General features: G+C 38.4%; 1 long non-coding RNA gene across 1 annotated transcript; it reads right to left on the bottom strand.

The window, feature by feature from the left end:
• Positions 1–38,827: 38,827 nt before the first annotated feature.
• LOC131498208 (uncharacterized) lies at positions 38,828–98,433 on the bottom strand. The gene is made up of 2 exons (XR_009255346.1): positions 98,254–98,433; positions 38,828–38,907 (listed from the first exon to the last, which is right to left on the bottom strand). It is a non-coding gene; the product is annotated as an uncharacterized LOC131498208 (long non-coding RNA).
• Between the last annotated feature and the right edge of the window lie 33,034 nt (positions 98,434–131,467).

The raw sequence follows: 131,467 nt of genomic DNA, 5'->3' as shown, positions 1-131,467 counted from the left end.
TCAGATCAATTAAATGAGAGAACAAAATACACGTAAAATTGGAAAAAGATAGTTCACTGAGATGGGAAAGCTGAGGTGGCGGGGGGGGGACACTGACTGAAGTTGTTTATTTAGTAAAGTCTTTTCTCCACCACACATGACATAAAAGTACATGTCAGTTCTGTGGCTGTCCAAAAATGTCTGATTGTTAAGTCAATGAAGATTTTTTGAAAATTATTTGAACTTTAAACACTAAGATTTCCTGGCTATTATGGACAAGACATTCTATGGAAATGAACACACAATTAGAAGGGCCATGTCTCATCCTTGCTCTGGGGACACTGGATATATTCCCAACATAGGAAAAGCCATTTCTAAATGTCTCACTGAAAGAAGTAGCAAATTCTTATAGTACCCAAAATATTGTCACTTGAAAACGGCCAGGGAATTAACAGCAAATGACCAATGAATGAATCCATCTCTGGGCACCGCCTCTCAGATCACTCCTGAGCTACTTCTCAAAAGAGTTTATGAACTGAGGTTTAGATTTCTATCAGTATGTTAGATTTGAACCATAAAAAGCATCTCTCAGAGCGCCTGGGTGGCTCAGTCAGTGAAGTGTCTGGCTCTTGATTTCGGCTCAGGTCATGATCTCACGGTTGTGAGATCGAGCCCTGCATTAGGCTCTGTGCTGAGTGTGGAACCTGCTTAAGATTCTCTCTCTCCCTCTGCCCCTCCCCGCTCACACTCATGCTTTCTCTCAAAAATAAAAGCATATCTCATGCACTTAATAGAGTACCGGGCTGGGCCTTGGAGATGTTCCTGAGCTCTGTTTCCAGCCACACAATGACAATGATCCCTGCTATATGGAAAACCACAGTACACAGACCACACCACCTGAGACAGGCAGCACCATGGGCATGGAAATGGGCATAAGCTACTTTTAACGATCATAGTTTAATGTAAGTAATGAACAAAATGTCTGATGGGGTGGAGGATGGGAGGCCTGGAGGCTTTGGGGAGAGTAGGAGGTGAGCTCTGAGACACAGCCTTGGATGATATATTTAGTTAAAAGGTGAAATTATTACTCCTCTTCTAGGAAATGAGTCAAGGTCTGGAAGAAGAGGTGGAAGTTGTATAACTTGTTGGAGCGACGGGAAAAAGTTTAATAAACTGTGGCGGGAGGCATGAAGACATTTTCCAGGCAAACATTAATGAAGTGAATCTCTCAGGACTAAGGAGCTCCATCCAGCACAAGCTCACCCAGTAGAAATATTATCTTTAAATCTTGCTCAATACTAGATGTTTTAGAACATATTGTACCCTTTGTTTGAGAAGGCCAGTTCATGTGTATCCCCTTTCCTGAATTTCAGGAAGCCTCATGGTTGACACTTCCCCCTTTGCAGGACCCTAGTTTTCCATTCCTCAGCTACACTGGGCCAGTCCATAAATCTAGATGTACTTCCAGTGTTTTCTCTGCACATGCTCTAGAGGGTGCCATTTTACCTCTTGAAACAAAACACTTTTCTCTTTGATCCTTTTGAATGCTCATTAAATGGCAACTACTTTAAAAATAACCTCTGATCATTCCAATTTGATTTTAATCGCTTCCTGCTCCGGACAGGACACCTACGCAGACACCTATAGCATTTTCTACCTATGATGAATTCAACCCATTTCATCCTATATTAGGGTTATCTTTCCTAAACAATCCTCAGTTGCAATATATTATCAAAATTTATGAGTATATAGATTTTTGTTTTTTCTTTGGACCCTTGCCTATACCTACCTAGCACAACTCTTACACACAGAATGTGCTTACCAAATATTTGTTGAATGAAACTAAAGCAATACTTTCTGAATGACATTGAGTTGATGCTATAAAAATGGTTCCTTTTCTGGAGAACTCCTGTACTGAGAAGTAGGACCAGAGTTTCATACAGCCTGGGATTCTTGGGGCTGGATTTGAAGTGGGGTTAGTATGGACTTGGTTCTCAGATTGCAGAATATGGTGCTAAGGGGGTTCACAAGACAGTGTCGTAGGGTGAAGCCAGATTTGAGAATGAAATGGTTCAAAAGGAGTATCAACCAAAGAGGCAGCAACCAAGTGTCCACCAGCATGGACTACACCGGTTGGGCAGAGAAATGACTAGCAAGTACAATTAAAAGAATCTTCTCGAGGCCACTGGAGTAAGAATATTGGAATCTGGTTAAAGAATTAAGTGGAAAAAAAAAAAGAGGTTAGAGTGGGAGAGAGCCAAAGCATAAGAGACTGTTAACAACTGAGAACAAACTGAGGGTTGATGGGGGGTGGGAGGGAGGGTAGGGTGGGTGATGGCTATTGAGGAGGGCACCTTTTGGGATGAGCACTGGGTGTTGTATGGAAACCAATTTGACAGTAAATTTCATATATTAAAAAATAAATAAAATAAATAAATAAAATTCCATTTTAATTTCAATGTAAAAAAAAAGAATTAAGTGGAATAAACTCTTTGTGACACTTTACCCCTTTATTGTTTCATCCAGTGAGATTTCAAATGTATTTCTTAAGAAATTTATTTATTTTAATGGAGAGAATATGAACATGAGTGGGGGAGAGGCAGAGAGAGAGAGAGGGAGACAGAGAATCCTAAGCAGGCTCTGCAATGTCAGTGCAGAGCCTGACAGAGGGATCCATGTCATGAACCATGAGATCATGATCTGATCCGAAATCACGAGTCAGACTGAGCCACTCAACTGAGTGAGTCCCACCAACTGAGCCACTCAAACACCACCATCCAGTGAGATTTCAAACCAGTGTTTGCCCTTGTCTTAGTTCAGATGTCATCAATGTGGCTTGATGCAAGTTGTTACTGGCTATTCCGTGGTGGGTCATCTTAATCATCTAGTTAGAATCTGTTTTTCTTAAATTTTCCTTTAATTTCCTTCCTTTAACGTAAGCCTTCAAAAGTGTTCTCCCAATGCGTTATTATTATCTATAACATTCGAAAACCCTGAAAACAGGGAGAGGTTAGCAGCTTTCTCTAACTAGGGTCAGACTGAGTAAGGTGAACATAACATAGATGACTTTTCCTGTCAGTGACAGTCTGAACTTACCCCACCTCCTAGAATCTGATTATCAGGTTATGTCTCTTGTGACCTTGATTTTTCTGGGGCCTCTGGTTCTAGTGATTATCATGAGGTGTGGCAAAAAGAGTTTTGAAAATAAACATTCAGCCCAAGTCATACCTTTTTTTCACTGAAAAACTTTATGGTAGAATGTGATTCTCTCTGAATTTCAGACACCTTGCTTATACAATGGGATAATAATGTCAATGAGCCCAATTTGCAAAATCTTGAAGGTAGTGAATGCTACACAATAAGTCTTTCAGTTTTTTTTTTTTTTTTCCTTCAATTAGTTAACATTTCTTGTTTGTGAGAAACCTAGGACTGAAGAAGATAGGGGTAATTTCCTCTAAGCGTCTACACTCTCTGCTTCGGGCTGCTTCTCCCATCAGACCAATTTGTCTTGAGAGATAAGTGTTTTTCACAGTTCTAGCAAGACTTTAGAATCTAGAAAAATGTTATAGTGAAATCATAGGTGTCTGTGTCATTCCTTTTTAAGTGTTTCTGTAAAATGAAAATGATGAAAAGCACTAGTTGATGAGGCTGTGCCAAGGATGAAATGGCATACTCTCTGGAAGGGATCTGTACACTGAAAATGGAAATGGTAATTCTAATCCAGACCCAGGAGTGCCTCTTCTGGTCCTGGTCCCAGTGAGACCAAGAGAGAAACGGATGGGATAATGTTCCTTGTAGCTCTGATTAACTTTTCAGGCATGTCTGCCCTCTAGTGGCCGTGATCCACAGTCATTTTTGTGGAAGGTGTGACCAGAGAGAAACAAGGAGGCTGGTCCAGGTGGATAAAGAACTGTTCAACAGGGAAATCAGCCTTGCCCTCAACCTCCTCCTCCGTAGGAAATATTGTTCCCATCCCTTTTACCTGTCTTCAGTACTGGTACAGTGGAAGGCGCAGGGCTTTGGGAGTGAAGAGACCTGATCCTATCATTTATCACTGACCTGGGCCAGTATATACCTGAACTCCCTGGGTGTCAGTCTCCCCATTTACATGATAGAGAGAATATACCTAATTTGAGAGTTTATGCGGAGGTTAAGTGAACTAATTTATGTAAAACAGCGTGCACCATATCTAGCACAATTTAAGCACTTTAAAAAAGTGCCTTCAAACTTTATTCCTATTTCTGGGTTCATATTGGCAGGTTACTTGGGTCTGGGGATATATATTTAATCCCTACTCAAATCATCTTAGAGCCTTCTCCAAGAAGCAAGTGCTCACTTTCTAACCCTTAATAAGGGAAAAGAGTTGCCCTAGAATTTTAAGTTTTATAGAGGGTTAGATAAATCTGCCCATCTAAACTTGTTCTCATTTTTGGTTTCAGCTTTGTGGGTCTATTTGCTGCTTTGACTGGGGACTGATTCTTGCCCACCAGGGCTTTTGAATGAAACACTTTATGAGGCTCTGGCATAAAGGACTGTCTTGTTATCTAGGTATGTACCCAGAATGAGCAGATCTTCAAAAGCAGAGCACAGGTGAAGTTCACTGGGTAACCATTCTCTCCCCTTTCCCTCTGGTCCAACTTTCACATCCTAAACCAAAGGCCAATCAAGCCACCTTCTCTGTGCTTTGTTGAGAAGAGGTCTATATGAGCAACGAGACATAATTTGGTATTCTCAAGGTGGATTTTTTAGTGCTATCACAATCTTTCAAGCATTTGAAGGGATAGATCCCTAAGTCTCACAGAGGTAACAAACTGAACGACCAAACACAAGTTAGATTTCCAGTGGTGCACTGTAGTCTGCCAATACCAGTTCACAAGAGCCAGTTGTGCCTCTTTTCCCAACTTTGAATTTGGGCGAAGATCTGAAAGGAGGTAAAGGGATGAGCCATTCAACTATCTGAGAAGAAACTGTTCCACGCAGAAAAACAAATATCTGGCATGTCTGAGAAATATCAAGGAAGCTGGTAGGATGGTAGGACTCAAGAATAGTGAGCAAGGGGACGATCTGAGGTCTGAGAGGTAATCATGATTCTGGCTTTTTCTCTGAGATGAAAAGCAGGGTTTGAGTGGAGGATAATCCAACATGGACTCACTCACTCATAGATGAGTCTACGCATTTTGGCCCGAACAACTAGAAGGATCAAGTTGCCATGACTAACGGGGAAGACTATGTGAAGAGCGGGTTTTGAAAGGATAGTTAGGAAGTGGATTTTGGACACTGTAAGTCTGAGATGCCAACTAGATATCCAAGAGGAGACGTCAGTTTGATATTTGATAACATGACCTAGAAATTAAGGAAAAAATTCAGGCTTGAAGTAAACATATAAAATTCTTCAGCATAGTTAAAGCCAAGACATTAGATGAGATCACCAAGGACATGAGTATAGATAGTGAAGAGATCCAAATACTAAGCTCTGAGGCACTCCAATGCTTAGAGATCATGGAAGAGAGGAAGAATCATCAAAGGAGATTAAAGAGGACTAGGACTAGGCAGTAAAATCAAACGAGGGAGTCAAGGGAATAAAGTGAGTAGGGAGTGATCAACTATCTCAGATGTTATTGACAGGTCAAATAATATGAGGACATAGAATTGACTGTTTAGCTTGGCAACATGGAGGTCATTATTGACGTTGACAAAGCAATTTTGGTAGAGTGTCCTATATCTAGATTATAAAATCAATATTGCAGCTTATTAATTTACTTATATTTCCTTCTATACCAGTGATATAGCAAGCATATCACTCCTTCTTAGGTGGTCTCCCTTATTTTTGTGTCCTAATATACAGTAGGTACTCAATGAATGTTTGTGGAATATGTAAATATATGAAAAGGAATATTTCAGGCTTTGACCTAGGATATCACCCCAGAACTTCTGGACCAGAAAAAGATCTGTCACTAGACAAGATTATACTTGAATCACCCAGGGACGTAAATGGCCACTTATCCCATTTTTAATAGCATTCTCATTCCATAAGGCTCATTTTTGCATATCACCATCACCGTCATCATCATCATCATCATCATCATCATCATCATCATCATCCAATAACCATTCTGTCAATTCTTCCTTCACAGTTCATTTAGAGTGAGTGTTCTACCTTTGCTTACCAACTTCTCATATACCTCATTATTAAAACTACTATATGCTAATTGCGACAATATTAACTGTCTTCATGCTGAGACTTCCAAAGACCTTTTGGGGCCTCTTCCTGCTCTATATTACACTTATACTTTTTTGAAGTATCCTACAATTTAATCATTCAACTGGAGATATTATTGAGTATGGTTGCATGCCAGCCAGCGATTACCCTTTGGAGATACAATGGTGAGCAAGTTAGACGTGACCAGGGTCCTCAGGGAGTTGACAGTCTAAAGGGGTTATGTGGCAGAGACATTACACAAGCAATTACAACACAGAGTTACAAATGCCATGAGAAGGAAGGTACAGAGGCCTCTTCATAAACACGTCTTCTATCCTAGGTCTTCCTTTCTTTACTTTATATGTGCTCCCAGGTGATCTCATTTACTCTCTTGGATTCAATTAATGACTCATGAATATAGATGTCCAGCTCAAATCTTTCTAAACATATCCAACAAATGTCTATTGGATCTCTCCTCTTAAGACTCTCACAATCATCTTCAAACTCCACATGTCTAAAACTGAACTAATCACCTCTCTCATCCCCTACATGCATATATACCCACAACTCATTTCTTTCCCTGTGTCCTGGAGCACAGGACATCCGCAGGACCATTGAATCAACTGTCCACCTAGACACCAGAGCATTAGCCTTGGCTTCCTGGTCTACCTCACCCACTTTAGCAACCTACCATTAGTTGTATGCATTATTTCTGTTAAATATCTCTTGATTCTGCTCAGTTGTCTCCATTGCTACTGAAATTGTCATTAAATAACAACTGTTAACGTTTATTGGACCTTTGTTAGGTACCAGGTTCCGCAGTAAGTACTTTAACTATATTACTGCATTTATTCCTCAGAATAATACAACTGGGTTAGCTCCAGGGAGCTCTAGTGTTATTCTCATTTCTAGAGATAAGGAAAATGAGGAATAAAGAGGTTAAGCATTTCACAGAACGTCACATAGATGGTAGGTGAAGGAGCCTTGTAACATGAACCAGTGTCATTAACCACTGAACCCTAAATTGAGGCAGCTATATCATCTCTCCTCTGGATTTCTATGTATGTCAGCCTCCAACCATACCCTTTTCCAAGCTTCACTTCACACCAGAGTGAAATATTTCCACTTAAAATTCTTTAGTTTAGCTCTATCTTACCCATAGGATAAATTCTGAAAAGTCCAGCTTTCCAGTCAAACCACTATTCTCCATACTCTGGCCTCTGGTTATTTTTAGGGCCTTCTAATCCCCTCTGTCTCCACCCACCACACAGCCCTAAAGCACGATCTTTAGATTCACAGGGTACTTCTTTTCACCTCTGGATCTTCTCACATGTCTCCTGTTTGGGAAATCTCATTCTCTCTATGACTGATCCCCTTCTTCACACATCTCACCATTTTTTTTTCTTCCTAGAAATACAGTATTTTGTAATTTAAGTTTTAGTTCAGATATCAACTCTTCTAGGAAGGCCCCCTCACCCTAATTCCCCAAGTCTGGGTGAAATGATATGGTAGGCAGGATAATGACTCCCCGAAGACGCCCATGTCTTAATGCCGAAACCTGTGACTATGTTACCTTGCATAGCAAAAGGGACTTTGCAAGATGTGATTAACTTAAGGACGCTGGGGTGAGGAGATGATCTTGGATTACTCAGACGAGCCCAATGTAATCATAAGGGTCTTTGTAAGAGAGAATCAGGAGAATGAGAATCAGAAAAGAAGATGTGACAACGGAAGCCAAAGTCAGAGTGATGTAGCCATGAGCCAGGAAACACAGGGAGCTCCTAGAAACTGGAAAAGGCAAGGAGGCAGGTTCTTTGCCAAGGAACACAGCTCTGTAGACACCATGGTTTAGCCCCATAAGACTCATTTTGAATGTCTGAACTCCAGAATGTAAGGTAATAAATTTGTGTTGTTTTCAACCACTAAAGGTTGTGGTAATTTGTTACAGCAGCAACAGAAAACTAATACAGATGGCTCTTTACGTACTTCCATACCTTTCTTTCCTTTCTATGTCTTAACACTCTTAAGACGTCATTTTAATAGCCTGATTACTTGTTCATCTCCCCAGTAGCCCATGAGATCTCTAGGAAAATATACTGGATCACTATTATTCAACTTATATCCTTAAGGGCCAACATGGTTCTTGGAACATAGCTGATGGTAAATTAATATGTGTTGGATAAATGCTTGTCAAATGTGTAGATATTCCACAATTAATTTTCTGTGTTTCTCAATAAATTGTAACAAGATGTTAAGAGTAATGCTTTTTGGTAGGTTTGCCTCAATCGTGTGTGTGTGTAAATTATATATTATATGTATATGTTATATATTATATATAAATTATATATTATGTGTATAATGTATAATACATGTATAACATATAATATGTATATTATATCATATATAATATACAATTATATAATATATGTGTAATATACAATTATATGTGTAATATATAATTTAAATACATAATTTAAATGTATGTATGTATATGGAAGGAGCGATGGTTAGTGCTCTTTCTCTACGAGATCATTCTCAGTTTGATTTAGGTTTGCTTGACTTTGCACACCTGGAAATCCACTCTTTAGTAAAGTACTTTGCACCCCTGAAGGCATAAGATCTCTTTTTATGAAAAGCTTAAAATGAAGACCTTTCTCACCTACCAGCCTCTCTTCTCTGAACCTTCAGGTTAGTGACCTCAAACTAATGGCTAGCAGGTGGTATGAGAATCATTTTGGGGAGCTCTTAAAACTAGATCTTTCCTGATCTTGGCTTCGACCTGCAGTGTCAGGATCTTCGCGAGGAGGGTCTGGTTCTCCAGGCGATTCTGATGCAGGTCCCAGTTGGGAACTTCGGAGATTCAATCTTAAAAGATGAGGTGCAACTATCACTCTCACCACTAGATGTCAGGCTTTTACCCTGCACTCTATGGCTAAGCCACAGAAAACTTATTAGCCACACCCCTCCCGCCTCTACTTCCCACTTCAAGGTGTCTGGGGCCAAGGGCTAGGATAGACATTTTCATATCAGTCATCCCATTGAGCCTCACACTGCACAACCACACTGCAAGTTAGGCATTATCCCCAACTGACAGATGAAGGAACTGAGGCACAGTGGGCTAACACAATAATTGGTTGAATTGGGAGAACCCCAAAGCCCATGTCCTTTTCATTTAGCCATGCTGTCTTAATCTGGTTGGTTTAGACAATTAACTGCCTCGAATGTAGAAGGAGTAAATGTTTAACACGTTAGGAGACAAAGAAAAAAAACAACTGAAGTCTAAGAGCAGATCCAGGTAAAATTTCTAGGGTCTTTTCAAAACAACTTTATTACAGTAATTTGTTTCTATTTTCATAAAAGGGCATAAAAAGAGAAATGGAAAATGAGTTGAATATGGTGCCTTTAAAATTTTCTGGGTAGTGTTTGGAGATGAACAAGCAAAAATCAAATGCTGGACACACCCAAAAGATAATCCTATTCAGGATAACCAATATGGCCACCTATAAAGTGTGGTACTGTGAGGCTCGAAGGAGTGAGGCCCACCAAAAACTGTGGTTTTCACTCTGGGGACACACATCAGGAACTTCCTCAGTGCGTGGTATGCGTGTGTGTCTCGTTTGTGCGATGTGCATGTGTGAAAAAAGAGAGCATTTAGGTCTTTCCACCCCCATTTTAATGAGAACAGTCAAGTTTTATTGACTTTATATGTTGGTACTCCGATCGCTTCTCGGCCTTTTGGCTAAGATCAAGTGTATATGTTGGTAGTTCCTGTAAGATTCAGTGTTAAAAATGGTTTCCACCACCATTAAAAAGTGAAAACTGCTGATGTAGGGTCATCCTGCAAACTGATAAGCAATTATAATATTTTATGTAGATTTTCCCTCTGCAACATGTTAAATAAAGTACTTTGCATTTATTTTAAGATTTTCCAGTTAAGGAAAAAAAAATGTTTAAGGTTCTCAAGGAAAAAAAAATGAAAATTAGGCATCAAAACAGTTACCTTGAAAATCCAAAAGCTATTTAAGAATAAAGGTCCAGATAGAAGTTTAATCTTGCTGGTTCTTTTTTTTTTTTCTGTTAAAAGCCAAAAGGATATATCAACACAAATGATGAAATGAAAACAGAAACCCTTTCTTTTTAGCAACTCTGTCCTAAATCAGGGTCTTGATGTGTGACAAGGTCTGGGAGGGTCTGTGAAATGCACTGTACTGAGGGAAAGGGCATGGTGGGCTTGTAATGCTGCTCACCAAATACCCCCTATACTGCCCTTCCCCCACTCTGCCCAGATTTTAGACTTTTAGAAACGATATTCCATAAAGAGTGGGATCAGCACATTAAGCGTGTATGGTTGCAGCCATGTTTCACTTTCTGAGCTGCTCAGGATCAAAAAGAAGACTTATTTCACTTAGCATCACACTCTCCAGTTCCATCCACGTTGCTACAAAAGGCCATATTTCATTCTTTCTCATTGCCACGTAGTATTCCATTGTGTATATAAACCACAATTTCTTTATCCATTCATCAGTTGATGGACATTTAGGCTCTTTCCATAATTTGGCGATTGTTGAGAGTGCTGCTATAAACATTGGGGTACAAGTGCCCCTATGCATCAGTACTCCTGTATCCCTTGGATAAATTCCTAGCAGTGCTATTGCTGGGTCATAGGGTAGGTCTATTTTTAATTTTCTGAGGAACCTCCACACTGCTTTCCAGAGCGGCTGCACCAATTTGCATTCCCACCAACAGTGCAAGAGGGTTCCCGTCTCTCCACATCCTCTCCAGCATCTATAGTCTCCTGATTTCTTCATTTTGGCCACTCTGACTGGCGTGAGGTGGTATCTGAGTGTGGTTTTGATTTGTATTTCCCTGATGAGGAGCGACGTTGAACATCTTTTCATGTGCCTGTTGGCCATCCGGATGTCTTCTTTAGAGAAGTGTCTATTCATGTTTTCTGCCCATTTCTTCACTGGGTTATTTGTTTTTCGGGTGTGGAGTTTGATGAGCTCTTTATAGATTTTGGATACTAGCCCTTTGTCCGATGTGTCATTTGCAAATATCTTTTCCCATTCCGTTGGTTGCCTTTTAGTTTTGTTGGTTGTTTCCTTTGCTGTGCAGAAGCTTTTTATCTTCATAAGGTCCCAGTAATTCACTTTTGCTTTTAATTCCCTTGCCTTTGGGGATGTGCCGAGTAAGAGATTGCTACGGCTGAGGTCAGAGAGGTCTTTTCCTGCTTTTTCCTCTAAGGTTTTGATGGTTTCCTGTCTCACATTCAGGTCCTTTATCCATTTTGAGTTTATTTTTGTGAATGGTGTGAGAAAGTGGTCTAGTTTCAACCTTCTGAATGAAATATGGCCTTTTGTAGCAACGTGGATGGAACTGGAGAGTGTGATGCTAAGTGAAATAAGCCATACAGAGAAAGACAGATACCATATGGTTTCACTCTTATGTGGATCCTGAGAAACGTAACAGAAACCCATGGGGGAGGGGAAGGGAAAAAAAAAAAAAAAAAAGAGGTTAGAGTGGGAGAGAGCCAAAGCATAAGAGACTGTTAAAAACTGAGAACAAACTGAGGGTTGATGGGGGGTAGGAGGGAGGGCAGGGTGGGTGATGGGTATTGAGGAGGGCACCTTTTGGGATGAGCACTGGGTGTTGTATGGAAACCAATTTGACAGTAAATTTCATATATTAAAAAATAAATAAATAAATAAATAAATAAATAAAAAAATAAATTTCTGTTCAAAAAAAAAAAAAAGAAGAAAAAAAGGTTAGAAAAAATTAACGTCAAGTATAATATAAGACTGGAAACACAGCATAGTTGAAACAAATTGGAACCACATTTCCATCATCAGAGTTCAATAACTGAAGGAAGCAACCTTTTTCCTCCTGGGGAACGAGATTACTCTCAAGTAAGGGGAACACTCAGGCCATTTGGTCTCCATGCAAGGTAATGACTAGATCTCACCAAGTCTCTGACAGCCTTTCTGTCACTCATCGCCCTTGGACTACAGCCCATCTCATCCCTTCATAGGGCACCATGTCTCTTAGGGGCAGAAGTTGGTGTGGCAGCATTTCCTAGGGATTCTGCAAAGACACCACGTCTCCCCTGGTAAGTTTGCAGCAAACTTCTCAGTCCATGGGGCAAAAGGGGGCAGGGTCAAGGATGTTATATTTTTAGAATGGAGGCCATTTACAAAACTTCACCAAATAGTTCTGTCTAGAATATTCTTATTTCTCAGCTTCCTTATGTTCTCTTAGCGTTTATATTCCAAGTGCAAATACTTGCATATTATTGCATATTTGACTCTTCTTTTAAAAAGTTTTTCATCTCTTCAGACAGAAATGAAGACACAGCTTCTGAGCTGTAGCACCTCAGAGGGAAGGTAGCTGACATGTAATATTAAATGGCCTTCCGGGCCTTCTCTGAGTGCCCTTCTGATACTTGAAGTCACTCAGTCTTTCATAACATCTTTTTTTTTTTTTTTTTTGATATCAGTTAACTGTTGGGATAATAAGATGCTATTCTCTCCCTCTTTCTCTCCCTATTAGAATATACATTCCGTGAAGGCAGGGACCTAGAACAGTACCTGGCATATAACAGTTGCTCAATAAATATTTGTGAAAAAGTGGGGAAGGGCTTGCTCAGAGTGAGGAGCTTAGAGAGGGCTGAGGGGAAGGTCAGAGGCAGGACAAGTGCAGGAGTCCCCACACCAGAACCTTAACATCAGAATGCTTCTGGAACATTTGATAACTGGGTCACCTCTTCCTCTAGTTCCCATTAAGTGCCCAATCCAGGTCAATGAGTGGTAGATTAGTCAGCACTCCTCTTTCTCAGAGTGTCAGATGCTGTTCAGAGTATCTGAAAACCCTCGATTTGTTGTCATTTCTGGCTGCAGAAGCTTGATGAAACTGTTATCAAAATTTTACTTATGGCTCTAAATCCTTTTTCTTCTTCTTCCCTTTCCTAAGGCTGTTGTGAAAGGGGGAAGAATTAAGTGCAGGTAGATGGGATGAAGAGGAGAGGCAAAGATTTGGAAAATGAGGTGGATTTTTTAAGTGTGAAAAAAATGAAGGGCAGATTTCCAGTTTAAAAGCACTAAAATGTAAGGAAAACTAAGCAAATAAAAGTGTCATTTTTTGAACTCAGAAAGTGATAGTTCATTGACTTGATGGGTTTTTAACTCAACCACATGGCCTTTGAAAAACAACTGAAGCTATCTTTCTCATGACAAGTGTTCTTTTCCCCCACCTCAGTTTTTTCGTAAGCCCTAAAGTTTCTTTACATTTAGGCAGAGGTCTGTATATGGATTTTGGCTTGGATGTAAATCATTCCTTAATTTATTTCTACATCCAAACTGCTCTTTAGCACTTCTCCATAAGCATGCTTTGAGCTGGACCACTGATTTTTTTATTTGTAATAAATAAATCAACTTCACTGACTCTTCGAAACTTCCTTTGTAATAATGGGAGTACTGAAGGTCACCAAAGGGCAAAGCGTACAGAATGTTTTAGAAGCAACTTGTGCCTGGTCACAATTTTGGCTACAGCTGGCTTTGACTGGAATTACATGTCAATTACAGGGAGGTTGCTACCCAAGTAGGTGTGTTTCATTGAGCGTGCTCTGTGCAAAGTTCAGAAGGTCTTTGGTACAAAGTTTTGCACAGATTGCCAGTGTATTCTTCCCAGGAGGTGACCAGCTCCCAGGGGCCCTCAGGGAACACAGAAGGAAATTTCGGAAAGGTGAGGTGGAGTCCCTGAGTTCTGGTTGACCAGGTCAGCGTGCTGGCATCACGGCTCCTAAAATAGGAAAAAGAATAGCCTGCGCACCGCTATGCATTGCTTTGGGTTTGAAGAAAATTCTATGGTAGACATCTTGAATGCACTCGTATGCAAAAGAAGTCATTTTTTCACAGCATTCTGTTTACATATTTAGAGCACTGTTGGAAATTTCATAATCATAGCCACGGGGAGACTGAAGAAGGTGTTTAAATTCTGTAGCTGGCCAATCTGAATGTTCAGGAAGGAAAAGAGATTAGTTCTGAATACGTGTGTTTCTAAATTCCATATTTCACATCTGGATTGTTAACCATATTGTGGTTAAGCAAACGGGATCTGATTCTTATTAATGCTTTATGTTTATTTTAGGGGCTTTCCCCTTGAGGAAGTACAATTATTGTATTTGAAATATTCATGCATCCTCATTATATTGTGTACAAGCAAGATCCATCCAGCTCCCCTCCTAGCACCCACTTCACTTCCCTGTCCCCAAAGGAGGAAGCAGAACTTTCTGGACACATTACGATCAATAAGAAAAGGAAGTTGGGGCAGGGTGGGGAATTTCTTTTTGTAGTGGGACAAGCCCTGGGCTGGAACTAGGAGAAAATAACACAACACTGTTATTGCCTCCAGCCAGCAAAGAAGAGAGGGCCAGAAGGCCAGAGAAGGCCACCTCATCTGGTGTAGGGTGTCTTTAAGCTCAAATTTGAGGATTAGTGTTGAGAGGGCAGCAGAAAGCTGGGGTGTAGGAATCTCTTCTTTTCCTTCTCAGAGAGACAATGTGTCCCACACATACTTTGTAATTTGTAATAAAGAACGTTCAATAGGCAGACATTTTGTCTGCACTGTGAATATGGCTTCCCAAAGGAAAGAGAGAGAAAGACAGAAGGGAGACTGAAACAAAAGAGTTTGTGATTAAAAAAAAAAAAAGGGAAATTTATGCTAAGTTGAAAAACTATGTTTGTCAAACAACCGCTCACGGTGTATAGACAGGAGGTGAGGAGGTGAAAAAGGAGAAGTGACTTTTAAAAAGGAGACATTATTGACATATAATCCAACTCAATCTACACAGTATTTTATTTAAAGTGTTCCACAATCCAGAGTGCTTAGGGAATTAAGAATTTCTGTGTGTTCAGATACCTTTAAACCTTTTAAGTTTTATAATTCATTTTTAATGGAAAATTTTCTAAAATGTGCAATTCCTTGTTTTATGAGACAGAGATTAAGTGGATATAGCATTTCAATATAATTAATCCTCGGGCATATATGTAGCCTTCATTACTCAATTTGTTTCAATTTGTTCCCTGCCACCCGTTATGTCCTGGACCACAGGCGCCTCGTCAGCACCGGCCTCCCCTTCTGTCTTAACATTACTTATCTTGCCTCTTTATTGTTAGTTCTGCCAGGGTGTTTCGCTTTGGGGCGCAAAACAGCACTAACAGTCACGCCCCCTAGTCCTCTGGCCAAGTCAATCAACTGACGGTACTGGATTAGTAACACTTACGGGTATTTCACCCCAAAACGGAAAACGTTGACAGCTGTTGCCTTTTTGCCCAAGAGAAAATTAAAATAACAAAAACATGGCAATCTATCAGCCATTACTACAGTTATCCAAATATATTGGATTCTTTGCGGTGACACACATCCCTCAACCTCCCCCCAGTACAGCAAGTTTTTCCCATATCCAATGAGCTCCTGGCCAACTGTCGGGCCAGGCGCCCGAGATTCGCGGGTGGACATCAGGACAGTAGTGACGTACTACTCCTCAGGGTGGGACCTGGCATGCAGGGGAGGTGTTTGTTAAACAAAAAATAACAAACCTGAAGCCACATAACTGATAAGAAGTAGATTTGGTGTTATTTTGCAAACATTCGAGACATCGATTTGCCTCAAAATAAACTAGATCTTAAAGCCAATCGAATCATTATAATAAAAAGTTCAAGGTAATCTCTAGTAGGATTCATGTTTTCCCTGGTTTCCTATTATTTACTCAGAGTCAGGGAACTATTTGGTTTTGTTGCATGCATATATGTGACATTGGGAATTCTTTCAAATTTATTATGGAATTTAAAGCTTTCAATCAGTTATTATTATTATTTACGTGTACTTTGGCTCTGTATCTATGAATTATTTTCGATTAATTTATTGTGTCTTGCCACCTTTTTGAATTTTGTGTGATGTATTCACTTTGTCCAGAGTCCTATATGAAAATTCATTCACATATATTTTATATTATGGCTGGCTTTTCAGGCGCCAGCATTCTTTGGAAGGCAAAACTGCTATTTGCACTTACAGTATGACAGGAAAGGTGTAGAACTTGATTCATCAGCAAATTTATTGCGTTTTATATCTAGTGACGTCAATATACTTATTTTTAGTCATATGGTTGTATACCTTTTGCCCAGAATTGTTGGAATATTGCTGCCTGCACAGATTATGATTTGGGGGTTGGTTCTAATAAATGATGTATGATGTCTTTTTAAAATTCTTTTAATGTTTATTTATTTTTAAGAGCCAGAGAGACAGAGTGTGAGCGGGGATGGGGCAGAGAGAGAGAGGGAGGCACAGAATCCGAAGCAGGATCCAGGCTCCGAGCTGTCAGCACAGAGCCCGACGTGGGGCTTGAACTCACAGGCTGTGAGATCATGACCTGAGCCGAAGTCGGACGCTTAACCGACTGAGCCACCCAGGTGCCCCGAAATGATGCATGGTATTTTTATGAATAAAATAACGTTTCTCCTACCAAACCAAAATAAAATCACTTTCAATACCCAAGTAAGGGACGCTAAGTAGTACTTAATTTCCACTGAAAGTTTCCATAAAATCCAGAGGTATCTAGTCATTAGCCATGTCTCCTAAGTTTCTGCTCAGTTTGTACAGAGATGAATGCTTCTTCCTTTACCATCATCTGTTGAACATTCACTTAGTATCTGGTGGGGATCACCCAGGAGAGACACCTCCCTTTCAAAAGCAGCGAGGTCCAGATCTCATCTGGCACATGTTGAGAACTGACACTTGTAATACACATACATGTGGGGTTTTCCAAAGCCACGCAGGGCCACTCTTCGTATTTTATCATTAGAGCTCCCACCACTGTTTTCTCATAACCAGATATCTCATTACAGGAATGATCACCACTGTAACTGTAACATGTTAAGTAAACCCACATGTGGAACATTATCCAACACAGTGGAGACGATCATTTACCCAGGAATTTTTGTCACAGTGTGACTGGAACTCTCAAGCAGCTGCAATGTGTGATGATGGCTTTCCTTTAGCGATTAAAAAAAAAAAAACAATCCTGGCTTAAATGTGCTTTTATTTTGCACATTTCTGTTTCTCCAAAACCATTTTGACTTCTGGTTCAAATTCAGGCACATTCCAAAGGGGGAAAAGGTGGTTTGTTTTTATGATGTTAGTATAACACGAGTGCAGAAATGTCTTTTATTTATAGCTTCAAATTTATACCACTGTCTAATGCCAGAAGAGATTTGAGGTGGTACGTGGAGATGTTGACTTTGCTCTTATCTGGGCACCTTAAAATGTAATTTATGCTGCCTGTTTTGGCCCGTATATTCGCCGCTTCTTGGCATTTGGTGATTAATGTGTGTGCGTGGAACAAAACTGATACTGAAGGTATAAAACATCCTCTCATCCGTGAGGTCTTGGCAAGCACTGGGAAAGCTGCAAGAGGGTGTAATTTGAAATTGCACACTGGGTGCAAACGAGCTGAATGGCTGTTTTAATTTTAAAGAGGAACTCAGATTGAAAGATAGCATCGTTTTCACAAAAGCATTTCTGCCAGAAAACCGTTACCGCCTCCTCCTCGACACTCTCTGCAGGTGCAACAACCCACCCCTGGCATCACTTTGAGAAAAGGAAGTGTGAGGCATGCCCAGAAGGCGGGACTGTGCTGCTGGATCACTCCTGGAGCCTCCGGGGACTAGAGGACACCCTGACATATTTGCATTTGCATGATGTCACCTTTTAAAACTCTTGGGGAAAAACAGTCAGATAAGGTGGACATCGTGTACACAATGCAACTTTTGTATTAATTTCTCTCTCCAACGTCGTATTTCACACTACACTTAGGGAAGTGAAATAAGGAAGAAGAGCGGGAGCAGGGCGATGGAGAAGGAGGAAGGCGAGGCTGGGAGGCAGAAAGGCTTCAGTAGACACTTGTGTCGTGTTTCATTGGGCGAGTGACTGACCATACATTTAGTGGGTTGGCAGGTGGCTGATGGCTGCTTCCCCAGAGTTGACTGGGTGCTTTGGCTTGGCAATTTCTTTGGGTGAAAGGGCGAAGCCCTTGTAGCCGTCCCCACTGCTTTTCCAATTCTTTTTCTGTGCCACCCTCCTTCACGCCCTTAGGTTTCCTCCTTCCTCCGGGTACTTTTTCTGGGAGAACAGCCCACCGGGGGAAGAGTCTTGGCCATGTAGAGGCATGAGATCAAAGATAGAGAGCTCCTCTCTGCACGGCTGGGGAGCCTCAGCCTGCCGCACCTGGGTAGGAGACCAACAGGTCCTGGCCCTCAGTTTCTTATTTGCAACATCAGGAGGTGTGCATATCGAGGGGCTCCAAATTAAAATCATTTGCGTTTATTAAAAAGCCACTTTCCTGGGCTCTACTGTGGACCAAGTAAATATTCTCTGTGGGTAGGGCCCCCAAGTCTGAGTTTTTAATCATCTCCTAAAATGATGTGAATCTTTCTTAAATCTGATACCCACTGGGCTCTCATCCAGATTGACTCGTTAAAAATGTTAATGTTTGTTTTCGAGGGAGACAGAGCATGAGTGGGGGAGGGGCAGAGAGAGGGAGACGCTGAATCCAAAGCAGGATCCAGGCTCTGAGCTGTCAGCACAGAGCCCGAGGCGGGGCGCGAACTCACAGACCTCGAGATCATGACCTGAGCCAGATTCGGACACTTAACCAGCTGAGCCACCCAGGCGCCCCACTGTCTCGATTAACTCTTACTTACAAGTTCAGAACTAACATTCTATGGTTCTAAGGCCATTTGAGTTTGTCTCACTTTATTCCCCCTAAGGAGAAGCCTTGGGTCACAGATGTCCAGCAAGAACTCTCTGAGAGTCTCATCCTCATCAGCCCTAAAATCTGCAAACATCTTCCTCAGCATATTATGTCTTGGCAGGCACGGGACGCAGGTGCAATGGATGTGTCAACCACTGTGGAGCTGGGGGCTGGGTTGATCCCAGGGTAACCTAGCCCCTGCTCCCTGCTCATGGTCACGAGGGGGCATCAAAAGACATTCATGAGGAGCAGAATGATGCATCAGCTGCTGCATCAGTAGGCAAATTCCATGGCAAAGAGATCGATATTTGACAGAAGCAATGAGATGAAGAACCGGGTCAGGCTGGAGGCAGAACATTCTGGATGACGTTAGGATTATCAGGAAGCTGAGGAAGAGGCACACTGGGTCAGACGATGCAAAGAGTCCAAAAAGTTCAGAGACAGACTCAGCCTATTCCTGAGAGAGAGCAGATACTTTCAGAATGACCTGTAGTGCTGGGCTTCTGGGGCGTTCTCAAGGGCTGCAGGAAGAGTCTGCCACTCTGAGAAACCCTATTGACGTAAAGTCCTAGAAATATTGCCAGCTGTCTGAGAAGAGCCAGACTCCTCTTCAAGGATCTTTTTTTCCCAGGGCTCACTAAAACAAAATAATAACTCATTCGCTTTGGGCCTCAGCTTTCTCATCTGTAAGATGTGGATGTTGAACTAGACGATCCCTACAGTGTCTTCCGGTTCTGTGTGTCTAGGGAAACAAAAGAAAATGAATGATGGAGACGGGAAAAAATGAAAAGGAATTGTTACACCAGATAGGAAGGCGGGGCGGCAGAGTTTTCTGGAGGTGAGAATTGCTGAAGGGCAGAAGGAAAGCTTGACCAGAGGAGATGACTGGGCAGACCAGATGTGGGCGGGGACAGGAGACATGCCTCCAGAGACCAGCATGCACACCTTGGATCTATCGTGGCCTTGTAGGGGAGCCAGAAAGAGGTGATGCTCAGTCTGAGACTCTACAAAGTCAAGGAACAGGCAACACTCCTCGACGTAACCACCACTAAGAGTACGCTCCAAATCAAATGCATTAAGGGCCCCAGGGAATATTAGTTCTACTCAAATCCTCAATAATGGCGACCATCAACCTTCCAGATGGCAAGTAGACCGTCCACGGTATTTTTAAAAGCCTGAATAAACCGAAAGAAAACTCAACACACATGTTGTGTTCTGTGGCCTCAGGTCCCCAGTGTACTTCTAGTTTCCATGCTTCCAGCAGAAGGTTCCTTTTGAGGGTAGTCACTGTCTCAGGTGAGGCGTGCCACCCTCAGCTGCAAGCCTTCCCAGTCAGAAAGTGGTCGCTTCTCGAGCAGGGACTACAGCTCTAGAATACAGTGCCTGGTGACGTACCTTTTTGGGGGGTGCATCTTATCCCCCACGCACCTGGAAACTCAACCAGGGATGGGACTTCCTCAGAGTCACATATACAACCCTTCTTGTGGAGCTTAAGTTTGCCCTGGACTGCACAGAACATATCAGCCCCAGTTCTCTCTCCAGACAAGGTAACCAACACCTCCTTGAATCCCCAAACTCTTTCCTCTGCAACTCCCGGCAACAGAGATAGATGTTCTTTCACTGAAGAATGTGTCCCTTTGCATGTTGGGCTGACGGGGCTTCCAGACTGGGTCCCTCACACTCTGGGATCTGTTAGAACAGGGAGGTGCGGTCACTGAATCATTCAGGGATCTTCTACTCCTATCTTTGGTCACCAGAATGTACTTGAGAAGAGTGAAAGGGGCAAGTCGCTTCTCAGTGCTTTAGCATTGCAGCAAAGGGGGCTACATACACTCACAGTGACTGAATATCCTTAATATACAAAAACGGGATGCATTTACTCTTGGAAAGCTCTCATCAGGGATGGTTGCTAAACTAAGACTGGAAGGGCTGAAGTAGATTAAAAGCCACGTATCATAGATGTTAGGCTGCCTCTAGGAAGTAAAGGTCAAGACCTAATAGGTATTTTCTTTGTGATGTGAACTGAAAAACGGATTGTGTTCTATCGACTGTTGTCCAAATAAACTAGTCTTTCTTCAACTCTGTCCTTTCTGGCGTTTACCCTATTTAATTTTCATTTTGATATTACATTTTTCATGTCCGAGTTGGTTGTTTTTCTTTGCTATTGTACCTGTTTCATTTTTCCTCGTTTTTGTTTTATGGAGTTTTTTTTTCCTTTTCTTGTTAAAAGAAGGAATGCCTCAATTTCTTCCTGAACACATTTAGCATACTTATTTAAACGTTTTGTCAAAAATAGTCTATAAAATTGGGGCACCTGGGTGGCTCCGTCGGTTGGGCGTCCAACTTCAGCTCAGGTCATGATCTCGCGGTTCGTGACTTCAAGCCCCGCATCCCCGCTCTGTGCTGACAGCTCGGAGCCTGGAGCCTGCTTCAGATCCTGTGCCTCCCTCTCTCTCTCTGGCCCTCCCCCGCTCACACTCTGTCTCTGTCTCTCTCAAAAATAAATAAATGTTAAAAAAATTTTTTTTAAATAGTCTGTAAAATTGAGTCCATAAAATATTCTGTAAGAATGTGTATATGGTCGATTTTGTCGGCTTTTTAAATATTAGATTCCAGAGTATTTTGGTCTCTCTCTCTCAGGCTAACGGATTTTCAAGTTCCTTATCCTGGCCCTCTGAGCCTCTAAATTAAGAGGAGTAAGAGTAGTTTGGATGCCTGTTCTGCTGTGATATTGGGGATAGGAGATCCCCTTGCACAGCCAGCAGGCAACTTGGCTTGCTGTCTCAAATTTCCATGAACCAACATGCTGCTTTCTCAGATCCTCAGCTCTCTGAAGACCAGAGCTCCCGGAGGAAGAACATTTGCCACATTAGCTTGCTTTTGTTGTTTAGTCTCTTTTTTCTGATTAAGGAGAGCCCCACCTCAGGCCCTGCCTTCATGCTGCGAGCCTGGCCCCTGCCCTGTATGTGATGGAGAACTTCCAGTTCCCTTTACCCCGCAGATCTTTGCCTCCTGGTAGCCACTGCCCGTGTCCAGACCCAGAGCCTGGTGGGCTTCTGGGTTCAGCCAGTTCACAATTTTGCATTTCTATTCCACTTCTGGCCCAGGGTGATATTTATCTTGTTTTTATTTCTGGCTAAGGTCTTTCATGTCTCTTTTTAAATATGTTCCCCGTCATTGCTATACTTCACTTATTTCTATATGTGTAACCTTACAGAGTGAACACTTGGCTATCGCTCTAAAATTGTGGTTATGTGCCTTCACTCACCTATGCAAGTCCTGCTATGCCTTTACACACTTCACAAACATTTGTTAGTACTTAATGTGTGCGGATCACTATTCTAATCTCTATGCGAGTGTGTGTAGACAAGTGGTGGGTGGTTATAAAACTCTTTAACTTCCAGGTCCTTTTATTTTTTTATTTTATTTTTTTTTAAATTTTTTTTTTCAACGTTTTTTTAATTTATTTTTGGGACAGAGAGAGACAGAGCATGAACGGGGGAGGGGCAGAGAGAGAGGGAGACACAGAATCGGAAACAGGCTCCAGGCTCCGAGCCATCAGCCCAGAGCCCGACGCGGGGCTCGAACTCACGGACCGCGAGATCGTGACCTGGCTGAAGTCGGACGCTTAACCGACTGCGCCACCCAGGCGCCCCTTCCAGGTCCTTTTAATTCAGTCTAGGGTTAACTCTTACACTCAAGTAACTATCATGTGGACAGTGCACAGCATCTTCTGAACCAAAAGTCAGGGCTGTCTAATTCTAAGGAAGCAATTTAATCTTCCTAATCTGTTTCCCCATCAACAAAATTGTAACAAAAACAGCACCTACTACTTAGAGTCATTTTGGTGATTAAATAATATAACCCAAGTAAAGCACTTGGCTCAGTGTCTATCTTAAGGAAAGCACTCAGTGATATTAGCTACCATTATCCTGATAGGCAATGTGCCACCTTCAATCACCATGATTTAAAAAAATATATTAGTGGGGTCTCCTAGGCAAAATGTTTTCTCCTCCCTAAATTCTCGTTATTCCTCTGTGGTAAAAGGAACTTTTCACCACCTCTATTCCTGTGCATCCGCACCTCTGCTAAAGAGGGATTTTTCTAGCAGAATAATACATCTGTGTTATGCATGAGATAGGTTGGTTTTGAAAGGGCTCTGCTAGGAAGATAGTGAGAATGCGCCATTCCACCTTTGAAAGTAGGGATGAATTTCTCAGAGCTCACACACAGGGCCAGTGACAAAGGAGGTATTGAGGGTGGACTGATGGTAGGAAGGGAAGGAAGAAAGGATATCAAGAAAGAAGGGACTTCTGGAGGCCCATATGAGAAAGCTTCTGCTTCATCTGGGAACAGTGAAGAGATATTTTAAACCATTCTATCCACTCCAAGAATATCTGTGATTGGCTGTGAGTACAATGGGGTTCGTTCTTTCTTTCTTTCTTTCTTTCTTTCTTTCTTTCTTTCTTTCTTTCTTTCTTTCTTTCTTTCTTTTTAATTTTTAATGCTTATGTATTTTTGAGAGAGAGAGAGAGAGAGAGAGACAGAGCATGAGCAGGGGAGAAGGCAGAGAGAGGGAGACACAGAATCGGAAGCAGGCTCCAGGCTCTGAGCTGTCAGCACAGAGCCCGATGCAGGGCTCAAACTCAAGAATGGTGAGATCATGACCTGAGCCAAAGTCGGATGCTCAACTGACTAAGCCACCCAGGCACCCCTCTATAGGATTCCATCTGCTAACAGACAATCCTTTGACCCACTGCAGAAATGGCTGGGCTAATTCAGCTTTTACTAAGATAAAAGCTTGGTTCCCTAGGATACCAAACCTAGACCACCATGGGAAAAAAATCATCGTGAAGACTGCTGTTAAGTAGTGCCTGACCGCACACTGCCGTAACTCCTGTGCAGATATTTGGGTCCAGGAAGAGTTCTGGGGTGGCTCTTCACATTCAGCGTCTTAAAACAACAGAAGAACACAATATTTAAAACTGAGACTCTTCTGGAAAATCTACAATGAGTGGACACCAGAGCAGGGTAGATGCCAAACAAATCACTGAGCAGGAGAAAGCCTTGAGGGCTATTCCTTCCTAATAAAGGGCCAACTGGTGCCATGCTCAGAAAGTCCATCTGAGTGAACTCAGCAACATAAAATTGGAATCATGATGAGAGGTATGTTTTATTTATTTTTCCCTGTTTTACAGCCACAAAGACAGCTGAAAAGGGAAACTGAATGTTGGCCTGTTTGGGTGATTAAAATGAGAAGGCCATAGGGGAGGTAAAACAAGAAAAAAACTCCACACATGGCTCAGTGCCCCCTGGTCAAGTTCATTTGGGTGAACACAGAAAAAAAAGTAAGCCTTTGAACATAGTCCAAGACTTAAGATGGATTTAAAGAAAAACAGTCAACTAGCCACTCTAATTTTTCATAACCTCGCTATCATAGCAATAATATTTTTGACAACTGAAACTTCTGTAAGTTAAAATAACTTGAATAGCCACCTTATTTCAGCAGCGTCAGGCAGTGTTGAGATCCGTTTTTAAATGTTCTCTTAGATCTGGTGGAGGGTAGAGGAAAGGTAATAAGCTTTGAGTTTTGCTGAATCTCATTCTGGGAGTGTTTACTGAGCCTGCTCAACCCCCCCAGGTACTGGGCTATGTACCAGCACTTCCCAGATGTGGAGTAATTTCCTTGGCCTCCAAATGCCAGATGCTGAAGTTGGGATTTCATTAATATATTCACGTCAGGAGCTGGAAAACATTTTTATTTCCTCCAAAATTCATCTTCTCCACACTGAAAATTAGAAAATCTAGAGGGAGTTTACTGCTTTCTGGGGCTTTGAAGGAGTAACGCCTGGAACATGTATCAGTTGCCAAGCTGGGCACAGGCCTATAAGACCCATCAGGAGTCTGGGTGGCCCTGTATATATGACTTCGATGTTTGGGTTCAGTTTTACGTCTCTCTCCAGAACATTTAAAAACGAGTTAAGACCTACTCAAAATAAAAGAGGGCCATTTCAGTCAGTCTAAAATGAAGAGGGAAATTGGAACATCATGAACATTAGGGTTCAGAGAAGCAGATCTGAGGTCACAAAATACCTAGCTCTGCCAAATCCAAACCCCAAAGCAGAGCAACGTCAAGGTGCTTTTGGCTAAACCCAGCCGAGAACACCCACCTGGGATGGCTCAGAATTTATCTCAGATTTGACCGTTTTTTTTTTTCTACATTACCTCAAATACTGATACAATGCCAAAATAGAACCAAGTTCCTAAGTTGGATGACCAAGGCTTCCTGTTGGAAAGCAGGTAATTTTCCACTTGATCATTTGAGCTGAATGGTTTTACGGAGCATCTGGTTCAAGTCACAAAGTTAACAGAGTCAGAATTTAAAAACCGCTTTCTTTTTGAAACGACTGTTCCTTATCTAAGTGCTACGATCTACTAAAAACTGCAATTTGTTAATTGTCTTAATTTCTTCAATTTTCCTCTTCACAGCTCCAATTTCCATCTACTGTTGTCACTCCTGTTTTTTTTCCCCCCCAATAATGCTTACTTTCTTACTGCTTAATTTCTTACTGCTTGCCACTTTTTGAATATTCCTACATTCTGATGATCTTGTTCTCACTGATTTATGTATTTCTTTGTTCTTGTATCTTATCCTTACAATAAATGCTCCATGTTCTTCTTTCATAATATGTCTGCTTGGAAAATTAGGCTTTAATATTTTCCAACATTTTTTTTTCTTTAACATTGTTTGCTACCTCCATGTTTTTAGGATGATACTTTTACCAGTTCTCAAATATTGCCAGAAGGAATCAGTTAACGTTTTCTCTAGACTTTTTCTTGGAAATAAAAGGATAATAAATAATTTTCCTCACACTAAAAAATGGAACACAAAATTGTCCTCATGTTCATCATGGTCAGTTCAGACTTTAGATTTGAAAATAATGTCCAAGCGCAAAGGAAATTTGAGGACCAAAGAAGGCTATTAAAAAAAAAAAAAACGTCAAAAATTTTTAATTAGTTAACTCATAAAGGAAAACCATCACACGGTTGCCAGATTATTAGAAAAATATTTTTTACTGGGTTAGACTATATAAAAACTATGACATTTAAAATAATACTATCTTGTCTGAATGGGTGAAACAGAATGTTCTTGGATGCATTAAAACACGCACTTTTAGCAGAAAAAGAAATTAAGGAAACAATCCCATTTACAATCACATCAAAAAGAATAAAATACCCTGAAATAAATTTAACCAAGAAGGTGAAAGACCCACACTCTGCAAAGTATAAAGACACTGATGAAAGAAAGGAAGACAACACACATAAATCGAAAGATACGCTATTCTCATGAATTGGAAGAATTAAAATTGTCAAAATGTCTACACTGCCCAAAGCAACCTACAGATTCAATGTAATCCCTGTCAAAATGCCAAAAGCATTTTTCATAGAACCAGAACAAATAATCCTAAAATTTGTATGGAACCACAAAAGACCCCATCCAAATAGTCAAGGCAATCTTGAGAAAGAACACAGCTGGAGGTATTACAATCCCAGATTTCAAGATATTCTATAAAGCTATAGTAAACAAAACAGCATGGAATTGGCAGTTAAAAAGACACATAGACCAACAGAACAGAATAGCGTAGAAGTAAACCCGTGTGTATATGGTCCATTAATGTACAATAAAAGAGGAAAGAATATACAATGGAAAAAGGACAGTCTTTTCAATAAAAAAGTGTTAGGAAAACTGGACAGCTACATGCAAAAGAATGAAACTGGGCCACTTTTTTTTTTTTAATTTTTTTTTTAATGTTTATTTATTACTGAGACAGAGAGAGAGACAGAGCATGAGCAGGGGAGGGGCAGAGAGAGAGGGAGACACAGAATCTGAAATAGGCTCCAGGCTCTGAGCTGTCTGCACAGAGCCCGACGCGGGGCTCGAACTCACGGACCGCAAGATCATGACCTGAGCTGAAGTCAGACGCTTAACCAACTGAGCCACCCAGGTGCCCCTGGACCACTTTCTTATACATACACAAAAGTAAATTAAAACTGGATTAAATACATAAAGGTAAGACTTGTAACAAAAAAACTCTTAAAAAAACATAGGTAGTAATCTCTTAGACATTGGCCTTAGTGACATATTTCTGAATATGTTTCCTCGGGCAAGAAAAACAAAAGCAAAATTAACTATTGGGATTATATCAAACTAAAGGCTTTTCCACAGTGAAGGAAACCATTAACAAAACAAAAAGGCAACCTCCTGAATGAGAGAAGATATTTGCAAATAATATATCTGAGAAGGGATTAATATCCAAGATATATAAAAAACTCATACAGCTCAACACCATAAAAGCTAAATAATCCAATTAAAATGGGCAGAGGACCTGAACAGACATTTTCACAAAGAAGACATCCAAATGGCCAACAGACATGAAAAGATGCTCAGCATCACTAATCATCAGGGAAATGCAAATCAAAACGACAATGAGATATCTCCTCATACGAAACAGAATGGCTAGAATCAAACAGACAAGAAATAACAAGTCTTGGTGAGGATTCACAGAAAAGGGAGCTACCGTGCGCTGTTGGTGGGAACGTATATTTTATACAGCCACTGTGGAAAACAGTACGGAGGTTCCTCAAAAAAATAAAAACAAAACTACCATGCAATCCAGTAATTCCACGGCTAAGTATTTCCCCAAAGAAAATGAAAAGACTAATGAGCCCCTATATTTACTGCAACATTACTTACAATAGCCAAGATATGGAAGCAACCTCAAGTGTTCATCGAGAAATGAATGGGTAAAGAAGATGCGGTATATATGTACAATGGAATACTACTCGGCTGCAAAAAAGAATGAAATCTTGCTATTTGCAGCAGCATGGATGGCCCCAGAAAATATCATGCTGAGTGAAGGAGGTCTCAGTGGAAAATGACAAATACCACATGATTTCACTTACATATGGAATCGAAACAACAGAGTAAACAAAAACCAACAGATTCATAAACACAGAGAATTGATGGCTGCCAGAGGGTAGGGGCAAAATACGTGAAGGGAATTAAGAAGTACAAAATCCCAGTTCCGAAATAAATGAGTCATAAGGATGAAAAACACAGCACAGGGAACTTAATAATATTGTAATAACATTGTCTGATAACAGAGGGTAACCACGCTTATCATGGTGAGCACTAGAAATGTATAGAGTTGTCAAACATTGCACACCTGAAACTAATACGACATGCATCAACTTAATTTTAATTACAAAAATAAAATACTGAAAGAAAAAAACACACAATGCACTTTTTCTGCTGATATTTAAATGCCCCATGTTTGCTTGCAAATGTCAGCGAAAGTAATCATTAAAATAGATGTTGAGGGGGGCACCTGGGTGGCTCCGTCAGTTAAGTGTCTGACTCTTGATTTCAGCTCAGGTCATGATCCCCGGGTCGTGGGATGGAGCCCCCTGTCCCCACGGTGGGCTCCACACTGACAGTGGAGTCTGCTGAAGATTGTCTCTGTCTCTCCCTCTGCCCCTCTCCCCAGCTCATGCTCTCTCTCTCTCTCTCAAACATAATAAATAAAAAAAAATAAAATATATGTTGAGAGAATGAGGTCGTGTTACATAAAATTTCCACACCTTCCTCCGTGGTAACATATGCTTGGTTTAGTATCCTTAGGAAATGCTTTGCAACTAACTCCAGTCTTAGAATAAACGCTAAATAACAAACTACTGCTAAGTAACAACATTAATGAAACATGGTCCCTTTATTTTTACCACTGAAGTATCATCATTTTAATACTAGAAGTTTCAAATCAATTTCTTTTTCCAATATGCATGTCTAGAAGCTATAAAATCAGGTATGAGCCATGTGAAGATTTACTTTAAAAGTTATATGTCGAATTATCCATTCCAAGAATACCTGATATGGTCAGATACTATATCGAAGTTCTTGGACAGTTATCTTGGAGGCTTTTTACTTGTTTTGTATAAAATCAACACTATTTCATCTACCTAAATATGTTACAGCCTGGTAAAAACAGCTTAAAAAGATTTCCATCATTAGGGCCACCTGGGTGGCTCCATTGGTTAAGCATCCAGCTCTCGGTTTCGGCTCAGGTCATGATCTTGCAGTTTCATGGGTTCGAGTCCCACATCGGTCTCTGTACTGACAGTGTGGAGCCTGCTTGCGATTCTCTCTCTCTCTCTCTCTCTCTCTTTCTCCCTCTCTCTCTCTCTCTCTCTCTCTCTCTCTCTCTCTCTCTCTCTCTCTCTCTCTCTCTCCCCCTCCCCTACTCACACTGTCTCTGTCTCTCTCAGAATAAATAAACTCAAAAAATTAAAAAAAAATATTTCTATCATTAAAAAATACCCATACCTACTTAAAAATCTTTCATGCCTTTGACATCTCTTACTCCAGCCTTCTCTTTATAATTAATTTAAAAAATATGAAGTCTTCTTTCAAAATGTATTTTAAACAAATATAGGAATATATTCTCTGTGAAATATGCAGACATTATGAATTAAGCTAGTGTTCCTCAACCCTCCACTTCCAATCCCAATTCCCTTCCTACAATTGACCATTGCCAGTTCATTGTATATAATCCCAGACCTTTTATTTCCTCTGTGTACTTTCATCTATATTTATATCTATAACCATATGGTCACTTGATCCATTGGGCACTATAAGCGTAATAACTAATGCCTACCCACTTTTCAGGGGCCTTTAAAATATTTAAGTCCTACAATTTTTTACTGCCTCTGAAATATGAAAACTACACATTGGAAAAATAATGAAAACTCTACCAAATTTAATATTGCCAAGTTTAGGATTCATTAACAAGTCCTTGCATTTGAAAACAACAGGGAGATTCGGTTTTTGTCATTTCACAAATATTCCCAAGTATGAATGATCACTAGCTGAAAATCATAGCTAATTGCGAATTAAATAAATCACTTGTTAGAAAATCTTTCCAAAAGCAAAATTAGAAAAATCCTTGCTAACTTTTGCAACAAAGTTTTGTATTTAATTTGAGAAGTCTGTCCCAAATTAGGTGGAGCAGTGCATTCAAGATTTAAGACTGTTTGGGGCCTATAAATTTCTTAATATAGCCCTGTGGAAGTGCACTGTATTACTTAGTGAAGTATGCTTTAAAACATGCTTCATTCACCAAAATGGCTTACAGGTTTTGAACAAGAGTAGATATATACCCCCCCACCTTCTCGTTTTAGAAGTGAGGACTAATATTTCACAGCACTCCTCGAGAAGTGGAGGGTCTGGTGAAGTATAGTTATGAAGGGAAATCAGCGAACAAAATCAGTACTTACAGACTATCCATCAAACATCAGCAAAATTAAAAACTATACGCGATTATAAATAAAAGCCCCGGAAAAGAAGCAAATACTAAAGCATGCAAGAGGTAGACTAAGGGAGGGAAGGGGCGGGGGGTAGATAATGGCAAAAGATATTAACCCACTCCGTCATTTACTTCTCTGTCAGTAGATGTTGAGACCCTGGCATGTGTTCCCCACCGTGCTAGGCAGGGTGGATACAGTGCTACAATGAAATAGATCCCACCCATCTGATGGTTCTCAGAGTTTAGCAGTGAGGACAGACATATCATCATAATGTATAAAGCACTGCTACTAGAGGGAAAGTGAAGGGTGCTCTAACCCACTCTGGGGGTTCAGCAGGGTCCTGTGAGGAAGTGAAATTTAAACTGGATGAAATTTAAACTGCCGGGGGTGGGGTGGGGCGCCTGGTAGGTTAAGCGTCCGACTTCGGCTCAGGTCATGATCTCACAGTTCGTGGGTTTGAGCCCCACGTTGGGCTCTGTGCTGACAGCTCAGAGCCTGGAGCCTTCTTTGGATTCTGTGTCTCCCTCTCTCCCTGACCCTCCTCTGCTTGTGCTATGTCTCTCTCTGTCTCTCAGAAATGAATAAATGTTAAAAAATAAAATAAAGTAAAAAATAAAATAAAATAAAATAAATGTTAAAATAAAATAAAGTGGATGAATCAGATTTTGCTCAGTTACATGTTGTTGTCCCCAGGATTGGGGAAAAAAATAGCATCACAGGCTGAGAGAAAAATAGCACATGGGAAGGCCTAAAAGCAAAAGGGGATATGGTGGCATGTTTAAGATGATAAACAGGAAAGGAGGCAGGGGAGCTAGAGGGGTTTGAAAGCCAGGTAGGGAGCTTAGTCTTAACATCTAAAGGCAATGGAAGGTCCCTGAAAGGTTTTGAGCAGGGCTATGGCCTGGTCAAATGCGTGCGTTAGGAGGAAAACTAGAATAGTTGTGTGATAGAAAGATTGGAGCAGAAGCAGCCTAGAGCAGGGAGACCAGTGTGGAGGTCAGGGAAATAATCCAGATAAGGAAAGGCTATTCAGACTGGGTTGAGGCAGAGTCTACCGATTCAAGAGAAAGGAAAGGCAGAATTGACGGGACTGGGTTATGGGAGTAAGCGATGATGTCTAGGTTTGTAACTTCAGAGACGAAGACTAGAGCAGACTAGAATGATCTTTTAGCCCTACTAGATAAGGTTACTACCCATTCGTCAGTGGGAGTCAACTAGAGAATGATACCAGAATCCAGTTCTCTGTATATAAATATGGAAAGTGAATGGTATACTCTAATTCCGGAGCAAAGTTGATCATTTTCAATGACAGGAGTTTTTTTTTTTTGTTTGTTTGTTTTGTTGTTGTTGTTGTTGTTGTTATGTCTATCATCTTAAAGAATGCCCTGCTCTATATAGCTAGATTCGAGTCTTCCAACTTACAAGTAATCATTAAGATCTTGGAGTGAGCAAAACCAAGTAAATACTGATAGGGAATTCTGACTTAAGAAGGTCTGTTTCTACGTGGATAAATTCTACATTCTGATTTCGCGCGTGTAAATTGCTGTGATTCTCATTACAGTCCTCTGCACTTAGAAGGGCAGATATCATCTAATTGTTTTACAGAAGGGAAACCAAGTCCAGGAAAGGTGAAGTGAGTTGCATAAGGTAATGTCAAACTAGGATATTTGACTCAAGTTTTGAGAATTGTTTTTAGTGTAACGCTCTCGTATCTCCAGCCAACCCCAAAACTGGAAACGGGCCAGCTGGGAAACAAATGACTGCTGTCGGTGGCTAGGGAAGAGACGCTTGGTAGAATAGCAGAAAGCAGATGGTCAGCAGAAACTCAGTCACTGAGACTCGAGTCCCAGCTCGGCTGTTTCATGAAAAGAATCTGTTCTCTGGGCTTGGGCTGAGACCCTCTGTTTTGTTTGTCAAATAACGCCCAGGGGGCTCAGAGAAAACATCAACATTTTCGAAATGATTATATTTTGCACTTTGAGGAGCCGTGTACCTGGAGTACCTAATCTTGAAAATGGATGTCTCTGGAGCAACATGGAAGCAGGACAGGGTGAGAGATGAGCATTGGTGTCCACACAGTGCCTTGGCACACCACAGGAGCTCAAAAAGGCTGTCGAACGAGGGATGGCAGCACGCTGTGCTAGCTGGCCGAACATGACCACGGTCGGTAGATTCTTTTCAAGTTCCCTTTAATGGGATGCTATTTCTGACAGCCAGCGTTCTCCATTTCACGCTGGGCTGATCAACAAAGTTGGAGTTGACTGAATGCCCTTTCAGGCCCATCCACACACAAGGCAGTTTGGTGCAGTTCTGTTTTTAACAAAACAATGCTATTTACCTAGCTCAGGATGGCGTGTGTGCGTGTGTGCGTGTGTGCGTTAGCTGCCTGAGTGGTTTTGTTTGTTTGTCTTTATCTAAAAAAATACATGAGTTCCCATACAAGTAGGAGATTTGACTTTCTGTAGTTGAAAACCATTTGGGCTTATGAAGGCACGGCGTGCTGTGTAAGCTGTATAACAACAGGTAGTGTACCGTATGTTCTAAACTATACCATGCTTCTGAAAAAGCCGCTCCTTGCGCACGTGCTCCTCTGTATGATATACAAAAGATCTCAATCAAATTACACGCCACTCTTGGAGGAATTTTCATACATACGTAGCCAAAGCAGCATCTGGAAGCTTAAGAAAGTGGCTTCCCCCAGCCTAGTCCTCCCCCTTCCTACTTTTCTGGGAAGATGTTTCAGACAGGCTTGGTGGCAATTTTGCTTCGAGAGCATTTCATGGTCAATTTAGAGTGCGTAAGTCTCGTTGCTTTCCTATTTTAAAAATGTCAAGCCAATTACTGGCTTGTCAAGGTGCAGAGCCTGCCAGCAGTTTATATCTGCGCTATCTTTTCTTGGCCGTTGTAGGTCCTGGATTGGAGTAAAGGACTCTCTGTTCCTCTGATTCTCACGGTGGCACATTTGGAGCACGATGCTGTCCACATACCACAGGCGTTCCCAACAAGGAAGATGGGGAGTACTGGGTTCCGTGACCCCTACAGAGTTTCTAGATGCATTTCTTTGATTCTAGACCGGAAGTCTAAGGACTGATGGCTAATGGGCTGCTCGTAGAAAGATCTGTTTTGTCCACACAGTGTTTTTCTTTAAAAATGAATGGATTGGCAATATTTTAACACGGAGATATTTTACCTTCAAATCTCAGCCTTAGTCTCTCTGTAAAAATCATTGGGTTTCCATTATGACATGGTAAGAATCAGCCAGGTGAGTTGAGACTTAGGTCCTTTGCCACATTTTTAATCATTATTAATATCATTTTCTAATCATTGTGCTCATACCGTAGTATTGTATTTCTCACACCCAGCCTGGCTGTGTTCATTTGTGTTCCCTGTTTGCATCGATAGGCATTTAAATGTGTGACTCATGTTCTAGTAGATTTTTAATGTTTTTACATATTTATTTTTGAGAGAGAGAGAGACAGAGACAGAGACAGAGCATGAGCAGGGGAGGGACAAAGAGAGAGAGGGAGACACAGAATCCTAAGTAGGCTCCAGGCTCTGAGCTGTCAGCACAGAGCCCAACACGGGGCCTGAACCCATGAACTGTGAGATCATGACCTGAGCCAAAGTTGGACGCTTAACTGACTGAGTCACCTAGGTGCTCCTCTAGTAGATTTTTATTTAAAAGCCTTAAGCTTTAAATGACTGCTTTAAGCTAACAAGAACTAAAACTTCTCTTGTAGACGATGCACTTAAGTTTGGAAAAAAAAGGCATAAACGTTCATTCATTCATTCAACATATTTTACCGCCCTTTCTGCGTTCAAGACATTGTTCTAAACATTGCGATACAATGATACAAAACAATCCCCATCCTTGCCCTCAAGATTTTATAATCCAATTATAACATCATTGTTATAATAATTGGTAACTACAGTTCAATTCAATGATAAAAATGGTAGATATGTGCCCTGAGAGAGGAAATGGTTGCTATGGGAAAGTGGAGAGGAACCTTAATCCACACAAAACAACTGCGGAAACTTTCCAGAACACGACAGATTCTGTTTGCTCGTGGAGTGAGAACATAATGTGATGCTCTGAAGAATACCTCTTCTGAAGGACTGGGAGATGACACACAGGATTACCTGGAATGCTTGTCTTCTGGGACTCAGATTTAACGGCGAGGCTGTAATGAACACAACTCAACAATCTTTTGATGACTGTGAGTTAATCTCATGATACCACTGAGTCTCCAGACTCTCTTCACAAGCATCAGTCATCACTGTACCATTTTATGTAACTGAAAAAAAAATCCTTCGATCTTTCTGGTTCTCACCATCCCCTTCTGTAAACAACCTCTGGAGTCCTTTACAGCAATAAAGTCCTATGATGTATGAATGAGAGGGCTAAAAATACATGACAAAGGATTTAGGGTATTATATTTTCTGCATTTGTGGGTACCAAAGTATCTTTGAAGTATGGTGTAAGTTTGCTAAGGTGAACTTTTAAACTCCAGATCTGGAATAAATTTGAGGATTTAGTTTATTTAAAAAAAAAATTTAATGTTTATTTATTTTTGAAAGAGCGGGAGATAGAACATAAGTGGGAGAGAGGTACAGAGAGAGGGAGACACAGAATCTGAAGCAGGCTCCAGACTCTGAGCTGTCAGCACCGATGTGGGGCTTGAACTCATGAACCGTGAGGTCGTGACCTGAGCCGAAGCCGGACATGTAACCGACTGAGCCACCCAGGCGCCTCAAGGATTTAATTTAATGGAGAGAACATAAGAGACTATTCTAGGGTGGATATGAACCACAAAGACAAAGGTATGAAATAATATTGGAATAGGCAAACCACAGGGTACAAGCTAGTGAGAGAGTTGACACCAGGAAAGAGCAGGAGAGGAGCTCAGAGAGATCTAGTGAGGTCTGTAAGTTGAATGGATTGGATCCTAGGGTATGGAATCTAGTCTTGATCCAATAAGAAGCATTGAAATAGTGTTTTTAGATGATTCTTTGAACAATTATGCAGACCAGGCTACTTTCCCATCACCCTCAACACCACTGATTGACAATTTGCAAATTACCCACCTAGTGACTGGACAGTCTCCTAAATTCTTGTGCAATAAAAGCTCAGTAGCTTTAAGGTCTTGAAGGAATTAGTCATGGCCTAACATCAATTGAGCTGTGATAAATCAAACTGTGACTGAAATGAACTCACAAATGCAAGCGGCCTTACAGATAGATCTATTTTTCTAAAAGGCAATGGCTGAAAAATTTTCAGCAGTCTATAGTCTGAGTCAATACTAGATAAATTGCCATAGCCAGACATTCTTCCTCCCGTCCTTGGCTAAGAAAGTACAAAAGATCTGTTAACAACAGATAAAAATATGAAAGGAATAGAGTTAATTGATTTTCAGGCTCTCTGACTTACAATACGATCTACATGGTTATTTATAAATGGCAGGTAGGGCATCATTTTCCTGGATTCTTTGGTTGATGAAGTTTGAGACTGAGTTTTAAGAAGTCTTTCACCTTTTTTTTAAAGTAAAAAATGAAAAAGAGGATAGTAATGTGCTATACTGATACAGGAGAAGCGGGGTCATAAATGCCAAAAGATGATTTCTAAATTAAGATGATGTAAAACACAAGGATAAAACAACCACCTGCCACAATCTCTGGCTATACCAGAACATTAACTTGAACAATCGCGGCTTCCTTCAGTCCTTTACAGTACCCTCAGAAGCAGTTTTCTTTAATTATTTTATTTTTTTCTAGATTTGAAAATCATTCATTCAGCAGGACGCTAGCCAACAGAGGCAGACTCTAAGCTCAACTTTGAAATTCCTCGGAAAAATACGTAGAGCCTACCCCTATGTGTTGCTGTCCTCATTTTGGGAAATCTCCTTGTAAGTTTTCTTTTGTTTATCTCCAAGGAGGAACTGAATTCTACACCAGCTTTGCCGATAGTTCAGCTTCAAGGGCCATATCTCAAAGCAAAGGAAAAGACAAGTTACCTTAAGGTTTCAAAAACCTTAATATTTTTGGTCGGGAAATGGAAGATAAATAAGTGGGAAGTTATACGTCTGAACGATTCGGAGTCAGTGTGTTGATACTTTGAAAATATTTATGGTGTGGATGGTACAAGATCAATCACAGTTTACCAGGCTTAAAGTTGGGACCCTTGCTCTAAGCAGAACTGCTTTGTGCCACCGAAAAATAGAAGCTCGTGGCACTAAAACTTTTGTGCTTTATTGGATGTCACCTGACATACCTGAGGTGTGGCCCACTTGCTACAGGGGCTGGGTTGAGCGTTTGCTCTCTGCGCACAGAACTCTTGTAAATAAAATTACATTTTAAACGTGATAAGGAAGCTTTGATTTGAAGCATGCTATCTTTCAATCCATCCTCGTTATCATCTCTAAAATGATCTTTTTAAAACATCAGAAAGCAGAACACACCATTCTTGTTGTTAAAAATGCTCAGTGATTTCCCGTCACTTCTACCTAAGCTATCTGTCTCCAGAAACTTCAGTTTCTCCACTCCGATTATAACCACAACAACCACCTTTTCCTCCTGTGACACAAAGTGAGGATTATTCCTAATATCCCATGAGCCCGTTGGTTATTATATCGAAGTGGTCTTCTTGATTGGAACACCACGAACACAGCGGAAACCATGGCGACACATGGATTTTTTTTTTTTAAATACTTGCTTACTTTTCTATTGTGTCATCCTTTAGGAGAGCTATCCTCTTGTGGTCTGGTGAACCCATTCATTTCCACTTGAATCAACACTTTCTGTTTATAAATGTGCCCAACATCTGTAACAGTTAACGGTCCTGATCACTGTATTCCTATGGTATTTGAACTTCTATTATAACAATTGAATGTGACTATAATTATGTCAGAACACACTGGTCTCCTCTTGTACACTCTGAGATTCTGGATCCTGTGGATCCTGTGTTATACCACCTTGTGTCTATAGTGCCTGAAATATAGACTGCTCTTAAATAAATCAATAAAACAATGGTGAATCTTTTTATAAAACAAAAGGCTCTTTTTGAAATGTAAATCACCATCCCCTAAGCCATTTGGTTTATGAGTTTAGATGTTTGTTTGCTAGGTTTTTTTTTAAAAATTTTTTTTTTATATTTTATTTATTTTTGAGAGAGAGAGAGAGAGAGAGAGAGAGAGAGGAAGTGAGCAAGCATGGGAGGGACAGAGAGAGGGAGACACAGAATCTGAAGACAGGCTCCAGACACTGAGCTAGCTGTCAGCACAGAGCCCGACGCGGGGCTTGAACCCACAAACCATGAGATCATGACCTGAGCCGAAGTCAGATGCTTAACCGACTAAGCCACCCAGGCGCCCCTGCTAGGTTTTTGTTAATTGTGGTACAACAAGATGGTCATGTAGCTTCAGAGAGAATAATAGGAAATTTTTCTCAGATATTTTTATACCTGATACAGTGATTTATCTACTGGAATGTCAAAAGGAAGTGACTAAGGAATGACTGGAATGACTTAGGAAAGTTGTGGAAAGGAAAATGAAAATCCTAGGCTTTAATCAATTTTGTTATTAATTTTTCAACCCCTGTTCTCTTAACAGACTGGAAAAGGTGTAATATAATTGTCTGGTTTGAGCTTCCTTTCTTCATTCCTAGAAGAGGCATCATTATCTACGGCAATGTCCAGAAGGCTGGAAATACTTTGGGGAAGGAAGCCCTTGCTTAGCTATTCTAGCACACCAGTTGCCAATATCTTTTCCTGTCCCCTTCATCAATTCAGCTTTAGCTGACATTTCCTGAAAAACACACCTCAAAATTCCTTCCCTCCAGGAGGCCTCCTTTGATCAACCCCTCAGTGCATAGGTTTCCAGTTTGAACAAAATGCGTTTCCTTTGTTGTTATTTTGCTTTGTAAACATTCTTAAGCGATTCATGTCTGTTCAGGATTCCTAATTATAATGAAATAATCTTTCTCAGGGAAACATGTACGTGTTCCATTTCTTTGATATCTTTTTTCTATACCCAAAAGCAACCAGCAGAAGATTCACCTAATGTTGACAGATAAATATATCTGTAGGAAATATTTACCGTATCTTCAAACTTTCTCATTTCCAACCATCCCTCATTAAGTGATATATGGCATATTTAATTCTGATGATTTCTTTCTTTTATTAATTTTGAAAATATCATAGCATCTCTTAATATTAATTGGAAGTCCTAAATTGCAAAAAATAAAGTCCTGTGATGCTGTATCTCAAAACCAGAATAGCACAAATAATGTGGCACATCCAAAAGCCTGGGCTTTAGGCCTGGTTTTATCCTGATAGGGATTACTTTGCATTATTAATTACTATGCATCATTATTTCAGTTTCCAAATATGTAAAACAGAAATGATAATAATAATAATAACACTCTGCCACTGTCATACAATAGGTAGATAGATTATTTAGATAGAGTGGAAACGCTTCAAGAAGAATAAGCCACTACCTTTGAAGCATCCTCATTTCCTTCCATGTGTTGTACATGACATTGGTGCTCAGTCGTGTGCTGATACATTGGCTCTCTGGGAAGAAAAAAAAAGGACCCACTTTATAGCATTTACTGTTCCCTGTGGTGTAAATACCACTCCTATGGTTGCTTTCAAGTTATCGACGGTGTAACAACCAGCTTGCGAAATTCTTGACTATTTGACAGTTGGTTCTTGATTTAGGCTGACTTTAACCCTCTACCTTGACATATTAAATTAGATGATTATAATATAACACAATACCCAGTCCCCCAAATCAGTCCTTTTCAATATGAGAAAGTGAAGATTACTCCTAACTCTCACATAAGTCCTTCTATTGTTATAGCTATGTGGTATTCTAGGGTTGGACCACCATGAATGCAGGGCATACACAGTGAGAAAAAAAAATCAGCCCATTGGAGAGCTTCCAAGATGGCCAAGATGTCAGTGTAAGAAGACTCTGAATTCAAGTTCTCCTCTGGACACACTGTATCGATGAATCTACACCTATATAGAGAGTAATTCCTCCTGAAGAGCTGAGGACTGGTTGAACAGCTTCTGCACAACAAACAATAAACATCAGTACACATACAGAAGAGTAGAAGAGAAGGAGGTCGCCCCAACACGGTAACCTGTGCATAGACTTGCCCGCCCTGGAGCACAGCAAAAAAAGAACAATTTAAAGAGCAATTAGACTATAAGGGAAAGAAATCCATTTACTAATCCTAGAGTGACCAAAAGGTCAGGGAATTGCTGGAACTTGTTCTGGGGTCAAAGACACTAGTGGTGGCCATTTTTCAGTTCCTTTCTAACTTGATAGTGGGATAGGAGCAGAGTCCCTCTAGCCAGTCTACTAGAACTACCTCAGCACACCCTGGGTCCCTGGTCCATACCAGCTCCAGCTGACCACCCCCTCCCCCTGCCATTGTAGCCCTGGTGCAGTGTGCCCTGGGCCCCCCTGTCCACACCACGCCCAAGCTCCAGGTGTCCTGTCAAGATGGCCCCGGTGCAGCATGCCCTCTCTCTCTCAAAAGAAAAAAAGAATTCTGTAATTATACTAAAAACTACTGAACTGTAGGGGCGCCTGGGTGGCGCAGTCGGTTAAGCGTCCGACTTCAGCCAGGTCACGATCTCGCGGTCCGTGAGTTCGAGCCCCGCGTCAGGCTCTGGGCTGATGGCTCGGAGCCTGGAGCCTGTTTCCGATTCTGTGTCTCCCTCTTTCTCTGCCCCTCCCCCGTTCATGCTCTGTCTCTCTCTGTCCCAAAAATAAATAAAAAACGTTGAAAAAAAAAAAAAATTAAAAAAAAAAAAAAAACTACTGAACTGTATAATTTAAACACATAAATGTTATAGTATGTAAACTGTAAAAAACAAAAGTCTTAAAAGGCAGCAAGAGAAAAATTAAGAGTCACATGCAAAGAAAACCTCAGAAAGCTATCAGCTTATTTTTCAAAAAAAAAAAAAAAAAAAAATTCACAGGCCAGAAAAGAGTGGCAGGATACATTTGAAGAGATGAAAGGAAAAAAAAATTAAAACTAAGAATACTCTAACCAACAGGATTATCATTCAGAGTTAAAGGAGAGGTAAAGAGTTTCCTACACAAATAAAACGAAAAGAGTACATTAGTACCAAATCAGACTTACAAGAGATGTTAAAGGTCCTTTTTAAGTGGAAAAAAGGTCATAACTAAGAATAAAAGATATGAAAAAAATCTTACTGGTAAAAGCATTTACATAGTAAAGGCAGTGGATGGCCATTTAAAAAGCTGGTATAAAGATTAAAAAGCAAAAGTAGTCAAATCAGCTATAAACACAATAAGTACGTAAGGGATACACAAAATAAAAAGATGCAAAATATCATGTCAAAAATATAAAACTGGAGAGGAGGTAAAAATGTGCTGCTTTTGGAATGCATATAAAACATAAGTGATTATCAAGTCAAATAGACCACTCTCTACCTACATATATATATCTATATATCTATACATATACACGTATCTACACACATATAGATGTAAATATACAAGCATATATTAAAATATATTATATATTAATTTATATATACAAGTATATAAATATGTAAATACACATAAGTATATAAATATATAACAAGACTCATCTCTATGCTGCCTACAGGAGACTCACTTCAGATTTAAGACAGACATACTGAAAGAGAAGGGATGGAAAAAGATATTCCAGGCAAATGAAAATGAAAAGAAAGCTGAGATAGCTATACTTATATCAGACATTTCAAAACAAAGACTGTAACAAAGACAAAAAAGGGCATTACAAAATGACAAACAGATTAAGCCAAGAAGAAGACATAACATTTCTAAATATTTATTTACCCAACATAGAAGTACCTAAATATATAAAACAAATATTAGCAGACCTAAAGGGAGGAATTAACAATGATACAATAATAGTAAATGACTACACCTTAACACATAACATCAATGGATACATCATCCAGAAAGAAAATCAATATGGAAACTCTGGCCTTAAATGACACTTAGACCAGAAGGACTTAATAGTTATATACAGAACATTTCATTCCCAAACTGCAGAATATATATTCTTTTCAAGTGCACATGGAACATTCTCCAGAACAGATTAAGTCTTAATAAATTCAAGAAGACTGAAGTCATATCAAACATCTTCTCTGACAATACTATGAAACTAGAAATCAAGAGAAGAAAGCTGAAAAAACACAAACATGTGGATACTAAACATACCAATAAACAACCAATGTGTCAATGAAGAAATCAAAGAGGAAATCAAAAAATACCTTGAGACAAGTAAAAATGAAAACACAATTTTCCAAAGTCTATGGGACACTGCAAAAGCCGTTCTAAGAGGAAAGATGATAGCAATACAGACCTACCTCAAGAAACAAAAAACATCCCAAATAAACAATATAATTGTATACCTAAATGAGCTAGCAAAAGAAGAACAAAGTCCAAAATCAGTAGAAGAAAGGAGGGGCGCCTGGGTGGCTGAGTCAGTTAAGTGTCCAACTCTGACTCTTGATTTCAGCTCAGGTCATGATCTCACGGTTCATGAGATTGAGCCCTGTGTTGGGCTCTGCACTGACAGTGCAGAGTCTGCTTGGGATTCTCTCTCTTCCTCTCTCTCTGGCCCTCCCCTGCTCTCTCTCTAAATAAATAAATAAATAAATAAATAAATAAATAAATAAATAAATAAATAAACACTACAAAAACCCAAGTGAGTAGAATAAAGGAAATAATAAAGACCAAAGTGAAAATAACTGAAATACTCAAAAACAATAGAAGAGATCAATAAAACTAAAAGCTGGTTCATTGAAAAGATAAACAAAATCATTGAACCTCTAGTTAGACTCATCAAGAGAGAGAGACCAATAAACAAAATCAGAAATGAAAGAGAAGTTACAACTGACACCAGAAAAACACAAAGGATCATAAAAAACTATCATGAATAATTACACGCAAACAAATTGGACAACCTGGAAGAAATGGTTAAATTCCTACAAACACACAACCTTTGAAGACTGAATCATGAAGAAATAGAAAATCTAAACAGACCAGCTACAAGTAATGAAATGGAATTACTAATTAAAAAATTCTCCAGAACAAAAATCTAGGACTAAAACTCTCCACACAAAAATCTAGGACGAGCCAGCCTCACAGGTGAATTCTACCAAATAATCAAATATTTAAAGAAGAGTTAGTTCCTATTTTTCTCATGTTATTCCAAAAAAATTGAAGAGGATGGAATACTTTCAAATGCATTTTTTTAGTTTTATATCAAAACTGGACAAAGACACCACACACACACACACACACACACACACACACACACACACACTACAGACCAAGACCCCTCATGAATATAGATGCAAATACCCTCAAAAAAATATTAGAAAACTGATCTCAAAAATACTTTAATAGGATCACACACTATGATCCAATGGGGTTTATTCCAGGGATGCAAGGATGGTTCATCATTCACAAATCAATCAATGTGATATACAACATTAATAAATCAAAGGATAAAATATTATCATCTCAATAGATGCAGAAAAATTATTTGAAAAAATTCAACATCCATATACGATAAACACTCTCAGAAAGTGGGTATGGATACAAGGGACCTCAACATAATAAAGGCCATACATGACAAGTCCACAGCTAACATCATACCCAATGTCGAAAAGCTAAACGCTTCCTCTCTAATATCAGGAACAAAACAAGGATATTCACTCTCACCACTTTTATTCTATATAGTACTGGAAGTCCTAGCCACAGCAATCAGACAACAAAAAGAAAAAAAAGAGGCAATCAAATTGGAAAGGAAAAAATAAAATCATTATTTGCAAATGACATGGTACTATATCTGTAAACCCTTTAAGACTCCACCCAAAACTATCAAAAGTAATAAATGAATTCAGTAAAGTTGTAGGATACGAAATTAACATCTAGAAATCAGTTGCATTTCTGTACATTACTAATGAGTTATCAGAAACAAGAACTAAGAAAATCATTCCATTTACAATTGCACCAAAGAGAATAAAATACTCAGGAATGAAACGTAACCAAGGTGAAAGACTCATACTCTGCAAACTATAAGACACTGATAAAAGAAACAAGATAACACAAGTAAATTGAAAGATATGTTATGCTCATGGATTGAAAAGACTAATGTTAAACTTTCCATACTAGCCAAAGCCATCTATAGATTTAATGCAATCCCTAGCAAAATATCAAAGGCATTTTTTTTTTCACAGAACTAGAATAAAGAATCCTAAATTTTTTATGGAACTGCAAAAGGCCCCAAGTAGTCAAAGCAATCTTGATAAAGAACAAAGCTGGAATTCTCACACTCCCTGATTTCAAACTATGCTGTAAAGCTACAGTAATCAAAACAGTGTGGTACTGACATGAAAACAGACACATATATCAATGCATAAGAATAGAGAGCCCCCAGATAAGCCCACACATATATGACTAGTTAATCAATGATAGGAAAGGTAAGACTATACAATGGGGAAAAGACAGTCTCTTCAATAAATGGTTTTGGGAAAACTGGACATGTAAAAGAATGAAACTGGGCTACTATCTTACATCATATACAAAAACAAATTCAAAATGGATTAAAGACTTGAATGTAAGACCTGAAACCATAAAACTCCTGAAAGAAAACAGAGACAGTAAGCTCTCTGACATCAGTCTCAGCAATATTTTTTTTGAACCAATCTCTTTGGGCAAGGATAAGAAAAGCTAAAATAAATAAATGGGATTATATCCACCCCCAAAACTTCTGCACAGTGGGGAAAAACATTAACAAAGTGAAAAAGCCACCTACTGAATGAAGGAAAATATTTACCAATTATACATCTGATAAGGGGTCAATTCTGAATATATAAACAGCTTCCTTCCCTTAATGTCAAAAAAAAAGAAAAAAAGAAAAAAAAAGAAACAACCTGTTTAAAGAGAAATGGACAGAAGATTCAATAGACATTTTTTTTCCCCAAAGAAGACACACAGATTGCCAACAGACACATGAAAAGATGCTCAACATCACTAATCAGCAGAGAAGTACAAATCGAAACCACAATGAGATTTCACCTCACAGCTGTCGTAGTGGCTACATGCGTAAAACAGATAGGAAATAACGTGTTGGTGAGGATGTGAAGAAAAGGGAACCTTCATATATTCTGATTGGGAATGTGAACTGGTGCAGCATCTGTGGAAAACGGGACGGAGGTTCTTCAAAAAATTAAAAATAGAGGGGCGCCTGGGTGGCGCAGTCGGTTAAGCGTCCGACTTCAGCCAGGTCACGATCTCGCGGTCCGTGAGTTCGAGCCCTGCGTCAGGCTCTGGGCTGATGGCTCGGAGCCTGGAGCCTGTTTCCGATTCTGTGTCTCCCTCTCTCTCTCTGCCCCTCCCCCGTTCATGCTCTGTCTCTCTCTGTCCCAAAAATAAATAAAAAATGTTGACAAAAAAAAAAATTAAAAAAAAAAATTAAAAATAGAACTACCATATGATCCAGCATGTGGGTGGGACTATCCACTTTTGGGAATGTCTCCAGTGAAAATGAAAATACCAGTTTGAAGAAATAGATGCACCCCTGCATTCACTGCAGAATGATTTACAATAGCTAAGATATGGAAACAGCCTAGGCATCCAAAGAGGGATGAATGGATGAATAAAGAAGTTGTGGTATATGTGTACCCCCCGCACCACCCCCCCACACACATGCTGGAATATTACTCAGCCATTTGTGAAATACAGGTGGACCTCAAGGGTATTATGCTAAGTGAAACAGGTCAGACAAAGAAAGAAAAATACCATATGTTTTTACTTATATGTGGAATCTAAAACAAAACAAACAAAACAGAAACAAACTCATGGTCACAGGAAACAAAATGTTGATTACTAGACAACAGCATATAAAATAGGTGAGAAGGATGAAGAGATACAAACTTCCAGTTATAAAACAAAGAAGCCACAGGGATGTAATATACGGCGTAAGAAATATAGATGAATAATATCATAATAGGTTTGTATGGTGACAGATGGCAACCAGACTTATGAGGATCATATCATAATGTATCTAAGTATTGCATCACTAGGATATACACCTGAAAGTAATAGGATATTGTGTGTCAATTATACATAAGAATATCAACCCATTGATTTAAAAAAAAAATACTTGCTTCTCTATTTCTACTCTATCTCTTTCTACTATAGCTAGTAACTGTATCTATTCGCTTAATGGCTCAAATATTCATTTCGTCATCTAAGCTTAATTCAGACTTTTATTTCCATAAGGTAATTGCAGATTCCCCTGCACCTGATACGGAGCAGCGTATTTTCTCTAAAACCATTGAAATATACGGTATAATACAACTCTATTGCATAAAGTGAGCACCTCCTGCTTTATTACTATCTATGCAATGCATTGATCTCTGGCCCTAGACGAAGTTTTCTTACTTGGACTTTGATGTTTTACATCATTTTGAACTTCCTACAAATAGAACTTCATATTTTTTTTCCTCAGCTACAAGACAAAGAGAAGAATAAAGTGAACATGAAGTGCTCAGGTGACTGGGGAGGAGAGTCCATGGTGGGGGTTTGGGGGAGAGGTTTGGTTTTTTAGTGAATCATGGTTTACAGATACAAAGGAGGATGTATCGAATGCATACATACAAAGGAGTAGAGATACAAAGGAGTGTATATTGAAGATAATTTTTACAGGAGAGCCTAAGTTATGAAAAGGCAAGCTACACTTCAGTTCTGCCAATGAAACGTCTGAGGAAAACTGCATAAACAGACCTCATAGAGATACATTTCATTTTATTCACTGCTACGGGGGAGGGATTCTGCTGTGCAGACTGTTTATTGTCATGGTATCTCATGCCCTTCTTGGAATTTCGCGATATAAACATGGAAGAAATTGGGAAAGGTGGGACACGAGGAAGCCTGAGGTAAGATCCAATCCATCTTGTTCCTCGTGGAAGAATTCCCCAGATGTCCTTCTTAATGCATACCGTCGAAAATGTCTTCCTGGCTGTGCATTTCCTGGATGTATACGGAGAGCACGTTGCATGGATCCTTTCTTCAAGTAGCCATGGTTCAAAAAGCTGGATTTGCCCTGTGGCCTATCAGAACCTGCACTGCAGCAAGCCAAACACGGCAGGGGGCTGTTCTATGGGTATTTTAAAAACTGCTTCTTCTAGATAATTTCTACTTCCTCTTTCCTCTCTGTCAACAATCTCATTCTATAGTTATAAAATTCCTTCACTTATTTTTAGAAGTAAATGATTGTGTAAATAATCCACAAATACCCCATCCAAATCTTAGACCGTAAGACTTCCCGCTCTTGATCTAGGCTCTGGGTTTCGGAAACACTTGATTAGGTGTAAGTGTTAAGTGAACAAAGAAAGTGACAAAGAGTGCAAAGTATGGTTAAACATGAATGCTCTAGTTTGCATCTTTCCGGTCAGAGACAAAGCAATTTAAGTAGTAATTTAGCTAGAATCAAAGTTATACGTTATGAAACGACATAAAGATGGATCTTCAAAACATTTCCAGTTATAGAAGAGGTTTTCATACTATGAATGCTAAATTACAGTGGCCACTTGTTTTCATTTTTTATTTTATTTAGCTTTTCCAATTTTTAATGTTTCTTAAGGTAATATATTCACAATGTTAAACTAAAATAATAAATGAGGCTAAGCACATAGTTGGTACTCAATAAGGTTCTGTTGAATGAATCCATGTATTAAAGAATTAGAAGCCCTTCCTTAGCCCTAGTCCCAATTTTAGTTGTCAAAGACATGCACTTTTTTTTTTAAAAAATCTATTTTTTATGACTTAATTTCAGTGGAGAAGTTTTAGGTTCACAGCAAAATTGAGAAGGCACCGAGATTTCCCACAATATCCCCATGCATAGCCTTACCACCAGAATGATACATTTATTACAATTAATGAAAATACACTGACATATCATAAACACCCAAAGCTCATAGGTTATATTACAGTTCACTTTTTGTGTTGCACATTCTTTTTTTTTTTTTTTTTTTTTTCCCAACGTTTTTTATTTATTTTTGGGACAGAGAGAGAGACAGAGCATGAACGGGGGAGGGGCAGAGAGAGAGGGAGACACAGAGTCGGAAACAGGCTCCAGGCTCCGGGCCATCAGCCCAGAGCCTGACGCGGGGCTCGAACTCATGGACCGCGAGATCGTGACCTGGCTGAAGTCGGACGCTTAACCGACTGCGCCACCCAGGCGCCCCTGTGTTGCACATTCTATAGGTTTGGATAAAGTAGAATGACATATGTCCATCGTTATGATATTATATAGTATATTTTCACTGCCTTAAAAATCCTCTGTGCACCACTATTTTCTCCTTCCCCTTTCCACTCCTCACTCCACATCCCTAGTGGCCACTGATTTTTATTTTATTTATTTTATTTTATTTTATTTTATTTTATTTATTTTATTTATTTTTACTGTCTTGATTCATGTAGTTGGAATCAGAAAGTATGTGACCTCTTCAGATTGGTTTCTTTCATTTGGTAACATACATTTCAGATTCCTTCATGTCTTTTCATGGCTTGTGATCTCATTTTCTTCTGGCGCTAATATTTCATCGTCTGGATGTACCACAGTTTATCTGTTCACTTACTGAAGAATATGATGGTTGCTTCCAAGTTTTCACAATAATTAGTAAAGTTGCTATAAACATCAATGTGCAGATTTTTATGTGGATATGTTTTCAACTCCTTTAGGTAATTTCAAGGACTGCAATTGGTGGATTTTATGGCAAGAGCATGGGTTCTGTGAGAAACCACCAACCGTCTTCCAAAGTGGCTGTCGCATTTTGTATTCCCACTGGCAACTGGTGAGAGTTCCTGTTGTTCCACATCCTCACCAAGATCTGGCATTGTCAGTCTTCTGGATTTGGCCATTTAAGAGGTGTGTATTTGTAGCTCTTTGTTGCTTTAATTCGCATTTCTCTGATGACATATGATGTGAAGCCTTTTTCCTAGGCTGACTGGCCACCTGTATGTCTACTTTGGTGAGGTGTCTGTTAAGGTCTTTGGCTCATTTTAAAATGGGGTTGTTTATTTTGTTACTGTCGAGTTTTAAGAGTGCGTTGTATATTTTGGAAAACAGTGCTCTAGTCGATGTGTCTTTTGCAATATTTTCTGCCAGGTGGTGGCTTATATTCTTGTTCTCTTGACATTGTCTTTCACAGAACAGAGGTTTTAAATTTTAATGGGACCCAGCTCATCAGTTATTTCTTTCATGGATTATACTTTTGGGGTTGTGTCAAAAACATCACTGCTGTACTCAAAATCGTCTAGGTTTTCTCCTATGTTATTTTCTACGAGTCTAATACTTTTGTGTTTTGCATTTAGATTTATGATCCAGTTTGAGCTAATTTTTGTGAAGGATGTAAGGTATGTGTCTAGATTTATTTTTTATTGCAAATGGATGGTCAGTTGGCCCAGCCATTTGTTTAAAAGATGTTTGCTTCATTGTATTGTCTTTGCTCCTTTTGTCAAAGATCAATTGAATATATTAATGTGGGTTTATTTCTGGGCTCTCTATTGTGTTTCATTGATCTGTTTGTCTCTTTCGCAAATACCATACTGTCTTGATTATTGTCACTTTATAGTAAATCTTGATGTCGTCTAGGGTCAGTCCTGCAACTTTGTTCTGCTTCAATATTGTGTTGCCTATCCTGAGTCTCTTGCCTTTCCGTATAAACCTTAGACAAAGCTTTTCAATATCCCCTAAATAACTTTCCGGGATTTTAATTGGGATTGCATAATCAAGAGAAACACTTTTAACATTTTAAGGGGTTATCTTCCTATATTCCAAATAAGAAATCACTATTGCGTGATTTTACATTCAACGCATAACTCCTCATTGTGAAAGATGAGGATTTGCCTCCGTTGTTCATCCAAGTTTCTATCTCCTTGTTGCAATTTTTGATACTTAGTGTTTCAGTCCTGTTGCTTTTCTCTGTAACTTTACATGTCATGTTTAAACTTACATTTCTTGTTCCACCAACTTTAAATATAGTATCTCAGCTTCCCACAATGTTAGATGAGGACAGTAGTATCTACTTCCTTTCTCCTTTCCTCTTTTCTTTTTGTATAGTCAAGGTTAATGAAGTTTATAGTGTTTCATAACTACGTCAGACACTTGCAGTTTTTTTCAATGAATTCTCTCTTAAGATTGAAAAAATAATAGTATTTGCAAAATTATACCTGTATGCAAAATAGAGGGCTAGCATTATACATTATATATATATCGGTGGGTACAATGTCCTGACTGCGATGTCACTTGAAGGAAACAATTCAAAGCATCCAAGCTGAGCGGAATTTCTTTCCTTCACTTCTGTTGTTCAAAATCGTGCCATAGCTTACTTTGAAATGTATTTTGACACGTCTTCCTTACATATTTTATAGCTTTCTTAGCTGTTGTAATTATTTTACTCACCTCTTGAGAGTAGAAACATTTCTGTTTTTATTTTCATCATTTCTTAATAATATAAGAATTATTTTCTTCTTTCAGTCCAGTGGCTTCCCTCTTTACTTTGAATCCTTTGCTTACTAGACATTCTGTATAACTGTCATGCTGGGGAACACGTTCATTGAGCTCCTCAGTCATGTTGATGATTTCTCGTACCCCATGACTTTCTCACTCTTTACCTTCCTTCCTTTCAGAAAGGTTGTAGGGGAGATAATGTCCTGAGCTGCTTGATAGCTAAAAAGGCTTTTGTTTGTCCTCTCGTTGGAAACTTGGGGAGATCTAGTAGTCCAGGTTTCAAATAATTTTCTCCCAGAACTTATATGTCATTATTTCATTGATGGCAGTTAGTGTTGATGAGACAACCAATGCCCACCTGTTTCTCATTTTCTGTGTTTCGCACTGTGGAAATTTTAATACCCTTTCCTTAATGTTTTGAAATGTCATGGTAATTTGTCTAGGGAGAGTGGTTTGTTTTTTCATTCCTTCTTCTTGGGTCTCCGTAGACTCTTAAAATGTGAAGGACTCATGCTTCTTTTCAGCCCTGGAAAAACTTTCACACTTCTTTATTTTACAATTTTCCCTATGTTTTTTGTTCTGTATCCAGAACACCTGTTGGTCAGAAGCTGTAATTCCTAGATTAGGTTCTTCACCTTTCATATCTCAGGCTTTCAGTTCCGTATTCTCGGAGATTACCTGGACTTCAATTTCAAACATCTGTTACATTAAAAAAGTTATTTTCAAAATCATGTTTACTTTCTAAGAGTTCTTTTTTATTGTTTCTACCTCATAGTGCCCTGTTCTCATTTAATGAATGGCATATGTTCTTTCTCTAAACATCTTTATCAAGGCAAAATGTACATACCGTAAAATCTGTACAATTTAAGTGTACAACTCAATGATTTTTAGCAAATTTATCGGGTTGTATAATCACCGCAATCCAGTTTTAGAACATTACCATCACCTCAGAAAGATCTCTTGTGCCCATGTTTAGTCAACCTCTGCTCTCATCCTCATTCCCGATTAATCTACTTTCTGTCTTTAAAGATTTGCATTTTCTAGGCATTTCATATAACGGAATCATCTAATATGTAGTCTTTTGCATTAAGTTTCTTTCACCAGCGTGTTTTTGAGGTTAATTCATGTTTTAGCTAGTAGCTGATTCCTTTTTATTCCTTAATGGTATTCCATTGAATGGATATACACTGCATTTCGTTTTTTCATTCATCAGTTGATAGACATTTGGATTGTCTTCAGTTCATGGCTCTTATGAATACTAATGCCGTATGAACACTTGCATTTGAGTCTTTGACACAGGTTTTCTTTTGTCTTAGGTAGGTATTTAGGTGTGAAATTGCTGGATCATATGAAAAGTTTATGTTTAACATTTTAAGTAACTGTTAAACTGCTTACCAAGTGGCTTCCTGTTTCTTGTTTATGGGCAGGGACGTTGAGAGTGGTGAACTAAAGGTTTTCCTTAGGGGACCATTGGGTCAAGTATCTGAAGTATCAGTTATTGGTAGGTCTATTTTCTTGGTCAGTTTGCCCTGAAAGTAGATCTTGAATTTCTTGCCCGAGAGTGGGCTTGAGGTGAGGGAACTGAGGGTTTTCCTGGTTAGTATGTAAACTTTGCTTTTCTTCTTACTGCCACATAGTACTTCTGCACTTAATGGGTCTCATGTCCCCAAGGTTAGTGTACCTCTGGTTCAGTCTCTTCAGAGAGTAATCTCCAGTCTTCTGTCAGACTAGAAAAGGGTAGTTACCTAGCTGTGGGAGAGAAAGAAGGAAATATGAGGAGTTAACTGCTCCTGATACAGATTTATCATCTCCACTCTTAGCTCCGTCTGGACGCCCATTCTCAGAGATGATTGGTGTTTCTCTTTCCTCTGCATCTGGGATTTTATGAAATGCTCAACACCTCTGCCCTTGCCCTAAACAATGCAAGACTCTTGACTGTTTTAGCTTCGGTATTTTCTCACATTACTGATGCTCTGATTTAATTCCATCTTGTTTGTAATGCCTGTTCATCAATATTATGATTATTTTTAGAGTTAATATTTATTTAAAATTACCCATAAGTCGACCATGTGTACCATCATTCTGTTTTCATTTCTTTCTTCTCATATTTCCTTCTTTTTATTTTCCTATTTCTACTTAAAGTTTCCCTTTTTAAAAAAAAAAGTCCTGGGGTGCCTGGGTGGCGCAGTCGGTTGAGCGTCCGACTTCAGCCAGGTCACGATCTCGCGGTCCGTGAGTTCGAGCCCCGCGTCAAGCTCTGGGCTGATGGCTCGGAGCCTGGAGCCTGTTTCCGATTCTGTGTCTCCCTCTCTCTCTGCCCCTCCCCCGTTCATGCTCTGTCTCTCTGTCCCAAAAATAAATAAAAAACGTTGAAAAAAAAAAAAGTCCTTAAACTGACGGCATACTTGAACTTACATTGCAACTAGTTTTAAAATCACTTTTGGAAACTTTTTTCTACTTCAGAAACATTTCAGATACAATAAAACAATAAATTTCACATTTTATTTCCATATTGTATTACTGTGTTGGATTTTCTCCTCCGTCACCAGAGATGAATGCACAACTTTCATACTTTATTTGGTAGTTGCTAAAAGAAAAAAAAAAAAGTAAAATACAAAAAATAAGTGTAGAGCATCCTGGTGGCTCAGTTGGCTGAGCATCCAACTCTTGATTTCAGCTCACACCATGATCCCAGGGTCATGGGATCGAGCCCTGCATCAAGCTCCATGCTGTGCGTGCAGTCTGCTTAAGACTCTCTCTCTCCCCCTCTGCCCCTCTCCCTACCTCATGCTCTCTCTTTAAAATAAAAAAAAATTTAATTGAAAAACGTAAATGTCAATTTTAGAAAGATAAAAATGGGGAGAGAGGAGAAGGAGAAAAGGAAAGACGGGAGGGAGGAAGAAAGGGAAGGATGGAAGCAAGAAGGAAGGGGAAAATAGCTTTAGTGTTTTAGGCTGTAATTACATTTCTTTATAAATCTTATTCTGGTACTGTTTTGAAGATACCCAAGGAAAATCTTCATAAGGTGAAGAGAGGGAAACAGGAGATGTTCTTCTGAAGGACAGAAAGCAAAGGGAGATATCTAGAGTCCCACTCCTCTGGTAATTTCATAAATTTCATAAATAGCAGTTTAAGTCTCTTGTCCTCTCTTTTGTTTCACTCCAGTTGTTCTTGAATAATGGAAAAACAGGTACATAGAATAGCTTTTTAACATCTTCTCAGATCTAACACAAAAGAAGTTTTTATTAATGCATTCAACTGAATTCTAACTGAATAATTCAAACTCCATGTATCTCAGCAAACATTTACTAACTGGTGATACGGTTGCCTCGCAGGCAGAAACACCTAGACCAAAAAATTAGGTTCTGCACTTTTTAAAAATAGGAGATTTGTACTCTAAGAATTGTGTGTCTGGGTGTGCTATAGTCAAAAGAGATGTGCCCTTGAATGGACTGTATGTGTGCTTCAATACAGTAGGCATAAAGAAAAAAAAAACTCACAAAACCCCCCAAATTTGGGGAAGACTGTAGATCCAAGAGTCATGGCCAAGCTGCTGGCAGCCAAAAGTGAATTAAGTAAATATAACAGATGAACTTCTTCTTTAGAGGCTATTTTCAGCAGCACCCTGTTTTATCTTAAATGAATCAGGCATGGAAAAAATGTAGAATAAATATTTCAACCCCAGAGGGTGAATGTGTTCTAGCTTCACAGCTTTTAGGGTGAGCAACACTGGACAGGATACATGCATTTCTGAGCCCCAGTTTCTGTGTTTGTTTAAAAAACAAAGCATGACTTCTTTATGAACATGAGCTTTGAAGTCAGACATAGTCTGGTTCTGCCATACACTAATGCTTTAAATATGGATACGTTACTTAACCTAAGCATTTTTACTTTTTAAACATTTATTTATTTATTTATTAATAATTTATTGTCAAATTAGCTAGCATACAGTCTATATACAGTGTGCTCTTGGCTTCGGGAGATTTCCATGATTCATCACTTACATACAACACCCAGTGTTCATCCAAACAAGTGCCCTTCTCAATGCCCATCACCCATCTTCCCTGCCGCCCAATGCCCCACCCCCATCAACCCTCAGTTTGTTCTCTGTATTTAAGAGTCTCTTATGATTTGCCTTCCTCTCTGTTTGTAACTTCTTTTTCCTTCCCTTCCCCCATGGTCTTCTGTTAAGTTTCTCAAATTCCACATATGAGTGAAAACATACGACATCTGTCTTTCTGTGACTGACTTGTTTCACTTTGCATAATACTCTCCAGTTCCATCCATGTTGTTGCAAATGGTAGGATTTCATTCTTTTTCATCACCAAGTAGTATTCTATTGTATGTAATGTCTTGTATATATACATACACCACCTCTTTATCCATTCATCAGTTGATGGACATTTGGGTTCTTCCCGTAATTTGGCTATTGTTGATAATTCTGCTATAAACATCGGGGTACATGTGCCCTTATGAATCAGCACTCCTGTATCCTTTGGGTAAATTCCTAGTAGTGCTACTGCTGGGTTGTAGAGGAAACAACAGATGTTGGTGAGGATGTGGAGAAACGGGAACCCTCTTGCACTGTTGGTGGGAATGCAAACTGGTGCAGCCGCTCTGGAAAATGGTGTGGAGGTTCCTCAGAAAATTAAAAATATTTGTGTATTCTTTTACCCAAGCATTTGTAAATGTTTGGTTACGTTTTTGTTCCCAGCTGTGAAAAGAGAATTCCAAAAATACATACCTCATAGAGTTGTGAGCCTGGAATACTTTAGTCCATTTAAAGCACTTAGCTTTAATGCCTGGACAAAGTGCCCCTAAGTGTTATTGTTATTATTACTTCAATTAAGCTTTTAGTGTATTGTGATAGTGTCTAAAGATTGACTGTTGTTGATGATGATGATGATGGTAATCACTCATCAAAGGTAACTGATGAAAAGAACCTGGGTAATTATTATCGAGGCTATTTTCCCCTACTCATTTATAAACTGTTGAAATCAAAGTGCCTTAACCAAGTATTCTCAAGGCTGTATATGCTGATGCACTTAAAGAAAAGAGGCAATTTATAGTGGGCCTCACTAGTGCTAGTTCTAGAAAATCTTGTTTTTATTTCTTTTCTTTTTTTTTTAATTTTTTTTTTAACGTTTATTTATTTTTGAGACAGGGAGAGACAGAGCATGAACGGGGGAGGGGCAGAGAGAGAGGGAGACACAGAATCTGAAACAGGATCCAGGCTCTGAGCTGTCAGCACAGAGGCCGACATGGGGCTCGAACTCACGGACCGCGAGATCATGACCTGAGCTGAAGTCAGATGCTTAACCGACTGAGCCACCTGGGTGCCCCTTGTTTTTATTTCTTGAACACACAGAAGACTTAATCTCTAGCTACCTTGTGGTCGGCTGGGGGGGGGGGGGGTCCATGTGACTTGTTCTATCCAATGACAAGTAAGTAGAAATGGGAAGTCACTACGGTTAGAGGTAGCGAAAAGCTCCTAGAGGTTTTCTGAGTCTCTCTTCCTCACGTTGAAAGGGTAGAACCAGAGGGTTGCATGACTGAATCACTAGAGGTACAACAGCTGATCCAGGGAGTCAGCCAAATCCACGGTGGATTTTGTAGGAGAGAAAAATGTGCTTTGTGAAAGGCACTGAGATAATGGGATTGTTTGTTACAACTGCACAGCCTAAGTGATCCTCCTTATACACTGTTCTAAAGCCTGAAGTTCCTCTTCATGCTGCAGACCTTAAATTCAGAATTAAGTAGTTGTATAAGATGGAGATCACTCGATTAGTGGCACAGCTTGGACTAAAATCCTGTTTCCAGATTTCCTCCTAGGATATTGTTCTATTGACATTCTAAACTCTACACCTAATTTGCAAGACTACTGTAAAGAATAGATACAAGGTAAGGAAACTGCCTAGCACATGCCCTATCCCATATTGGGTAATTAAAACATAACTAATGTTTAGATTCTCTATTTTTTTGAAACCAATTACTGTTGCTGTATACATCTGCTTGTGCCAAACTTGCTGATTAATGGCCTTTAATTCTGAATCGCTATTAAACTAGGAATTGATAATGTATCTCAATTTGGGCGCAATTACATTTTTACAGCTTAAACTGCTGGCACAGAATCTACACTTCACTCTATTTTCATCCATTTAATAAAAACGCCTATCCATTTTTCAAACAACGACAGGAAAGTCATTCACATTTTCTGCATCTGGAAACTTTGAGAATTTATAAAAGCTGCAGCCAAACTCCTGGGAATTATTCTGTCATCATCCTTTCTTGGTCCCAATTCCTCTATCCCGGCATCATCTCTAATCTTCCTTATCCTTACTTGTGTCCTCTATGTTGTTCCTCTTGTCTTTTGAAAGAAGTATTATCACAACATTGCAAAATTCTTTTTGGCATACCTAAGATAACATTTGGCCCCAGTATAATTCAAGGACACCAGGAGGCATTTAAACTAGTAATACAAATACAGTGCCTTCAGTTTTCAGGGCCTTAGAACTCATCCAATTCAGAGAGTACTAGATTATCATCCAAACAAATGCCTTAAAATTGCCTGAGGTGCTTCTTGGGGCACCAGGGGGGCTCAGTTGGTTAAGTGTCCGACTTCAGCTCAGTTCATGATCTCACAGTTCATGAGTCTGAGCCCCATGTCGGGCTCTGTGCTGACAGCATGGAGCCTGGAGCCTGCTTCAAGTTCTGTGCCTCCCTCTCTCTGCGTGCCCCCCCCTTCTCTCTCTCTCTCTCTCTCTCTTAAAAATAAACAAACGTTACAAAAATTTAAAAAATGGCCTGAGGTGCTTCTAAAACATGTTGATTCTTAACTGCGTCCTTAACCTATTGAATTGTAATTTCCAGTGGGAAATTACAGGGGGGTATAGTGAATTGTAATTTTTTTAAAGCATTATTTTCCTTACATCCTTCTATCTCTCCCACGTTATTTATCCAACCAGGTTATTCCAACCCCTGCAGTCCAATTGGGGAACTACTGAAAAAGTTTCAGTTCCTATATGGCTCTGCAATTACCTTTACAAACCCCTCTGGCAGAATTTGCCCCTACTATTATACATATTGTCCCCAATTGGATACTATTACCCACTATATTAGCTGTCTGCTTCTCTAGCCACAGCTTCATATTATCTCTAGAGATAATAAATGAGTGCTTTGTTTTTTGTTCCTAAAATGTTGAACTGGGAAGGGACACAATCTCTGACAGGATTGAGAATGAATGAATGAAAACACACACACACACACACACACACCATAGAGATCTCCTCAGGTTGTCATTATTAATGTTTGCTGAGTAAATAATACTTTTTCTATAAACATTTTTCATTTTTAATGGGCACTAAGTACTATTTTTGAAATTGACGGTAGTAGTGTTTTAAAATCAATGGTCAATGCTAAGGCACTTTGAATATTTTTATTCCATTTTTAAGACTGGAAGATCCCCCCAGAGCTGAATTATAGGCAGTTATTCCTTAGAAATTCAACAGAAGCAAGGAGGCTAATGTGAAAATACGTCTTGGAGCCTTATTCATGCCTGCCCCAAACTGGAAACACACCAAATGTCATCAACAGAAGAATGAATAAATAAATCGTGGTATATTCAAATACTGGAATATTACCAAGCCACGAAAAGGAACAAACTAATGATACGTGCAATGACATGAATGATTCTCAAATGAATTATGTGGAGGGACAGAGCCTGATTCCATTTTTATAACTTTAAGAAGAAGCAGAATAATTTCTGGTGATAGAAGTCAATGGTTTTTTAGCAGGAGAAAGACTGATTACGTGGAAGGATGGAAAAGTTCTGTGTGTTGATTGTGGGTGATACTTCCATGAGTATAAATATTTCTTAACACTCACTGAAATGAACATGAAAGGTCTATGCACTGCATGCAAACTATACTTCAACAACAGCAACAACTGCCATGGAACATGCAAATTTGGAAAAACGTGCCTCAGAGATAGAAATGAAAAATAACATCATGGACATATGGAACTTTTGTCCCAATATACAATTTGAATGAGACAATATATAGGTTATAAAGACCTCACGTGCCATCCTCTTGTCCTAGAAAGAAAGTGCAGGGTGGAGTGGAGGTACTGGTAGGCCTCCACTGATACTTGGCTACCACTAGAAATATTGGTAAGAACAGATTATGGAGCCTTCATAAATTTAACATTTACTTTGCTAAGTTAAGCAGCCCTAAGTGTACCAGAGTTCAATTCGTGTACGGATATCATACTGAGAAGGCATTCAGGAAACTGAGTCATGGGGAGGCAAGGTAGATGGAAGACAAAATATCTCAACTATAGCTATCTATACCTCCTTACCCACAGAAACTGGTTAGGCCTCAAGTCTCTTCTTGAGACTTGCATGGGTCTCAGTTAATCCCTTACTGACTTTAGCTCAACATCTACATAAATATGAGGCAATATTTAGTATACTGATTATGCTGATAGTCTCAAATAATAATCTTCCTATATGTACACTCTTGTCCTGTAACTCTGTAGTTCTTTTCCACTCTGATATTGAGTTTAGCCATCTGATTTGCTTTCACTAACGAGTAGAAAACTTGATGCAAGCTGAGATTTGATAAGGTGTTTTCTTGTTTCTTCTTCCCTCTTGGACCCCTTATACTGCCATGAGACAAACTCAGGTGAAATTGTTGGAAAATGAGAGGTCATTTGAGGATAGCTGAGGTATCCTAGATAACAGTCAGTCAACTTCCAGGATCAGGGCCACCAAGATGACCTGAAGTTGCCTGTAGATGCATAATGCAGATGAATACAAACCAGAGGAAGGGAGGAAGAAAGGAAGGAAGGAAGGAAGGAAGGAAGGAAGGAAGGAAGGAAGGAAGGAAAGAAAGAAAGAAAGAAAGAAAGAAAGAAAGAAAGAAAGAAAGAAAGAAAGAAAGAAAGAAAGAAAGAAAGAAAACCATCCAGTAGGGTCCAACCTAAATTGTTGTTCCATAGAATGATAAACTAAATATGATTACTGTTTTAATTCAATATGTTTGAAGTCGCTTGTTATACAGTAATCACTAGCTGATACACAATACCAAAAAAAGCATTCACCTCTCTAAGGAAAAGAAGAGAAAAATCATGTGTCACTAAAGAGATGCTGTGGTTCAAAGGAATTACAAGGTATACCTCATTTTGAGATATAATTAACAAAAGGAAGGCAAAAATCTTAGAAAACATTTGAGTTATATTTTTCAACATGACTTGAGAGAATTTTTCATCAATGAAGTTGAAACAATCATCCATAATTAAAGGATAATCCACAATTTAATAGGATATGGGAAATACAATTAACAAATGGAAAACTGATTTAGAACATGAATAATAGATTTGATACTGAAACGCTTAAGCTTTTGAAAGAGAAATATCCTCCCAAAAACAAAATAAAGAAATATAAAAAAAGGCTTATTTTAAGATATCCAAGCTACACGATATAAGCATTCTAGAAGATGAAATGCAAGACAGAAATAATCATCAAATAAATAGAGGCAAGTTTTACAGGTCTAAATAAATAAAATCTTCATCTAAAAATTGAGATTATACTTCCTGTTATGAGAAAAGCAATGATAAAAAGACATTTTGGTGGAATTTTCAAGGATTAAAGCTCCTAAAAGCAATTAGGAAAACACGTTAAGATTACTTACAAAAAAAAGCAAGTCAAGTTGGCCTCAGAGTGCTCCTCAAAAACAATAAATTCCGGAAACAATAGGGCAACACCCAGTTTCCAACAGAAGAAGATTGTATCCAAAGCCTACCAGTGAGGACCACAGAACACTGTCCTTGAATGTTCTATGGCAGAAATTACAAGTTTAAAGAACCATTTAAAGAGCATGAAAATGAAAAACCAAAGTGGCTGGAAAGGATTAGCGGGAAAATTTGAACTCGGTTGAAGATGTATAAGTAGGTGTTTTGTTTTATTTTTTGTATACCCTTCCAGTTTTGTTTAAATAGAATTGACATATATCATTTTGTAAGTTCCTGACATACAAAGTAATAATTCAATATACACATATATCACAAAATGATGACCACAATAGGTTAGTGAAAACATCTGTCACCTCATACAGTTACCTTTTCTTTTTGTGCATGGTGAGAACTTTTAAGACTTATTCTCAGCAACTTTCAAGTAGGTAATACTGTACAGTTAACTTTATTTACCACGCTGTACATTACATCCCCAGAACTCATTCATCTTACAACTGGACATTTATCACCCCTGACTACTTTTCCCCATTTCTCCTGTCTCTACCCACCTCCCCACCAATTTACTATTTCTATGAATTCAGTCTCTTTAGGACCACATTTAAGTGAAATCATGAAGTATTTGTCTCTCCCTGTCTGGCTTATTTCACTTAGCATAGTGCTCTCAAAGTTCATTCGTGTTGTAGTAAATGGCAGGATTTTCTTGTTCTTCATGACTGGATGTTCAGTCATGAACGTTATGCAGTATATAATATATATTTCACATGGTCTTCATCCATTCAACTGTCAGTCTTAGGTGTTTTTCACATCTTGGTTAATATAAATATGCTGTCATAAACATAGGGGTGAAGATAAATATCTAGAAGTGGAATTGCTGGATCATACAGTAGTTAGATTTTTAATTTATTGAGGAAACTCCGTATCGTTTTCCAGAGCAGCTGCACCAATTTACATTTCTACTAACAGTGATTAAGGGTTCCCTTTTCTCCACGTTGTCACCAACATTTGTTATTTGATAATAGCCATTCTAACAGGTGTGAAGTGATATTTCACTGTGATTTTGATTTGCATTTATCTGATGATTAGTCATGTTGAACACCTTTTCATGTACCTGTTGGCCATCTGTATGAAAATGTCTATTCAGTTCCTCTTCCCATTTTTAACTGGATTATTTGTTTTTGTTTTTGTTTTTTTTTGTTTTTTGTTTTTTTTTTGGCTATTGAGTTGTAGGCCTTATTTATATATTTCGGGTATTAACCCCTCATCAGATATGTGGTTTGTGAATATTTTCTCCCATTTTATAGGCTGTTCTTTCAGCTTATTGTTTCCTTTTCTGTGAAAAAGCTCTTTATTTTACCTTTTGTTAACTGAGCTTTTGGTGTTTTATCCAGGAAATCATTGTCAAGACTAATGTGAAGGATCTTTTTATTTTTTCTGTTTTCTTCTAGTTTTATAGTGTCAGGTCTGCATTTAAGTCTTTAAACCATTTTGAATTAATTTTTGTGAGTGGTGTAAGATAGGGGTCCAGTTTCATTCTTTTACATATGGATATCCAGGTTACCAACACCATTTACTGAAAAGCCTATCCTTTCTTGATTCTGTAGCACATTTGTCAAAAATGAGTTGACTCTATATGTCGGGGTTTATGTGTGGGCTTTCTATTCTGTTCCATTGGTCTATGTGCCTGTTTTATGTCAGTATTATACTGTTTTATTACCATAGCTTTATAATATAGTTTGAATAAGGAGTGTGATACCCTCAGCTTTGTTTCTCTTTCTCAAGACTGCTTTGGCTATTCAGGGTCTTTTGCAGTTCTATACAGATTTTAGGATACTTTTTTTTCTATTTATGTGAGAAATGTCATTGGAACTTTGATAGTGATTGCACTAAATCTGTAGGTCCCTTTGGGAGTATAAACATTTTTACAATATTAATTCTTCCAATGCGAGACCACAAGATATCTTTCTATTTACTTGTGTCTTTCATGAAGGTCTCAGTTTTCAGTATATAAGTCTTCCACTACCTTGTTTCAATCTATTTCTAAATATTTTATTGTTTGGAAACAACCATAAATGGGATTACTTTCCTAATTTCTCTTTCAAATAGTTCATTGTTAGTGTATAGAAAGACATTAGCAATTGATTCACATGATTATGGAAGCTGAGCAGTGTCAAGACCTCCAATTAGCAAACTAGAGACTCAGGATGGTTGATGATATGATTCCAGCCCAGGCCTGAGAACCAAGAGAGCCAACAGGGTAAGTTCCAGCCAGAGTCTAATGGCAGGGGGACCTATGTGCCAGTATGAAGACAGTAAGGCAGAATGAACAACTTCTCTCTTACTCAGCCTGTTGGTTCTTTTTTTTTTTTTTTTAAGTTTATTTATTTATTTTGAGAGGCGGGGGAGGGAGGGAGGGAGAGAGAGACAGAGAAAGAATCCCAAGCAGGCTCCATGTTGTCAGTGCAGAGCCTGACCTGGAGCTCGATCACACAAACCATGAGATTATGACCTGAGCTGAGACCAAGAGCCAGATGCTTAACCAACTGAGCCACCCAGGTGCCCCGTTGGTCTGTTGGTTCTATCCAACCCTTTAAGAGATTGGATGAGGCCCACCTACACTGGGTAAAGCAATCTGCTTTACTCTATCAATTCAATGTTAATCTCATCCAGAAACACCCATACAGATACATCCAGAATAACAGTAAACCAAAAACTGGGTGCCTCTTAGCCCAATAAAATTGACATGAAAAATGAACCATCACATGATTTTTCTCTTTAAGCTTGAAATCTAGTTCAGTATATGAATAACTGTCTTGATAACATTTACGCTTAATGATAAGAAACTTAAAAGCAAGATGCCCATGTTCCAAATGCATGCCAAAAATAATCTTAAGCAAAACATTCTACATAGCAAATCTGGAAAAGAAAAGAAGTATCAAATCAAGGAAAAAGAATCATAGCTAATAAGGGTATAGTTGTATATCTACATATAACATAAGTAACCTCAAATCAATAGCTATTCAACTAGCAACTAATTAAGAGCTACATTGAAAAAGAGGTCATTTTCACAAAACAACCCCCGAACACTAAATTTCTAAGACTAACTTAACAAGAACTCAGTGGGCCTTAATGTTACTGAAAGATACTTAAGAAGACATACCATATTCTTGAGTGAGGAATTCTAATCACAAACCTAATAAAATCTGACATCTTAATTCCACAGTCCAAGAGGAAGGATAAACAAAGAAAAGTTATGAAATTTTGAAAGAGTAAAAGGACATTTATCCTAAAAGATATCAAACATAGTATAAAGCTACATGCAACATATGCTATATGTTGGCTCACTCATTGCTAATTCAATTGTTTTTGTCATGTCTATTTTTACTTATAGAGGCTATAAAAGCAAACCAAGTGAACAAAAACTAAAACAAATCATAAAACTTTCTAGACTTTCTTGCAGCTAAAGATGACCCCAAAGCATAATTATTTCCTCATTCTTTTTTTTCCTTCTTCATGCAACTGAGTAGGGGCTAGAGTTGTAGTAGGTAGCCATTGTTAAGCTTGTTGAAACAAGAAGAGAGAATAATTCAGAGTTCCTAATGGTATCATAAGCAGCCAAATCATTCATGGGCTACCAATCCTTTGAGTTCTTATTGAATGAGAAAAAGAATTCTTAAGCAGTGATTTTCATTACCGTTGAATACTGTCAAAACTGATATGCTACAATAATTAAAATCATCTACTACTGACATAAGAAAAGACATAGAGATCTGTTGGGCAGAATTAAAATCTAGAAACATACCTTTTTATATATAATTAGGTTTTATAACCTAATATAATAATAAGTGAAATATCAAATCGCTCAGAGGGGGATGAATTACAAGAATAATTTCCTTTCAGTAAAAATAAATCTTTGTATAATATACATCATGTTACAGCTAGATCAAAGAAATCCACATAAACTATAAAACTATTACAAAAATACATTTTTAAAACAAATACATTTTGAAAACAAAATATATTAAATTTTTTTATCTGATCTTAGAGAAAGAACTTCCCAAATATAAAATTGGTGAAAAATCCTAGCAAAAAAATGGACTTATTGTACATTTTGTATGCACACACATATGTAAGTTTAAAAGTCTAACAAGATATTAAGAAAACATATGCCTTGAATGTGATAAGCAAATGCTACTTTCCTTAATATATAAGGTTTACACATATAAAAAATATAAAATGTTTACACAGTAAGAAAAAATGAACAGAGGGCATTCCAGGACAATTCACAGAAGTAGAAATGCAAATGACCAATAAGCCTAAAGCTTGTTCAGTTTCACTAATCATCGAAGATATTTGAGATAAAACAAAATAATAAAGTACTCTGGGTTTAGATGATCAAAAAAATGCACCTAAAATAATCAGAAATCAGAATAAAAAATTACGAACAGATATGTTCATCTGATTGCCACCTCAGTTGGGTGATCTTTATTGGAGTAGGAGAAGTGGTATCTTGAACATAAATTTGAATTGCAAATTACTGCTTTTAATGCCTTAAAGTTATTCTAGGTACATACTTCAAAACCAAAAGTTTTTTTGTATGCAGAAGATTGCCTGTCATGCGCTTGGCTGGTCACACACCAGGCAGTGGCATTAAAGACTACAGACATTGATCTTGGTCTTAAAATTTTCAAAGCTAAGAGTGGTGGCATCACTAATTCAAGCGTGGTGAAGAGCTTTTACTCAGGCCTGAATATCTACATGTCAAAAGCTCTGGCTGACAACCAAGAGGAACTATGTATTCCAGCTAAAGAAAGGAAAACCAGGACTACCTTTATAAAACCAAACAGGAAATATAGAAAGGTCCTGATATTTTTCAACATATCTCAAAGTTATATTTTCAGTTCTATAAGGGATAAAGAAGAAACGGTCACAGGCATGGATTATGTATGAGAAGCAGCATGTCACTATACTGCCAGTGATCGTTATTGATGGCTCAAAGCAATTTATAACCATACTTAGACTAAAAGGCTTAGAAGAACGCATCATGTATTACTTAAAAAAACAATCTAGTTCAAATCTTGTGCACTTTTAAATGTGTACATTATTGTTCTCCCAGGAAAAATCTTATTAAACCGGTAACTTGTCTTAAAGGTGTCCAAGACCAAGGAGATAGGATACACGCATTCAGAGATGGGTTCTTAGGAGGACATACAATAACATGTTAAATATAATTCTCTGAATTATGGAATAATGTCTACCTTATGCTTCCTTTTTTCCACTTTCTTCTCCTTCCCAATGTTTCATAATGTAAATTTTTCTTCTTATAAAACCAGGGTAAAGAAAAATATTTTTAAAGTAATTAAAGTCATCCTCAAACCATTTAACTTAGTCTAAGTACAGGAAAACTCCCAACTGACCTTTAATGCAGTTAGTACTTTGCTTTTATTTATTTTTCAACAATGAGTCTTTATCTCTGGTTTCTGTTTGTTGCTTTATAAATAGTAACTTCCCAACTCAAATCAATTGCTTTACCTCTTTGCAATTTCTATAAATATTCCTTCACTGTAATTTCTTTATGTTTCTATAATGTTTCTTATGTTTCTATAAATATTCCTTCACTGCCAATCTCTTTACGTTGATCATTTCTACTTTAGTCAAACTACCTTTTATCTTCTTTAAATCATAACCCCAAGCTACCGGTTTTTTTCATCAGTGTTTCCCTCGTTAGTAACATCCCTTCTTTAATTTACTTCTACCTTCTTCATTTACACCAATGGGGATGATAGTAAAATAGTGATAGATACATGATAAGTTATGTATATGCATACAGTGTCACCATGTATCACAATGTGGGGACTCAATTCTCATTACCTAACTTGGTGGGTCTGAGTTTAATTTAATAGGTATGGAATGGAACCTGGGCATCAGTGAAGGATTTTAGGTGATTCTGTTGTATCTAGAGATGAGAACCACTGAACTGATTAATCTCTATAAGAGTAACCTCCCTACCTTACAGCTATCCTCATCACCTTTCAGTCTATGTAGAAATCACTGGAGATGTCAAAATGCAGATTCTGACTCAGTCGAGCTGGGGTCAGGCCTGAGATTCTGCATTTCTAACAACATTCCCGGTGATGCTGATGATACTGGCACACAGACGTTTTGCAAGGATATAGAACATTCTATGGAAATGTAAAAAAATGATATGAGAACAAGTGTGAACGGGCTGTAAAATTTTTGGACAATGTAGAAATTATTCTACAACATGGAACTATTATTTATTCGTGGCAGATATTGTTGGATAATAGCTTCTTTAGTCATTGGTTGGGTCAATCAAAAATACTGGTTGAGAATCTACCTTGTGGTAGTCATTGCCATCTCACATCTAATGTAATTATTTGGAAGATCTAAGCATTTAAAGTTTAAAGCATATCGATAATGCGCTCTAAAATTCAATTATAAATTATGACATGCATTGATTTGCCTATTATCTGTCTTCGCTTATGTTTACCAAAGGCTTCTCTCATTGGCTTTTAAGGGAGTTTAACGTAAGAGTGATTAAGAGTATTTCATGTTAATCCATTATCAGAAGTTAGTAGGCTTATCCATCCCAGAGTTGTCATCAAAGTGCCTCAGCTCGATGCTTAAGCTTTCTAATTAGAAATTTACCTCTTTGGGGTGCCTGGGTGGCTCAGTCGGTTAAGTGTTGGACTTCAGCTCAGGTCATGATCTCATGGTTCGTGGGGTAGAGCCTTGTGTCAGGCTCTGTGCTGGCAGCTTAGAGCCTGGAGCCTGCTTAGGATTCTGTGTCTCCCTCTCTCTCTCTCTGCCACTCCCTGGCTCACACTCTGTCTCTCTCTGTCTTTCAAAAATAAATAAAAATGTTAACAAAAAAAATTTTTTTTTAAAGCAATTTACCTCCTTGTGTCTTAGTTCAGTTTTCTCAGAGAAGAATGTGGCTGATCCCACTATTTTTATTTTTATTTTTCTTTGAGCCAGGCTGTACCTGTTGTAGATGCTGGCCAGCCCATGGACATACCCCTGGGTCAGATTTCTAGCTCTTCCAATAGTCAATCAGCTATGGTCATGGAGAGTGGGTCCAACCTGCTTACTCAGTGGGCCCATGGGTGGAGTACAAAAGGGTGGTAAGATTGCCAAAATAGTTGTAAAATTTTAAAATTGTGTAGTTTCACAAAGATGTGCTGCTTCAACTTCTTTCAGCTAGATACAAAGGGGACAAAACCAGAATCACCAAGGTTTTAGTTATAAAACCTTGCACCAAAAAGTTTTGTATTAAAAAAGTGGTGATTCAAAAGCATTCCTCTTCTTTCTTTCTTAAGAGATTTTTCAAAAACTTTAGAACTAAGTAAGCGATTGCCCAAAGCCTTCAGGAATTCCAAAGTTTCTACTATTAGTCACATTTTATTTAATTATTTTAATTAATTCCAAAGTTTTGAGTAAAAATTAAATATAATAGTATAAATATACCCAATCAGAAAGTCTCCAACATATGAACCTGCTTAAATATAAACAAGACTAAGAGAAGGCATATTCTTAATTGAGAAATGCTCCTGAACTCAGTTTTATGACACAATTGAGAAAAGACCAACTTAAATATTTTCTTCTTAATAAGAAGATTTTATAAAGACTCAAGCTGTAAACATTTGGAAAAGAAATTAAAGCAATTTTAAATTCAGTTTGGAAGTCCTTCTAACTTGGGAAGATCTACTTCTTAGACCAAAGTACCGAGTAACAGATCTTAAGGAACTTGGAAAAAGTCAGGAACAAGGAAATTAAAGGGAGATATATGGAAATGTAAAAAGATGTGTCCTTAGAATCATGGGTAATAGAATCTCAGTTTTGGGGAGAGATCTACTGTCTGTTTTTCCTTTACAACATCTTTGCCTGCCTCTCTCCCTCCCTTCCTATATTTCTTTTTCTTTTCTTCTTTCCTTCCTTCTCTTCTTCTTTCTTTTTAAAACTATTGAGGATCACTTATTGTACTCTATAGAATCATAAAGTTGTATTGTACATGTATAACAAGCATAAGATTCTGGGTTTTCCTCCCAAAATGGTTCTAAGAAATCAAAACTCAAACATGAACTAGGTTTTCACCTTGGCCATATATTTATCCATTGTGCCCTTTGTTTTTATTATATTTAAAAAAAAATTTTTAACGTTTATTTATTTTTGAGACAGAGAGAGACAGAGCATGAAAGGGGGAGGGTCAGAGAGAGAGGGAGACACAGAATCTGAAACAAGCTCCAGACTCTGAGCTGTCAGCACAGAGCCTGACGCGGGGCTCGAACTCACGGACCGTGAGATCATGGCCTGAGCCGAAGTCGGCCGCTTAACCGACTGAGTCACCCAGGCGCCCCTTGATTGTTTACTTTAAAATGCAGTATGTAGGGGTGCCAGGGTGGCTCAGTCAGGTAAGCGTCCCACTTCAGCTCAGGTCATGATCTCGCGGTTTTTGAGTTTGAGCCCCGCGTTGGACTCAGTGCTGACAGCTCGGAGCCTGGAACCTACTTCAGATTCTGGGTTTCCCTCTCTCTGCCCCTTCCCTGATCACACACTGTTTCTCTTTCTCAAAAATAAATGGACATTAAAGAAATTACAAATAAAATTATAAAATAAAGTAAAATGCAGAAAGAGTTGAATCACTAAATTCTATATCTGAAATATTATTCTGTATAACAAACTAGAATTTAAATAAAAACTTGAAAAAGCAGTATGATTAGATACGAACAAGCTATACTTTCATAAATATTTGGAATTAGCATTTCCTTCCCTTTCAAAGTAGAAAGTACAATTGTAATGACTAAAAATAAACATTCTTGTGTGGGTTATTTATTGTTTGATTATCAATATGTGAGACCCACAGATTAGGTAGTGATTGCCATTCATGCCCTCCAAACTGCACATAGCTATTTTATTTGGCTTCTGAAGAAAATGAGGGGTTTTTTTTTTTGGTATAAATTATAGTCACAAAGTTAATAACAAAGTTATCTTCTAGAACTTCCTCAGATAGTGATCTTTCCAAACCCACTCCCACAGTATGCGAAACCTGTAAACTAAGAATCAGAACCCACGTGTTGGAACACATTTATCTTAACTCCAGCTCTTTGGAGTCTACCGTAATCTAACTCTCAACCCCAAAGTCTCCCGTACAAAGGACGGATTTCTTAGAAATGGTAACTCTTCCAGTTGTTGGAACTGTGAAGCTCCCACCCATGTAAGTTTCTGTTTACTCTGCCTGATAATTGGTGGGTACAGCGAGGTGGTATATTTCATACAGTCTTTGGTTTCCACATTGTATTGAGTCTGGTAGGAGAGGAGGCCATCCTAACTCTGTTGAATCTGAAGGCAGTGCTTTCGCTCCCCTCTCTCTCTGAAGGGAACTACTTAAGACGGAAATTATTAAAGAAAATTCGACAGAGCTTTTTCTTAAGGACCTCAGGAATACAGGAAAACCACTTTGGCAGTAGAGGATGAATTGCGTTGGAATGTGGAAAGGACAGAGGTGGTTAGGAGTTGAAGGAATTCACTGTAGCAGGCAGGCATCAAGCTAGGGTGGGAGCTGGGCAATGAGATGAAAGAAAGGAAAGAGAAGTACATATGGCAGACAAGAAAAAGTGAAAAATAACTGAGTTTGGCAACTGCCTGCAGCTAGAGTTTCCAGAGAAGGGCTGATTCTGAATTTACCACGTGAATGATTGGGGGACAAAAATAGCTTTATCTTGGCTGTTTCTGGTTGGAGGAATAACAGGTTATTTTCACAATATGCTGGGTCTGAGCTGGTGAGACATCCAAGTGATAATGCCTACTGGTTGTTTTTCTATTTTCAATTCCAAGACCATTGGTTTTCTTCTGCACTCATAAGTATGACTCACGAAGTCCTTATTTTTAGAAAGGGAGAAAGTTTAAGTGGTCATTTATAGGATTTAACAATCTAACATTATATGCTCAGAAATGAGAGAAAAATCACCAAAAATATCATTGAAAGGAAGAAAAATAAATCAGAGTCAATAACTTCACTTAAACATCCTTTATTTCTCGAGTCAAGGGTTTAATCAGAATTGATTTGATGTGCTTCAGCGGCTCAAAGCAACTATCTACCTACTATTAGCAAATACACAGAGGCACAAATTTTATGGATGGTGAATTAACAGGTGTCATCTCCACAGGTAAGAAAGCAAATACGAATATAGGTAAGTATGGTTTTGTTGTGGCTAAAGAGCCTGCAAAAATAAATTATTTACATAAAATTAAGTTAAAGCTTTTAAAAAAAAACCTTTAAAATTTAAGCTGAGAATTCTTGATTTTTAGAGGTATAGCTGAATAACTTTTATTTCAAAATGAATTGCAGTTTACAAGGCAAATTTAGTATCTATTTTCTGATGCAAACTGCATCTCAAGTCTGTGGAGGATTATCATATCCTCATGAGGGTTTCAGAACTAGTTGATACGTCTAAAGTTGACCAAAAAACGGGATCTTCTATTTAGAGTTTCTGATTTCTAAATTCAATGTTTTTTTTCATTAAAACTTACTGCATGGCAGTTTTTTAAAATATATATTTGTGGGAGATGATATATCTTTCCTAACTTCTTAAAAAATTTTTTTTTAATGTTTGTTTATTTTTGAGAGAGAGAGAGAGACAGACAGAGACAGAGTGTGAGAGGGGCAGGGGCAGGGAGAGAGGGAGACGCAAAATCCAAAGCAGACTCCAGGCTCTGAGCTGTCAGCACAGAGAGGGACGCTGGCCTCACAAACTGTGAGATCATGACCTGAGCCAAAGTTGGACACTTAACTGTCTGAGTCACCCAAGCGCCTTTCCTAACTTCTTTAAAAAAAATTTTTTTTTAACGTTTATTTATTTTTGAGACCGAGAGAAACAGAGCATGAACAGGGGAGGGGCAGAGAGAGAGGGAGACACAGAATCTGAAATGGGCTCCAGGCTCTGAGCTGTCAGCACAGCCTAACTTCTTTTAAACATTAAGAAAAAGTCTGTCTGTTGAATGACTTAAACTTTTTGATTCACAATTTTAATGCTTTACCTACTAAAGTCCACTGAGGAAAACAGAAACTGTATATGTTATTTTAACAAAGATAATTTAATATAGGGGAGTTGAGAGCAAAAAGTAATATGGAAATAACTGTGGGAAGCAACTACTATCCTGGGGCTAGGGGAATAAAGGGAAGTTGGAAGTTGGGGGGGCATGCATGGAAATGGTAAATGGCTACTGAAGACTGAATTGTGTCGCCCCTCCCAACCCCTCCTAATTCATATGTTGAAGGCCTAATCCCCAATGCGATGGTTTGGAGGCCTTTGGAAATAATTAGAGTTGGATGGTTATGAGGGTGGAGTCCTTATGATGAGATTAGCATCCTTATAATAAAGGCACCAGATAGCGCTCTCTCTTTTTTCTTGAAGTATAACTGACGTACAGTGTCCTGTTAGTTTCAGATGTACAATAGTTTCAACGACTCTATACATTACTCAGTGCTCATTATAGTAAGTGTACTCCTAATTCCTTTTATATATTTCATTCATCCTGCCACCCACAGAAAACTCTCTTTTTCTCTGCCTTGTGGGGATATGGCAAGAAGGTGGCTGTCTGCAAGCCAGGAAGAGAGCTCTGTCCAGAACCAGGAATGCTGGCACCCTGATCTTGGGCTTCCAGCCTCCGGAGCTGTGAGAATAAATTCCTGTTTTTTAAGCAACCCAATCTATGCTACTCTGGTATGGCAATCGGAATTCTAAGACAATGAGTACGGGGACATTGACATGATATTGGCAATGTCGACCAAAGGTATTTGCAGAGAATATTTTTTTAGTTTAGATTAGTTTGTTTTATCCGATGCCACATAAAGTCAACTTCATCTTTTGAGGGGTTTGAGATATTCTGAAAAACCGTTGTGCAGAATCCAGTGATACTAAGATAAGTCAGTGGTATACAAAGGGTGGGCTACTGGGATAGTAGCTCCCTGGCATAGGGCAGTAAAGAGATAATTGATCCTAGATAACTAAAAACCAACAATAAAACTGATTAAAAGTCTGTCTGCTTTTATTATCACAACGCACTGGCAATTCTAAACAATGTCCGTGGTAAAATATTCTTCCTTCATGAGCCAGCCACTTTCTCTCCCCCACCCCATTCCCCGTTTGTGCTGCTGGAATAAACTGTTATAGGTTCTAGGAAAATATATTTAGAGGACAAATTGTTTTAAAAGTCACTTTTCCCCACTGCTTTGGATTCTGCAAATGAATGAATGAATGGCTGCACCTAAATATATTAAATCACTTACCCAGGTAGCCCCGGTATCAAATGTAGCCAAACTGAAGAAAACCACTATGGTTACATGCCCGTGATCTTTCAGCATGAGCAGAGAGTCAGAGCTGAACGAACAAGAGAACAGTTTCTACACCTTCTGAGATAATAACCAGCTCTTGTGCCGGGTGAAGCCCCTACCTACTCTATTGTCGGAGAGAAATGGATACGCAAATGCCAGTTAATTATAATTAATCAGTTGTAATTATCCACTAATGCCCTTCAAAATCCTTGTTATTGGGGTGACTGTACCACATGGTCATTCAGAGACCCAGGTTATTATTCAGGGCTTCCATTTTATTGCTTCACAACCTCCAAGGATATTGAATTTATCAGTCTGGGAGAATTAGGGCACCGCCTTGTTTCTGTCTTAGCCCCTGGGATGTGGAGGGCAAGTGATGTGTGTTTTGAAAGCAAGTAGCATGGATGAAGCATATACCACGTTCCTTCATATTCCACAACTTAAAACGTTCTCTAGGGGAACTGACCATAGTACAGTATCACAACACTAGTTTAAAAGAGCTTACACACCTATTCTGGGATCTAGCAAGTAAAAGACACAAATGTCATTTCCATTAAGCCCTGTCTACTCTTTATATCCTGATTGCCAAGGTTGAAAAAACTACCTGCTTAAACAATTTATCATTGAGAAACCAGCCCTGCACTATTCACTTGCTACATCTAGCAGCAAGGGAAGCTGGGAAATGGAGTCTATACACAGATGATCACAGGCCCAGTTTAAATTAATTGAATTGCTATGGGAAAAAATTCTGGGGAACCGTTAGCAGCGTGCCATAAACAATATGCATTATCTCTCAGCTAAAAAGTTAAAAACAACTCAGTTCATAGTCCAGATAGCAGGTTTTAGTCCCAGCTTCCAGAGATGAAATTGACAGATTAGTAAACATGCATTCTCGCAGACATAATGATGTCAAAATGTTCTGATGAAATCAGTATCTATAGCTGCATTTTATTTCAGAACAACCTTTTTCTTGCTAGATAGGGAAAAGCTTATTTATGCTTCTTGGTGTAAGACCAAGGCCAACAATTAAAATATAGCAACTTGCTTAACACTTAGAAAACCTTTATCTAAACAATATAAACTTAATTCATTTCAACCCTTACATTTTTTTGGAGGCTTTTAACCCAAGGTCTACACAGATTAAAAAAAAATTTTTTTTTTAGATGGAACAACACTGTATAAAAAACCAGGGACAAATCTTACTTAGTCAAATGTACAATGATCCACAGAATTACTGGGAAGCCACCATCTATCGTGATAGGCAGTATTTCCTTCATTAAGGTCAAATCAGTAATCAGTAACTCAACCTCAGCTTGCCTACTTTGCCTTATAACTAGGAACACAGTAGTTCACTACTGGCCATGATACTGAATATATTGTAAGATTCGAGTTGTCAAAATTTTCTGTGGGGTAATTCCTATTATTTTGGCATCACTCTGTTTTTCACTATATTACTGCCCAGCACTGAAGCTGATATTACAATTGTCTGCATAGGCTAGTTCATGGAAGAATAAAGAACTTATTTTTCCTTGGTAAGAGATGATTTAAACAATAGGATTACAACATTTACTTCTCCTTGAGAATGTTGATACAATATTTGCATAAAATGTAACAAAAACACACACTTTGAGTCTTATTACAAGATCTCTTACTACTATGCAGGGGTCCAGTTGACTGCTGCTGTATAAAGAGTGATCAGTATGCTAAAGCATGGGTAGAAGAAATGCAGTCTGTGTATTATGTAACATTTGGAAGTAAAATAATTCATTTTGCATAAATGTCAAAACCTGATTTTTCTCATTAAAATACAGCTGCTTCCAGGATAAAAATTCATGTGTACATCTTGGACTTACAGAATCATAACGGTTAGAGGAAATCTTAGAGGGCATCCAGTTAAACATTTCCCTAAGGCATATGGTACTTCTTTATCATTCCTGACTAATTATCCTTCATTTATTTCTATTTGAATGCTTCTGGTGAGGCATATCCAGTTCCATTTCATCATTCCATTGATGGGCCACTCTAAACTGTCTTTTAAAATATCTTTCTTATTCTCAACGGCCTTCTCTGAAACAGCAGAGCATAAATCTCTTCCCACTTCTACGTGATTATATGTTAAATATTTAGGCGTTATTATGCTTGTACTGAGGCTTTTCTAGGCTAAATATTATCAAACGTTTCAGTAATCCTTGATTGAAATGGTTTCCTGTCCCATTACTATGCTGATGAGCTTCCTCTGGACACACTTCTGTTTTTCAATGTCCTTCAGAAAATGGATACAAATGTGTTATGACTATTCCAGAGAACACAGTCCAGTAAATAACCTTGAATGAACTGGATATTATGCATTTGCTGATGAAAGGAATAGGACATTAGCTGTGTCACATGAAATTATCTTGTTTAATGGCCTCGGGAAGGCTTCTCAACCCCAAACATGGCTTTTCAAAGGGTCTATATTTCAATCACTAAAGACTTTATTTATTCTTTTGACCAAGAAAGATTTTTATTTATGTTAAAATGTTTAATCTTTTTCCTTCAAGACATTTATAGAGCCCTCTAGTAAAATATAAGTCAACTGGTATGGGTAATATCTTAAAATTTTTCAGCTGACACTTATTCAGAATTAATTTACAACTGGATTGAGACAAAGAGAGAAGAAAAGGGAGTAAGATAGCTCATAAAAATAAGAGATATCAATAATACCATTCCCATGAAGACACTAAGAAGGAACTGGGAAGATACCAAAGAATAAATTTGCCCACCGCACAACGTTCACGGCTTTTAATGCATTGTTTTGTATTTTGTGACCCTTAGGTAATGTATGCACTTGTAAGTTACTTTATATCTCAAACACAGAAGAAAACTACAAAGGGTCTAAAAAAGATAGCTGGAAAGAGCAAGATATAGTGAAAACTATATAATCTGTGGCATCACATCTGAAATATAGACCTGCCTCCGCTACCATAGCTTTCCCCCTTTTCATTTTTTAAAGTGCCACACTTAGAGACGAGATGGCAGTCCAAGATAGTGGCATGGGAAGATCCTGAACTCATCTACTTCCACAGAAAAACTGAATCTACAGCTACATATGGAACGATCCCCTCTAGAGCAGACCTGAAAACTAGCTTAAACGCTAATGCTAACAGGGCCAGATCAAGATGGATAGGAGAGGCAAAGACAAGTTCTTGCCCAAAAACTGCTGGCGTGACAACTACAATTAGGAGAGCTGACACAAATCTGGAACTCCTCCATAAAGAGCAAGGGGTTTGTGCTTCACATCAGGCACCATAACCCTGTGACCTACACTGGAGAGATACACTGAAATGTCTGGCTTTAAAAACCAATGGGACTTATGTCCAAGAGATACACGAAGCTGTGGGGAACACAGATACTGCTCTTAAATGGCTCATGTACAGATTCGCTCACCCTGGGGGCCAGCACAAGAGCATCAGTGACAAATGCCTAGACTCTACGTGAAGTGGATTCATGTTTTAATCTGAAAGCATCTGCTGGAGAGATAGGGGACTGTTGGGACGCTCTTTGGGGATGAAGGTACGGGTGGGTGTCACTTTTGTGTCACTGCTGATACTGAGAGGCCTGTACAGTCCGTGCACTCTCCTACCACCCCACGAGAGCCAGTGGGTATGCCCTGGCCCAGTGCTCTTTCTCTCTCCCTTGCTAACACTGGCAGCTACACCCTGGTCCGACACTCCCCCACTGCTCCACTAAACCCAGCAGGCATGTCTTGGCCCTGTTCTCTCTCTCTGCCCTACTAAAGCTGGCAGGTATGTCTTAGCCCTGCACTCTCTCGTGTCTTGCCGAAGCCAGGGAGTGTGCCCTAGCACTGTGATCTCTGGGTGTCTTGCTAAAGCCAGCAGGTACATGAAGTCCACACAGGGATGCTCCTTGATTGTTTGGCTCTGGTGATCAAGGGGCATGCATTCCTGGGTCTCCTGGGACTGCAAGAACCAGAGAGAAAGCTGTCGCCAGGCTACCATCCCTGGGGCACTGCACAGACAGCAGACTCCCAGTCTTTCCACAAAAAAGGCCTATTTACCTGTCCTGAAGCTTCAACAGGCTTTAGGGGTACCACACATCTAGAGGCTATGGAGGTATCCTCAAAAAACACAAGCCAGGGGGTGACATGTTTGTACTCAACCTCAGACTTATTACAGTGCAGCAGTACCTCCCAGAAAGGAGCTTATAAACTTGACTGAAGTCCCAGTTTTTACAAGTGTTGCCCAAGGTACATCTCCAGACCCCCTATTTGGAGATGTGCAGCATTTACAATTACAGTCCCATACAAATATAGTTATTTGCAAACTTTAAGGCCTGCTGCCTGAGGGACTGGCTTCCAATAAATGTGAAACAAGGGGCTGAATAAGACGCCTCCATTTGGAACACTGGCGGGTCTTGGCACACCCTCAACAACTAGAATCTATAAAGAAGAAATCAGGCTTCATAGACAATTACAAAGATTTTGGAGACAACAAAGAGCAAGGACAAGCTTAAATGATAAATTTTATCTCCTGTACATGGCCATTCCTTCAAGAACAGGAGGGGTAACTATTTTACCTACTACATAGAAGAAAACACAGAGAGTCAAGAAAAATAAGGAAACAGAGGAATATGTTTCAAAAATATGAAGATAAAACATCAGAAAAAAAATCTTAATGAAATAGAGTACATAATTTACCTGGCAGAGATAAAATTAATGGTCATAAAGATGCTCTCTGAACTTTGGAGAAGAATGGATGAACACAGTGAGAATTCAACAAAGAAAATATTAGAAAGTACCAAACAAATCACAGAGATGAAGAATATAATAACTTAACTGAAAAATATACTAGAAGGGTTCATCAGCAGACTAGATGAAGCAAAAGAAATGATCACCAAGCTAGACACAGGGCAATAGAACTTACTCGAGTGGAGCAGCAAAAAGAAAAAAGAATTTTTAAAAAATGAAGATAGCTTAAAGCACCTATGGGAAAACACCAATGAATTAACATTTGCAAGATCTGTCCTTAGGGTCCCAGAAAGAGAATAGAGAAAAAACGGGACAGAAAACTTATTTAAAGAAATAATAGCTAAAACATTCCCTAAGTTGGGGAAGGAAACAGACATCCAGATCCAAGAAGCCCAGAGAATTCAAAGTAAGATAAACTCCAAGTGATCTACACAAAGAGACATAATTAAAAAGTTATGGGGTGCCTGGGTAGCTCAGTCGGTTGAGTGTCTGACTTCGGCTCAGGTCATGATCTCATGGTTCGTGGGTTCAAGCCCCACATCAGTCTCTGTGCTGACAGCTCAGAGCCTGGTGCCTGCTTTGGATTCTGTCTCTCTCTCTCTGCCCCTCCCCTTCTCATGCTCTGTCTCTCAAAAATAAACGTTAAATTTTTTTTTCAAAAGTTAAGGGGTACCTGGGTGGTACAGTTGGTTAAGTGTCCAACTCTTGATCTCAGCTCAGGTCATGACATCACAGTTCATGAGTTTGACCCCTCATTGGGTTCTGCACTGATGGAGTGGAGTCAGCTTGGGATTTTCTCTCTCCCTCTTTCTCTGCCTCTCTCCTGATTGTGGTCTCTCTCTCTGTCTCTCTGTGTCTCTCTCAAAATAAATAAGTAAACTTAAAAAAATTTAAGTTAAAAGTTAAATATGAAAAGCTTAAAAGCAGTAAGAGAAAAACAACTTGTTACATACAAGGAAACCTCCATAAGACTATCAGGTGATTTTTCAGTAGAAACTTATCAGGCAATATGGGAGTAGCATGATATACAGTGTTTAAAGGAAAAGCTCCCAACAAAGAATAGTCTACTCAGCAAGGTTGTCATTCATAATTGAAGGAGAGTTAAAGAGTTTTCTGAAGAAGCAAAAGCTAAAGGAATTTATCACCACTAAACCCAGCCTTATAGGAAATGTTAAAGAGACTTCTTTATGCTCTAAAAAATGGGCACTAATTAGTAATAAGAAAACATATGAAAGTATAATTCTCACTGGTAAAGGTAAATATGTAGTAAAGGCAGTGGACTAACCATTTATAAAACTAGGATGACAGTTAAAAGACAAAAGTATTAAAATAACTATACAATAATTAGTTAAGGGACATATAAAATAAAAAGATGTAAAATAGGACACAAAATATAAAACATGGTGGGAAGAGTAAAAATGTAGTATTTTAGAATGTGCTCAAATTAAGTTGCTATCAACTTAAAATACACTATTATATATATACAGGTTCTTATATGTGACCCTCATAGTAACTACAGTGTAACAACCAATAGTAGACAAAGAAAAGATTATGAGAAAGAAATCTGAGCATAATACGAACGAGTGTCATCAAACCACAAGAGAAGAGAGCAAGAGAAGAAGGAACAGAAAGGAACTACAAAACAGCCAGAACACAATAGACAAAATAGCAGAAGTACTAACCTATGTAGAATTACTTTAAATGTAAATGAAATAATTCTTTAATCAAAAGACATAAAGTGGCTGAATGGATTTTAACAAGACCTATCAATATGCTGCCTACAAGAGACTCACTTCAGATGTAAAGATACATATGAACTGAAGACGAAGGGATGGAAAAAGCTGTTTCGTGCAAATGGAAACCAAAAGAAAGCTGGGACAGCTCTACTTACGTCAGAGGAAATAGACTTTAAAACAAAGACTATAGTAAGAGACAAATATGGGTGTTACATACTGATAAAAGGGTCAATCCAACAAGAGGATAAAACGTTTGTAAATATGCACCCAACACAGAAGCACCTAACTATAGAAAGCAAATATTAATAGAACTAAAAGAAGAAATTTATAGTAATACAATAACAGTAGGGGACTCTAATGACACACTTACATCAATAGATAATCTAGTCAGGAAATCAATAAGGAAACATTGGCCTTAAAGGGCACATTAGACCAGATGGACTTAGGATAGGTCACGTTAGGTCAAAAACAAGTCACAATAAACTCAACTAGAATGAAATTGTATCAAGCATCTTTTGTGACCACAATGATATGAAACTGGAAATTAATTATAAGAAGAATATTGGGAAAAAACAAAAACATACAGAGACTAAACAATATGCCACTAAATAATCAATAGGTCAATAAAGAAAAAAGGAAATAAAAATAATATTTTGAGACAAATGAAAATAGAAACATAACTTTCCAAAATCTATAAGATGTAGCAAGAGCAGTTATAAGATGTAAATTCATAGTGATACAGGCCTACCAAAAGAAATAAGAAAAATCTCAAATAAACAATCTAATGTCACATCTATAGGAACTAGGAAAAGAAGAACAAACTAAGTCAAGTCAGTAGAAGAGAGAAAATAATAAAGATCAAGCAGAAATAAATGAAAATGATTAATAAAACAACAGAAAAGATCAATAAAACCAGGAGCTGGTTTTTTGAAAAGATAAACAAAATTGGTAAACTTTTAGCCACACTTACATGGAAAAAAGAGAGGAGTCAAATAAATAACATCAGAAATGAAAGAGGAGTAGTAGCAATCAACACCACAGAAATACAAAAAATTATGATACTGCAAAAAACTATATGCCAACAAACTGGACAACCTAGGAGAAATAAATTCTTCGAAACATAAAATCTTCTGAAATTGAGTCAAGAAGAAGTAGACAATCTGAACAAGTCAATTACTAGTAATGAAATTGAATCAAAGACTTAATATCTATTCTTCTCAAACTCTTCCAAAAAATAGAAGAGAAATGAAAACTTGCAAATTAATTCTATGTGTCCAGCATTATCCTGATACAAAGCCAGGCAAAGACACTACAGAAAAAAAAATTTAAAAAGGAAAAGAAAAAATAAAACTACAGGCCAACATTCCTGATGAACATAAATGCAAAAAATCCTCAACAAAATATTAGCAAACTGAATTCAACAATGAAAATAAAAAGATGATTCACTATAATCAAATGGGTTTTATCCCAGGGATGCAAGGGTGGTCCAATATCCATAAATCAATGAATGCCATACATCACATTGACAAAATGAAGGTTAAAAACCATATGATCATCTCAATAAATGCAGAGAAAACATTTGACAAGTTCATCTGTTGATGATAAAAACTCTCAACAAAGTGGGTTTAAAGGGAGAAAAGCTCAACATAATAAAGGTCATATATGGCAAAACCCACAACTAATATCATGCTCCATGGTGAAAAACTGAAAACTTTTTCTCTAATATCAAGAATAAGATAAGAAACATAATAGTAGAAGTCTAGCTGTATCAATCAGACAAGAAAAAGAAGTAGCAGTCATCCAAATCAAAAGAAAAAATAAAAATGTCACTATTAGCAGATGACATAATATTATATATAGAAAACCTTGAAGACTCCACCAAAAAACTAACAGAACTAATAAATGATTTCAGTCAATACAGTAAAGTAATACATAGAAATGTGTTATATTTCTATATACTAATAATGAAGTAGCAGAAACATTAAGAAAACAATACCGTTTACTATTACATCAAAAAGAATAAAATACCTAGGAATATATTTAATCTAGGAGATGAGAGACCTATACTCTGAAAACTATAAGACATTGATGAAAGAAACTGGAGATGACACAAACAAATGGAAATATCTATCATGCTTTTGGACTAATATTGTTACAATGTCAATACAACTCAAAGCAATCTACAGATTCAATGCAATGCCTATAAAAATCAACAATAGTATTTTTAACACAATTAGAACAAATAATCCTATAATTGGTATGGAACCACAAAAGACGCCAAATAGCCCAAGTGGCCTTAAGAAAGTAGAAAAAAGCTGGAAGTATCACAATCCCACATTTCAGATATACTATGAAGCCATAGTAATAAAAAGTGTATGGTACAAGCACAACCGTGGACATATGGATCAACAGAACAGAGATCCCAGTCATAGATCCATATGTATGTGGTCAACTAATCTACAACAAAAGAGGCAAGATTATACAATGGGGAAAAGACAGTGTCTTTAATTTTCTTGGAAATACTGGGCAGCTACAATCAAAATAATGAAACTGGACTACTATCTTATACCATATACAAAAATAAATTTCAAATGAATTAAAGACTTCAATGTAAAACTTAAAACTACAAAATCTAGAAGAAAGCACAGGCAGTAAGTTCTCTGAATTGATATTAGCATTATTTAAGGTGAACAGTCTCTTCAGGCAATGACAACAAAAGCTAAAATAAACAAATGGGATTACATTAAAGTAGAAAACTTTGTCGTAGTGAAAGAAACAATCAACAAAACCAAAAGGCAACCTATGCAATGGAAGAAAATACCTGCAAATTACATATCCAATAGTGGATTAATATATAAAATATTTGAAGAATAAATACAACTCAAAAGAAGAAAAACAAACAATCTGATTTAAAAATGGGTAGGATATCTGAATAGACATTTTTCCAACAAAGACACACAAGATGGTCAATAAGTACATGAAAAGGTGCTCATAATCACTAATCATCAGGGAAATAAAAACCAAGATTAAAGTGAGATAATACCTCACACCTGTTAGAATGGCTATTATCAGAAAGACAAAAAAAGAAATAACGAGTCTCGTGGAGTATAGGGAATGCTTGTGCACGGTAGGTGGGATGTAAATTCAGGCAGCCACTATGGAAAACAGTATGGAGGGTCCTCAAAAAATTAAAAATAGAAATACCATATAATATAGTAATTCCACTTCTGGGTATTTATCTGAAAAAAAGCAAAAACACTAACTGGACAAAATAGATGCATTTCTATATTCACTGCAGGATTATTTACAATATTCAAGATATGGGAGCTGGAAGCAAGTGTCCATTGATGGACAAATGATTAAAGAAGGTGTGGGGGGCGCCTGGGTGGCGCAGTCGGTTAAGCGTCCGACTTCAGCCAGGTCACGATCTCGCGGTCCGTGAGTTCGAGCCCCGCGTCAGGCTCTGGGCTGACAGCTCAGAGCCTGGAGCCTGTTTCCGATTCTGTGTCTCCCTCTCTCTCTGCCCCTCCCCCGTTCATGCTCTGTCTCTCTCTCTGTCCCAAAAATAAATAAAAAACATTAAAAAAAAAAAAAATTAAAAAAAAAAAAAAATAAAGAAGGTGTGGGATGTACACACACACACACACACACACACACAATGGAATAGTACTCAGTTTTTAAAAAAACCAAAATGCTGCCATTTTTGATAACATGGATTTTGAAAGTATGCTAAGTTAAATAAGTCGAAGACAAATATCATATGATTACACTTATATGTGGAATCTAAAAAACAAAACAAAGAACAAACAAAATGAAAAAAAGCAATACTCAGATATATTGTACAGAATAGTATTTTCCAGAGGGGAGAAGGGTTGGGAAGGTGGGTAAAATGGGTGGAGTCAAGAGGTATAAACTTTCCATTATAAAATAAGTCATGAGGAGAGGAGATGGCGGCAGTGGAGTAGGAGGACCCTAGGCTCACCTTGTCCCACAAATACAAATAGATAATTATCATATCATCCTAAAACCCCCAGAAATCGACCTGAAGGCTGGCAGCACAAACTCTACAACTAAAGGTTGAGAAGAGGCCACATTGAAGAAGGTAGGAAATGTGGAGGCAAGGTTTGGGAGAGAAACAGATTGTGGCCATTGAGGTGGGGAGGTAACCATGGGTGAGGAAAAGGGCAAGAAACAGACTACCATATAGGGGAGCATACAGGGAAGAGGAATCCCCACAGAAACTGGCTTGGAAAGCAAGAGGGCCCATATTTCATTAGTTCTTGCAACTGGTGGGACTTAAAGCCTGGCATTTTAAAGGTCAGCATGCTTAGCTCTAAGACAGCTCGGAGGACATTGGGACTGCTCTTGGAGAAAAGGGAGGGCGAACAGCCTACAGACACACAGCATAGAAACAGCAATCTGAAGAGTACCTGGGGCACAGAGTGGGGAGGTTAGTTGCTCATTTCAGAGTACATCCCAGAGAGGCAGTGTTCACAGAGAGACCTCTCCAGGAATAAAGAACTGGCAGATGTCATTTCCCTCCCCTGCCCCTCAGCATAAGCACAGGGCCTCCTGCAAGAAGTTGCACAGTGCTAACACTCACTACTTAACTTTCTTACATCAAACCCCAACCTTACACACTGGAAGCACCACCTTCCCAGTCATGCTTGCCTCGGTTCCAGTGAGTCAGGCCTTCTCTCCCAGAAAATCAGCCCAAATCCCTGCCAATACTGAATCTCTTGGCCAGGGAGTTTTGAGAAGCCTTGGTTCTGGGGGCAGCAGTGACAGGTCTCATTTCATAAGCATACCATAGCACAACTAGTTAAAACTTGCCACATTCAAGACAGGGGCCCCACAATTCCCACAACTGGCAAAGAGAGCCTCTGCAGATGGCTGGCCTGAAGGATAAAATGGCCAGAACACAATAACAGAGTGCAAGCAGCACACACTGGACACTCCTGGAAGCGCCAGGCCCTGGGGAGCAGGGGACACTACACCGAGGGCACTACAGGACATCTTCTTCATAAAGTCATAGCCATCAAGAACAGGAGATGTAGCTGGCTTTCCTAGCATACAGGAACATGCACAGAGACTTAGACAAAATGAGAAGACAGAGGAATTTGTCCAAATGACAGAACAGGACAAGGCCATGGCCAGTGGTCTAAGAAAAATGGGTATAAGTAACATACCTGAAGGAGAATTTAAAGAAGTGATCATAAGGATACTCATTGGACTTGAGAAAAGAATAGGGGACATCAGTAAGATCATTAACACAGAGATAAGGAATAACATAGCAGAGATAAAGGGCTCAATAAACAAAATGAGAAACGCCTTTGATGGAATGAACAGTAGGCTGGAAGAAGCAGAGGAATGAATTAATGACCTAGAAGACAGCGATGGAAAGTAGTCAAGGTGAACAAAAGATGGAAAAAATAATTATGCAAAACAAGAATAGACTTAGGAAACTCAGTGGCTCCAAATGTAATAACATTCATATTATAGCAGCCCCAGAAGAAAAAGAAGAGAGAAAAGGGGGCAGATAATTTATTTGAAGAAATAATAGCTGAAAATTTTCTTAATATGTGATAGGAAACATATCCAGATCCAGGAGGCACAGAGAATCCCCAAGAAAATCAACAGAAGCAGTTCCACACCAAGACATATTGTAACTAAAATGGCAAAATACAGTGGCAGAGAAAAAATATTAAAAGCAGCAAGAGAAAAAGAAGACAGTTATATACAAAAGAAATTCCATAAAGCTATCAGTGAATTTTCAGCAGAAACTTTCCAACCCAGAAGCAGTGGCAGGATATATTCAAAGTGCTAAATGGGAAAAATCTGCAGCCAAAAATACTCTATCCAGTGAGGTTATCCTTCAGAATAGAAGATAAGAGTTTCCCAGACAAACAAAAACTAAAGCACTTCATGACCACTAAACAAGTCCTGCAAGAAATATTATAGGGGAATTTGAATACCAAGAAAAGACCAAAAATGACAGTATGAAGGTCGGAAACTTAAAAGCAGTAAAAATTAATATTTCAGTAAAAAATCAGTCAAGGAACTCCCAACATACAAGGCTGTAAAATATGACACCATATACCTAAAATGTGGGGAGGAGAAAGGTAAAGAATGGGTTGCAATTTAAGTGAACATCAACTTAATAGAGACTGCTATATGCAGAAGATGTTCTATACAAACCTAATGTTAACCACAAATCAAAAAACACTAATATATATGCAAAGAATGAAGAGAAAGAAATCCAACTATATCACTAAAGAAAACCAGGACACCATGAAAGAGAGCAAAACAAGAAAGGATCAGAGACAATCTTTAGAAACAATCACAAAACTAATAATAAAATGTGAATAAATGCATGCCTGTCAATAATTACTTTCATTGTAAATGGACTGAAACACCAACCAAAAGACATAGGGTGACAGAATGGATCAAAAACAAGACTCATCTATTTGCTGCTTACAATACACACTTTTTAGACCTAGACAACCTGCAGATTGAAAGTGAGGGTACAGAGAAACATTTATCACGCAAATGGATGTCAAAGGAAAATCAAAGTGGCAATAGTTATATCAGGCAAAACAGACTTTAAGACAAAGACTGTAACAAGAGACAAAGAAGGACATTAAATAATAATAAAGGGGACAATCCAAAAAGAACATAAAACAATTATAAGTATTTATGCACCCAACATGAAAGCACCAAGGCACATAAAACAGTTAATAACAAACATAAGGGAACTAACTGATAACAATACAATAAAATTAGGGGATTTTAACACCCCACTTATATCAAAAGACAGATCATCTAAACAGAATATCAATAAGGAAACAGTGGCTTTGAATGACATACTTGACTAGGTGGATTTAACAGATATATTCAGAACATTCCATCCTAAAACAGCAGAGTACACATTCTTTTCAAGTATACATGGAACATTCTACAGAAGAGATCACGTGTTATCCCTCAAAACAATCCTTAACAAATTAAAGAAGACTGAAATATTACACACCTTTTCTGACCACGGTGCAGTGAAGCCAGAAGTCATACACAAGAAAAAATCTGGAAAGACTACAAATAAATGGGAGTTAAATGCCATGCTACTAAACAATGAATGGGTCAAAAGAATAAATAAAAAGCTACATGAAAACAAATGAAAATGAAATCACAACAATCCAAAACATATGGGATGAAGCAAAAGTGATTCTAAGAGGGAAGTTCATAGCAATACAGCTCTACTTCAAGAAGCAAGAAAAATCTCTAACAACCTAACTTATGCCTAAAGAAGCTAGAAAAAGAACAACAAACGAAACTTAAAACCAACAGAAGGAAGGAAATAATAAAGTTTAGAGAAGTAAATGATACAGAAACTAAAAAAAATAATAGATCAATGAAACCAGGAACTGCTTCTTTGAAAAAAATCAATAAAATTGACTGCATCTAGCCAGACTTCTCAAGAAAAAAGGAAAATGGACCCAAATAAATAAAATCACAAATGAGAAAGGAGAAATAACAACAAATACCACATGAATACAAACAATTATAAAAGAATATTATGAAAAACTGCATGCCAACAAATTGGGCAGTTTGGAAGAAATGGATAAATTCCTGTAAACATACAACATACAACCTACCAAAACTGAAACAGGAAGAAATAGAAAGTTAGAACAGAAAAATTACCAGCAAAGAAACAGAATCAGTAATCAAAAAACTCCTAACAAACACAAGTTTAGGAACAGATGACCGCATAGATGAATTATACCAAACATTTAAAGAAGAGTTAAAACCTCTTCTTCTCAAACTATCCAAAAAAATAGAAAAGGTAGGAAAACTTATAATTCATTCTATGAGGCCAGCACTACCCTGATACCAAAACCAGATAAAGATACCAGACCAAAAAAAAGAGAACTACAGACCAATATCTCTGATGAACTCAGATGCAAAAATCCTTAACAAAATACTAGCAAAACGACACTAACAATATATTTAAAAAATCATTCACCACGACCAAGTGGGATTTATTCCTGAGCTGCAAGTATGGCTGTGGCTCAATATCCACAAATCAATCAACATGATACATTACATAAATAAGAGAAAGGAGAAGAACCATATGATCATGTCAAGAGACACAGAAAAGCATTTGGCAAGTTAAAACATCCATTCATGACAAAAGCCTTCAAAAAGTAGATTTACAGGGGATATGCCTCAATACAATAAAGACCATATATGAAAAACCCACAACTACCATCATCCTTAATAAGGAAAAACTGAGAGCCTTTCCCCTAAGGGCAGGAACAATACAAAGATATCCACTCTCACCACTTTTATTCAACATAATACTGGCAGCCCTAGCCATGACACTCAAATAAAAAGAAATAAAAGACATCCAAATCAGTAAGGAAGAAGTAAAAGTTTTGCTACTTGCAGACGACATGATAATATATATATATAGAAAATCTGAAAGATTCCACCCAAAAAACTGTTAGATCTGTTAGATGAATTCAGTAAAGTTGCAGGATACAAAGTCAATCTACAAAAATATGTTACATTTCTATGCATCAATAATGAAACAGCAGAAAGAGAAATGAAGAAAACCTCAATACAATTGTAAATAATAAGGTACCTGGAAATAAACCTAACCAAAGACCTGTACTCTGGAAACTATAAAATACTGATGAAAGAAATTGAAGATGACACAAATAGAAAGATTCCATTGTCATGGATTGGAAGAACAAATATTATTAAAATTTCTATATTACCCAAAGAAATCTACATATTTAATGCAATCCTTATCAAAATACCAATAGCATTTTTCACAGAACTAGAGCAAACGGTCCTAAAATTTGTTTGGAAACACAAAAGACTCTGAATAGCCAAAGCAATCTTGAAAAAGAAAAGCAAAGCTGAAAACATCACCATCCTAGACTTCAAGTTATATTATAAAGCTGTGGTAGTCAAAACAGTATGGTATGGCAAAAAAAGAGACACATAAACCAATGGAACAGAATAGAAAACTCAGAAATAAACCCACAATTAAATGGTTTATTAATCTTCAACAAAGCAGGAAAGAAGATCCAATGGCAAAAGACAGTCTCTTCAAAAATGGTGCTGGGAAAGTCCTAGCCTCAGCAATCAGACAACGAAAAGAAATCCAAATCAGCAAGGAGGAAGTCAAACTTTTACTCTTTGTAGATGACACGTACTCTGTGTGAAAAACCTGAAAGACTCCATCAAAAAACTGCTAGAACTGATGATACATGAATTCAGCAAAGTCACATGATATAACATCAATTTACAGTGACATTTCTATACACAAATAATAAAGCAACAGAAAGAGAAATCAAGGAATTGATCCCATTTATCCTTACACCAAAAACCATAAAATACCTAAGAATAAACCTTACCAAAGATGTAAAAGATCTGTGTGCTGAAAACAATAGAAAGCTTATAAAGAAACTGAAGAAGACAGAAAGAAATGGAAAAACATTCCATGCTCATGGACTGGAAGAATATTGTTAAAATTTCCATACTACTCAAAACAATCTACACATCCAATGCAATCCCCTTCAAAATAATACCAGCATTCTTCACAGAACGAGAACAAACAATTCTAAAATTTGTATGGAAAGACCCCCAATAGCCAAAACAATCCTGAAAAAGAATACCAAAACTGGAGGCATCACAATTCCAGATTTAAGCTGTATTACAAAGCTGTAATCATCAAGACAGTATGGTACTGGCACAAAAACAGACACATAGATCAATGAAACAGAATAGACAACCCAGAAATGGTCCCACAAATGTATGGCCAACTAATCCTTGACAAATCAGAGAAGATTATCCAATGGAAAAAAAAGACAGTCTGTTCAGCAAACGGTGTTACAAAAACTGGACAGAGATATGCAGAAGAAAGAAGCTGGACCATTCTCTTACACCATACACAAAAATAAACTCAAGATGGATGAAAGACTTAAATGTAAGACAGGAAACCATCAAAATCCTAGAGGAGAAAACAGGCAGCAACCTCTTTGACCTCAGCTGCAGGAACTTCTTACCAGACATGTCTCTGGAGGCAAGGGAAGCAAAAGCAAAAATGAACTATTGGGACCTCACCAAGATAAAACGCTTCTGGGGCACCAGGGTGGCTCAGTTGGTTAAGCATCCGACTTCAGCTCAGGTCATGATCTCATAGCTTATGAGTTTCAGCACTGCGTCAGGCTCTGTGCCGATAGCTCAGAGCCTGGAGCCTGGTTTGGATCTGTGTTTCTCTCTCTCTCTCCCCCTCCCCTGCTCACACTCTGCCTCTCTCCCTCAAAAATAAACATTTTTTAAAATTAAGAAAAAAAGATAAAAAGCACAGTGAAGGAAAACAATAATCAAAGCTAAAAGGCAGCCTACCAAATGGAAGAAGATATTTGCAAATGACATGTCAGATAAAAGGTTAGTATCCAAAATCTGTAAAGAAATCATCAAACTCAACACCCAAAAAACAAATTATCCAGTAAATAAATGGGCAGAGGACATGAACAGACAGTTTCCAAAGGCATCCAGATGGCCAATCAGAGAAAGTCAGATGATTTCACTCATATGTGGAATTTAGGAAACAACACAGATGGGGGTGCCTGGGTGGCTCAGTCGGTCAAGCATCCCACTTCAGCTCAGGTCATGATCTCAAAGCTCCTGGGTTTGAAACCTATGTTTGGCTCTGCCGACAGCTCAGAGTTCAGAGCCTGGAGCCTGCTTCTGATTCTGTGTCTGCCTCTCTCTCTGCCCCTCCCCTGCTCACACTCTGTCTTTCTCTCTCAAAAATTAATAAGCTTAAAAAAATAAAAGAAGAAACAAAACAGATGAACATAGGGGAAGGGAAGGAAAAATAAAATAAAAACAGCGAAGCAGGCAAACCATAAGAAACTCTTAGATACAGAGAACAGACTAAGGTGGGTAGGGGGATGGGCTAAATGAGTGATGGGTACTAAGGAGGTCACTTGTTCGGATGAGCACTGGGTGTTCTGTGTAAGTGATGGATCACTAAATTCTACTCCCCAAACTATTATTATATTATATGTTAACTAACTTTGATTTAAATAAAATTAAAAAAAAAGAACTGATCCAACTCAACAGCCAAAAATCAAATAATCCAGTTAAAAAACGGGCAGAAGACATGAACAGACATGTCTCCAAAGAGGACACACAGATGACCAACAGATACATGAAAAGATGCTCATTATCACTTATCATTAGGGAAATGCAAATTAAACTACAATGAGATATCACCTCACACCTGTCAGAATGGCTAAAATCAACAACACAAGAAACAACGGGTGTTGGTGAGGCTGTGGAGAAAAAGGAACCCTCTTGCACTATTGGTGGGAAGGCAAACTACTGCGGCCACTCTTGAAAACATTATGGAGGTTCCTCAAAAAGTTTAAAATACAACCACCTTGGGGTGCCTGGGTGGCTCAGTCAGTTGAGCAACCAACTCTTGATTTCAACTCAGGTCATGAGCCCAGGGTTATGGCATCAAGCCCCACATCAGACTCTGTGCTGAGTGTGGAGCCTGCTTCGAATTCTCCCTCTCCCTCTGCCCTGCTTGTGTGCATGTGCTCATCGGCATGCTGTCTTTCTCTCATATAAATAAAAAAAATCTGGAAACAAAAACAGAACTACCTTATGATTCAGCAATTGCACTACTGGGTATTTACCCAAAAAGTACAGAAACACTAATTCAAAGGGATGCGTGTGCTCCTAAATTTACAGCAGCTATTTATAATAGCCAAGATAAGGAAGCACCCCAAGTGTCCACTGACTGATGAATGGATAAAGAAGATACGGTGTGTATACACAATGGAGTTTTATTTAGCCATAAAAATAATGGAATCTTGCCATTTACAATGACATGGATGGTGTCAGAGAGTATAATGCTAAGTGAGATAAGTCAGTCAGAGAAAGACAAATACCATATGATTTCACTCGTATGTGTAATTTAAGAAACAAAACAAATGAGTAAAGGAAAAGAAAGAGAAACAAACTAAGAAACAGATTCTTAATACAGAGAACAAACTGATGGTTACCAGAGGGGAAGTAGGTGGGGGGATTGGTGAAACAGGTGATGAGGGTTAAGGAGTACCCTGTTTGTGAGGAACACTGGCTGATTAAAATAAAAACTTAAAAAAAAATTCCTGGGATGCAATGTATTGACTATAGTCAATAATACTATAGTGCATATTTGAAAGTTGCCAAGAGATTAAATCTTAAATAGTCTTCTCATCAGAAAAAAAATTTATAACTTTGCAAGGTGATGGATGGTAATAGACTTACTGTGATCATTTCACAGTGTATACTAATACCAAATCATTATGCTATACACCCTAAACTAATACTATATTTCAATTATACCTCAATAAAAATTGTAAATAAGTAAAACAAGAAATAAACCAATTAGATAAGTTAAAATGAAAACACACATACCAAAACTTAAGGGACAAGTGAAAGTGGGACTAGTGGGAAAACGTATTTATAAACACCTACATTAAAAAACAAGAACGTTTCAAATAACCTAATTTTACAACTTAAGGAACTAGGGGGGAAAAACAACCCAAAGCTAGCAGAAGGAAGGAAATAATAAAGATCAGAACAGATGGAAATAAATAATAAATAAAAAGAGTAGAAAAAAAATTAAAATTGGTTTAAGTACATCAACAAAATTGACTAGCTTTTACTTAGACTAATAAAAATGGACAAAAATTTCAAGTTACTAAAATTAGAAATGAAAGTTTAGACATTACTATTGATACTGTAGAAATAAATTGAATTATAAAAGATCACTAGGAATAATTACATGCCAATAAGTCAGATCACCAAGAAGAAATGGAAAAATTCCTAGAAACACAAAACCTACTAAGACTGCACAAGGAAATAGAAATGTGAATAGATCTACAACCAGGAAGCAAATTGAATCAATAATTAAAAATCTCACAAGGAAAGCTGTACGTCTGATGGCTTCACTGATAAATTCTACCAAACATTTAAAGAAGAATTAATATCAATTCTACTCAAACTTTTCCCCCAAAATTGAAGAGGGCACACTTCTTAATTCAATCAATGAGACTTGCATTACACTGATACCAAAGCCAGATGAAGACACTACAAAAAACAAACAAAACTACAGACCAATATCCCTTATGGATATTTACAGAAAAATAGCTATACAACTAACTAAGAAGCTGAATTCAGCAGCATATTAAGATGATTATACACCATGACCAAGTTGGGTTTATTCCTGGAATACAAGTATGGTTCAATAAAAGTCAATTGATGTAATACACCACATTAACAGAATAAAGGGAAAAAAAAATATGATAATCTTAATTGATGCTGGAAAAGCATTTGACAAAATTCAACACTTTTTCATAATAAAAACACAAAATATGAGGCATAGAAAAAACTATCTTAACATAATAAAAGATATATATGAAAAACTCACAGTGAGCACTTTAATCAATGGTGAATGACTGAAAGCTTTTCCTCTAAGATCAGGAACAAGACAAGTATGCCTTCTTTAACCATATTATTCCACATAGTACTGGAATCTCTACCCAGAGAAAGGAGGCAAGAATAATTTTCTAATTTCCAAATTGGAAAGGAAGAATTAAATTTATATCTGTCCACAGATATGACCTTATATGTAGAAAACTCTAAAGATTCCACAAAAAAAACTGTTAGCATTAGTAAATGAATTTAATGAAGTAGCAGGATATAAAGCCAAAAGATAAAAATAGTTGCATTTCTATACACTATCAATGAACAATCTGAGGTGGAAATTACAAAAACAGTCCCGGTCACCATAATATCACAAGGAATAAAATACTTTGGAATTAACTAAGGAGGTGAAAGACTTGTACAATGAAAACTTGCAAACATTCCTGGAAGAAATTAAAGAAGACATAAATACATGGAAACACTCGATGTTAATGGATTAGAAAAAAAGTTGTTAAAATGTTAATACTACTCAAGTGATCTACCTATTCAATGTAATCCCTATCAAAATCCCAATGACTTTTTCGTATTTTTTTTTCAGAAATGGAAAAATGCAGCCTATAAGCCATATGGAATCTTAGGAGATTTTGAGTAAAATAATCTTAAAAATGAGCAAAACTGGGGGGCGCCTGGGTGGCGCAGTCGGTTAAGTGTCCGACTTCAGCCAGGTCACGATCTCGCGGTCCGTGAGTTTGAGCCCCGCGTCAGGCTCTGGGCTGATGGCTCGGAGCCTGGAGCCTGTTTCCGATTCTGTGTCTCCCTCTCTCTCTGCCCCTCCCCCGTTCATGCTCTGTCTCTCTCTGTCCCAAAAATAAATAAAAAACGTTGAAAAAAAAAATTAAAAAAAAAAATGAGCAAAACTGGAAGACGCATACTTATTGATTTCAAAACTGAGTACAAATGATAGCAATCAAACCAAAATGGAGGTGGCATAGAGACAACTATAGACCAATGGAATAGAATAGACAGCCCAGAAGTAAACCCTCATCCTATAGTCAAATGATTTTTTGATGAGGGTGCCAAGACTGTTCAACGGGGAAAGAACAGTCCTTTCAACAAATGGTTCTGGGAAAACTAGATATCCTTATACAAAAGAATGAAGTTGGACCCTTACCTGATACTGTGTAGAAAACTTAACTCAAAGTGGATAAAAGACCTGAATGTAAGACCCAAAACAATAAACTCCTAGAAGAAGAGGAACTCTTGGACAAAGACTTTACCACATTGGATGTGGCAAATATTTCTTGGATATGACACCATAGTCACAAGTAACAAAACATAAAAATTGGACTTTATAAAATTTTTAAAAAATTGTGCATCAAAGACACTGTAACAGAGTATAATTCACAGAACAGGAAAAATATTTACAAACCTTATATCTGGTAACAAGGATTAATATCTAGAATATGTAGAGAACTCCTAAAACTCAACAACAAAAACCAGACAATCCAATTAAAAATTGGGTAATGTACTGGAGTAAATACTTTTCTAAAAAAGATATACAGGTAGCCAATAAACACATGAAAAGATGCTCATTATCACCAATCATTTGGGAAATCCAAATCGAAACCACAGTTAGATGCTTCTCAGATCCATTAAAATGGCTACTATCAAAAGAACAAAACAATAAGTGTTGACTAGGATATAGAGAAATTGGAACCCTTTTATTCTACTGGTAAGAATGTAAGATGGTATTGTTGCTATGGAAAACAGTATGGTAGTTGCCCCCAAAATTAAAAACAGAATTCCTAAATAAATGATCCAACAGTTCCACTTCTGGATTGCCAAAGAATTAAAGGCAGGGTCTCAAGTAGATATTTGTACACGCATGTTCACAGCAGCATTATTTACAATAGCTAAAATGTAGAAGCAAGCCAAGAGTCTATCAATTGATAAATGGATAAGCCAACTGCAGTATATACATACAATGGAATATTATTCAGCCTTAAAAAGGAACACAATTCTGCAATATGATGTGATATGGGTGAACCTTGAGGACATCACGCTAAGTGAAAGAAGCCAGTCACAAAAAGACAAATACTATATGATGCCACTTATAGGAAGTACTTGAAGTAGTCAATATTATAGAGGCAGAAAGTAGAACAGTGTTTGTCTGGAGATGGGGGAATGGGAAGTTATTGTTTAATAATACAACATTTGTTTTTACAAGATTAAATGATTTATGGAGATGGACACTGCTGATGGTTGTATTACACCATGAATGCATTTAATAACACTTTACTGTACACTTATAAATGGTTAAGATGGTCAGTTTTATGCATTTTACCACAATAAAAAACTTGAAGAAATGTACTTTAAGCTACCATACTTGCAATAATTTTTACACAGTAACAGAAAACAAATAAAATGGCTAACTTCATTTTATTAGATGAATGAATTCTTGCTTACAGAGTTTAAATAACTTGTTCAAGTTTATATGGCTGTAACAGAGATGGCATTTAGACCCAGGCAGTCGGAGGGAGAGTCCAAGATTTTAACCACCAGTATATGCTGTCTGGCTTTCAAAATCTGCTTTCAGTAGGAAAAAGAGACTAATTAATTTTCAAACTTTAAAAGGTCATTACATTCAATAACACACCACCAGTAGGACATGATACTGAATAGATTTTGTTCCACCTTTAAGGTTTTGTATGCTTTTATTATAAAGGATAGGTTATTCAAATTTTGTAATATGAAGGGTTTTTTGTTTATTTTGTTGTGGTAGGACATTATTCATAATAAGATCCAAGACTAAAAAAGTGCATTTGTTACTTAAAAATACTAGCAAGATGATGAAGCAAAAGCTGGTCTCAGTTGTAAGTGCCTGATGTCATAGAATGAAGTACCATCAATCACATATGGAATAATGCTCCTGTGGTGTTTACACATTAAGGAAGCATTTCCTGAAAGCCTACAATGGATCGCTATTGCACATAGAATAAAATACAGTTCCCTAGTCAGCTGCAACATGCATTTTCAGCTTTAACTATTTGTCTTCATAAGCCTTTTAACTACAAAATGGCTCCAAAATGCCTGGTGCTTTTCTGTGTCTGAACCTACCTTCACCCTACATCTAAATGAAATGATCTTCCTCTCCATCTTTGCCTCTAAAATTTTAACACGGTCTTTAAAGCGGAGCTCAAATTCTACCTTGTTGGTACATTTCACTAAAAACCCCTGCTGGAAGCCATTTTTCTCTCCTTTACCTCTGTTGATATTTACTGTTTGCATGAATTCATCATATATTTTAATGAATTATTAGAATTCAATTCAACTTCTTAAATATCTGTGGGATTTCTAGGTGCTTTGCCAGACTCCAGAGAGAAAAGTCAATAAGACACAGCCCCTGCCTTCAAAAGTTCCTTCTCAGTTGATTAATAGCTATTTAAATGACAAATACCTAAGATTCCAAAGTAAATTTTAAAAAGCAAAGTTGGGCTTTCCTATAAAAAAAAAACCTTCATAACTTAATGGGAAAAATAAACATTTATTTTAAAAACAAATGCCAATGTAGCTGGCAACCCAGAAACACCAGTAAGTGCAGGAAAGAAAAGCCCTCTCTAACCAAACCAAACAACAACACAAAAAACAAAAAACAAAAACAAAAACAAAAAACAGGAAAAGGGAAAGCCTAGTATGACTAAAAACTATTAGATATTAATTTCTCTACTCTAGCCAACTACCACAGAAAATATGGCAGAGACCCACTCATCCTTGCACACAAAGGCAGAGTGAGAAACTCAGACCTCCATCCTTGCTATGCTGTAATAAGGTACCCCCAAGACACTCACCATGGTGTGTTATGAAAGAAAGCTAAGTATAAAGATGGGATTTTCATCCCCAGGATATTCTGAAGGCCCACTCAGCCCCATGGTGTCACTGGGGAGACTGGAATTCTATTTTCTCAGAGAAGTAATGAAGTTCCTCTTCTCCCACACACAGGGATAATGTTGGAGGAGGCCTAGTAGAGAATGAGAGTGATCCCCAAAACTCATATTCCCCTGTGATAGAATTAGAGGCCATGGGGGGAGCAGAAATGAGACACTCTTAACCTTCTCAGCCAGAGTGTTATCTGAAGATACTGTTCAGAGAGTAGAAGCTCCCACCCCTTGACTCCAGTAACTAGAAGACTCTCATCCCCTTGTTTGTCAACAGACGCCCAGTGGGAAACCTACACTTCTACTCCAGCAGGCAGTAATGCAGCAGGATCACCTTTCCCCTCTTCTCTTGCTAATGTAGTATAGAGGGAGCCGGCTAAAATAGAAGGTTTTAATCCTTCTATTAATAGATATTTAATCCTAAAATATCCAAAATATCATAACACAATATTAAAATATCCTGATTTCAATGAAAACATCACGAGCTTGTCATACAAAGAATCGGGAAATTTAAACTTGAATTAGGAAAACCAAAACCAAAAACACTCAACCAATACATGCAAACAAGATGACAGGAATGTCAGAATTATCTTCCAAAGATTTCTAAAGCTGTTATTACAATAATGCTTCAATGAGCAATTGCGAGCATTCTTGAAAAAAAATGGAAAAATATAGAAAGTCTTACCAAAGAAATAGAAGATACTAAATATAACCAAATAAAAATTTAAAACTAAGAAAATATAAGTAAAACACATAGTGGATGGGCTCCAAGGCCAAATAAACAGAATGAAAGAATCAGTGAATATAAAAGTAGAACAATATTAGAAATATCAGAAATTACCCAATGTTAATGACACACATAAAATACACTTAAAAAAAAAAAGATGAACAGAGCTTCAGACCTGTGGGATTATAGTGCAAGATCAAATATTTTTTGCCATAGGAGTCTCAGAAGGAGTGGGGAAGACGGTGAAATTCAAAAAGTATTCAAAGAAACGCTGGATGAAAAATTCCCGAATTGGCAAAAGATATAAAACTACAGATGCACTAAGCTAAGCAAATCCCCAATAGGATATACCCGAAGAATCAGACCAGACCAAAACACACCACAGTCAATCTTGGGAAAAAAATGACGTCTACCTCTATGGAAAAACTATTTGAATGGCTCCAAGTTCTCATTAAACATCATGGGGAACAGAAGGCAGTGACACAACACATCCCAGGTGCTGTAAGAAGAAGTTCTCTTCTTCCAGAAAGGAAATGATAATAGAAGAGATTAAGTTTTGGGGTGATGGGTGTTCTTAGGGTCCAGGGCCATTGGCCAAGAAAGAATTCTTAAAGATGTCTTTGGGGCAAAAATGGTGATTTTATTAAAGCACAGGACAGGATCCAAGGGCAGGAAGAGCCGCAGTGGGGTTGTAAATAGTGACTGGTTACAAAAGATGGAATGGAAGGAGGTAAAGACAAAAGGGAGGCCTCCAGAGGGACTTTGATATGCTAAAGAGGACTCCTAAGATACCCGAGGCCTTGCTATTATCAAGCTAAGGTTGTTGTTCCTCTAGTAAGGCATTAACATTAACATTAGGAGATTCCTGGAGAAATGTTATTATACTCTTTATTTGCCTCAAGTAGTTGCCAATGAGCTGTGGGTTATAAAGAAATTTAATTTTACCTGCCATTTCCTACTTGCCTTTGTTCCCCATATCCCTATGGAGGGGTGATGGTGGGGCTCCAGGAAACTGAGCCTACAGGTTTCTGTAGATTAGGCTATTAATAAGATTGCCTTTTTCTTATAATTTACCAAAACATTTGTAAACTGATGGAGACTCATGCGCTGCATGACTGTGATCTCTATCAGTTAATCATTTGTTGTCTTTCCTTTCTTTGTCCTTGGGCATCCAGGAGTCCCTGAGGAATATCGCACATATCTCACACTGGGGGGGGAGGGGCGGGGGGGGGTTGTTAGCTTGTGTTTTACCCTCAGCCTTCCCCTTGATCCCTCATCAGAAGCACTCTTGCCATATCAGGAAGGATGAAAAAAATAGCAGAAAGACTAAATATATGGGTAATTTTCCTACTGAGTTTTCAAAATGATATCTGATGGTTAAATCCAAAATTACAGTAATGTCTGGGTAGTTTTAAATGTATGTAGAGGAAATAGTTGAGACACATTATATAAATGGGACTGGTTAAGACATGTAAACAGAGAGAGGGATTCTAACTGGTAAATGTCAATACTAGCAGACCGTTGTTTTAATACTACCCAGCATTTGTTTTGATCAGACATGGCAAGACACATAGACACAGACATGACTGTCATGAAAGAGTAAGTTTTTATACTTACAGACTCCTAGAAACAGGGTGCTTGGCACATCATGCAGGGCCACATGGGGAAGCACCGTGGTTGGTCAGGAGGCAGGGAAAATGTGGGCAAGAGTCTTTACTGTAGTTTCTGTGGGAAAAACAAAGCAAATAGTATAACAAGGCATGGTATTGGCTACTTTGAATAATTTCAGGGAGCTCTAGGGTACAGGGGCTTTCTTGAGCTCTCTGGTATCTTAGGTTGGTTAGGATAGCTGGACAGTAGTTTGGAGGATAGAGGTATAAGAGCTAGATACAGGAGGTGATGGGCGGGGGCGGTTGGCACTGGATTAATTGGCTTGCATATGAAAGGCACATTTACAGGTAAATCATTTACTTTCTCTAGGAATTAGCAGCCCTGGAGGGGGCAGTTCTCCAGGGTCTGCAAGACCCTAAGATGCCAAAGGATCAAGCACAGAAACTAGAAAACCAAAAAATATAGGTACTACAACCTTGGTTGAACATGCGTGTGTGTGTGTATGAATATATAACATATATATTGTGCATTACACTTGTTATGTATATATTGATGAGGGAGCATAAGGCAAGCTGACAGGCCACAAACATCCCCCTTCCAACCAGGTGGGATATATGTGATATTTCTCGGGCACTCTTGGCTGCCCAAGAACAAAGGAAAGGGGTAAAGAAATGGTAACTGATAGAGATCATAGTCCTGCAGGACCTAAGTCTCCATCACCCCTCCATAGTGATGTGGGAAACAAAGGCTGAAGGAAGTGGCAGACAGAACTAAATTTCCTTATAACCTGCAGTCCACTGACAAACACTTGAGGCTGGCAGAGTGAAATGTTTCTCCAGGACTCCCAACTGTCTTAAAGTTAATGTTTTGCTAGAGGGAAAAACAACCCTAGCTTGACAATAGCTAGGCCTCCAGTATCCTGAGTCTTCTTTAGCATATGAAAATCTCACTGGAGGGGCGCCTGGATGGCGCAGTCGGTTAAGCATCCGACTTCAGCCAGGTCACGATCTCGCGGTCCGTGAGTTCGAGCCCCGCGTCGGGCTCTGGGCTGACGGCTCGGAGCCTGGAGCCTGTTTACGATTCTGTGTCTCCCTCTCTCTCTGCCCCTCCCCCGTTCATGCTCTGTCTCTCTCTGTCCCAAAAATAAATAAAAAACGTTGAAAAAAAAATTAAAAAAAAAAAAAAGAAAATCTCACTGGAAACTTCCCCTGGACTTTACCTCCCCCAACTCCCTAGTATATGACCAGTTTCTCCTCATGGCTCCAGGGCAGCTCTTCCTGACCATGGGTCCTGTCCCCATGTTTCAATAAAATCACCTTTTTGCACCAATGACGTCTTCAAGAATTCTTTCTTGGTTGTCGGCTCTGGACTCCATGAACCTCACTATCACCCTCCCCTCCCCCTCCCCCCAAAAACCCCTCATCATATATAATTGAATAATTAGAGCAAGACCTATAAAAAAGACTGGTACAGAAAGATTTTCTCAAAATCACTATAAGATATAAAAATGTAATTTTAAAGTATTTTCAAGTTACCAAATGGAAGACAGGGAAAAAAAAAAGCAAAACGGAGAAATAAAAAATGGAGAGAACAAAAAGGAAAACAATACAAATGGGAAGAAACTTCCATTTTCAGCTTCCATATGCAGATTGCTTGGAAGTCATCATTTCTAAGCTTACAAACAACCAAAAACAGTCCGCAAACCAAATATCAAAGAACTGAGGTCACAGGGAAAACTGACACCTTAAAATCTGGAGAGACAGGCCAATCCAGAGTCACAGACAGGATTAGCTCAATAGGAGGTAGGTCCTTAAGGTAGCAGAGACAATACACTTGATAGACATAGACTTTAAGGCAACTGTTTAAAAGGTACTCAGAGAGCTAAAGGAAGCCACAAAGAGCCAGTGGAATCCAGGGGAGATATGTCCAAGTAAATAGAACATATCAATAAAGAGACAGAAATTATAAATAGGAACCAAACAAAAATTCTTGAACTGAAAAGTACAATTACTGATACGAAAAACTCACTAGCGGGTTTCAACAGCAGCTTTGAGCAGGCAGAAAAAAATGCATCACCAAACTTGAAGATGAGTCCTTTTTAGATCTCCCAGCCTAGGAGAGTTCTAGCCCAAGATGGCAACTCAGAGAGATCCTGAACTCACCTCCTCCACAGATACGGCAATTTACAGAGAAATTCCCCCTGAAGAGCTGAGGGCTGACTGAACAGCTTCTGCACAGCCAAAAAAAACCAAAAACCAAAAACCAAAAAAACAAAACAAAACAAAAAACCAAACAACAACAACAACAACAAAAACAAACAAACAAAAAAACACAAAGAGGACGGCAAGAAAAATGGACACAGAAATAAAGGAAACCCTCACCCCAGATGCCGTGAACTATGGTGGAAGGGACAGTACTGAGGAGCCACAAGCAGACGTGTCTGCCCTGGACCCCAGTGGGGAAAGATAAAAAGCCTCAGTTAAAAAGAGCACCTAGAATACAGAGAAACTAGATCCAAACAGTGGAGGAGCTGCCAGAACTCTCTCCTGGTCAGAAGGGCTGGTGAACGCCATGATTTTTGTTCCTCCTCCACCTTGATGGCTTGGGCTTGAACAGAATCTTATCACACTAACTGGCTTACTGCCTCCGTGAGTCCCAGGTCTCTAGACCACACCAGCCCCAGCCATCCTACTGAGGCGGTCCCAGGGTGGTGCACACTGAGAAACCCATGGTCAGCACTCACTACAGCTCCAGCTGCCATACCAAACTGACACAATCCCAAAGCACCCTGGAACACTCCAGGCCTGCACTACTTTGGCTCCGGATGGCTTGCTATGGCGCCCCTGGTGAAGGGTGCTCCAGGACCTCCCAGCTGATGCCTGCTTCTGCTGCAGCCACCCCACCATGGTGTCCCCTGTACAGAGCACCATGGGAAATTCAGGCCCATGCCTTCCTTGGCTCCAGACCCCCACCAGGGGACCTCTTGTGCTGAGCATGGTGGGACATTCAACTTGCACCCACTTCAGCTTCAGCTGTCCCGTCCTTCTCCCCTGTGTGGAAAGCCTCAGAACATTCTAACTTGCATCCACTTCGGCTTTGGCTGTCCTTCCAGAGCAGCCTCCGTGGAAAAAGCCCTGGGATTGCCCAAGCTAATGCCCCCTTCAGCTACAGCTGTCCTGCCAGGGTGTCCCCGGCTCAGAGCATCCCAGGACTCCTCAATCTGTGCCCTACCTTGGCTCCAGCTACCCTGCAGGACACCCTCTGGGCAAAGAGTCCCAGATAACCCAGCTTACACCTTCTTCAGCTTCAGAAGCAGCAGTCCTACCAGGGTACTGTCTCCACGTAGAGCCCTGAAACCTGCTCTGCCCATGTGCACCCACTTTGGCTGTCCTGTCAAGACACCCTCTGAATGGAGAGCCACAGGACTGCCCTGGCCAATGCACACTTCAGCTCCAGCTATCCCGAGTACCCCATAGCCCATGCCAGCCACAGGTTCAGCCAGCCAGAGAAAGTCACCAGACACACACAGCCTACACAAGGGATGACCATACACGAGACCACTCCTTCAAGTTTAGGAAAAATAATTGTTCCACCTAATTTATCGAAATGAACACAGAAAGTCAAGTAAAAATGGGGAAAAGAGGAATATGCTCCAAATGAAAGAACAAAACAAAACTTCAGGAAAAAGAAAGTAAAACATAAGTGAATGGAGATAAGCAATAGGCCCGATAAAGAGTTTAAGCAATTATTGTTAAGATGCTCACCAGAATGAAGAGAAGGGTGAAAGAACATACTGAGAACTTCAACAAAGAGATAGAAAATATAAACAAGAACCAGTCAGAGTAGAAGAATACAATAACTGAAACAAAAAAATACATTAGAGGGAATCAACAGATTAATGGATGCAGAAGGACGGATCAGTGATCTGGAGGACAGGGTAATGGAAACACTCAAGCTGAAAAGCAAGAAGAAAAAGGAATTTAAAAAATTAGGATAGGTTAAAGGACCACTTGGACAACATCAAGCAAACAAACATTTGCATTATAGGGGTCCCAGAAGGATAAAAGAGAAAGAGGCAGAAATTTATTTGAAGAAATAATAGCAGAAAGTTTCCTTAACCTAGGGAAGGAAGTAGACATCCAGATTCAGAATATAGAGAGAGTTCCAAACAAGATAAACCCAGTGAGGTCCACATCACAACACACAGTAATTAAAATGTCAAAGATTAGAGGTGAAGAGAGAATTTTAAAAGTAGCAAGACAGAAGCAAGAATTTACATACAAGGAAAATCCCACCAGCTACCAACTAATTGTTCAGCAGAAATTTGGAGGCCAGAAGGGAGTGGCATGATATATTCAAAGTGCTGAAGGGAAGAAAAAAAAACCCTATAAACCATGATTACTTTACCAGGCAAGGTTATCATTCAGGACTAAAGGAGAGATAAAAAGTTTACCAATCAAACAAAAGTTAAAGGAGTTCATCACTACTAAGCCAGTCTTACAAGAAATGTTGAATGGACCTCTCTAAGTGGAAAGGAAAAATTCATAATTAGACATACAAAATTATGAATGAAAAGAAGTAAACTACAACAACGATACATAAAACGTGGAAGGGAAGGTAAAACAGAGAATGTCTTCAAACTAAAATGACCATCAACTTAATATAGACTGCTATAGTCAGGATGTTATATATGATCCTCATGATAACCCCAAATGTAAGACCTGTAACAGATACACACACACACACACACACACACACACACCCCAAAATAAAAAATAAGACAAAATAAAGAAAAAGCCAAACAATAATATAGAAACTCACCAATCACAGTGAAAGAGCAAGAGAAGAATAAAGGAACAGAGATGAACTACAAAAACAATCAGAAACAATTAACAAGATGGCGATAAATAATACCTATCTATAAATAATGCCTATAAATAAATAATACCTACTAAAAATTACTTTAAATATAAATTGTCTAAATGCCCCAATCTAAAGACATAGGATGACAGAATAGATTAAAAAAAAAAAAAGAAGACCCATCAGTATGCTGCCTACAAGAGCCTCACTTCACACCTAAAGACACATACAGACTGAAAATGAAAGGATGGAAAAAGATATTCCATGAAAATGGAAGTGAAAAAAATCCAGCATAGCAATACTTATATCAGAAAAAAAAAAGACTTTAAAACAAAGACTGTAACAAAAGACAAAGAAGGGTATTACATAATTATAATGGGATCAATCCAACAAGAGGATTATAAATATCTATGCATCCAACATCAGAGCAATTAAATACAAAAACAAATATTAACAAATACAAAGAAAGAAAATGCCCATAATATAATACATCCCACTTACAACAATAGATAGATTATCTAGGCAGAAAATCAATGAGGAGTGTTTTTGAATGATACATTTCACAGATGGAGATAACAGATGTACACAGAACATTTCATACAAAAAGGACAGAATACAAACCCTTTTCAAGGGCACATAGAACATTCCCATGGGTAGAGCATATGTTAGAACACAAACAAATCTCAATACATTTAAGAAAACTGAATTATCAAGTATCTTTTCCAATTACAACAGTGTGAAACTAGAAATGAATCATAAGATAAAAACCCACAAGTATGTGAAGTTTGAATAACATGTTACTAAATAACCAGTGAGTCAGCAAAGTTCTCAAAGAAGAAATTTAAAAAATACATTGAAACAAATGAAAATGAAAATAACTCTAAAATATTTGGGATGCAGCAAAAGCAGTTCTAAAAGGGAAATTCAGAGCAATACTGGCCTACCTCAAGAAACAAGAAAAATCAAATCAACAATCTAAACTTACACCTAAATGAACCATAAAAAGAAGAAAAAACAAAGCCCAACATGAGTGCAAGGAAGGAATAATAAAGAAGTAAATGAAATGAATGAAACAGAGAGTAAAAACAATGGAAAAGATCAATGAAACTAAGAGCTTGTTCTTTGAAAAAATAAGGAAAATTAATAAATCCTTAGCCAGATTCATTAAGAAAAAAGAGAACCCAAATAAACAAAATCAGAAACAAACAAGAATAATTGAAATTACAGAAATACAAAAGACTATAAAAGAATAGTATGAAATATTATATACCAACAAATTAGAAAGCCAAGAAGAAATGGATAAATTCCTACAAACATATAATCATCCAAAACTGAATCCAGAAGAAATAGAAAATCTGAACAGATCAATCACTAGTAACAAAATTGAAATGGTCATCAAAAAACTTCCAACACACAAAAGTCCAGAACCAGATCTATTCACAGGTGAATTCTACCAAACATTTAAGAAAGAGTTAATACCTATTCTTCTCAGAGAAGATTTAATATCTATTATAAAAAAAAAAATAGAAGAAGAAGAAAAGCTTATAAATACATTTTGTGAGACCAGCATTACCTTGAAACCAAAACCAGACAAAGATATTACAAGAAAACTACAGACAAATACCCCTAATGAACATAGATGCAAAAATCCTCAACAAAATATTAGGAACCCACATTCAGCAAAACATTAAAAGGATCATTCATCATGATCAAGCAGGATTTATTCTGGGGAAGCAAGGATGGTTCAATATTTGCAAATCAATATGACACATCACATTAACAAAACAAATAATAAAAATCCTATGATCATCCCAATAGGTGCAGAAAAGTCATTCAACAATATTCAATTAATGTTTATAATAAAATCTCTCAACAAAGTGAGTTTAGAGGGAACACACTTCAACCTAATGAGGATCCATATATGAAAAACGAACAGCTAACATCTATTTGTAAAAAACAGAGAGTTTCTCCTCTAAGATCAGGAACAAGACAAGTATGTCAATTCTTGCCACTTTTATTCAATATAGTACTGGAAGGCCTAGCCACAGCACCCAGACAAGAAAAAAAAATAAAAACCATCCAGACTGGTAAGGAAGAAGTTAAACTGTCACTATTTGCAGATGACATGATACTATACACAAAAAATCCTAAAGACTCCATCAAAAGACCAGCAGAAATAATAAGTTAATTCAGCAGAGCTTCAGGATGCAAAATTAATACACAGAAATCAGTTATGTTTCTACATACTAACAACAAAGTAACAGAAGGAGAAATTAAAATACCATTACAATTATACCAAAAAGAATAAAATACCTAGGAATAAACTTAACCAAGGAGGTGAAAGATCTGCATTATTTTTTTAAAGTTGATTTATTTTTATTTTGGGGGGAGGGCACGCAGAGAGACAGAGAGAGAGGGAGAATCCCAAGCAGACTCCATGTTGATAACATGTTATCAACATGGAGCCTGATGAGGGAGGGGCTCACTTCCATGAACCATGACATCATGACCTGAGCTGAAAACAAGAGTTGGATGCTTAACTGACTGAATCACCCAGGTGCCCCCAAAGATCTGCATTCTGAAAACTATAAAACACTGATGTAAAAAATTGAAGATGACACAAACAAATGGAAAGGTATTCCTTGCTCAGGGATTGGAAGAATTAATCTTGTTAAAATGTCCATACTACCCAAAGTAATCTATAGATTCAATGTAAACCATATCAAAATACCAAAAACATTTTTCACAGAAATATAAACAACAATATTAAAATTTGTATGAGACCACAAAAGACTCTGAACACTCACAGCAATCTTGAGAAAGAAGAAAAAAACTGGAAGTATTACAATTCCAGATTCCAAGATACACTACAGTGTGGTACTGGTACAAAATAAACACATAGATCGATGGGAAAAAAAACAGAGTGCTCAGAAATAAACCCATGCATATATGGGCAGTTAATCTATGACAAAAGAGGCAAGGATATAAAATGGGGAAAAGACAGTTTCTTCAATAAACGGTGTTGGGAAAACTGGACAACTACATTCAGAAAATGAAACTGGACCACTTTCTCAGACTATATACAAAAATAAACTTAAAATGGATTAAAGACCTAAATGTGAGACCTGAAACTGTAAGAATTCTAGAAGAAAACACAGGCAGTATTTTTTTTTTATTATAGACTGTAGAAACATTTTTCTAGATGTCTCCTAAGGCAAGGGAAACAGAAAAAAATATTGGGACTGTATCAAAATAAAAACTTTTGCACAGTGATGGAAAATATCAACAAAATGAACAAACAATCCACTGAATAGAAGAACATATTTGCAAATGTTGTATTTGATAGGGGTTAATGCCCAAAATATAAGACCTTACATAGCTCAACATTAAAAACAAACAAAAAAATCCCCAAACAATCCAATGAAAAAATGAGCAGAGTACGTAAATAAACATCTTCCCAAAGAAGACTTACAGATGGCCAACAGATACATGAAAAGATGCTCAACATCACTAATCATCAGGGACATGCAAATAAAAACCACAACGAGATATCACTTTACACCTAGCAGAATGGTTAAAATAAAAGACAAGAAATAACAAGTGTTGGCAAGCACGTGGAGAAAAAGGAACCCTGCTGCACTGTTGGTGGGAACGTAAACTGATGCAGCCAATGCGGAAATAGTATGGCGTTGCCTCAAAAGACTTAAAAACACTATATTATCCAGTAATTCCGCTACTGGAATTTGCCCAAAGAAAACAAAAACACTAATTTGGAAAGATATATGCACCCCAATGTTTCTCGTGGCATAATTGACAATATCTAAGACATGGAAGCAACCTAAGTGTCCATCGAGATAGATGAAGGTCAAGAAGAGGTAGTATGTATACACAGTGGAATACTACTCGGCCATAAAAAACAATGAGAGCTTGCCATTTGTAATGGTGTAGATGGACCTAGAGGGTATTAAGTTAAGTGAAATAAGTCAGACAGTCAAAGACAACTATTATATTTTTAAAAATATTAAATAATGTTAATTATAAATTAAATTTTAATTAATTTATATTAAATGATATATATCATAATTTATATTAAATTATATTAAATATAAATTAATATAAATTAAATAAATATTAAATAATATTAAACAAGTATTATATTTAAATAAATACTACATGTGAAGTCTAAAAAGCGAAACAAATTAATAAACAAAAACCAAACTTACTTATTTTAAGTTTTCATAACAAGACTTTTAGGCATCTGGAAAATCTAATTACATTGAACATATGGTAGAGAAATAAGATACTATACAAATTATATTTTCTATGGCATGAAAGGATGGTTTCCATAAAACAGTACAAGGAACTGACAAATTTACCTGAATTTCTTCACCCACAAATGAGTATGTTGCTGAAAGCTTAAAAGAAAGTCCCAGTGTGAGGAGCAGAAAAAGAAAAAGAATGCCGAAAAATGAACAAAAACCAACAGACCTTTGAGACACCATCAATTATACCAACATAGACAAAATAGAAGCTTAGGAGAGAGAAAAGACAGGAAAGGGGCAGAAAGAACATTTGAAGAAACATGGATTAAAATCTTCACAAATGTGATAAAAATATATGAATCTACGTATTCAAGAACCTGGACAAATTACAGAAGGATGAATGCAAAGACCACCACACTTAGACACACTATAATCAAACTGTTGAAAGACAAAGAAGAAAGACACTATTCCCAAACCGTATGACAGACTTCTCATAGGCAGAGTCTGTAGTCCTACAAACTTGTCATCAGAAACCATGGAGGCCAGAAGAGAATAACACGACATTGTTGAAGGGCCAAAGAAAAAAACCCAAAAAACAAACAACAACAACAACAAACAACAAAACTAAGAATCCTCTGTCAGAACCGTCTTTTAAAAAAGGAGAAAACGAAGACATTCTTGGATAAACGAAAGTGGAGCAAATTCACTGCTCTTGGACAGGCCCGACAAGAAATGCTGAAGGAAATCCTTCAGTAAAAATGAAAAGAACCAGATATAACTTGGAGCCTTACAAAGAAATAAAGGAATCGAATAAAGGTAGCTACATAATTAAATATAAAAGCTAGCCATCTTGAATTTTCATTTTGTAACTACTTTTCTTAGTTAACCATATGATTTTGTTTTAATTTTGAGAGAGAGGGTGCCAGCTGGGGAGAGGCGCAGAGAGAGAGAGAGAGAGAGAGAGAGAGAGAGAGAATCTTAAACAATCTCCACACTCAAGCATGGAGCCTGCTGTGGGACTTGATCTCACGACCCTGAGATCATAATCTGAGCTACAAACCAACAGTCAGTTGCTTAATTGTCTGTCAGTCACTTAATTGACCGAGCCACCCAGGCACCCTTCCATATGATTTTAAAAATAGATGTAAAACCAATCATGAAAGTGGGGCCTGAGAATCTGCCTTTCTATCAAGTTCCCAGGGGATGCTGAGGCTACTGGTCCAGGGACCACACTTTGCGAACCGCTACTCTATGGGATGCTTCTTTGGCAGAATGGAAGTGGGTTCTAGTTCAGATCAGTGATTTGCCTTCTGACTCCAGAACTTGGTATCTGTGTAATTATAATCATCCCAGACACCCACCCTAGATGCAAACCTGGCAAAAACAACAACAACAACAACCAAAAATCAAACAAAAAAACATCACATTTCACCTTCAATTTAGGATTGGCCACCATACATCTCTTCTTTTCTGTTCTCAAATATTATTGCTAATTAATAAAGTATGACTTGTTAATACTCATTAACGGCATATGGCAGTGCAGCATTTTCGTTTTTACTGCAAACAGTTCTTTTCCCCCCCTTTAAATCCTTGTAATGCTACTCCCACCCAATATCTTTACCAACGCACCCCTAACGTACAAGGACTCCTGCGGCATCTTCTGCAAAGAAAGGAAAGCTTTCCTGCTCTTGCGAAACTATCCCTTTCCTGTAAAGCCTGCGGCTTCTGTCCTCCTCAGTGGCATTGAGGCTTCACAAATAGCACAACTGGGGCCGCTGTGTTACTTTGTAATAATTTATTGCAGGTTTTCTGGTCACTACACTTTTGCTAACTCCCCCACTCCCTCTTGACACTTCCTTCCACCCACTCTCGTTAGTTTTTCCTCTCTTTCCTGAGAAATGGTAAGTCCTCTCAAGAAGATTTATTGGCCTGAACTCTGCCTGTTGCAAGACGTGCCTCTGGAAATCGCAGAGCTGTAGCTTGCCGAGTGTTTTACTCAAGGAGAATATTCCTTTTGTTTAGTGAATACTTGGCTTGTGTTAGGAGCAGATTGACTACAAAGGGACTTCAGGGCTATCCATTAACACTTGTGCGTGGCCAATTTCTGCCTTTAAATCTAATGATGTCTGCTACATATTGCATGGTCTAGCAAACAGGTAATATATACCAAATATTGGCTATGTGCAAGCATCTGTGCTGAGTGCCTTACAAAGCCTACATACTTAATCCTAATAATTACCCGACCAGGTGGGTACTAATATCGTGTCTATTTTACGTATGAAGAAATTAAGGTGTAGAAAGATGAAGTAACCAAGGTCACACAACTAAATAGTAGAGAGAGGTTTAAAACCCCATGACAACTTAAATACATTTTCCTGCAGAATACTCAATTGCTTCCCATTTATTTGCTAGCCTGTTGGTCACCAAATTCACACAGTCACTAACCACACACCGACTCCAAAGCCCAGAGTATGTTAAAGCTGTCTTCTCTTTCCGTTTTTATTTCTATCCCTATGTTTAGGGAAAGGACTTTTGCATCCACCCAGTTGTGGATGGGGAACACGATTCGACACATTTTGGCTCTCCTGGGACCATTAAAATTCTATCCCCCTCCTTTCCCCTGATTCTCTCTGGAGGTTTCATTTGGCCATGACAACAGAATTGCCAGTTTCAATTTTTCTGCCTTCAAAATTTCTTCCAGTCTCCATGGGCCAATGGCCTTTGATTTTCTACTCTTGGAAGTTTCTGTCAGACAAGGCTGTTTGCTGTTGCATTTCTATAGGGGGAGGAGAGGAAATCCATCCTGATTGTTCAGAAGGGACTTTAATGAGTTTCAAATCCAAGTTGAAGTTATTCGTTTTTCCTTGGCAAAATTCCATGTTAGTGGGAGGCAGGTATAGGAGGAAGCAACCCAGGCCTCCCATTTTTGTTGTTTGTTCTGTTTCCCAGAGATCCAGTTTCATGTTTTGAAAACTTTAGCAGTAAAATCAAATTTACCAGGAAAGACAACACCCTGAAAACAAAAGAGCTAGGGGTAAGCAGATAGCTTTCTTTGCGATGGGGTTTTACCAACTTTTCTTGATTATGTTTGATTTCAACTTTTAAAAGCCACCATGGATTGCTGTGTTTATTTTCCAAGTTTCCATTTCTAACATATGACCCTCATTTGGGGGAAAAATAGGAATCATTTCTTGCTCCTTGGAGCAAACTCCTTTCTACTACGACAGAAGTGAGGAAAAAAAGGCCTATGCTCATGATCAAAACTGAGAACACGCACAAAATAATGCTATCTGGTATTAGATTGTATTCCCCAATTTTTTAAACTCTTTGTTGTAGTATAATACACATAGAAAAAGGTACAAAATATGAACCCGTGTCTTAATGAAACATCTGTGTGCTCACCAAGAAAGAGAACAGCCAATCATCCTTATGTCCCTCCCACTTGCCATCCTTCCCCTTGTTCCCAAAGGTAATCACTATCCTGACTCTGCTGATATAATTCAGTTTTGTTTTTGAACTATATATACACTGAATCTTACAATATGCGTTTTTTTTTTGCTGTCTGATTTCTTTCACTCAATGGCATGTTTGTGAGATATATCCATGGTGTATGTTGCAGTAATTCATTCATTTTCAGTCCCGCATACAATTTTATTGATGATTATGCATACTTTACTTATCTAACCTAACGTTGAACGATAGTAGGGTTGTTTCCTGTTCAGGGCTCATACTACAATATTCTTATACATGTTCTTGGTGCATCCATATGTGCATTACTGCAGGATATATACCACAAGTGGACTGGCTAGGTTAGAGAGAATCTGTGCATACAACTTTATTAAATAATACACAACTTTTCCAAAATGGCCAGACCAATTTATACTCCCACCAGTAGCAAAGGTTCCTGTTATTCTACCGATTTGCCAACACTTAGTATTTTTGTTCCCAGATGTTTGAAGGGATCCTTCCCTTTAATGCCAAACTAACATTTATTGAGGCTCCATCTTGTACAACTATAGGAAAACCAGTGTTTTTATCAGTTCTCCCCAATAATTTCAGAAACTCTCCAGAGAATGCTTACATGTCTTATAGATCTCTTATGGTTGTCAACTTGACCAGCATATATCTTCTTTTAGACCATTCCTTCACTCCCTGCAGGTCACTTCTTGCCATCATACGTCCTCAAGGCCCTTTTGAGGAAATATAGTGAAAGACACTATGCCAGTGGGGAACTTGGTGAGGACCTTACAAGAAAGAGGTTTACGGCATAAGAAATGAGTGATGGATTCTAAAAGCTGTGAGTGATACTCATCCATATTAAAAAGTAACTGGAGTACAGGTGAGTGGAACAAATTTTAGGTTAACACTAGAGGTGTAAGAATCTTCCAGTTGATTTACCTGGGACCTCTGCCTTACACCACGATGCTTAGTTCCTTTGACTCAACTAGGCTTTCCTAGTTCTCCTGGTTGATGGGCAATTCCTTTTGTCAATGTTGCCATTAAATTTGGTTAAGAGGGACCCTAGTCTTGTGCCTGGTACTCCTGTTCTTGACTTCTTCAGGCTGTACTTCATCCCATAAGGCAAGGAGTACTCAGAGTCAAGGCAACACAGACTCCTTCTGCAACATGCTTCAGGTACACAGCACCTCAGGATCTCCCGTCCAAACAGCCCAAAGCCCACTTTAAAAAAATGTGTGCGCTTCATAACTGGGCCTGTCTCTCTGGGGCAGACATTACCTGGATGTAAAACCATAGGTCCAGACAGCTGAGGAATGGGTGACTACAAGGTGGGTGGATGATGTGAGGATACGAGAGCTGGGTTGACCCCAGGCATGTGTACAAGTCTCTTCATCCTTCTGAATTGAGCTGGGGGTAAGGGGAGAGAGGGAACTATTGGGAAGCAAGAGCTGGCCCAGCTCTCTCTCTGTGCCACCATATGGTAGTGTAGAGCTCTGAGGAGTTTGAGAATTTTGAATTCAAATCTAGCCTTCCAAGTTGTTAGGAAGGCACATTTGTCAAGGTAGGAGAATAAAACATCTTTCATTTAATAGTTTGTTCAAGGATTTATTACAACCTTTAAGTATTTAGACACATGTGAGGGCCTACATTTGTACCCTGATTCTGGGCCCTACAAATGTTAGTGAGGTCTTGCTTCGTATTTCAACCTCTATACCTCAGTTGTCTGCTCCAGCTTGATTCTGGCTTCCAGCTCTGGAATCCTCCACTTAATGCCTAGTTGATATTAATTAATTCTTGGTAATGTCCTCAAGCCCCTCTACTACTGGTTTTGCTTCTTAACCCTTTCTTACATATATGGTGGCTGAAATTGTCACCCGGCACCTCAAGTTCTACGTGTTCTGCCATATATCTTGATTAATACTGAAGAATATCGTTTCTTTTTTTCCCCCTCCACCTAATCACCAAGAAAGGTTTTATGGGCTTTCTAATTAGTCAAAGAAACATCTACAAGATGAAGCATTGTAAGATCAAGAGCTATCCATCTGTTTAATGACCTGGATGGGCCAAGAGAAAACAAACCCCATTATCAAGAGTCTTTCCCAGATAACACATCACAACAAATACTTTAAAGTTAAGTTTTCATTGCTTGGTGCATCTGAAAGTTGGAGAAAATCCCTGGGTTGATTTGCAGGGAGACTGAAGCTTAAGGGAAAATGCTGAACATTACATAAAAGAAATTTGGGCTCAACAATCTAATCTCACCGCAAATAAGTAATTGCCCACTAGCTCTGGGCACCTGAAATAATAGAAAATACTGAAGAAAGAATCAGAAAAATGATTTAACATATATATTAATTTTCTCCTTTAAAAGTTTGAAGGATTATTAAGAGTAAACTATTTTCATGCTAATGGCAGGATTCATGTTCATGAGAGAACAGTGTTAAACATCTTGATGACTTTCTCCACTGAGGAAGAAGAAAGTGGTCTGAATAGGTTAGGGAAAAAAGTGGAGAGGTGGGTGTGGGATTTTTGAAGTTCCAGAAGCAGTCTGGGAGGGAAGAAATGGAAGTCAAGCTGGGGGGCAGATCAAGGACTGAGGATGAGTAGCAGCCAGCAAGAAATCCCCTGAGGTGGGAAGGGAGAGAATATCAGCAGTGCTGAGAGGGATCGGAGACTAAGATTTAACTGCAAATTTTCTCCTATGCTTTGCAATATTATTCTCCTGTTCTTCCCTCTACAAACTTTTGAATAAAATATTTCTACAGGAAACTGTTTGGTATAAGTAATCTTTGTGGGAATCAAGAGTGAGAAACCATGCATATTTATAATATAAGGCGAGAAGCAAATATCAATCATAAGAGAGAAACACAGGGCACCTGGGTGGCTCAGTCGTTTAAGCCCTTGATTTCAGCTCAGGTCACGATCTCAGAATTGGTGGGATTGAGCCCCATGTCTGTCTCTGTGCTGGCAGGGTGGAGCCTGCTTGGGATTCTCTCTTTCTCTCTCTCTGTCCCTCTCCTGCTTGTGCATTCTCTCTTTCTCAAAATAAATAAATAAACCAAGAGAGAGGGGAGGGGGGACCACAAATGAAATGGAAAATTCTACAGAGGCAAGAAATAAGGTCTGACTTAGAGAAACATAATTTCCTTGAGAATCCCTGGAAACACTGGTGGCAATGCTCTGTTTCCCATCATTTGTGGGACAAGTGCCAAGCTATCTAAGTATACATGCTGAAGGGAAGATGATTCTGCAAGGCTGGAGGATTTGGGGACATCACATGATGGTACCTAGGCCATTCTTACAAGTTCAAGCTGTCTATAACCTGCAGATTTTTATGGAGACAGTACATATAGAATTAATTAGAAATTATTAATTACTGAGTAACGGATATGATGTATTTATATGGGCATTAGTCAAAAGGTGTGGTACATTTTCTCTCTTCTCAGCATCACACCTGTGCAGTGAGAAACACAAGAGACATGCCAGAGACTGTTCCTGCTGCACAGGAGGTAAAAAAAATCATTAAGTCACAGGAAGCATTAAGAAGACTGGGCGCTCAGGCATGGGCTGTAAAGGTCATGGGAATTCAAAGAAAGAAAAGATCAGCTGAGATGCAAACATCCAGAGAGGATGAGCTGTAGCCGAGGGAGGGCTAGGCCCAAACAGGGGTATGGGGGAGAGGTGTGACCTTCTGGGTTGAGGAAAGAGCGTACACACACACACACACACACACACACACACACACACACACACGAGCACAGATGCAGGAATTCAGAATGGCAAGAGTACCATATGCACTACAAAGCAAATGAGTTGACCTGAGTAGATGGTTCTTCCCCAAGGGGGCAGTTCTGAGATGCTGTTGCTTGTGGGGAAAGAGAAGATACCAGAGAACTTTGAAAGACCAGGCTGGGGACAATGTATATTATTGAGCCACGTGAAGGAAATTTAATAGGTGGTATTTTATTTTAAGTAAACGCTATGCCCAACATGGGCTTGAACTTAAGACCCCGAGATCAAGAGTCACAGGCTCTTCAAACTGAGCCAGCCAGGTGCCCCAATAAATGGCATTTTAGAAATATTTGCCTAACAGCAGGCGATAGAATGGCCATATAAATGAGAAACCAGAGGCAGGAAGGAAACAGTGGCCCCAGTTAGACACGAGCAACGTGTGACCAGACCGGATTGTGGGATCACAGTGTAGTCAAAGAGTTTTGAGATGTTGAGATTTTGTTCACATTTTCACCCTAACTCTATTTTAAAGCCCTCCCCACATAAAAACACCCCATTTAATAGACCCAGCGTTAGTTTAAGCTGCTTTCAGTCTGACAGAAGGTCTCCATCCAACTTTGTAATAGAGACCCCTTTAAAGAAATTCACTTCCCATTTTTGATAACTTTCAGGCTTTCTCATAAGCCTTAACAAGACAACCTATTTCCTACAGGACTCATGTATTATATACATTTTATAGGAAAAGCGAAGATTAAAATTCATTATTATTTTATCTTTGTGGCTTCCACAGTCACAGAGTGTATGAGATGATGACAAGGTATGATGTCAGGTGTCCTGATGAAAACAGACTCTTGGTGGTGGCCGGGCTGGCGACAGGTGTGGTGGGTTTGCGTGTTATCGAAGATTTGGTGAATGAAGACAAAATGTATAACTCGTATTGTTTAAGTGATTGTGACATAATTTATACTCCAACTGCGAAACTCAAATAAACCAATAAATCCAGGCCAATGGCAAGGAAATCCCAGATGTGGGACCATTCTGCAAACCAAGTACACGGGCGTCAATGAATTTATGATCTCTCTCTCTCTCTCTCTGACTCCTTTCTCCCATTTCGGAGATTAGTTCCTCTCTTTAATTCTATCCCACAAAATGTGTAAGCTAAAACTGCCTTACAAACCTTCTTCATCATCAATCCTCAGATTAATTTCAGCATTTGAAAATGCTAAGATGCCAGAACTTAAAAAAAAATACGACTTTGCTGTCTGTTTTATTAATCACTAGTATCTTTGTCTCCACAGATAAGTGCAACATTAATCAGAGATTCAGGGAAGCCTTTTCCATGTTGATTTAAGTGGGTTTCTGGGGTCACTTACAAAAAAGCATAAACCATTCGCTCATTATTCTGTATACACGGAGTTGCTAAAAGGTTATTTCTCATTTTCTGATCTTATCATTCAAGCTATATAGTCCTTAATTAAAGAGGGATTAGGAAACATAGCAGCTTCTCATTTATAGGAAAAATAGGCTTTACTTATATTTACATGAAATTGTTTTAAAAATGCAAATAGTACAAGGCAAAGGAAAATTTGAAAATGTATCAAGTGTACCCAAGTCTCACAGACTATCTAACAAATAAATGAAGAAAAATTTCATGGAGATATTAGCTACAGACTTCTGTTTTAGGTTTAACAAAGCTAAGTCTCAGGATGCTAGCTTCTTCTCTTTGGCTGTCAAATCTGTAACTTGGGTATCGCTGATGAATTACCTAAAGCAGCCGGGTCTCCAGCAGACACAGTTGCTGGAGTAAAGATAATTTAATAAGTACAACTGCATGAAAACTGTTAAGTATAAGCATTCATCACTAACTACCAGTAGAATTTCTGTCTCATTTCTAATGAAGAGTACAGAGGGAGGATTGTTTATCTCTAGGAATACGTTTAATTAAAAGTTAATGGAAATAGTTTTCGGTTCTGCCTAGAAAAACTTTGATGACTTTTCATTTTGTCCAACTTCAGTTCCGGCACTATCTTTCTCATGAGCCTCACTGAGTCCTCCCTGGGAGGGTGTTCTATCCTGTCTTATGGTCTATAAACCCAAGCAGCTCAGAGAGTTGCCCGGAATCAGAGATGAGTGCCTTCCCCATGGTTTTGTGCAAGACCCTGAGACATGGCTTCTGCAGACTTTAAATCATTGTTCAGATCAATTAGGATTTCACAGTGTCTCTATCAGAGATGGTTCCCACACGTTCGTGTTCCTGGAAATACCTATCACAACACCTGTAGTTGGTCCTGAACAAATGCTTAGGGGGCAGAGTGGTCAATGCAGGCTTTTATGTGTATGTGGCTTCTGGTCTTTGGGGTTTTTTTGTTTGTTTTTGTTTAGTTTTGTTTTTTGATTTTCTCTACACATAGGAGAAAGGGATTGCAATAAGTGATTAGAATAATTTGATACACAATGACACATAAAATTACCTCCTGGGTAAGCCTTCAACACCAAGGTCATCTTTGGTTATAGGGCAGAATCGTCAGGGATCTTGAAGGACTTTTAATCTTTGCCAAAGGCCCAAGTGATTCACAATTAGATTCCTGCTCTCTCTGTGTGATTTTAATCTTGACTTATTTGCCTACTTATGGGAAAAGAAAAACAAGCCCGGAAGACTGATAATACTTCAATTCTATCTTGATTAGATATGGCTCTGCTGCATGACGCTGGGTAAATTACTTGACTTCCCCATGGCCGGAGTTTCTCATTTGAAAATGGGGATGATAATATTACTTAAAGCAGGGGATAATGTGAGGATTGAAGGAGGTATGTACAATACCTAGACAGTGTAGGGTACATAATAAATTGTATATAAGTATCAGCCATTTGGTATCAAGCTTTTGTAAATGTTTGCTTATTTCTGAGAGAGAGAGCAGGAGAGAGGCAGAGAGAGAAGGAGAGAGAATCCCAAGCAAGCTACGTGATGTCAGCATAGGGCCCGATGCAGGGCTCCATCTCATGAACCATGAGATCATGACCTGAGCTGAAATCAAGAGTCAGATGCTCAATCAACTGAGCCACTCTGAAGACTCTATTGGGCTTTACAGTACGATGGATGCCGGGGAGAATAATTCACTTACCAAGTTATCCAGGAGAGGTAAATTCCAATAACACTTGTAAAAGAAAAATTTTTTTTACAAATCTATAATTATTGAACTATTCTAAAATTTAGGGGGATTGGTGGTATACTGAACTGGAGAAAAAAAATTCCAGGTAGAGTCGCAGTCGACAATGCCTTAGAACAGTGATTTTCAACCTTGGTTCATGTGAACCCTTGGGGGAGCCTGTTAGCTGCATAACGGGGGCCCAGGCTTCTGTGTTTTTGAGAAAATCCCTACTTGAGTCTGATGTAAAATGAAGACAGAAAGACACAGAATGAAAGGGGAGCCAAGATCTGGGTGTGGGGTGAAAATGGGAGTCAGACAAACTGCTCAGGCATTGGGAATCAGTGAATTTCACTCAGCATTACCAAGCCACAAACTAGAATAATCCATTCAACTCAGATGAATCCATCAACTTGTACTGTATGTTTCTGTTTGGAGTTCACATTTAAAAGGTGTTTATTTTCAAATCTACTATAATCTTTTGCCATACGGTGAGGGGTTTCTATAAAGGAAAGCCCTAGGCAGGAACTCTTTCCTTACAACGAGTGTTACTTTCAAGACTACGAACACATCCCATTTTCTTATGGTTAGATGCCATATAGAAATACACACACACACGCATACATTCTGAGTCTTTTGGCAGTAGATGTTTCAAAATACTGGGAAAAAAAATCAAAATAAGCCTGAGATTTAGTCTATCCCCCGACCCCACCCTTCTCTTTTGTTCAACCACTTTGGTAGGATGAGGCAGAGACAAAACAAGAAAAATATTTAACTTGGTGAGTGAGTAAATTCAAACCTTCACAAAGTTTGAAAGCCTGAACCAGATTTCTGAACTTTTACAAGTGAAACTGTGAGATTAAAATAACTTGTCTCCTTTCTTGGGATCAGGCCCCAGCCCAAAGGCAAAGTGAGTTTTCCTGAAAACGTGATCAAAATCAGTTACTTCATAAGGCCAGCCTTTGAAAATTGTGGAGAAAACCTGACACCAGGCATATTCACTTTCTATTTATTTGAAAGAGCGGGTCAGAATACGGGAAGACTTGAAAGTGGAGATCTTGTTATCTTTTGAAATTTGGTCTTATCAAACTCCCAGAATGGAGCTACTTCCTAAGACTCTATGTTCTCTATTTTAGCTCAACTTATTCACGTCTCTAACCAAGTAAGCCAAGACAGCAGTCCCCCCTTATCCACAGGGGATGCATTTCAAGAACCCCCCACCCCAACCCATGGATGCCTGAAACCATGGATAGGACCAAACCCTACATATATGTTTTTTCATATATATATATATATATTTCATATATATATTCATAAATATATATATATTTCATATATATATATATACACACCTACAATAAAATTTAATTTATATATTAGGCACAGTAAGAGATGAACAATAATAACTAATAATAAAATGGAACAATTATACTGTAACAACAGTTATGTGAATATGGTCTCTCTCTCTCAGAGTATCTAACTGCACTGTCTCACCCTTGTTCTTGGGATGATATGGGATGGTAAAATGCCTACGTGGTGACAGGAAGTGAGATGCATGACAGAGGCACTGTGACTTAGTGTTAGGCTGCTACCGACCTTCTGAGGACATGTCAGGAATAGGATTATGCTTCTAGACTGCAAGTGACCACAGATGGGTAACTGAAACTACAGAAAGCAAAACCACAGATAAGGGAGGACTACTGTACCATATTTTTAACACGCTTTTGTTTCCTCTCCAATTTGTGATAGGATTTTGAATTCTTATATCTATTAAGTTGCACTGGAAATTTAATTATTATTTTAAATTCATATGTGTTGGACTATTCCTGGACTACTTATTTTGTGACATTGATTTATATTCTTATTTTTGCATTAGTGTCAAGCCTGGTAATTGTATTTCTAAGGTGTATTTTAGTATGGGACAAGATGACTTCCTAACCTCCCTCTTCCTTTTCAGAATATACTTGGCTATTTTACCTATTTCCTAACCTAGTATTACTTAAAATGACCAACAGTGTTTAAAAACTTGTTAAGATGCCCCCCACAAGAGACTTATAAATTATTTTAAGAACAATGAACGTTTTCATTATTACACCTGCCAATCAGAAAACAGGGTGCACTTCTGCAGTTTTTAATTGCTTATGCCTCTCAGTAAGGTATAGTTTTCTTATTGTTTAGATTTCTGGCCGCTTGGTGATTTTTGGTGCCATAGTAAAAGGCCTTTTCTAATTAGTTATTGTTGGCATAAATGAATTTCCTCTTTATGCAACTATATATTGTTTTAAGGTTTATTTTTGAGAGAAAGAGAGAGTGAGAGCAGGGGAAGGGCAGCAGAGAGAGAGGGAGACACTGAATCGGAAGCAGGCTTCAGGCTCTGAGCTGTCAGCCCAGAGCCCAATGTGGGGCTTGAACCCATAAACTGGGAGATTGTGACCTCAGCTGAAGTCAGATGCTTAATCCACCGAGCCATCCAGGTGTCCCCAACCATATGGTTTGAGAATAACTGAAAAGTTTCTCTTTCAATAAATGTATCTCTTATTTCTGTTCTGCCTCTTGCATCACCTAAAACCTCTGGAACATGTTGGATAATAAGACTCTAGCATGTGTCTTGGTTTTATTCTGAGTTTCACTGGAACTTCTTCTAGCATTTCAACTCGGATGTTGCCTATGGTTTTAAAGTAGGTATTATTTATATTTTCTTGCATAAAACTATCTTGGACAGTCAGCCTCCAAGATTTCCCAAATGATTCTTGCCTACTGGTATTCACACCTCTGTGTAGTCTCCTCCCATTGTGAAGAAGACTGACACACATAACGAGCAGGGATATGATGGAAATGATGTTTTGTGACTTTGGGGTTTCGTAAAAGGCATGGGACTTCTGCCTGGTTACTGGGGCTTCTTCCCTGAGGACTCACTCTGAGGGAAGCCAGCTGCCGTGCTGTGAGGATACCTATAGTGGTGAGAAGCTGAGGCCTCCTGTGAACAGGCAGCACTAACCTGCGAGGCCTGTGAGTAAGCCACCATGGAAGCAGATACTCTGGCCCCAATCTAGCCTTCAGATGATGGCAGCCCTGGCTGATACCTGGAATGCAGCCTCATGAAAGACCCAGAGCCAGAATCCTCCAACTAAGTCACTCCTGAATTCCTGACCTGCAAAAACTTTGTGAGATAATAAGTGCTTATTGTTTTAAACTGCTAGTTTTGGGGTAACTTGTTATGTAGCAATAGATGGCTAACACACTTCCAAAATTAAATTTAGAAGAAGTGAAGCCAGTAATGATAATAATTCTAGTAAATGCCTTTTCAATATCTACTGAGATGATTCATTTTTGTTTGATCTATCAAAGTGATGTTTTATTTCATTAGCTTGCCTAATATTAATCCATTGTTTTCTTTCTAGATAAGATCTTCTTAATTGTGGCAGATTATTATGTTAGTATACTCTCTAATTTCTTTTCTTTTTTTTAATGTTTATTTATTTTTGAGAGAGAGACAAAGCCTGAGCAGGGAAGGGGCAGAGAGAAGGGGGAGACACAGAATCTGAAGCAGGCTCTAGGCTCTGACCTGTGAGCACAGAGCCTGACGTGGGGCTCGAACCCACAAACAGTGAGATCATGGCCTGAGCCAAAGTCGGTCGCTTAACCTACTCAGCCACCCCGGCGCCCCTCTAATTTTATTTTCCAGTGGTTTATTTAGAATTTTCTGTATGCATTTTCTTAAATGAGACTGGCCTATACCTTTCTTTCTACTACAATAGAGATTATCTTACTTTTTATGAAATCATTTGGTATTTTTTTTTCCTATACCAAGTTATAATTTAAAGGGAATCATCTCTATTTTGAAAGGAAAACCTCACAGTCCAGGACCCTTGGTTGTGCTTTCTTTGATAACTTGTTCAAACCCCTTCTTAGTTATGGGTCTGTCAAGCTTTTCTACTTGAATCGACCTTTAAAGTCCAGGTGTTACAGAAAATATTAACTAACCCACTCTGGTTATTAGCCTACATATTTGCTGTTGGCATTAATTTCCTATGGCTTAAAAAAAATCTGCCTGAAATAAAAAAAAAAAAAATGTAAAGAAACTGAATCCACGAGCAGAATTAAACACCCAATGGGAGGGTATGTCCTCTATAGTAGGAACTTCTTACAGTGTGTCCTCCGTAGTGGAAACTAGCCTGGAGAATGATTTAACTCTTTTACCCAAGTGGAAATGTGTCCAACATACGGGTGAAAGGTGCAGACGGAAGGGGATCAACAGAATCCAGGGAAAGCTGGGAAGCTCAATTAAGGAGAAAGCATGCGGGGCGCCTGGGTGGCGCAGTCGGTTAAGCGTCCGACTTCAGCCAGGTCACGATCTCGCGGCCCGTGAGTTCGAGCCCCGCGTCAGGCTCTGGGCTGATGGCTCGGAGCCTGGAGCCTGTTTCTGATTCTGTGTCTCCCTCTCTCTCTGCCCCTCCCCCGTTCATGCTCTGTCTCTCTCTGTCCCAAAAATAAATAAAAAATGTTGAAAAAAAAATTTAAAAAAAAAAAAAAAAAAGGAGAAAGCATGCTTGTAAGTCCTGCATGCCACTCCCCAAAGGAACAAGGTTTTGCTATTGACAGTCGAAGTAACTTACAAGAAACATTAGGCCACTGAGAAGTGCCTGAATAGGCAGCTAGCATACCTACCGCTGGGAGGTACCAAATTAGAAGTGGAAAATATTCTGGTTACATCCCCTTTCAGGAATAGCGATATTTACCCCATTCCTGTCCTGTCAGCATTCTGCTCACTGCTCAATCCTGGCTACAGCTTACATCGTGTTCATTATTTTCCCCCATCTTCGTTGAACGGAAATAAAGGTTTCACCCTCGCCTGTGAGTTTAGAGCTATTCCCTTTCTGAGTGGCTTGAATCGACTGAACTTTGCCACTTGCTCAGCACTTGGAGCTCTGTTGAGAAAGTTTTTTTGACAGCTAGCACAATTATCCTCTCTTTTATAACATCCGGACAATTCTATCAAAGGAAAAGCTCACTTCAAACATAAGTTCCCTGCCACACACACACACACACGTGCATACACACACACACACACACACACACACACACACACAGGCTTGTTTAACAGGCACTTGGTGAAGATTTATGCTCCTTTGCTTTGTTTCATGTCATGTCAAATGAATTTACACACGGAATACACACTCCAGAAATATTCCAATCCTGTAGTTCCACTTATATTGGCTTCTGCAACAACTCCTTCCCCACCAAAAAAAAAAAAAAAAAAAAAAAGGACATCACCTTCCCCTGTGGCTTCAGTGGACTGGCTGGCCGTGACTACTGGTGATCGAAGCTTCTCTAGTCCTCAGCCGTGACAGCATTTGGACTCTTTTTGGTCTAGTCTTTGAAAGCTTTCTTGTTTCACTAGCTTGTCAGTGATACATCCTCCTATGCTTTGCTCACAGCTGCAGTGGAAATGTAACACTACTCTTCCCCTTGGCTAAGTGTTTTCCTAAGGGCACGGGCAATAAGGCTCTCCTTTGCTCCTAAGGCTCAATACCATCAAGAAGTCACTGTTTTACCTTTCAAGACCAAGGGATGGTTACAAAAATTAGAAATTTAGGGGTCTTGTGATAACCACAACAAATGCCTATTAGTTTCTTAAGCCTCCCACCACCCCCTAAGAACTTGAAATGCTAACACTCTGCGCTAGATCTTTGCTATGGCTCTTTAAGAATTTCCTTAAAGGTTCTGGGTCTGTTTCCTCACCATCTCTTATCACTCAGCTTGGTTGGAATTCTTTTTGAGGAACTACCCGTTTTAAACCGCCTGCTGCTGCAAACCCATATTAAATCGTTTCTCTGTAGAAATAACTTTTCTCCTCTTCCACGTACAAATAATGTGCCTGAGTTTTGGCTATTATCATTCTTTAATGAAAAAGTCCTGTGACTGAGATTTTTAAAGTATTCTCCATGTAACAATAAAGCAAGTCCAGGAGGAATGTGGTATATCTGAAAGAACAAAGAACATGGACTTTGACCTTCTGACCAGGCAAGTGTCCTGGGGGAGTTTATATCCTGTCTTGAATCCTGCATTTCCATGACTGTAAAATGGGATGATGATACCACCTACCTCATGAAAAAAATACAAAATGGTTCACTCAAAAGTGTTTTATAAAATGTAAAACATCAGAGCTTGTTAATAACTTTTATGTAGCTTCTGTTCTTGCAGAGGAATATGGAAACATAACGTGTTTTGTTTGTTTGTTTGTTTGTTTTGCCACGTTCAGGGATTCTGCTCCTTGGAGAGAGACTAGGAAGGCTTATGTCAGGCTACCAGTCCACTGGTATAACAGATCAGCTTATGTTATTAGTTATTACTTTTTCTTTAGCATGAACCTATAGTCTTGCCCAGGGCATAGATAATTTAGCCACGGAATGTCTGCTTATTAATGCTTCATCATCTCTTCGTTCGTTATGTTCTCAAACTTATCTCTAACTCTGTTTGCTTTGTAACTGTGTTCTGCTATTTTTTTTTATTAAGGTTGCTAGAAATTTAATTTAAAAGTATTAAAAAATAATGAGCTTTAGATTCCATGTATTTTATTATTTTCAGTTTTCTAGTTTTTCAGCTTTAAATTTTAATTTATTTTCCTGGTTTTGTTTGGTTTGGTTTGAATTTACATCCAAGTTAGTTAACATGTTGTGTAATAATGATTTCAGGAATAGAATTTAGTGTTTTATCACCTACATACAACACCCAGTGCTCATCCCAACAAGTGTCTTCCTTAATGCCCCTTGCCTATTTAGCCTAGCCCCCACCCAAACACCCTCCAGCAACTCTCAGTTTGTTTTCTGTATTTAAGTGTCTCTTAGGGTTTGTCTCCCTCCCTGTTTTTATATTATTTTTGCTTCCCTTCATTTATGTTGATCTTTTGTGTCTTAAATTCCACCTATGAGTGAAGTCATATGATATCTGTCTTTCTCTGACTGATTTCACTTAGCGTAATACACTCCAGTTCCAGCCATGTTGTTGCACATGGCAAGATTTCATTCTTTTTCATCTCTGAGTAGTATTTCATTGTATATATGAACAACATCTTTATCCATTCATCAGTTGATGGACATTTCAGCTCCTTCCATATTTTGGCTATTGTTGATAGTCTTGCTATAAACATTGGGGTGCATGTGCCCCTTCAAAACAGCACTCTGGTATCCTTTGGATAAATACCTAGTAGTGCAATTGCTGGGTCGTAGGGTAGTTCTATTTTTAATTTTTTGAGGAAACTCCATACTGTTTTCCAGAGTGGTTGCAACAGTTTGCATTCCAAACAGCAGTGCAAAAGGGTTCTTTTTTCTCCACATCCTTGCCAACATCTGCTGTTGCCTGAGTTGTTTGTTTTAGCCATTCTGACACGTGTGAGGTGGTATCTCATTGTGGTTTTAATTTGTATTTCCCTGATGATGAGTGATGGTGAGCATGTTTTCATGTGTCTGTTAGCCATCTGGATGTCTTTTTTGGAGAAGTGTCTATTCATGTCTTTTGCCCATTTCTTCACTGGATTATTTGTTTTTTTGGGTGTTGAGTTTGCTAAGTTCTTTATACACTTTGGATACTAACCTTTTATCTGATAGGTCATTTGCAAACATATTCTCCCATTCTGTCCATTGCCTTTTAGTTTTGCTGATCGTTTCATTTGCCGTGCAGATTTTAATCTTGATGAGGTTCCAATAGCTTTTGTTTCCCTTACCTCTGGACACATGTCAGTTAAGAGTTGCTGTGGCCAAGGTCAAAGAGGTTGTTGCCTGTTTTCTCCTCTAGGATTTTGATGGCCTCCTCTCTTATGTTTAGGTCTTTCAACCATTTTGAGTTTACTTTTGTGTATGGTATAAGAAAGTGGTCCAGGTTCACTCTTCTGCATGTCACTGTCCAGGTTTCCCAACAGCATCTGCTGAACACATTTTCTTTTTTTCCATTGGATACTATTTCCTGCTTTGTCAAAAATTAGTTGGCCATACGTTTGTGGATCCATTTCTAGGTTCTCTATTCCGTTCCATTGATCTGTGTGTCTGTTTTTGTGCCAGTACCACCCTGTCTTAATGATTACAGCTTTGTAACACAGATTGAAGTCTGGAATTGTGATGCCTCCAGCTTTGGTTTTCTTTTGCAGGATTGTTTTGGCTATTCAGGGTCTTTTCTGGTGCCATACAAATTTTAGAATTGTTTGTTCTAGCTTTGTGAGGAATGCTGGTATTATTTTGATAGGAATTGCACTGACTATGTAGATTGCTTTGGGTAGTATCGACATTTTAAGAATATTTATTCTTCTAAACCATGAGCATGGAATGTTTTTCCATTTTTTGTGTCTTCTTCAATTTCTTTCATAAGCTTTCTATAGTTTTTAGTGTATAGATTTTTCACCTCATTGGTTAGGTTTATTCCTAGGTACTTTGTGGTTTTTGGTGCAGTTATAAATGGGAACAATTCCTTGATTTCTCTTTCTATTGCTTCATTACTGGGGTATAGAAATGCAACCAATTTCTGTACATTGATTTTATGTAACTTTAATTAATTCATGGATCAATTCTAGCAGTTTGTGTGTGTGTGTGTGTGTGTGTGTGTGTGTGTGTGTGTGTAATCTTTTGGGTTTTCCACATAGACTATCATGTCATCTGCAAAGAGTGAAAGTTTGACTTCCTCCTTGTCGATTTGGATGCCTTTTATTTTTGTGTTGTCTAATTTCTGAGGCTAGCACTTCCAACACAATGTGGAAAATAGTGGTGAAAGTGGATATTCTTGTGTTCCTGACCTTAGGGAAAGCTCTCAGTTTTTCCCCATTGAGGATGATATTAGTGGTGGGTCTTTCATATATGACTTTTATGATCTTGAGGTATGATCATTCTATCCGTACTTTCTCGAGGGTTTTTATCAAGAAAGAATCCTATATTTTGTCAAATGCTTTCTCTGTATCTATTAATCATGTGGTTCTTATCCTTTCTTTTATTAATGTGATGTATCACACTGATTGATTTATGGATAGTAAACCAGCCCTGCATCCCAAGAATAAATCCCACTTGATTGTGGTGAATAATTCTTTAATGTATTGTTGGAGCTTGTTTGCTAGTATCTTGTTGAGAATTTTTGCGTCCATATTCATCAGGGAACTTTGTAGTTATCCTTTTTAGTGGGGTCTTTGGCTTTGGAATCAAGGTAATGCTGGCCTCATAGAATGAGTTTGGAAGTTTTCCTTCCATTTTTATTTTTTATATCAGTTTCAAAATAACAGGTGTTAACTCTTCTTTAAATGTTTGGTAGAATTCCCCTGGAAAGCCATCGGCCCCAAACTCTTATTTGTTGGGAGATTTTTGATTACCGATTCAATTTCTTTATGATAATGGGGTCTCTTCAAATTTTCTATTTCTTCCCGTTTCAGTTTTGGTAGTTTGTATGTTTCTAGGAATTTGTCCATTTCTTCCAGATTGCCCAATTTATTGGCATTTAATTGCTCATAATATTCTCTTATTATTGCTTGTATTTCTGCAGTGTTGGTTGTGATCTCTCCTCTTATTCTTGATTCTATTTATTTGGGTCTTTTCCTTTTTCTTTTTGATCTGGTTAAGGGTTGGTCAACTTTGTTAATTCTTTCAAAGAACCAGTTCCTGGTTTCATTGATCTGTTCTACTGGTTTTTGTTGTTGTTGTTGTTTGTTTGTTCTCATTTGGTACATTTAATACCTACTCTAATCTTTATTATTTCCCATCTTCTGCTGTTTTGGGGCTTTCTTTGCTGTTCTTTTTCCAGCTCTTTAAGGTGTAAGATTAGGTTGTGTATTTGACACCTTTCTTCCTTCTTTAGGAAGGCCTAGATTGCTATATACTTCCCTCTTATGACCACCTTTGCTGCATCCCAGAGGTTTTGGGCTGTTGTGTTTTCATTTTCATTGGCTTCCATGTACTTTTTAATTTTCTCTTTAATTTCTGGTTAACCCATCCATTCTTTAGTGGGATGTTCTTTAATCTCGAAGTATTCATGGTCTTTCCAAATTTTTTCTTGTGGCTGATTTCGAGTTTCACAGCCTTGTGGTCTGAAAATATGAAAGGTCTGATCTTGATCTTTTTGTACTTGTTAAGGGCTGATTTGTGTCCCAGTATGTGATCTATACTGGAGAATGTTCCATGTGCACTTGAGAAGAATGTGTATTCTGCTGCTTTAGGATAAAACGTTCTGAATATATCCGTTAAATCCATCTGGTCTAGTATGTCATTCAAAGTCATTGTTTCTTCGCTGATTTTCTGCTTAGATGATCTGTACGTTGCTGTACATGGGGTGTTGAAGTCCCATACTTTTATGGTATTATTATCAATCAGTTTCTTTATGTTTGTGATCAGTTTATATATTATTAATTAATTTATTATATATGCTTCACATTGGGGGCATAAATATTTACAACTGTTAGATATTCTTGGTGGATAGACCCCTTAATTATGATATAATTCTCTTCTTCATTTCTTGTTACAGTCTTTGTTTTAAAATCTAGCTTGTCTGATAAAGTAGGGCTACACCAGCTTTCTTTTGGCAATCATTAGCATGATAGATGGTTCTCCATCCCCTTACTTTCAATCTGTAGGTGTCTTTAGATCTAAAATGGGTCTCTTATAAGCAGCATATAGTTGGGTCTTGTTTTCTTATCCATTCTGATACCCTATGTCTTTTGATTGGAGAATTTAGTCCATTGACATTTAGAGTGAGTACTGAAAGATATGAATTTTGTGCCATTGTGTTACCTGTAGAGTTGGAATTTCTGGGGATGTTCTCTGGTCCTTTCTCATCTTTGTTGCTTTTGGTCTTGTTTTTGTTTTGTTTCAGCTTTTCTCCACTTAAAGAGTCCTCCTTAAAATTTCTTGCAGGGCTGGTTTAGTGGTCAAAACTCCTTCACAGTTTTTGTTTGTCTGGGAACTATCTCTCCTATTTTGAATGACAGCATTGCTGGATAAAGAATTCTTGGCTGTACATTTTTCTGATTCAGGGCATTGAATATATCCTACCACTCCTTTCTGGCCTGCCAAGTGTCTGTGGATAGGTCTGCTGCATACCTGATCTGTATTCTCTCATAAGTTAAAACCTTTCTGCCCTTGCTGCTTTCATAATTCTCTCCCTGTCTGTGTATTTTGTGAATTTGACTATAATATGCCATGGTGATGTTCGGTTTTTATCGCATCTATTAACAACAAAGTTGTTCTCTGTGCTTCTTGGATTTGGGGATTTTGATATCTGTGTCCTTCCCCAGATTAGGAAAGTTTTCCACTAGAATTTTCTCACATAAACCTTTTTCTCTCTCTTCATCTTCTAAGACTCCTATGATTTGGATGTGATTCCTTTTTAATAAGTCAATGAGTTCTCTAAGTCTTCTGTCATGCTCTTTTGCCTTAGTTTCCCTCTCTTTTTCTGCTTCATTTTTCTCCATAATTTTGTCTTCTATATCATCAATTTAGTACGCTGCTTTGTCCATCCTTGCTGCCACAGCATCCATTTGAGATTGCATCTCAGTTATAGCATTTTTAATTTCATCCTGACTAGATTTTACTTATTTTATCTCCACAGAAATGGATTCTATGCTTTTTTTCAACCCCAGCTACTATTCTTATTATTATGATTCTAAATTCTAGTTCAGACATCTTGCTTATATCTGTGTTAAGACCCTGGCTCTCATTTCTTCCTGTTCTTTCTTTTGGGGTGAATTCCTTCATTTTGTCATTTTGGAAGATGAAAAAATTAATAAACCCAAAAATTAAAGTTAAAAAATAAAAACACAAAAAAATCAAACAAAGGTAGCTGGATCCTAGGTGTGTTTGGTCTGCTTGTTGAAAGAAGCTTTATAGAATAGAGAAAAAAGGGAAAGAAAAGAGAGAAAAGAAAAAAAGAACTAAAAAATTAAAAAATTAAGAAATATGTATAGAATAGAATAAAATAAAGTGAAATAGAATAAAAATTTACAAAAAATTTAAAAAAACAGTAAAAAATTAAAAAAATAAAAATAAAAATTTCTCTTTCTGTATGCAATACAAAGAAAAGAAAGGATGGGAAAAAAAGAAAAAACAATTTAAACAAAGACAGAAGCAAAAAAAAAAAGAATAAATAAACCAGCACACAGAATGAAACCTGAATGAAGTTACATCCAGTTTCCCCTAGAATTCAAACTATGAAGCACTCAATAGTCCATACACTAAGTAGGCAGAGAGACTTGTACTGGTCTTCTAGGGGATGTGGTGGCAGGCACAGTTGGGTGGGGCTTGGTGTAATGCCTCCATTCTCCACTAGGTGGCACTAGGCGGCACTGCTTACTGGGGTGGATTGGTGTGGCACACGTGTGTGTGTCCATGTATGCATGCTGCAGGAAAGGTGGAAAAGGCTTCACCCAGCTTCCTAATCTCTGGCACAGGAACTCTGTGCTCTCACTGACCCACAATCAGCACCCCTCCTTTGTCTCGGGCTTCTGTCCAGTCCCGGCCTCTACCCTGTCCATGTCCAAGCTGTCAACCAGCCAGGTGGCACCTCCCTCTGGAGTTTTATCTCAGATGGGGCTGTGTTTCAAAACCCCTCACTTCAGAGAACCCTGTGGCTTGGACCCATGCCAACTCCCTGGGGAAGGGTCTCACTGAGAAGTGGCTGGGTGCCGGCTTGCCCCAGAAAATGTTCATGCGATCATGCAGTGGCAGAGGTTCAGAAATTACAGCAAATCACAACACACAGCTGGTGCCAGGTTTCACTACACTCTGGCATCTTTGTCCCAATACCAGCAAATGTGGCTGCTCTCGGGGGTCTGCTTGCACCTTTGCCTGTGGGGAGGCCACATGACCTCTACCAAATGCTCTCCAAGCAGGGAATTGCTTCTCCCCATGTGGCACACGGACCCCTCATACCCCGCTGCCTGCTCCTGGGGATTCACCCTTTTTCCTCACCAGAGCACCGCCAGGCACTGAGCTCCAGCATTTCTGACTCTGTGCTCTACTGTTTATAGAATCCTGGTGGTATTGAAACCCTCTCCTTTCTTCCCATCAACGGATTTGGGAAACAGATTTCTTGTTCAGTTCCCTGTGTTTTCACTCTTTTTCTTTCTCTCCAGCTCCTTTCAGGGGACTGTTTTTCCTGCACTCTCCCAGTGCACCGTACCCCTTCTCCCTTTCTCTGTCCTCTCTCTGCAAAAACAGCTCCCTACCCTCCATGGCTTTTCTCTCTCCCGGTTCATCTCTCTGCACCATGTACCTGCCGAGTTCTGTGGCTCAAGTTATGCAGATTGTTGTGTTAATCCTCAGATCGATTTCCTGGCTGGGTGTGCAAAAATAGTTCGGTGCTGATCTAGCTGCACTTCAGGGACGAGACCAGCTGAGAACTTCGGTGCTGCTCTGCCATCTTGCCTAACCTCCTTTTGTTCTTGTCTTTTCCTTGAGCTGAATGTTTAATCCATTTTCCTGAAAACTCACATAGTCTTTCCCAAACTAATAATCTTAGATTCGCAATATACATAGGACATTTATATTTGCTAATAATTGTTATTTCCTGATAGAGACATAAGACATTACACAACAAGTAACACCTCTATTGTCTTATGAGAAATCTACATCTACAATGATCTCTAGCAAGGTCGTTCCCTGTGCCACGCTTTTCTTAGTTTTTCTAGGGAAAGGGAAAATAGTATATCTTGATAAACCACACCTCTCATCACTTTCCTTCTTTCTGTGTTAAGTTCATTTTTCACTGTTGAATTTCATTTGCTAGCTCACCAATGCC

This window comes from Neofelis nebulosa, chromosome 1 (assembly GCF_028018385.1).
Source record: "Neofelis nebulosa isolate mNeoNeb1 chromosome 1, mNeoNeb1.pri, whole genome shotgun sequence".
Classification (NCBI taxonomy): Eukaryota; Metazoa; Chordata; class Mammalia; order Carnivora; family Felidae; genus Neofelis; species Neofelis nebulosa.
The sequence above is the reverse complement of the archived record's forward strand: the minus strand, read 5'-3'. Positions and strand labels throughout refer to the sequence as shown.